The following is a 144,179-nucleotide window of genomic DNA, read 5'->3' as shown; positions in this document are numbered from 1 at the left end:
TCATATTACTTTACTCTTGTTCATGTTACAGGACGTTAGCTTTTGATATGAATATAAGAGAGTTATTGTATCATTTTAGTTGCTTTTATTTCAAGTTTAAGGTTTTGAAGTGACTTAACTCTATCAATCCATCCATCACACATTTTCTACCACTTACTTTTGGGTCGCAGGGGCAGCAGTCTGAGCAGAGAAGTCAGATCTCTCTGGCGACCTCTTACAGCACAGATTTAATCTCTCCAGCAATACTGGGTCTGCCCCAGGGCATCCTCCCAGCAGGATATCCCTGAAATAGCTCGCCTAGGAGGTGACCTAGTCAGGTGCCCAAATCTCACTGTCAGCCGGTTCTTTTTGATGCAGAGGAGCAGCAGCTCTACTCCAAGTCCCTCTCGAATGACTGAGCTCCTTACCCCCTCTCTGAGAGAGAGCCTTGCCACCATTTGAAGGAAACTCTTTTCTGCTGCTTGTTTCCAAGAAATTAATTTCCTTCTTTTGGTCAGTACAAAGAGCGTGTTCACTTTTATGCTTCATTTTGGATTTCTCATTCCTGCCGCTTTATACTCGGCTGCTCCAGTCTAAGTTCTAGTTCACCACCCGATGAAGCCAACAACAGACTCTCCAACACCTGGCTACACCTACATATTCTGTCCATAAAAACTATGAAGAGAACTGGTGACAAAGGGCAGCCCTGAGTCCACCACACACCTGAAACAAGCCCTTATAACTTACGAGTGTACAGGGCCGACAGCCAGAAACAAAGGGCTAGACACCCCATCATCTCAAAGAACATCCTCTCCCAGCTTCTCTCCTGCAGGCCTTGCCCACTGCCATTCAAACTGCACCAACTGCAAGAACTGCCTCTGTAAAGTCTATTTCAAGGCTGTTTTAGAACAGAAACAGGTGCCTATTCATTGGTAGTTTTGCAGTCTGGGTAATGTGGTACAACCTTTCTTTATTTTGTGTTGACATTTTTTAACCCTGTCTGAGGATGTGACTCCTGGTATTTTCTTCATCTCGTCTTTTTTAGTAACATTAGCATTTCCCCAGATCTTACCAGTTAACTTGGTGAGTATCATGTGATTGGTATGGAAATAAAAACTAAAAATAAGATCCAAGTTCTAATAAAACCTCAATCATGTCTTGTCCCCACTAAGATATACTATAAATAAAGGACATGAACTTGAAGATGAATGCTTGTTAGAAGAATCAGAAAATTAGCAGAAATTGTTTTGTGTTCTCTTTTGTTTCTGTTTTTTGTTTTTTACGTTGCCACACATGCCAACAGGACATTGTTGGACAGTGCCTGTAAATCAGATACAGACGTTGTCAGTGTCCTTCTTAGTTGAATTCAAACCTCCTACACTGCCTCAGTGGGACTCCTGAACTCCTGAACCTGTCTGACTTGTGAGGCTCAGCTCACCCGAGCTTTCATCTCTGTGAACATGGTTATTGACACATCTGCCTTGATCTGTAGAAGCCCAGGCCTGTTCCCCAAAGTACTGACAAGTGATGAATGAGGTGGAGAGAGCAAAGAGGAGATGCAAAGATTTCTGGTGGACAGATGGAATAGAGAGGAGAGAAAAAGAGAGAGAGGATCATGGGTCAGTGAGGCACTAATGGTTTGGAACGGCAGCTTGAAATATATATGTGCCCCTGTGCTTTATAATTGAAAAAGATGTACTTCTGCAGCCAGTCCCTTCAGCTGTATGTGGCAGAATTAAAGCCCACCTTTCACCAGAGGCCAAACAAGAAAAATGAAAAAAAAAAAACAAACCTTTATGCATATTTACAAACATAACAAGGATCCTGCTGGATAAATGCAACTTTCAGTAATCGCCTGCATTGCTTCCATACTCCAATAACCATCACATTATTATATAAAGCCAAAATAGCATTAAATAAATAACTAAATTCAGTTCCAATATGACAGAAGTTAATAATCACATAAAATACAAACATCAAGGTTTTCCTACAGTTCATATGACAAATTAATGGATGTTTACACACTATACTTTGTTAGCGCAAGTGTTCAAGACAGAAAAAAGGTACTACTGGACTATTGCTTGGATATGTGTGAAACTGCTTCAGAGTTTGTGTACATGCTCACTTATGTTTTTTGTTTATTCTTGTGATTTATAAAAAGATCAGACTGATGATCAGTGAGATCTCCCAGCCTGCATCGGCTGACATCAGGCCAGCCAGAGACAGTTTTGCTTGAACACACTGTGTTTCCTCTGCCAGTCACTGAAGAGACCAACGCTCGACCCAGGGCCTTTCCACAGGTTACCAAGCCTGAGACCTCACCAGAGAATGCTCCACCCAGGGCCCCCACTGGAAACTAAACCGATGCAGGCTGGGCCTGTCAGGCTATAACCAAGCAGGTTAGCTGTGAGCGATCTGACCCAGCTAACCAAGAGCAGCCTGCACAGTGCCAGCCTGCAGAGAATCCAGTACTCTGAGTATCCAGCGGAAGCTGCCCAGCCCCACCCAGAGGCAGTCACCTAGAGCCTGAGCAACTCGAGGCACCACCTGATCCCACTGATCCTGAGCTTCTTGAGTCAGAGACACCAGATTCCCTAAGCATGTGGGTCCCGAGTCATCTAAGTTTATAGGTCGTGAGCTTCCTAAACATAAAACAGAGTGTCCAGAGTGTTCAGAGGGTCAGCCTCCAGAGGAACTCCCTTGCTGTCCTTTGCTGCAAAGATCCTGGGTTGGCCCCCAGCTAAACCTCCACAGGAGTCCAACTTGTACTTCTAAGAAAAAGATATAAATTCTTCTTGGCATTGTAACAACACCATAGTCACACATTGCAATAACAATAACTGTGCTGTTAAAAAAAGATTAGAGAAGTGTGTCATGATCAAATTCACATGACAGCTTGACAGCTCATTAATTTCTGGGCTAATGAAATGTTGGATAAAGATACTAGAAAAAATAGAAAAAAATACTAGAATAGAATGAATTAAACCACTACAATGCCCTGAAAACATTTGAACGATTTTATTTTAAATTATTATAATTATCATTATAATTTACAGTTTATTTGTCACGATCATTCATTAATTTTAATAACAAGAATGTTGCATTTTTATATAAACAATAAAAATATAGTAATTTACACAAAGCAACATAAAACTCCAAAGGCTAAGCATGATGATGACCATGACCTATTTTTATTAAATAAAACAAGACATAAAACAATACAACACATTAAACCAAGATAGTTGAACCTGTGATTATCCTGTTACATAAACACCAGTCTAATATTCACAACTTTAAACTCCAATATCTTACATAGTAACTACATTAATTTGTGCATCATTACTTCTTTAATAGTTTATTACTGTTACTGTATTAATATTACTGAGTCATAAATGAAGTGTTACCAATATTTGTAATAGAAATGTAAATGGATTGGAACAAATTAATGTTTTCATCGTGGCAAAAACAGCAAGCATAGGTGATCAGAAGTTTAAATGTCTGGAACTGTACAACAATAAAAGACAACAAAACACCCACATTTACACCATACCTTCAGCCATAGCTCCACTTACGGTACAACGGGCTTTTCTGTCTTGCATGTTCCTGACAGCTGAAAGGAATTTTATATAATAAGTATGGTGACATTGATGACCTTGCACCAGATAAAATCTGTGGTGATTTAGAACACATTTTGCTACAACCCTATTGTTTTAGAAAATGCTGGGAAACCTCCACCCACTGTTGGGAGTAACACTAGCTTTCTTGTGAAATCAACACTGTGAAGTCGTTTCACATAATATGACTTTTAACTCCTTGTATCAACACCAGCTCTTTTTGGTGGGGGGGTAACTTCTTTTTTAGCATCTTTTAGTTAAATTAGACTAAACAAGAGCTGATATAACTATATTTGCCCTCTCAGTTGTAACACAGAAAATCTTATGGGCTTGTTTTTGCTGTGTTCCCCACAAATTGCAGGTAAAAGCCCAAAATGACTGTAAATTGTAGATTTTTCATTTATTTAGTTTAGCGATGCCTATCAAATGAAAAAAAGACATTGTGGTAACTTGCTTTTAGCAAGGACCAGGCTTTGCTTTCCTTTCCCTTATCACCAGCACTCTCCATGTGTCTTTCCTTGTTTCTTTCCATCCAAATTGTGGACGACACAAGGACAGACACGTGGAGTCTCTTTCAACAACTAGGTGTGTATAGTATGATGCCCTGGAAGTCCTACAAGTTTGATCATTTTTATCTTTACAGCACAATCTGTGCCTCTGTTTTGCCTTCAGTACAGTGGTTGGGAGAACAGCAGTCTATTGTTATTAATGCCAGATACCACAGGCCACATTCAGAGGTCAGTCTTCTGACCTACTGTTGTTGTTACTCCTGTGCTTTGCCACTTGTATGTGGCCAAGGAGGAAAAAAAGACTTACGGACGGAATTCTGTGCTCATAGCGGTCGACCGTGCTGAAGTGATGCAAATACAGTTAGTATGTCGTGAGGTGCCCCAGATCCAGTACATTCATTTTTATTTAATTCACTTCCAGTTTGCTTATATAGCACCAAGTCAGAACAACAGATGCCTCACTGTGCTTCACATCGTAAGGTAAAGATTCCCCAATAATACAAAGAAAACCCCAAAAATCAGACAACCGCAATGAGCAAGCACTTAGCAATAGCAGGAGCCAGCAAATAATAATAACTAATGGTTAAATACAAAGTGATGGATAAACACATGATGCTATACATGAAATGCAATGATTGATTTTTCTGCATGTGAGCAGAATGGACTGCCCCACATCACCGCCATCAGGCCATAATCAGAGTAATACTGTGTAGTCTGAATCCAGAATAAGATAATGAGCAGTCTAAGATTGGGCAGCAGAGCACTGAGGAGCTTTGTGCCCAGGAGATTTGGTTTATGTGTGATTTGGACCGCCCTCACACTCCGGGAAGCTGGATGATGAGGGCTTGGATCAGGGTGACATTGTTAGAGCTCAGTTGCAGTCAGTCAGCAAGTGTGAGCAAGCACCCCAGCCAAGTCCAGCCAGTCCCAGCTTCCAATGTCTCTGCCATGCGCCATCTTTCTCTGTAGCTCCGGGGCGCAATGCTAACCACGAAGGAACAGGAGCAGAGATACTAAATATACCCCCAGTGACTCTTGGGTAATCAGAGTCTTCTGTCGCCCAGAGAAGTCTCTGTCTAATTGCTCTCCGATTAGACGAGCTGCCAAGTTTCTTAGTGAAAGGCATGGAGTGAGCCTCCCTCATGTGCTGTTACACTGACATTGTCTCTATAAGACACAAAATAGAGCAGATGGAGAAAAGTCGGGCAAAAATCTAGATGCTGTCCTCTAAAACACCACGCTTTGCTCTTCATTTGAGCACAACGCACACGGTTATCTGCAGATTTCTTTTTCCCTCTTTGAATCACAGGGGAGATTTTTTTTTATAGCAAAACTTTGAAAATCTCTACTTTTTGTAATCTAACAACTTCAGCTAGAGTGCAAGCTTCCTTACAAGCATAACAATTAGCCCTGCATTTCATTCTGCCAGAGTCAGGGGAGAGAGAAGAGGCGCTCCACAGCAGCCCGTGTGTTTAAAAAAAGATCAAATGAAAGTGAATTTATTAAAGAAAGATATAAATATGATTCTATCCCCTCAATCTCCTCCCTCCCTCCCTTTCCAACTTAGAGGATTCTGTGCTAATTAGAAATGTGTTAAAATCACAAAGGAGGGAGAGAGGAGATCATACGGTATTAATGAACAGAGACAGAGGGATATCATCCAATCTCCAACTCTATCTGCATCTCATCTCTCCCACTGCACACACACACACATGCTGGCTCTTATTTTATCTGCCTTTGTTTCTCCTCTTCTTGATTCTCTCAAAAACTTTGTTTCTCTTTCTTTCTTTCTTTCTTCTCCTTTTGTTCTTCAGCCCGTGACTCCCTCTGCCTGTTTTTAGTTACAAATTCCTTGATTATTTCGTTTTTTTATCTCCAATTCCCCCCATCCCACCTCTCTCTCCCATACCCCATCCTTTAGTGGTGCCAGCGCCCCATTAGGCAGCTGTGTTCTGCTTGGCGTGGTTAGAGGCCTGGCACTGTGCCCTGCTCAGAGTGTCTCAGCAGCCCTCGCCCATCCGTCTGCCCGCCCAGCCCCATGGTCCTTAATTAATGAAAGCTCTGTTGTTTTTGTTTACCAGCCTGTTATATGCTAATCCAGCTAGCCCTGTGAGTGCGTGCTTCTCCTTCCTTTTTTGTGAGTGTGTGTGTGTTAGTATTCTCAGCTAAGTTAGCTGAAAATCCTTGACCCAACAACAGGTCTGATAGCCATTTATGACTTGTGTACATTCAAATGGTCGCTTCACATTTATTCTATTAAAAAGGAATAAACCTCACGCTCCATTAAAAGGTTATAAAAGGGAATCCCGAAGAGCTGAAATATGAAGCCAACATTTGATCTAAGGTGCTTGGACTGGAGTTTTTTGAAGACTTTTCACCTTTTTTCCAAGAAGCTTCTTCAGTTCTAAAACCAAATGGTAGAGAGTTGCAGGTATTTAAACCCTAGTAGGAGTTGTCCTTTAAGAGGTTTGTTGACCCACTATTGATCATGTGCCTCATCACATGAGCCAAGGTGTGGAAAGGGTGTGGGTCATTATTAGCAGAGGTTCTGAGTGAGGCTATTGTGAGACCTTGCCTGACCCTATCATGTGACTTACTGACATCAGCTGACACAAGAAGAGTCTTTCACATGTCACACTATCATGTGACTTATCGTGTGACTTATAAGTCACATGATAGTGTGACTTATAGGTCACACTATCATGTGACTTATAAGTCACACAATAGTGTGACTCTCTGCTATTAAAAAAACACAACTTTACAGCATAAAATACATCTTTAGACAAAAAGTGATTTTAGCCTTCATGGATAGTTTTCCTCTTTAACCTCCTAGGACCTGGCGTCCACGTATGTGGACATCACATTTTGGGTTATTTAGACCAAAATACTCAATTTTGCTCTACAAGGGCCTGATATCCACTTACTTACATTATACTGCTACTGTTCTATTGAAATTTTAAACGAATATCCTCATTTGTGGCGCTCATTTTTCTTAGAAACAAAAATTAGGTAAAAAGAAAAAATCTGGTGATTGTTTGCTTTTACATTCATCAGGTCCCAATCAGCCCAAATATCAAAGAATAATTAAAAATGCATGCCGTGAAAGAGTTTGGGTCTTCAATGGGGCAAATATCTTGCAGCTCTTCCATCTGGATCCTTGACTTAGAGGAGTGGCCAACACACTCCTCTAAGTGTGTTGGCTTGGAAAGAAAAGTGTCTGGACTTCTTTAAGTTGCTTGAAGACGTCTTCAAGCAACTTAAAGAAGTCCAGACGCTTTTCTTTCCAAGCTCCTACATTTGATGCAAAATAATCAGAAAAATCAAAACACTGATTTGGAGCAGGGCAAAATTTGTATTATTCTTGGTAGTGTGTGTGTATAGCCTATGTGATTTGAATAAAGTGAACATCCCAATACAGCAGTGGTTCCCAAACTGTTTTTGTCAGGCCCCCCTTTGTTTTACAAGAAAAATCTTGGTTCAGCAGTAGTTAGTCATTACAAGAAGTGTTCGTGAACTAAAAATCAAGAATGTGGGATACTGTTTGTCCGTGATTTGGAGAGCCCAGCGTGTGCTCCCGACGAAGGGAAAACCAATTCTGTCGCAGAGACCTACCTCAGCACTTGTGCAGGTGAAGCCAAAGGGAAGATTTGCTTCACCATATTTTCTAGTCTTTGGCTTGAAAGGTTGGTTTGGAAACATTTTCAGCGATGCTTCATCTCCTGCTTTGTGTTTGTGTGAGAGCCCCGTCAAAAACCTGTCCAATATGCTAGCTTTTTTTTTTTTTTTCATACCGCGCCCCCCCCTGCAATGACTCTGCGCCCCTCCTAGGGGGCGGGTCCCACACTTTGGGAACCTCTGCAATACAGCAACTGACTCTAAGTTATTTATTGCCTGAAAATATTTAAAAAAGAACAGAAAAAAACAATAAAGCATGATTGTATGTTTTTTACATACTTTTACTGCCAGGTTATTTACCTGGATAAATAAAGGACTAATAATAAATAAATAAACACGCAGAACAAACCACAGTAACTCAGTTATGAGGAAAAAGGAACAAATAAAAAATGTGTCTTAACTTCTGCACGATCTGGTGTAAATGGAATTTAACTTCATCATCATTTGATGTTTTGAATAGAAAACATGTTTCAAGGCAACAGCGGCATTACTGAGATGCTGGAAAATTCCAGAATATTTCCCCTTCAGACCTGATAGAGAAGCTTCTTACTGTCTGCTTCATACAAATGAATATCAACGAGCACAGGCTTAGGCAGGATTTAGACTATGCTGAATTTATAAATAAAGAAATAACATGAAAATGTGACATTGCTGGTTCTGCTTGGTTTAAATTACCTGACCTGTTTAAATACAGGAAAACATCTTCAGTGATTTCTTAAGCGTGAAAGGTTCTCAGCTGCTTAATTAGAGGGATGATTAATGACTAATATGATGTGCTTGTGCCTTCAGCCTCCCACCTCATCTGCTTGTTTGTATTACACAAATACTGTTTGGCTTGGCAGTGTGTGCGAAAGGTATGGAGGGCCATGTTTTTCATTTGAACAGTGCATTTCGACTTTATGTGTACCTAATTAAACAGAAAGATGCAACCCAATTTCCCACAAACGAGGGAAGCTGCATCATAGAACATGATAGGATGATATTTGTTATGATAAACAAAGTGCTAATCATCACATGAAAGCTGTATATGACAACAGTGCCACACCACATTTTCGTGTTTTCAATTAAACTGTGCTGACTTGTAAACAGTGTGTAACAGCAAAGCTTTGAAAGGCACTTGAGCTGCGTTGTGCTTGCGCTAACCTTTCCTGTCACTATAAATTATGGAAAGGAGATGAGCAGAGGGATAGGACAGCTCTCTGAAGAGGTGGGATGAAAGTGGGAGACAAGGAGAGAGATGGGAAGTTGGAAGGGAATGAATGGAGACAGATTACAAATGGGAGCAGAGGTGGAGAAATCACTGAGTAACAAAGGTAGCTTGAAGAGAACAGAAAAAAGAGGATATCAGACGACGATCATCAGAGAGCAGAAGGATGAACTTTCTTTCTCCCATCAATTAGGAGGCTAATTTCTCTCTGGTTGGGCGCCAGAGTGCTAGAGACCGGCTGCATTAGAGTGGAGCTCAGAAGGGATAATAAGGGGCTGTGGCACCGTGCTGGTGCTGTCACGTCCTATTAGCAGTACAAAGGCACTACGCAACCTAAACAACATGGAGGGTCTACAACGGGGCTTCCCAGAAATATTCAGCTGTGGCTCCTGATAGATGTAGATTAGACCACAGACCCCCATGTGATGAAGATTTACTCCAGGGAAAACCCCAGATGGGGGATTCCTGCTGTTGGTCTATTCGGGAACTTCTCAGGAGAGTTTTTACATTCCAAGTTAAAACTACGGATGAAAGAGTGAGTTTGTGGCTTTAACTGCAAACTTGGATGTTGATTTTGGATGTTTTGCCTTTTAAAATTACAGACAGATTGAAATACTTGGGTGTTATTTTGCCTAAGGATCCTAAATTGATCTTTAAGTTGAATTATCTTGAACAAGTTGAAAAATTGAAAAAGGACATTGACAAATGGAGGGCTCTCCCTATTTCCATGGTAGGTGGCATTAACGTAATTAAAATAGTTTCCATTCCTAAATTTCTATATTTATTTCTAAACATACCTATTTTTTTGAATAAGCAATTTTTTAAAGTGGTCAACTCAGTAGTATTACCATTTGTTTGGGGCTTTAAAACTCACAGGATATCAAAAGTTCATCTATGTAAGTCTAAACTTAAGGGTGGATTTGCTCTGCCACTGTTTCAGTTTTATTATTGGGCTGCAAATGCTAGAACTCTTGCTTACTGCCTGAAATCTCCTCCTCCTGACAGCCCTAAGCACTGACAAAAAGGTCATGTCTGCCGATACCCCACCTTGGGTGGTCATAGAGAGTGGTGGGGTTGAGAATAGTTCCCTCCCTGCTCTTCTTTTTTCGTCCTCTAATCCGCGAACCAAGGTCAATAATTTTATAGTTTCGAACTGCATTAAAATCTTTAGTCAGATCAAAAAAGGTTGTGCTCTACCAGACACTTTCTTATATCACAAAATCTCAATAAACATACTTAAAAAAAAAAAAAAAAAAAACTACTGATGGAAAATCACACGTACAATAACAAAGAACACAGAATGATATCTAAAGAACATTAGTTGTGTCAGTTGACTTAAATCCAACTGAGATGATGAGATGAGATGAGATGAGATGAGATAGCCTTTATGTGTCAGTTGCAGGTCTTTTGCCCACAACCGAGATGACAGACCTTGCCGACCGTACATACAATACAAACATCACATTGGGGAGACAGGTCAGGCTAGGTAGCGAGGAAAAAAACATTGAAATGTGTAACACAAAAGGATAATACAGGAATGCACAGATATCAACACACCATAGCACAACAAACACAGACAGCAACATGGGAAAGAGTTCCAGTGTGTACATCTGATCTGGGACCGCTGCAATCTTCGACTGCGCCTCCAGCTGACCCGATGTCCACATCAGAGGGGAGGTAAGCGTTGGAGGTGGCGTTGGATCCGGGGTAGGGAGGGTGATGCGTCGGTGAGTGCTTATCAGTATCAGTATATGTATGTGTGTGCGTGTCCATAGTTCAGCTGAGACAGTGTCCTTCGCCCTGCCAGGCTAAGTAAACAGTCTTCCAGCCAACCCAGGTGGCCTTGCATGGAATGGGAAGGAACAGACTCAACACAGTCGTTATCAGGGTGTTTTTGTTCGGCTCCAGCCGTGAGTCTACAGCTGGCGCCGAATTTCAAAGCTGTTCTTTAACACTCCGACACTGGTCTCTCAATCTCCCGTTGGAGAACCGCGAGCTTCTGCTTGGATTTCAGATCTTGGACAGGCCATTGTGCTCGATAACCCTCCAGTGTGGTCAAATTAAAGCTATTGTTATTACATAATGAGAATCACAGTTATTAAAATAAGAAATCAGGAATGAGGTGAATACTTTTTCATTGCACTGTATGTGCACTCCCAGACAAAAAGCAAAATTAGCAACGTCACTGTGCTTTAAATATCTATGCATGTTGTAAGTATATTTATTGCTCCACAGTTATATTTAAATATTTGGGAACACTTTGATGTAGTTTTTGAATGGTCCGTGGTAACACAGTTTCTTTACATAAAGTTGTTGTTGTTCTATCGTCTCTTATACTTTATGAATCCTTCAGAGTCAGTTCAGTTAAACCTGCTGCTGAGCATTTACTGAAAAATCTTTCGCACCCACAGAAAAAATGAATAAAAAATGAGAAATGAAAATTCCATACTGTTCATAAAGCTTCCTGACATCCTACTGCGGAAGTGAAGCAGGGAACAAATCGGTCAAACAGTCATTAATTACAGCTGTCAGCGATGATGAACTTGGATAAATGCTGACTGTCAGAGAAAATGATTCTGAGCACTTCAAGAGCCTGTAAGAGCTGTCTCGTCATCATTCATCCTATACTTAGGCCAGCACAGAATGTGTCTGTCATTATTTTACAAAGATTGGATGCAAGGAGCAGACTCAGACAACTGACAAAGAGTTTGCATGATTTATTTATGACAGGATTTGGGTTAATAAAGTACAGGCTGTTACTCAGCTGATGGCTAACTGCAATAGTGGTGTTCAGGGATAATTCAAGGTAGGCAACCGGAAAGCAGACAAGACATAAGAGTTACTGATCAGAAGTTACATAGTAAAAGTCAAACAGCTACCCTGTTTGACCTTTACTTTGGTAAATAAATTTACCAGCATAATCTGGAAACAAATCCCTGCCACAGCTGGTCCTTAAATATTCAGGACTGGTTAAGGCTGTGGCTTACTGGTATGTGAGAGCAAGCCCAGGTAAGGGCAGCTCTGTCCATAGAGGCACAGGTAATCTGCCCACCTCTTCACCTGAAAGAAAAGAAGACAAAAGCCAGAGAGAGTCAAAGAAACAAAAAGGAAGTATTATTATTTTAACAGTGGCTGGACATTGTCTGCTTGATTATGGAGCAGACTAGCTGATTAATCAGAAGCAGTGCTTTTATACTATTGATGCGGTCTCGCGATCTTAAAATGAATCCATTGAAAATACATTAAAGTGAGGGCTGGTTTGTGGAAGCTGCCATGTTGCCCTGCCACCTTGAATACAGTGGCAAAGATGAATATTGTCATTCTGCCTAATTGCAAGCTATGTATTAATGCTTCAATCTTAAATCTGATCAACCTATCTCTAATAATCAGCTATGTATCACAGGCTTTCAAGCTGGCTTTAGTTAAACCTTTACTTAAAAAGCATCTCTAGACCCAGCAGTCTTAGCTAATTATAGGCCAATCTCCAACCTTCCTTTCATATCAAACATCCTTGAAAGAGTAGTTGTCAAACAGCTAACAGATCATCTGCAGAGGAATGGCTTATTGGAAGAGTTTCAGTCAGGTTTCAGAGCTCATCACAGCACAGAAACAGCTTTAGGCTACGTCCACACTAGCCCAGATAGATTTGAAAACGGCGTTTTGATCTGAAAACGGCATTTTCGTCTGAAAACGCTCCGCGTCCACACTAGCGTTTTCAGTCGTTTTCACAGAGCTGTGCGTACACATTGAAACGGCTGAAAACGCTTACATTCCAGTCCTGCGCATGCGTGAAACGCAAGAAGATTCGACCTGCTCCATTTCTGTCTGCCGTTTATTTACTTTCCGGCTCGTTAAAACATCTTGGCAAAATGTCGTGGAAAAGCACCGAGTTTTTTAAATGAACTAACAATGAGGTGGAGTTGTTGCTGCGAGTAACACAAAAGTACAACGTTGCAAAAGCGAGTGAGAATGAAAGAATTTGAAGAAAAGCTCTCTGGAGCATGTACAGACTGATACTAATCTTTAATAGGGCTGTCAGAACTGAGAGCAAACAAAACAACTGCTGTATAATGCCCTCTGCTATCTTAGTTTAATTGGTCACATGATTAAAATGCATCATCGTTTTCAAAAGTCTCCGTTTTCGCCGTCCACACTGCGACACCAAAGCACCGTCTTCAAATGTATTCGTTTTCGAGAGCATTTTCAAAGCGTTGTGTTTTTCTTTGGGGAAAACGCCGTCTCAGTGTGGACGGGAGGCCAAAACGGAGAGAAAACGATGCATTTTCAAACAAAAACGCATTAGTGTGGACATGGCCTTAGTGAAGGTTACAAATGATCTTCTTATGGCCTCTCATCTCTGTGCTTGTCCTGCTAGACCTCAGTGCAGCGTTCGATACTGTCGACCATAATATCCTATTAGAGCGATTAGAACATGCTGTAGGTATTACAGGTACTGCACTGCAGTGGTTTGTATCATATCTATCTAATAGATTCCAGTTTGTGCATGTAAATGGAGAGTCCTCTTCACACACTGAGGTTAATTATGGAGTTCCACAGGGTTCAGTGCTAGGACCAACTCTGTTTACACTATACATGCTTCCCTTAGGCAGCATCATTAGAAGACAGCATACATTTTCACTGCTATGCAGATGACACCCAGCTCTATCTGTCCATGAAGCCAGATAACACACACCAATGAGTTAAACTGCAGGAATGTCTTAAAGACATAAAGACCTGGATGGCCGCTAACTTTCTGCTTCTTAATTCAGATCAAACTGAGTATCACTTCTACCTCTTCTTAAAGTCAATAAAGAGTTCTTTTACTGATGGCATGAAGTTGGCTTTAATGTTAGTTGTAAGGTCTTGGGGTTGTTACAGCTTCACTTTGATCACAAACTACGCCACCGTCGAACTAAAACATAACATAAAATCCAATGAAATAGTAAGACGAGTGAAATAAAGACATAAAATGATCTATATAACATACAAACATACCTCGCTGGCTGACCCATGCTTTGAGGCAGAAATGAGCACTTTACAGATACTTTTAAGAAACAACTTTCTCTGAATTAAATTGACTTCTCTTGCTTCAACTTGCCATGCTCACACATCAACATGGGCGTGCATCTCCCTCAGGTGCACCAGCGGAACCAACATGCAGTACAATAGTTCCTACATGACAATTTTCACAATAAATGACCTAATGGCATATAAAATATGCATAGTCCAAAACAAAATACATTAACTGAAAGTAAGGCAGTAAAACTCCCACCAAATCACAAAACTATTGTGATTTCTACTTAAACACATTATAATAGGAACATGTTTACAATTTAGCATTTATTCTGCTTCTAGCAATAACACAGTTTTGTGTACTGGCCTATCAAGGTACACTGGTTTGACAGTCCTTTTCCCATCCTTATCCAAGGTTGAATCACTGAGCAAAAGCTTAACCTTTCTAATTCTTCCATCTGCACTTGGATATACCTCTGTTACTCTTGCCAATTTCCACTTGTTCCTTGGAGAATTGTCCTCTTGGAGAATAACAATGTCATTCACCTTTGCATTCCTTTTATCTCTTTGCCAGATTTGTCTCTGTTGAAGATTGAGAAGGTATTCCTTTTTCCACCTTGTCCAGAATTCATTGGCCAAAAACTGAACTTGGCGCCATCTCCTTCTTAGGTACAGGTCCTGGCTCACAAATTCACCAGGAGGAGGTAGAATAACACTGGACTTCATCATGAGAATATGATTCGGTGTAAGAGGCTCTAAATTTGGATCATTTAGGTTCTCTACTGTTAATGGCCTGCTATTCACAATAGCCATGACTTCATAAAGAAATGTTCTGAATGAGGAACTATCAAGTCTCTTAGAAGTGTGATCCAAAATAGAAGTTAAAACACTTCTAATAGTTCTAATTTGCCTCTCCCAAACACCTCCCATGTGACTTGAAGAGGGGGTGTTCAGAACAAACTCACATCCATATTGTTTCAACTGTTCTTTGTCAAAATCCTTTAGTGCATTCAAAAACTCTCCCTTAGCACCGACAAAATTAGTACCTTGGTCACACCTAATTTGTCTTACATGTCCACGAATAGAAATAAAACAACGTAATGCATTCATAAAGGCATCAGTGGTAAGGTCATCCAGCATTTCAATATGTATTGCCCTAGAACACATACATGTAAAAAGAAGACCATACCTTTTAAGTTCTTTTCGACCCTCTTTTACATAAAAAGGTCCAAAACAGTCAATGCCACAGTAGGAGAATGGGGGTGTTGCTTCCATTCTATCCTCTGGTAGATCGGACATCCGTTGATCTTGAGTATGTCTCCTGTACTTTCTGCAGGTTGTGCACTTATAGATGTGAGAAGCAACTGCATTGCTGCATCCTGTGATCCATAGTCCATTGGAGCGCAGCTCGTTGACAGTTATTCCTCTTCCTTGATGCTGCACCTTTTCGTGGAAATGTTTAATAAGTAAAGACGACACATGACTTGATTTGGGAATAATGGCAGGATGTTTGATATATGGGTGCAGAGTTGCTCTTGTTAAACGTCCTCCCACCCTGAGCACTCCCTGCTCATCAACAAATGGACTTAGGCTGTACAGCTTGTGTGTCTTATCCTTCAGTTGAATGTCCTTTCCTCTAGTTAAGTCCTTGATTTCTTTGCTGAATGTGTTTTCTTGTGCAAGTTTTATTATGAACAGTTCCGCCCTTTGTCTGTCCTCAACACTTGTGTTTTCACCTTTTGTTTGGGTGAGTCGTTTAAAATCCTTCACAAATTTCTGTAGACGAGCAATAGCTTTAACCGCTCTTCTCCAGTCTGAGAATTTGGTGAGACGGTCTAGTATTGTTCTCCTTTCTTCTACTTTGGTGTTGAACACATGTATTGTTTTTAGCTCTGGATCATTGGGCTTGACTTCCGTAAACTTGCCATTTTCAACAGGTAGCTTGCTTTGCCACAAAAACTCTGGACCTTTAAACCAGTTAGAGTTGAGTAGCTGTTGGACACTGAGTCCTCTTGATGCATGGTCTGCGGGATTACTTTCAGATGGTACATGATGCCACTGTCGTGGGTCTGTGAGTGACCGTATCCTTTGAATCCTATTTGCCACAAACACGTGAAATCTCTTTGCATCATTATTCACGTATCCCAACACTACCTTGGAATCTGTCCAGAAGTGTTCTTCAAGATCACTTATCTCCAGTTCATTTCTTAACATTGCACTTGTTCTTGCTGCAACTACTGCAGCCGTTAATTCAAGTCTAGGGACAGTAGTGACCTTGGTTGGGGCTACACGTGCCTTTCCCAGGACTAGGGCACAATGAACATCACCCTTTGATGTTACTGTTCTTAAATAACTACACTCTCCGTAGCCTGTCACACTAGCGTCTGAAAAATGGTGTAATTCACACTGTGCAATGTCTGTGTTTGCAGGTAAGACATGTCTTTGAACTTTCACCTTTGACAGGTTTTGAAGATCTAGGAGCCAGGATTCCCACTGTGTGCTGAGATCATTTGAGAGTGGCTCGTCCCATCCAACTTTCTCTTGACATAGCTGTTGCAGGATTTGCTTTCCTCTTAGGATGAACGGTGCCACAAATCCCAGTGGGTCATACACTGATGCTATTGTGCGCAGAATTCCTCTTCTTGTCATTGGGTGCTCTTTTACAGTTATTCTGAACTGAAACTCATCAGCAGAAACGCACCACTGAACACCAAGAGCCCTTTCCATTAATGGCTCTCCAAGTGCCAAATCTAAATCCTTAATACTTTCGGCACACTCTTCTCTCGGCAATGACTTTATCACATTTTCACTGTTTGATATGAACTTGTGTAATCTTAGTTTACCTGTGCTACACAGTTCTCTTGCCTCTTGGACTAGTTTTATGGCTTCTGCCTCTGACATAACACTAACAAGTCCATCATCTACATAAAAGTTCCTTTGAATGAACCTTACAGTGTTTGGAGTGAACTTTCCCTCACCTTGCGTGGCTAGATGTTTTAACCCAAAGTTGGCACAGCCAGGAGAAGAAGCAGCGCCAAAGAGATGAACCTTCATTCGAAAGACTGAGGGTGGAACGCTTAGGTCACCATGCTCCCACCATAGGAAGCGTAAGTAGTCCTGGTCTTGAGGTGTTACATGGAACTGGTGAAACATGCGTTCCACGTCGCACATTACAGCAACGGAGCCCTTCCTGAACCTACAGAGCACTCCCACCAAAGTGTTTGTGAGGTCAGGCCCTGTAAGCAGGTGCATGTTCAGCGAAGTGTCTTGATATTGTGCAGAGCAGTCAAAGACTACACGTATCTTGCCGGGCTTCTGAGGGTGGTATACCCCATGGTGGGGGATATACCAAACAGGTGTATTACAGAGTTCTTTCTCCGGCACTTTCTCTGCGTCACCACATGCTATCATGTTCGCCATAAAATTTGCATAGTCTGTGTAGTACCTTTGGTCCCTTTTGAATCTGCGTTCGAGACTACTTAAACGTTGCATTGCACTTGGCATGTTATTGGGAAGATCTGGCCTGTCGCTTTTGAAAGGCAGTGGCATTTCATAGTGTCCATCTAGCTTTTGCTTTATTCCTTCTTGTAGCTTTGTAATAAAGCGGACATCTTCTTGCGAAATGCTTGTCTCTTCCACTGCTCTCTCTGTAAAGTCTGATTCAAGTGCTTTGATTACATCTGGAAATGTTACTTCCTTTACTTGTGTCTTGCAGATGTAATGAACCTTATTCTTTAGTTTTGTGGGTGACTCAGTCTCTGGTATAACTTGTTTTACAATGATGCGGTGACTTACTCCAATTACATCATTACCCGTATCACATGAATCACAGTAGCTGATGATGCTCCAACCCAAATCTGTTCTCTGAGCGTACGGCTGGTTTTCTTCACCACATACGACCTCTCTGGGCATTAAGGCTTGTGTGCAGTTGTACCCTAACAGGAGTCCTATTTCACAGTCCAAAGGGGGTGCAATATGTTCAGTGAGATGCTCCAAATGTGACCATGCCCTTGCAGTGTCTGGAGTAGGAATATGACTACGATTAGCGGGTATAAAGTCCCGTGTGTAAACAACTGGTACAGTGAGTTTCTTCTTGGAAAACAGTCCCCTTATTTGCAGAGCTTCAAGTTTTGTGCATGGTACAGTGGTTTTCTTGGATGACATTGTAGATAGATTGAGCTTAACTTGAGTTTTGGTTGTGTCCAAGTTATTTGCTACTTCATTAAGAATAAATGAAGAATCACTCTGTGTGTCCAGCAGAGCGTAGATCAGTACTTCTTTACTTGGCTCATTTTGTGTGGATACGTAGACTGGGACTATTGCGGATGTCTGTGTGTTTTTACTTTCATGAGTCACTCTATTAGATGTGGTCTCATTGACTGTGTCTTGTGACTGTGTTACCTGATGCTGGGTTTCCTTCAGTTCACTTACTTGTTGCTCTTTAGGTGGTTCTTTCTTTGTCTCTTGTCTTTGTCTTTCTTCATGCAGGCATGTAGGATGCCGTTTTGAGCATGTGTTGCATGTCATCTTGTTGCTGCAGTTCTTGGAGAGATGGCCACTATTTAAACAGCCAAAACATAATTTTTCACCTTGAATGAATTTGACTCTCTCAGCGACAGGTTTCTCAGTGAACTTACGACACTTGTGTAAGCCGTGTCCTGCTCTTTTACAAAACACACAAGAGACCATACTTCTTTCAGTAGAGTTAGTTGTGAAGATTTTCACTGTATCTTGTCTCTTAGGAATGGGTGTAGGTTGAGGTTTTGTCTTTGGTTGGTCAAAGTCACTTTGTCTTATGGCTTGGTATGATGTAATGGGATTACATGCGATACTTGCCTCCATTGACAGGAATGTTACAAAGTAACTGAAACGTGGGAATCTTTTGTGCTCCAGCTGGTACTCTGTAGCCTTTCGGTTCCACCTGTTACTTAACCAATCTGGTAGTTTAGCAGCAAGTCTTTGATTCTCAATGCCATCATTGAGAATGTTCAGATTCTCATTATTAGTCATTGCAGATTGGCAGCTTTGTAAAAAGTCCACAAACTTTCTTAGCTCTGCACTATCCTTTCCTGTGACCTTTGGCCAGGTGTGTAACTTGTCTCTAAAGGCCTTAGCAATGACAAAAGGCTCTCCATAACGTTCATTGAGCATATTCCATGCTGCCTCATATGAGTCTTCAGAGCCAATCAGAAAATAGCCATCTAAGGCTTCCTTAACACAGCCACCAACATACTTCTGTAGAAAAAATATCTTTTCGGCAGTGGGAATGTTCTTTCTCTCTATTAGAGTCTGAAAGGATGCCTTCCAATGCTTAAACTTAAGTGGATCCCCACTAAATACCGAGGGCTCTGGAATAGGCAGTCTATTAGCTGACATAGCTTCTGCCAAAACCTTTACAAGCTCACCTGTGCTCTCATAAGTGACATTTAACTCTCTTCGTGGTTGTAAGGGTTGATTAGCAGTATTCTTGGACTCTGTTACCTGTAAGTTTGCAGGGTTTAGAGTGACTCTTTCTTGCTTTACTGAAACGTAGTCTTCCTCATAAACTTGTAGTTTTGCCTGTGCTGCCTTGAGTCCTTTCAGATTTTCCAATCTTTCAATTTCTCTTCTTAAGTCCTCAACTGACTTTCTCCTTGCAGCACTTTCCTCTTGTTGTCTCTTTATCACGGCCGCTTTCTCCTTTTCTCTTTGTAACTTGTGCTCAGTTTCCTCCTTTTCCTCTAGGAGACGTTGTGACATTGCAGCAGCTGCTTGCTCTGCGGATATGCGTTTGTCTTCTTCTTCAAGCATTTGCATTCTTTCTCTGTACTTCTCTTGTTCTGTCATTATCTGAAGCACAGCCTTTGTGGCTTCATACTCTGCTGCAGCTTCTTGTCTTTTGGAGGAGGAACCATTAGAACAAACTGTATTGGCTTTAAATGGACTATGAACTGAGACACTAACAGAGCTAGAGGATGTAAATATAGAGCCTGCATCAGGCCATACAATCTCCTCTTGAGTTTCTCCTTTAATGTGACATTTGATCTTTTGCAAAACTACTGTAGTCACTGATGTGCATTTGTCTAGCTTGGAACGCATATCATGAGGTGGTCCATCCATTGCTCTGTATTCATCATAAATATCATTAAGCTCGGCTGCTTCTCTTTGTACAACGTTCATGTGACCTTCAAGAATGTCAGGTGGATCTCCTTTTATAACAGATTTTTTTGCCACCTTGATTAATGCTTTCCATCTGTCATAAATACTGTCAAAGCGACGTTGCAATCCTTGTAACCTTTCTTTATGGAATTCTTTTCCTTTTTCTGTGAGCATGCGAGGCCTTTCACTTCTACGTTGCTCTATTTGCACTGTTTGCTCTAAAGAGGTTTCATCCACTTGCCTTACAGCTTGTTCTGCACTGGGAGCTTCAATTTCTGTCTCATTTGTGTCTGACATTTTGTTTTTCTTGTAATGCACTTATTTGTTGATGCAAAATCTCCTTTTAACTTGACTTGAGTAATGAATTGTGAACTTGGGTGCATTAATTCCCTTCTTGCTAACTTGTGATGCTGTTGTTGTCAGGCTTAACACAGTTCCTTATTGTTTCTCCCTCCTTGTGTCATCTTTCCAAACAAACTTTAATGTCTGGCTTCTGGACATCTTTATGAAGAAGCAACTGTGAACTTGTGTGTCCATTAACATTTGCAGCCGCTTGGTCCTTGGTGCACTGGCACGATGTTGCCACCAGGGGGCCGGGAATCATGCAGGTCCGAGTTCGACTATCACTTCTACCTCTTCTTAAAGTCAATAAAGAGTTCTTTTACTGATGGCATGAAGTTGGCTTTAATGTTAGTTGTAAGGTCTTGGGGTTGTTACAGCTTCACTTTGATCACAAACTACGCCACCGTCGAACTAAAACATAACATAAAATCCAATGAAATAGTAAGACGAGTGAAATAAAGACATAAAATGATCTATATAACATACAAACATACCTCGCTGGCTGACCCATGCTTTGAGGCAGAAATGAGCACTTTACAGATACTTTTAAGAAACAACTTTCTCTGAATTAAATTGACTTCTCTTGCTTCAACTTGCCATGCTCACACATCAACATGGGCGTGCATCTCCCTCAGGTGCACCAGCGGAACCAACATGCAGTACAATAGTTCCTACATGACAATTTTCACAATAAATGACCTAATGGCATATAAAATATGCATAGTCCAAAACAAAATACATTAACTGAAAGTAAGACAGTAAAACTGAGGTTATTGTACTCGGCCCTGAAAATCTTAGAAATATGGTATCTAAGCAGATTCTTACTCTGGATGGCATTACCTTGGCCTCCAGTAACACTGTGAGGAACCTTGGAGTCATTTTTGACCAGGACATGTCCTTCAACGCACATATTAAACAAATATGTAAGACTGCTTTCTTCCATTTGTGCAACATCTCTAAAGTTAGAAATATCCTGTCTCAGAGTGACGCTGAAAAACTAGTTCATGCATTTATTACTTCCAGGCTGGACGACTGTAATTCATTATTATCAGGAAGTCCTAAAAACTCCCTGAAAAGCCTTCAGTTAATCCAAAATGCTGCAGCAAAAGTCCTGACAGGGACTAGAAAGAGAGAGCAGATTTCTCCTGTTTTGGCTTCCCTTCATTGGCTTCCTGTTAAATCCAGAATTCAAAATCCTGCTCCTCACATACAAGGTCTTAAATAATCAGGCCCCATCTTATCTTAATGACCTTGTAGTACCATATCTGTCATGATCCTGGGTCATGTTGACCCAACATTCTTAGTTTTCGTGTGTTTTTGTATTTTGTTCTTTATTTATGCCATGGTTCCTAGGTTGTTCTCTTAAGATGTTGCTTATTGGATTTCCCCTCATGACTTTACCCCCTATGTGCCCCTCTGTGTATCTGTGAGTCCTCGTTTCCCCTCCTTGTGTTTTATTCCATGTTTTCCCCAGCCCATTATGTCTGTGGTCTCCCCATGCTCTCTCTCTCCCCCTGGTCTGCCTCTGTGTGCTTCCTGTTTTACTTTGATAGTCTCCCGTCAGTGTGCGTATAGTATAGTTCAGGGACCCTGAATCCTTCCTGATGCTGCAATAGGTCTAGGCTGCATTGAGTTTTTCTTCTTCAGTCATATTTTTTACTCACTATGTTTCACACTTCAACATGGAGACTGGAGTCAGTAACTCTGTTAGTTACCCACTCTAAATCCTGAGCCACAGCTACCACAAGAAATCAAAACAGCTTGAAATCTAGCTGCCATGTTTATATGGACTATTGGCCAAAGTAACAAAAAATGTAACATAGGACGAAATCATGACACAGATTCTGTTAGAAACATCATTCATTCAACCCTTGGAAGGCTACTTAAATGGTAAATGGCCTGTATTTGTATAGCGCTTTTACTAGTCCCTGAGGACCCTAAAGCGCTTTACACATCCAGTCACCCACCCATTCATACACTGGTGATGGCAAGCTACATTGTAGCCACAGCCACCCTGGGGCGCACTGACAGAGGCGAGGCTGCTGGACACTGGCGCCACCGGGCCCTCTGACCACCACCAGTAGGCAACAGGTGAAGTCTTGCCCAAGGACACAACGACCAAGACTGTCCAAGCCGGGGCTCGAACCGGCAACCTTCCGATTACAAGGCAAACTCCGAACTCCGAACTCTTCAGCCACGATCGCCCGCCTTAAGAATGTGTGTTGGGGTGATCTTAATTGAATATTGATAAGTGAGGCAAGCACACAAGGTAAACAGCTGTGACTAATATTTCATCATGTGTGCACATCACTCATTATCAGGACCAGCTGCTCCTCCGAGAGGAGCCATCAGAGAATGGCCGTGCACAGACATTCACACAGGCACACGCTCTTATTAAAGTACTTGACAAACAATTTTGACACAGATCAAAGTCACCAAAACTGTACACTGCAGAGAGGGATTCCCTGGTGGCTTGTTGTTTGTTCATTTAACAGTCATCTCAATATCCAATTTTATTTATGGCAACTTTCTCGAAAACAGAGCCGCTTCCCATTCCTCCGAAGGGTCCTTACCTGTTTAGGTGACGTCTTTGACGTGTTGCCGTGACAACAAAACCCATCATCTTAGTAAAAGAAGTCGGATGCAGTGTTTTTGAACACTGCATAACATTTAAATTTGCTTACTGTGATTTAGTAGTCAGGTCTGTGCAAAACGTAGTTGAGAAAAATGACAATTCGGGTAACATATTGTAACAACCTGAAGACAGCAGTCTCTTGGGTAGTTCAAGTTAGCGGTGTTGTCATCATTATTACAGTCATGTTGTCCTTGTCTTTTTTTTTGCCTGTCCCGTTTGGTTCTTTTGCCATCAGAATTATTGTCTAAAGGTGAAGAAAGATGCCCAACGGATTTACTTTACCAAATGGACCATCCCAGCCTTGCCGTAATGGTCTATTTGATTCACCTTTTATTGTTTATTTTATTTTATTTTCACCTGCTAAATACGGGACAGACTTGACTGGGGAAAAGAAAGGGGAGAAAGAAAGAGGGAAAGAAAAACAGCGGGGAAGAGGAACGGGGATAAAGGGCAAAAAACAAAAAACAACAAAATAAGCAGACAAAAAATACATATATCAATCACCTGGATCACCTGTTGAGAAAGAAAAAAGAGAAAACAAGCAGAAGAAAAAAAAAGAGCAACATAATAAACAACATCATGATGATCTATGTGAATATAACAGTATATACTAAATATTAACCCTTTAAAGCCGGTCAGAGCGGGCACGCTCCGTTTTGCGTAACTATTTTTAAATCCCTGTAGAACCGGAACCGCGTAAGCTAGCGCAATGATTTTTTTTGAATATGAAACCGGAGGAGTTGTATTTACATCTTATGCCATCAGCTTGTCCTAGGTCACGGTTTACTTCCACATATAGCTTTGCAAAAACTGCATAAAAAGCGCTTGCAGGAACAAAAACATAATATTCCAGAAACACACTTTGCCGATCCGATCAGCTGTTCGTAACACTTCCCACATTGAAAAAGACGTCAACACGAACGATCGCATGTCCGCCATTTCCTGGAACCGGAAGTGACGTCATTTTCGCGGAAAATGTAGTTTTTCACTTGTAGGCCTTAAAAGCCTATACTGGTGTATGTTTGACTCTATACTTTTCTGAATAGTTTCTGTGATGCTTAGAACTCGAATTGCACTGCTGGAAATAGTTTATTTTGATGCACCTGCTGTTTTTTTTGCAAATTTGCATCATAGGATTGTTTTTCGTTTTTCCTGCAGTGTATAAAAATTGCTGTATTTCAAAAATAAAACTATGAAGACACTCAAAATAAATTTCCTGTTGTTGTAAACTATTTTTTGCAACTTTTTTGTATTTAAAGTTTTGAGGGATAAACCTCTTAAATTTCTCCAAGTAAAAATATATGTAAAAAAAACCAAAAACGATTTTCAATTTTTTTGTAGTTTATTGCACTTTTTTGCAATTAATGTAATTACTATGGACTTAATGCATACATATTATTAAAATATGGGCTATAACAGTTGTATTGATGTATAGCAACTTGAAATGCTCCCAAAAATGGCTCCACAACATGTAAAAATATAATATAAGCTCTGGCAGACTTGGCTCTATGGTAGGTCTTAAAGGGTTAAACATTATTGTGCAGCACGTAAGATCGACAGCGCACAGTGTGCTTTGAGGCCAAAAAGGGTGTAGTTTGTGTGTTTGAGCACCCGTGTGTACACCTGTGAGCATGAACGTGCTTGTATTTAAAAGGTTCCTTCATGTAATGATCTGTTAGAGGGTGTGGGGGGGCCACAGCCCCGTCCTCCAGGGCATGAAGCAGGTATGGAGGAGATCAAAACTCCAGACATCCAGAGACTCTCAGAACACAAGAGACCAAGGAAGACCAACAGAGGGGCAGCCGCGCCACTATCCCAGAAAGAGCTGAGGAGAGCCCCAGCTGAGGGGTCACTCAGCAGCCGCGGAGCAGAAGCCAGGGGGGGTTGCAGTGACGTGCCCGTGAGCTCCGCTGGTAGCCAGCTGTGCCAGAGTGACATGCAGCCACCAGGAGTGAGCCGGTGTGTACCTGGACGCCCATTCCTGGACACAAAGAACCACCAACGCACCGATGTCTGAGGGCGTCTGCCACTGGCAGGGGAAGTGGTGGGGGGAGATAGGCCTCCATACCTTGGAGGGCCTGAGATGTCCCCAGAGAGGTGGCGTCTGATACCCAACCTGACATATAGACACAGACATACAGGCACACACAGATACAAACATCCATTCCCAACCTCATGCTCTCATATGCACTTACTCCACACTCAACCAACGTGGAGACAAACATAAAGAGACGCTGTACACACGATCACATTCCCCAAGCGTACTCTATACCCCAGGTCTAGGTACCGTTGCCCCTGGAGGGGGAAACTGCACCAAGACCCAGGTAGTGTTACCCTTTTCCCTGCGGTGGAGAGAAGCAGACTGCCCCGACTCGGCAGCAGCAGGGAGACGTCACATTCCAGACCCCAATCGGACGACCAACTCCTCCTCCTAGCCCCCCCGCTCAAACAGGCAGCAGAGAACGGGGGTGTGTGAAGACTCCAAACCTCCCTCCGCCCGCTCATATGTAGTGTTGATGCATGTGTGTTCTAAGGTGCATTTAAAACCCAGGAGGGCATGGAGCTACCTGCCAGAGAGCAGCAGGTAAGCGCATAGCCCCTCCTGATAGCCCTCAATGTCTACGTGTATTTAAAATTGAGAGGTGGGCAGCGACGCCAGGGGTGAGGTTGTACACCCTGATGGTCTTTTGGATTCCGTGTAGCGTGACACACCTTTACCCCAAGGCCCTGCATGTGTGGGTGATTGTGGTGGAGCGGGAAGAGGGAGGCAGCTGGAGATGGGGAGGGAAGGAAGGGAGGGGCAAGTGACCCCTCCCTGGGGCCAGCTCCCCCGCTGACCCCAGTAGGCACCCCCATACTCTGCAACCCGCCAGGGAAAGGGTGCCCAGGCCCATCCGGACCGGGGCCCAGTTCAGCAGCGCCGTCCGGCCCCACAGAGCCCGGGACAGCCCACCCGACCCCACCACAGAGAAAATTGCACCCACCCCGTCATCCACTCATCTTCTAGACTACACAAGACAATAGACGCCCAGGCTGAGTTCTTCCTCGACCTCTCCTGTATCTCCCCCACCTGCAGAGTGAGTTCCTGGAGAGAGGAGACCTCCTGCAAGATGTAACAGCCTCCCCCACCAGTTGAAGAGCCCCCCAGGTGGCTCGATGCACTGGCGGCACCCTGCGCCAGGGCTGGGCCCCCATATACCCACCCGCCCACAACCCCGGCAACACACCAACCAGGACCCAAGCCCCCGAGGTCCAGCCAGGGCCCCAGCCCAGAGATGGAGCACCCCCAGAACCCCACGCCCGTCCCGGACCCACACAGGGGAAGCCAGGCTACCAGGTCAGTGACCCATGTCCGTCAGCACAGACCCTCCCCTAGCCCCGCTGCACGCAGCCATGAGGAAACCGTCACTTAAGAGCCAACAGAGCCCTTAATAGGCCATGACCGTAACCCCGGGTTGAGCCCTCCAAGGAAGATGCTCCTGGGGAACCCCTCGACGCCCTAAGGCTGTCCCTACCCCCACACCAATCACAACAGCGAAGGTGGGACCAAACTATGACCCCCCACCCCCACTAGGTGATGGAGCTAATCAAAGGAGCCCAGAGCAATTGATCTGATGTGGTGGCAGAGGCTGCATCGAGACTAATGTACTCTAATAGATAATTTCTATATTGGTTAGAATTAAGATTATTTTTATTTTTCCAGTTCATGAGGACTGTTTTCTTGGCTATGCATAGGGCAGTGAAAACCATATGGGCTATATTCTTTTCTGTAGTGACATTATCTAAGCTGCCCAACAAACACACTAAAGGGGAAGTTGGAATGTTACATTTCAGACACTTTGATGAGTCTTCACATATCTCGCGCCAAAACTTGTGAACTGGTGGACAGAACCAAAGAGCGTGGATATAATTGTCCGGTGAATTGGTTTGGCAGTGTGAGCAGTTGTTGGTAGACATAAAGCTCTTGAACATCCGATGACCTGTATAGTGCACTCTATGTAGTATTTTGTATTGAATTAATTGAAGACTGGGATTTCTAATTAAATGAAAGGTTTTTAAGCATATCTGAGACCAGAAGTTTGGGTCTAAGTTAACTGATAAATCCGCTTCCCATTTTGCAATAGGAAGTGATATTGATTTATCTGTTTTAGAAAGCATTCTGTATATTTTGGAAAGTAATTTTGGGGTTTTAAGAGTAAGAAATTGTACCACACTTGGTGGTGTTTGTAGTTCAACTTGACCCGGTTTAAATTTCTTTTTTACTATGGATTTAATTTGTCTTTTTCTTGTTGATCTAGTCTGTCAAATGGAATAAATTCAGTTCCTTCTAATATATGTTCTAAGTATTTGAGTCCTTTACCACTCCAATCTGGAAAGTTTATCATATTATTGTTTTGTAATATGTCAGGGTTGTTCCAGATAGGTGTACATTTGCATGGGATTAATGAAGACTAATGAAGACTAATGGATTAATGAAGTTATTTTTAGAAACTCCCACCATGCTGTCAGAGAAGAGCTGATGCTGATGCTTTTAAAGCATTCATGTCGTTGGATGTTTGAGCTGATAAATGGTAGATCTGAAATCTCTAGATTATTGCAAAGTGCTTGTTCTACATCTAGCCAAGGTTCATCTAAGAAGGTATGTTTTAGCCATCCTGAGATCAATTGAAGCCTGTTGGCTAAGAAGTAGTGCTGAAAGTTAGGTAGTTCTAATCCTCCTTTATCCTTGGTCTTTTGTAGTGTTTTTAGGCTCATACGTGGGGGTTTATCTTTCCAAAGGAATTTGGACATGTATGAATCTAGAGATCTGAACCAATCTTGTGGCGGTTTAGTTGGGATCATTGAGAATAAATAATTTATTTTTGGTAAGACCATCATTCTTTATAGCAGCAACCCTTCCCATGAGTGATATGGGTAGACATTTCCATCTAGCCAGATCACCTTCTACTTTCTTTAAAAGTGGGATATGGTTTAATTTAGTCAGATCTGCAAGCCTGGGAGAAACATTAATACCTAAATATTTTATATTTCTCGATTGCAGTGGTGTAGAAGAAGAATTATGGAAGGAGCAATTAATCGGGAGGACTGTAGATTTTGACCAGTTAATTGAGTAATCTGATATTCTTGCAAAAGAGTTTATCAATTCAATTACCCCAGAGAGATTGGTTTGTGAGTCTTGGAGAAAAAGTAACACATCATCCGCATAAAGGCTGATTTTATGTTCCACGTTCTTGCATTTTATGCCCTTAATTACTGTATTCTGTCTAACTGCTGCTGCTAGTGGTTCAATAAAAACAGTGAAGGGGAGAGTGGGCATCCCTGCCTGGTGCCCCTCAGGAGACAGAAGCTGGAGGATGTTTGGTCATTTGTTGAGGATCCAAAACCAAATTTGTGTAAAGTTGCAAATAGAAATTTCCAGTTAACTCTGTCAAACGCTTTTTCTGCATCTAAAGAAAATATTATGGTTTCGATGTTTTTACTGTATGAGTAGTCTATTAAATCAAGTAATCTACATGTATTTGTTGATGAGTGCCTGCCTTATATGAAACCAGTTTGGTCAGGATGAATTAAGACAGGATTTATTTTCTCTAATCTCTTTGAGAGAGTTTTGCAGATTATTTTAAGGTCTACATTTATAAGGGATATTGGATGATAGCTTGAGGGATATACAGGGTCTTTGCCTGGTTTTAGCAGTAGAGTAATGTTTTCAGAATTCATATTGGATGGAAGTCTGCCCTTTTCTTTGATTTCCAACAACGTTCTGTAGAAAACTGGTGCTAGAATCGACCAGAATTCTTTGTAGAATTCTGCAGGAAAGCCGTCTGGACCTGGAGGCTTATTATTGGGCATGCTTATCAGGGCTTCCTGGAGTTCACCTGATGTCAGTGGCGAATCCAGTGCCATTGCTTGAGTGTCTAATAATTTTGGAAGAGTTATGTTGTCCAAAAACTGATCAATTTCCTTTTTCCTTTTCTGGGTTTATTTGTGGTGAATATAAAGTTTTATAGAAATCCCTGAAAATGTTGTTTATTTGTTTCGGTTCATATATTGTGTTCCCAGATGAATCTTGAACAGCACATATAGTTGTTTTTTCTTTATTTATTTTTAGCTGGTTTGCTAGAAATTGACCGGATTTATTACCATGTTCATAATTTTGTAAGTAGTTTGTAGTCTTTGTACTAAGAATTTTGTTTTTTATCAATTATCTCATTTAATTCTAGTTTTGTTTTGCGTATTTTGTTCAATATTTGTTGATCTTGGTGGGACACGTAGGCTTCTTCTAGGGATTTGATGGTTTTTTCTAATTCCTGAATATTTTTGTTTTCTTCTTTCTTTTTATGTGATGAGAAAGAAATTATTTTACCTCTCATCACAGCTTTCCCTGCTTCCCATAGAACAGATGCTGAAGTTCCGGGAGTGTCATTATAGCCTAAATATAGAGTCCATTCTTTTTTAAAATATTTAATAAAGTCTTCATCTTTAAGCAGTGATGTATTAAATCTCCAGTTTTTACTTGGCGTAGTATTATTCTTGTGCATTAGTGTTAGAGATACAGGAGCATGATCGCTGACAGCTATCCGGTCATTAAGTCTGACGTCACTAGTCGTGTCTGGGCCTAAACTCCGCTGCAGGTCCATATATCAAACGATCACTATGGCATTACTGAGAGTTGAAAAACTGTCTAAAGTCTTTCATCTTTAATAAAATGATCAGCGTTCTGCTCTACCAGGTGTAACAATTGAGTTTAACATCCAGGCATCCATGAAAACGGAATTTATGACATTTAACGGAGTTAGAAGTTAGGAGGAAGTTAGCTCGCTAGATACAATATAGCATGTCCTGACTGTGGGGTTTTGGAAACAAATCGGGGCGATCGTGGCTCAAAAGTTGGGAGGTCGCCTTGTAATCAGAATGTTGCCGGTTCGAGCCCCGGCTTAGACAGTCTCGGTCGTTGTGTCCTTGGGCAAGACACTTCACCCGTTGCTTACTGGTGGTGGTCAGAGGGCCCGGTGGCGCCAGTGTCTTGCAGCCTCGCCTCTGTCAGTGCGCCCCAGGGTGGCTGTGGCTACAATGTAGCGTGTGTGTGAATGGGTGGGTGACTGGATGTGTAAAGTGCTTTGGGGTCCTTAGGGACTAGTAAAGCGCTATACAAATACAGGCCATTTACCATTAAAATGTACAGCTCTGTTATCACTTCAAACATAAATAAAGACAGAAAACTAAACAGCAGTGACGTTTGTAGGGTTACTGAAGTTTGGCTAGCTGGTATATAATGATGTGCTACGTGATCGCTTGTGACACAGCTATGTTAGCATAATATAAACAAGCTTTTTTTCCACTCGATAAAAGTTAACGTGAGTGTTCTCGGTGGTCAGGAACAAATGTAATCGCATGGCAGGATGCTGAGAAAAAAGTATATTCCTTACTGTTGGGGTGAAGGGAGCGCCATGCATCGCAAAGACCATAATCGCTCAAATGTAAGTCATGTTGTCTTACATTTAGCTAGCAACTGCCAGCCACCTGGACTACAGCTAGAGACATGTTACCAGTCTTCATGCTCTCTGCGTGTTAATATTCAATATGTTGTTCATTATGTTATATTTTGTAACTGTAGAATTAAGATGGACAATAGCATTTTTGAAGGAACCACATGGATAAAAAGTAGTAATCGTGTTTTTGGTTGCCTGTATTATTGTGTGTATTGTCTGGATGGATGAGAATGAGTGTGTGTGTAAGATTTGTATAACGGTTTCCCCCTTTTTTGGTGAAATAAACTGAAAAGTGTACTCTGATTGGGTTACTGTGACATAGTTCAGTCTTGTTTTCAAAGTTCTGACTGGAGCTGACTTTTTATTGTTGCTGTATATCAAACTGTTTAGACACAACTGGTCACCTGGTAGGCAAGCAGCAAAAAAAAACAAAAAAAAAAAAACATAAAAACAAAAAACAAGTGTAAATTGTGTTGATGTACACGGTGGGATTTCTGAATATACCATCTTTGTAAAATGTTAATTAAATGTTATGCATCTATAAATTTTATCTGGATGGGTATTAATAATTTTGGAAATAATGTTTGTAATACTAGAGGCTGGGTGTCATCAGGACGCTACACCAGAGAGCAAACACCATCCCCACTGACACAGCGGCTTTGGAAGCAGGAGAACAGCACATCAAGAAGGCCCTGAGTAAATGTGGTTATCCCAGCTGGACTTTTGTCAAAGCTCGGAAGGCACCTAAAGAAAGCTCCGGCCGATCCAGGAGAGAAGGACAACCATTGCCTAAGCAAAAACCTGTAGTGATCCCGAACGTGTCAGGAGCAGCTGAGACTAGTAATGTGCGGATTGATCCTGAAATATCGATTCCTCCAATACCAATCATTTATGTTCTAGAATCGATTCTCACATTAAAATATCGATATTTTAGTAATTTAGAGTAAATTTGTAGTTTATCATTAACAGGAACACGGTGGAAAGAAACTATAACATTCGGATTGTCTACATTCAAAGGAACTACTTCCTCTTCCGCCTTTCATAGTCATGTGCGAAATACGGCTGTATAAATGTCTCGCAGCCCCTTGGTGTGCGCACTCACAACAATGGCTGAGCGTAATTGGAGTCATGTGCGGACTTATTTTACCTCCACAAACAGCTGAGACGTGGTTTACAATACATGTCAGTCAAAAGGGCTGTTGGGGGGGGGGTTAAATACATTTTATGGGGTTTATTTATTGGATAAAATACGTTAAATGTCACCTTTATTATTGGCCGGCCCGGAAACAGCGGGGGTGTCCAAATTCAGAGGCTGCTTCCACCTGAGGACCCGGCCTTCGCGGTCTAAAGAAAGCCGGGTAGTACGTCACGAGCTCCCTCGGTGGAGTGAAACTCTGCTGTCTGCTCCTTGCTATCTAAAATATAACCGGGCACTGACGTAAACACTCGACCGTCTCACACTTCTGTTTAATCATTTTCTGTTTGACGTTTATTCAGCTGTGTGAAAACCAAGGAGGAACCCTCCCGAGGGATTAATAAAGTTAAATTTAATTTAATCTAATCTAATAACTTTAATCTCAGCCAAACCAATTTACTCACGAACAAATAAAACACTGAAAAAGCCAAACAAGTTATCAGAGTGACTTATATATCATGTTTAACCCGAGTAGCGAAAGACCGTGGGGGTTTGAAAACGATGTGCGACCCAGAAAGAGAAATAAGAGTAATATTAAAACTAAATCGCTGCCGCCATTGTTGGAAACTGGAATTGGCTGGGCCGCGCTATGAATTCTGCGATATGGTTTTTCAATTTTGTTGTCCGGGTGGAAAATCGGGAGAAATTCGGGCGAATGGAGGCTCCGGGAGATTTTCTGGAGGGGCACTGAAATTCGGTATTCTCCCGGAAAAATCAGGAGGGTTGGCATGTATGGTTGTGGCAACATCACTAACCGTGTCAAACACCTCAGAGTAAATCATATCACAGAATATGATGAGCTTATGTTGAGACGAACTGAAGAGGAGGACAGGGACAGGTGCTGCTAGGGCGAGACAGACGTCTCTCACGGAGTCCTTTAGTGCTGCAGGCAGGCAAGGTGTTCAAATAGCACAACTTCAGTTTTTTTATTTCTATATGATGAACTCTGCATTATTAAGTGATAAGAACAAGTAATCTGATGTCCTGTAATCATTATGACGCTATAATTTGAGATACAATAAATAAAATAAGTTTTTGTACAAAGTATCAGTATCAGATCAGTATCGTCGATACCACCCTGAATATTACTTGGTATCGGATCGGAAAGAAAATCAGTGGTATCGCACATCACTAGCTGAGACACATTTCCTGTAAAATAGCGTCTCCATGGCTTTGAACCTCAAAACACGCTGCCCCAAAAACGTGTCCACCCCAAGGACTGGGTCCCCCGACTCAAACAGAGTAACATAGTGTACGCTGTTAAGTGCCAGGAGGATTGCCAGGATTTATACATCGAGGAAACCAAACAACCTCTGGCTAAGAGGATGGCACAACACAGAAGAGCTACCTCGTCAGGCCAGGACTCTGCAGTGTGGGGAAACCTGCAGTCAGCTGAGACTAAAGAAGTCACGTGGATGAGTGACAAAACGTTTCTCCCACTTAAAATGCCTGTTCCAATGAACAGACCAGCTTTCACACAGAGTCGATGAAACAGAGCAAAGTGGGAATCCACCCCAAAAAGACTTCATTATTATTATTCTACTTTAAAAAGAAGAACAGGTAGAAACAGAGGCTTCAAGGCTCACTGTTCAACAGTTTAAGTTTAACCTGTTTAAGTTCAGGGCCTGACTGCTGGGCTGAGGTCAGTATTCTTTTGGCTTTATAATCACTCTGGGTTCTTGGCTAGCCGTCGTACTTGTGTTAGCAGTATATTGCTGTTTTTGTCCTGGATGCAGTTTACACTTTTGTCCTTTTCTGTAATAAAATAAAGGTAATGTCCATATCTTCTCTTCTGTAAATCTGTGTGGTTGTGCTGCTCAACTATTTTCCATCTCCTGCACACAAACTGCAATCAGCTGATTATAGCAGGAGTCCTGAGTGGAAAAACATTTGTTTTATGTCTGTGAAGGTTCTCAGTCATCCAGGTCATCGTAGTCTAAGGAGCTTGGAAAGAAAAGCGTCTGGACTTCTTTAAGTTACTTGAAGACGTTTCACCTCTCATCCGAGAAGCTTCTTCAGTTCTAAGGTCAAATGGTGGAGAGTCCCAGATTTAAGCTCTGTTGAGTAACCCACCGAGAGGGACAAAGGACCCCCTAATGATCCTCTACCTAATCACATGAGCCAAGGTGTGAAAATGGGTGTGGGTCACAATCAGCCAAGGTTTTGGGTGAGCTCCTTGTGAAACCTAGCCCCACCCCACCATGTGATTTCCTGAGGTCAGATGGCCCAGGGTGTGAGTGGGTGTTAAGGCGTCTGGGAAGGGATCTTAAAACTGGATTATAGACAGCAGACAGTTGGTGTCGTAAACCACTGCCTCTGTTTAAAGATGGTCACTCACGGTGGACATAGATGGGTCTCTCTGGGACTCTCCACCATTTGACCCAAGAACTGAAGAAGCTTCTCGGATGAGGTGAAACGTCTTCAAGCAACTTAAAGAAGTCCAAACGCTTTCCTTTCCAAGCTCCTTAGACAACCTGTGAACTCCACACAGAAAGGCCCAGCCAGACGGTGGAGTCAAACTCAAGACCTTTTTGCCCACTACATGTAATTACAAATGTAATTATATTCAAGGATTCAAGGAGCTTTACTGTCATTCGCATCACATGTTTACATGAGGTGAAACGAAATTACGTACGCATGATCCCAGAGCGAAAAGAAACAGAATAACAAGTAAAAAAAATAACACAAATATTATTTGTGTAAATAATATTATATATCATATTTATGATATTATTATTATTATTATTATTATTATTATTATATATGATAATTACATTAAACTCAGTGAGTATTGTGTCTTCTGTTCTTTAACATAACAGAAAATAGTGTTTATTGTTACTCTGTCTTCTTTTTGCTGTTGCAGTATTTGCATTTTGTTGTTTAACGGAGTTTAGAGGGTGAGCCTGAGCACTACTGAAGAATAGTTACCAGAGGAGCTTTGAACCAGGATCCAGTTAGACGTTTAAGAGGAAGAGGATGCACACTTTCTTTTTTTCTTAAAGTCAAGCATGGACACTTTAGTTGTCAAAGGTGGCCCAGGGGCCTCAAATGCAGAGCCAGATGCAGAGACGGCAGAGAAGTTTTCACACACACCTTATTTAAGAACATGAATGCAAGGGTGATTTCAACAAAGGACTCGTGGCTTGGTGACTAAACGTGGCGAGGATTAACAGGGCGTGACTCATGGCAGTGAACTGTGAACAGAGGAGAGTTGATCCAGATGTGAATGAACTTTTAGAGGTGTGAATGGCTTAGTTGCAGGAGGAGTCTGTGACGCTTTGAGGAGGGGGTCGATGAAGGTCTGGACGGTGAGCTAAGTTTAGCGACCGAGGGCTGACCTGAGTTCTAGTGATGGGATTTCCGGCTCTTTTTAGAGAACCGGCTCTTTCGGCTCGGCTCCGAACCGGCTCTTCAGGTTGTTTTGATGCTTTAATTAATTTATTATTAACAACAATATAAAATTATGCACAAAAGGAATTACTAATATAAAAAAAAAACGTGGTTTTATTTATATATGTTTATATATAAATATGTACGGTGGCCCCAAGAGACAAAACACGTACAAACTCCAAAACACATTTCTAGCATTAACTGAACTTCCAAAACAGAGCTACCTAGATCACTTAAATTGCACAATTGAAAGCATATGTGTATTGTTTGTGTATTTATACACAAGCACTCATATATATTCAAATAATTAAAAAAAAAAGTTCATTTACCTGTTACTAACACACACCAAATCCGGTCGTTGGTACTTCCTGGCTTGTGTAGCCACTAGGGAACAAAAGCTCAACACTGCCCCCTAGCATCCTGGATCACCTCTGTTGTGTTTTGTATGTGCGTCTGAGTTTGTACGTGTTTTGGAGTTTGTACGTGCTTTGTCTCTGGGGGCCACCGTAAATATACTTTTATTTATTCACTCCACATAAAATGTAATAAATAAATCATATAATACAAAAACCAACTATTCACAGTTCAACTTTTAACTATTTAAATTTTCAGCTTTTTCCTTTTAAACAAATTTAAAGTGAAACAACACAAAACACTGCAAACCACAACACAATTAAATATAAATTAAAATATGAAAACAAAAAGAAGATGCACATTCTCTGTCATATGGACCTGCATGAATAAACTTTCTGAATCCTTTATCATCTGCAACTGAAAATAGTTGTGGATGATTACTATACCTTTCTAATGTGACGTTGTTGTCCCTCACTCTCTTTCTCCCGCTCTGTTCCTGTGCTACTGAGTGTAACCTCTCCCCTCTGCCCAGCGCAAAGCACAAGGCTCGTGTGCGGAGTGAAGCGGGAAAAAAGTGCGAGAGAGAGAGAGAGAGGGTGAGAGAAAGAAAAAAAAACCCACGGCTCGCGATAAGGAGCCGGCTCGCGTCATTCACGTCAAAGATCCGGCTCTAAGAGCCTCACCTGTCCAGATTAGCTCCAGGTGAGCTGGACAGGTGAGGTGATAGGAGTCTCAGGTGCGGACACCGGAGAACATGGAACTCAGTGGAAATTTACCAGCAGCTCGCCCGCACCGTTACAAAAGAGTTCTGTTGACTATGTCTGAATGAAACATACAGAGTTGAAGTGTATCCAGCAGCCACCTTCAAGCACCTAAAAGCTCTAGCGCAGCACGACATTTCTTTGTTTAACAAGTACGCTTTACAGACATGCTCTGCAAAACTCACTCTGCTGCTGCTGATGATACCGGACAGCAGGAGCGTGCCCGAAACTCTTCAGAAACTGAATGCAAAGTTCATCCTCACACCATTCTTCACACACACCAACAACAGCAACCACAAAGACGTGTAAACAATCCAAGCCATATACAGACAACAACACAACTGAGTAACTGATGATGATTAAAAACCAAAAGAGGATAAAGGCAAAGCATCGAAAATCATCCCACACTCAAACCCACTCCAAACTTTTCAAACATTCCAACAGTGGCCTGTGATAATGGCATCTCCCTGGAGACTGGAAGACATGCATGATGATGTGGAGATGTGCATTAGGCAGGGGGAGCAATGCTTTTCAGGACAAGCTGTTCTGGGATTTTACTGGGTGTTGTCCTCTCCAGCAGGACACACCTGAGGAATGCAGTACTGCTACTTCTGTTCTGACCTTGTGCTTTATTTTGCTCTCTCACACACACTCACAGAGGTGTCACACACAGACAAAAAAGAGAACAAGGAAAACACACATGCTCTACATTTAGTCGACCACACAAAAGCACACACACACACACACACACACACACACACATATATATATATATATATATATATATATATATATATATATATATATATATATATATATATATATACCTATTCTGGTGGCTCATAATCAAAGTACAGTCCCTACTGTCCTGCCCTACATCCTTCCGTGGTGTAATCCAGTACAGCGGTCCCCAGTGGTGTTCCTGGCATTGAATCTTATTATAAGTACCACACTGTCCAATTATCACTGCTATCAGGAGCCATGTAACACATAGACACACACACCATGTGTACTGGAGTTTGAAGAGACTGTCACCTACCACAGTTTTCATGTGATATCAGAGCCACAGGCATCGGGCAGGCCAAAACAGCACTGTAGTCCTTTGTCCTCCAGCCATCCCTTCAACATCTTCGTTTCTCTGTGCTATAGGATGCACAAATCAAAGTTTTTTTGGCAGCTGTCAGATGGGCGTAGAGTATGGCACCAACCTGTGAACATACCTCTCCTATCGCTGCCTTGCAGGCTAAATTGCACCGATTGCTTCTCCACAGCAACCCCAGCTTTCAGGGGTGTCTCATTTAAATTGTAGGAATGATTTCCCTGACACTGGGAAAGTCAACTTTACTCTCATGACACAACATTTTTATGATCATTAATACTACAGGAACTTTTCTGGCCCTACACCGCCCAAGTATTAAAAAACATAGATAAGATAGCTATCTACTGTTTACCTTTGCTTTAACGATAAAAAACATCTTGCTCTTCACCTCTCACACGGCAGCGTTATTTACCCATCCAGATCAAAAATACATGTAGCTGTCTGTACTTTGAAAGCTTCTATCCTGGCAGCAGTATAAGGTTAGTGATTCTCTACAAGATACACCTAGAAGTCACCAAAGTGGAGCTCCAGGAGAAACATCGTCACTTTCAGGGATGAAGCTGCTGGGGATGGATCACAAGTCCCCAAAATTCATATCTTCGTTTCGCCTCGCCTAGGTAGATCCTGAGGGAGAGCACCTGGTGACCAGGCCTTAGCCCATGGTGCCTGGCAAGGCAAAGAACCAGTCTCCTGTAGAGGGGCTGAACTGTGTTCAAGTCTGGAGTTGCCCTCAACAACGGCCAATAGACAGGAGTAAGTAATGTGTTGAAGCATGCTCTATCATCTCTGTCAGGGGTCGGCAACCCTGGGCACGCCAAGGGTTAACTGATGGCACGACCATAGCTGGACTGGCCGATGGTGATTTTTTGGGCCAATTATTTATTTATTTATTTATTTTTAACGGCATAAACAATGAAAGGTGGTGGATTGGCCAGATGCTGGCCGGTGTGTAAAAATAACTCAGTTGTTTGGTGGTGGCTATGGCGGAGCTTCCACAAAGGCCAGCAGGTGGATGAGAGAAAGGGGAGGCAGGAGGAGAGACCCACCAGTCCGAGTATCAGGTGAACAGAAACTTCAGGTAAGAAGTTATGACCTGCAGTCTATCTGGGTCAGATATGAACCAAGTTTAGGTGGAGTTTATTTTCGTTGTGCTGACTTTTTACCGTCAGTTACAATAACTCGTACTGCGTACTAGCTAGCATGACGGAGATTCTATAGAGCTGGGTGGGTGCTGTGATGTTACTGATAGTGAACTTTATTTTATTGATAAGGTTAATTATTAGAGTTGCCAACCGTCCCGTACAAACGGAATCGTCCCGCATTCAGAGAAAATATTACGCGTTTCGTGTTGAGCTGAAAAGGAACACAGTTTGTCCCGGACTTCAGCTACAATGAAAAAAAGACACAAAGCTGGAGTTTTTCTGTGTGTTTACGCTGCAGCTGCTTCTTCTTCTCTCATTCTCTCCCCTCCCTCTCCTGTTGCTACTTCAATCATGAAACTGATCAATGATCAGCCGATCGTCTCTCGTGTTTGTTTATCGCCCACTTTGCGCCAGAAAGAAGAAACCAGCGGATTTCGCGCTAAACAACAGCAGCACGATTAAGCTTGATCAGCTGTTGTTAGAATTTATTTAATATTAATTTCTAGTATCAGCTGATGTTTCAAGGGCGTAGATTTGGTTTTGGCATTGGTGGGGACGGATGATTCAACCACCGAACAGTGCCCTGTTTCTTTTTTTTCCTTTTCATCTTTGCTTCTTGATAAAAAAAAAAGGAGAAATATACTTGCCTACATATGCTATTCTACATGCTTTTAAACCATTTAAAATTACAATTCATAGTTTTATATGCGAATTATATAATGTTAAGTTACTATTAAACAAATGACTGACTTAGTATTTTATACTTTAGTTTACTTCAACCATATTCCATATAAATCAGGTATCATACAAAAATAAAAATAGCTTAAAATACAGTCATGATAATAAAAGAATATGACTTCAAGGACTTAACAACATTACTTCAGTTATAGTACACCAACATCTGTTACATTAGCACTAAGGGAACACTGAATGACCTGGTGGTTTTTGTCCATAAAACTACTCATCTAAGATTACCACAAAGTAAAAGATCTCTCAGCAAAATTATGCAACATTTTAGGCACTATTGCCCCGATCAGATCAGTGAGCTGGGATGTTTTACTCTAAACATGAACTACTGTTACAGCAACAGACATGGACTACTGGTGTCCCACACAACAACTCAATGTCCACTATGTGAAGAAGCCAAACACATGCCTTCTCCTCTCATTAACTGAGATAAACTGCTGGTATATTTGTTTTACATCTATACTGTCCAGTCTCTCCTGGTGGACATGGCAACACGTTATTCATGGTTACATACAATTTTAGACTGATGTGGGCCAAAGCCTAAAACGATGTGCCGGGAGTTTGCTGTTCTCCCCGGTTCAGATATTTGAAGTTTGCACAGCTACATTCTCGCCTGAAAATTTTTTAAAAGTTTATTTTGCAACCCAGAAAGAGTAATAAGAGGGGCACTGAAATTCGGGATTGTCCGAGAAAAAACGGGAGGGTTGGCATGTATTGCCTTGCATAGCCTGTAACGTTATTGTGATGGACAGATTTATGAGTGAACTTGACTTTAAGTGACTTACAGGTTTCTTTGAAAAATACTTTCTTATATCCAGGTTCTTTTTGCTGCCATCCTCCTCTCCTCCTCGCAGCGCAGGATTGCCACTGCTAAAACTAAACAGAGCTCCCTGAAAGGCACAGCCAATCACATTGGCCATATTTGTCACATGACGTAGGACTCCAGTAGAGAACGTAATTTAACTCTTTCTGCACCGCTGGGTGAATGAGACGTTGACAGATCGTTTTTTTTTTTTTCATTTCTATCGGTTTTGTTTTTCTTTACTCGAAGAGATCAAATTATTGGTGGGGAAAATTCAATAATCGCTGGATATTGGTGGGGACATGTCCCTTCCGTCCATGCCAAATCTGCGCCCTTGTGATGTTTCCTGGAGCCACAGCTGTAAAAGCTGCTGGTCATGATGTCGGTTTGGATATGTGGTGAGAGGGAAACATGAAGATGAAACCAGGAGATGTCCTTACTGAATCATCAGAGCTGAACAGGTGATGGAGAAACAGGTTTACCTTTTAGGTGACATGAATGAGTTGAAGGGAAGTTATGAACTGTTTCTGAGAGACAAATAACACCAGGATCCTTTTCTAAGTAGCTGACAGCTGGTAACTGTGCAGGGGCGGGTCTAGCAAAGCTTTGACAGGTGGGCAGGTAGGGCATTAACAGGGAGAGGGGGGCACAAAGAAATACTTTCTTATTCTCATTTAAAATGTCTTGTTTTTAATAAATAATTATCTGAATCTTACAACCAAAGTTTTTATCTGATGTAAAATGTATAGAAATCATACATATACCAAGAAGACTGTACATCACAGTCACAACAGCATTTGCTTTCGTTCAAAGGCTTTATGGCTTTAATAACAAAACAGACTGTTAGGTGGTTCATAAGTGCACATGGCGCCAGGACCCTGTGGGACATAGGTTGATCATTGATTGTATCAATCAGATGTGCAGTCGTGCTAGACACCCAAATAAAGAGAAGTTGAGCTTTCAGCTGGTCGCTTCTTGGTGTTGAGTTGGATCAAGTAGTGAGGAATGGTAAATGGTAAATGACCTGTATTTGTATAGCGCTTTTACTAGTCCCTAAGGACCCCAAAGCGCTTTACACATCCAGTCATCCACCCATTCACACACACATTCACACACTGGAGGAAGGATGCTGAACAGGCTTGGCAAGCCCAAACATGTAGTAAGCGTGCAGAAGGACCATCTGGTGGAAACCCTGGCTGCGTGGTGGCAATCCTGAACCAAATGGACACCAGAGGTGAGTGGAGGAATTAAGCTGAAGGAGGATTCTTATCATTCTTATCACTCTTGGTGTGTCTGTGGCTCTGGCTGAAACCACAATGTGGGAGGAGTTAGGTGAGGTCATGGAATACGACTTTCAGTCAGCCTTCAATGGGTTTTAAGACACTGTCAGGTGACAGGAACATATACACAGTGTATAGTTCAGGTGTGGTATTGCTGACTTCAACTGATGATATAGTCTGAAAACCTCCAGGATCCTCAATCCCACTGATACAGTTAAACAGCTCCTTGATGGCATGGCCCCTGGTGTGGATGAGATTTGCCCAGAGTTCCTTAAACCCCTGGATGTTGCAGGGTTGTGCTGGTGACACATATCTGCAAAATCACGTGGAGATGTTGGAAGCTGCTTTTGTAGACTGGGGTGGTGGTTGCCATCTTCAGGAAGAGAGTTTTCTTCAAGTTTAGGGGAATCACACTACTTAGCCACACTAGGAAAATCTAAGCCAAGGTGCTTGAGAGGAGAGTCCATCTGTTAGTCAAACCTCGGATTCAGAAGGAACAATACTCTTTTTGGTCCTGGCTCTTTATCCTCTCGAGGTGCATGGGAGTTTGCCCACATATGTTTTGTAGACGTGTAGAAGCATTCAACCACATCCCTCAGGGGATCCTGTGAGAAATGCTTCAGCAGTATGAGGTGACTGGCCCATTTGGTCCCTGTACAGTTCTCAGTTCATACTGGAGGAGTTCACTGCTGTCTGTGAAGTGGCAGGAAAGAGAACTGAAGGAGGTAACTGGGGAGAAGAGGGTTTCTGCATCTCTGCTCAAACTGCTGCACACACCTGGTCCTGGATAGGCAGCAGAAAATGGATGGATTTTGTCTCTCTTTATTAAAGGTCCATGTTGCCCTAGCGTATTATTCTTGGTTTTGTGCATTGCTGATGATGCACATAAAATCTGGTCTTTAAGTGATGGCGTGATGAATCCTGCTTCCGGGCCCAAACTACCCTGTATTTAATAAGGCTTTTGTGTTTTTAACATGTTTTAATGCTTTGTATGTTGTTTTATTTATTCTCAAAAAGCCCCTAAAAACAGTCAGTGATCACTGTCAGCCTCTCTCGGTTTTTATTACCACTGTTCATTTTAAAGCTCAGTTTTTAAGCCCTTACGATGTAACTGCAGCCCAGCCCATGCAGCAGTATATTAATGACTAACCTCGTATTGTGGATGGATTATCTCAGTTGTTCTCCTGACTGACGTTTGGTCCGTTTACAGCATCCTGCCATGCAATTGCATTTGTCCCTAACCATCGGGAACCCTCACGTTAACTTTTATCGAGGTGAAAAAAGTTAGCGTTCATCCTCCAGCTTCACTGTTTATATTATGCTAACATAGCTGTGTCGCTAGTGATCATATATCAGCTAGCCAAACCTCAGTAACCCTGAAAACGTCAATGCTGTTTAGTTTTCGGTCTTCATTTATGTCGGAAGTGATAGCAGAGCTGTACGTCTTAATTTGTTTCCAAAACCCCGCAGTCAGGACATGCTATATTATATTTAGATGGAAACTAGCGAGCTAACTTCCTGCTAACTTCTAACTCCGTTAAGTTTAATAAATTCTGTTTTCATGGATGCCTGGATGTTAAACTTAATTGTTACACCTGGTAAAGCAGCAACGCTGATGATTTTATTACAGATGAAAGAATTTAGACAGTTTTTAACTCTCAGTGATGCCGCAGTGATCGTTTGACTTATGGACCTGCAGCAGAGTTTGGGCCCAGACACGGGTAATGACGTCAGATTTAAAGACCGGATATAGAATCGTTATTGAAACTAATTAGCATGGAAAGAGATCTCAACCATTATTCATTTAAAGTAAAGCAGCAAAAAAGAAAAAACTCCTCACAAACACAAATAATCCTTACAAATCTAGATTTACAGTATAATTCTGGAACCGATTCTCCAATGTCTTGAAAATCATGGCTGAAAATGTGGGATTACAATTGTTTTTAAACTGTAGCATCCTAACATCCTAGTCCTGTACAAAAGTCTTGAGCCACTCCTTATTTCTTTATATTATGACAGGAAAATAGGAAATAGGTGTAATAATTTCCTGACACATGCAAACATAGTTGCAGTGGATTCTCCATGCAGTGCCGTATGTTCATACTTCCATCCATTTTGGGAAAATCCCCAAGACCGCTGGCTGAACTGCAGCCTCAAACCATGGTTTACAGATGACTGCAGACACTCACTTTGTACCCCCCTCCTCTCACCTCCTCCACAGGTATTGATGATGATTTGAACCAAAAGTGTAAAATTTGCATTCATCTCTCCATCAGACCCACTACTACGGATTTTCAGTGTTAGTCATGTGTATGTCGGCATCCCGCTGTCATTTACCTTTTCTTCTTCCTCTCTTTTCAGTTTCCCTTCCCTAAGAATTGCTTCTTGTCAGTCACCCATTGACACCATTTCTGAAGAGGCGACGGAAAATAGTAGATGCATCATGCTTTTGAACGGACACATCTATTGGGTCCTGCTATTTATTTATTTATTTATTATAGACAGTCGTTTTTGGAAGAGAAAATAAATGGGTCAGATACAAGGACTGGACTGAAAATGAATGAAAACGCAACCAATGTCCAAATAAAACCTTTAGATGGTCTAAGGAAGGCCAGTTGCCCAAGACCACTTTAATTTGAATGAAGTCTGTCTCCTTGGAAACAAAAAATAAAAAAATGAGGGCCATTGAGTCAAAATTATAAAATATTTTATGGAGTCTTTTTTCGTTCTTTTTTTTCTTCACTAACCCTTCCTCATTCTATACGAGCTCTAATTATCCAAAAAGCATCTCTTCCACAGGCACAAACACCAGGACACATTTAAAAATTGATCAATATTTAACAGCAAAGCTCTCACCCTAGTTCTCAATGTTGATTTTAAAAGAAGCAGTCGTTCGACTGGGTTGTGGTGCTGCTTGTGGTATGTCGCTCCCTCAAGCACAAAGCGACTTCCACATCAAAATGTCACCAGCAACAACAGCTGCTGCTCCGGTGATAGTCCTTTAAAGTAAACTTTCCCCAACTCTCCTGAAAGCACACACATGCATTCACCCACAAAGTGTTTTTAATGAATAAGACAGTGAGTTGGGAGATGGGTAGGAGATGGAGGAATGTGAGGTTGGGTTTGTGCTAGTGTGTGTGATTGTGTGTGTGTTAGGGAGGTGGCGGGGGGACACAAAGAGCTGATATTATAGGAAGAAATCTGTGTGGGAAAGACAGGCAGTCAAACTGTCAGGCGTGAGCGCTGAGACGGAACAAAGAAGAACAGTGGAGACGATTACAGTGGCGAAGCAGAGTGACAGAGGCATGGCGCACACTGATGAAGATGAAGGGAGAACGGGAATTACTCCACCACGCACAGATGCCAAATACACCAACAGAGACGCACACGCTCGATTGATCAATGCCAGAGAGGAGAAACATCCTGATACAAGGCCTCGTATTCTCATTAGGCCTTGTGGATGCAGAGTAATGACTTAAAACCACATACACACCACCCAAAATATTAGCAACCTCTTTTATAGTCCAAAGGTTTTTTTATACCTTTATTTTTAGTAAACATCTGCAGGCTGCTGAGGAAAACAGGAAATAAAACATAGCACAAAGTAAGCCAGTGGGCTGTAGCAGAGGAAGAACTAGTGCCAGCTAATGCAACAGAGGTGAAACAAATACCGTCTGTTAGACTGACTTGTTGTCTGACCGGCCACACAGCCACTCAGCCTCATTTATCAATGTCAGCTCCCGTTCAGATGCTTTAAAAAGCTTCTACTGCCATCTTCTGGAGGATGTCACACAAGACAGTCGAACTTTAAAGACCCATCTTTGTGAGCCATATCTTGATGTTATATTAATGATATTATTTAATTTAACTAAATAATAATATATGCACATTTAATAAGTATATTTCACATTTCAAGAAAATCTAATAATCCACAAAAAGTCACAATCTGAAGACCCAGTTGATATTGTTTTAAAGAGGTCAAAATATTCTTATAAGGCTGATTTTAACTTTCTGATTTGCAATTTTGATTATTTTAAGGCTGGATTTTGGTGATCCTATGACTCTGGAGGCTTCCCACGATGCACTGTGTGTTTCTTCGTCACTGACCTTTTTTCACTAATAATCGTTGGTTATTATTAATGTCTTGCTCTCCTCCACAGCCAGTGTCTTTTGTCCTGTCCACACACTCAGCTGGTTGCAGCAGATGTCTCCAAACCTTGCTCTGCTGGAGGTTTCTTCCTGTTAAAAAGGAGTTTTTCTTTCCCACTGTCACCAAGTGCTTGCTCAAAGGGGATCATCTGGTTTGGAGGTTTTCTGTAATATTATAGTATCTTTAACTTACCATATGAAGTGCCATCAGGCAACTGTTGTTGTTATTTGGTGCTGTATAAATACAATTTTAATTGTTTTGTTTTGTTTTATGATTTCATGGGTTTCATGTAAGCCATGTGGCATCCAGCAGTGAGATCTGCAACATCGAAAATGGTGGTAGAAGCATAACTTTAACAGGGGCAAATTATTTTGAGCCAAGAATATTTTTGTACATGCAGTTTTTATGTCCTGTTCACCACAGAAATGAAAATGTAGATAATGTGTTGCTGAGTTGTGGGACTTGCTTTTGGAAAGAGTCAGCTTAACCTGCTGATGGTCTTTCACCTTTATACCAGCTTTACACTGGCTAAGAGTTGAACAGCAGTATCATGATGGCTGACGTAACCTCCATATATGTGATATTTACTTGACAGTTACTTGTGAGTAACACTGTACCGTAATTTATCACTTTTACCTGTTGCCAATTTCCAATCACCATTTAATGTAACAAGCATTTTTAAACATTTTACCAGCTGACCTTAAAATATACAAAAATGTCCGTTTAGAACCTAAAAGGCTCAATGCAGTCATTAGGAATAATGTGTCTCACGTGCTGAAGCCCAGTGCTTTCCAGATGTCTGTGGTCAGCCTCGTTTTTCAGAGCAAAGATTTCTGAGCAAACAACTGAGTAAATGATTCTCATTCCCCATTTGACCAGTAACAATATTTTAAAACTAAACTTTTTTTTAATAAATTGCATTATAGCAATTAAAAGAAAGACTCCCCATCCATCGGATATCACATGAAGACATTACTTTATTAATAAACCAGCAAGCAAAGCATGTCAAATACAATAAAAGGATGTCCTGAAACAGAGACAGGCATGTATAAAAAACCCAAATAAAAAGATAGGTGGAGTTGGACTTGCTAAAGCCTTGCCAATGGTTGTAAACAGTGTTACAGTAGGAAATAAGAACAATGAAAAAACGAATGTGCAGAGTTGTGCTGAGGTTGTAGTGTACATCCACACAATAAAGACATTCACATGTGTCAGGTAGAGCGCAGGGACTAGTCTGCATGAACTACTGCAGCAACAGAGGATGAGAAGGAGTAGAAGGTGCTATACTGTTTGTAAGTGATGCTCAGGTTGATTCCAGTCTGACTCCAGTTAGACAGTGGTGCTGTTGTTGCCCTACACTGAGTAGCAGAACACAGTTAATGCTGGTTATGGGTTAATATTCTGCCCACCCCTCTTAAACCTGACATTTCTGAGAAAAAAAACATTTTACTGTTCACTGTGGTGGTACAGGCTTGATTCCCTTTGTGTTCCCTTCTTTGTAGAGAAAAAAAACTGGTTATATTTTGTGCGTATGTCGCAACAACTGGCCCCACGCATAAGATCAAATGCGTGGGATTAGCAGTAGGAACTTACGATGAGTCCAACAGATCTGTGTCCCCAACACCGATTTTTGTCAAAGCTTAAAAGTAATTTAAAAAGAAATAATGCACTCCAAATGATCCTTATGCTTCAGCTCAGCGCTGGTGTATCAGCTCTGTCATCAGGTTTTACCCCCCCCAGGTGACCCAACATCAATTATGATGCCCAAAACTGCCTTCAAAACACGACATATGCAAGTGAGTGCAGCTCCTCATTTAGACCACCAGAGGGCGACATTCCATTACTTTCAGCCAAATGCTTGTAAACAGCAGATAACATAACTTCTTCTTTAAATCCAGTATTGCAATTCTTTTATGTGACAAAAGCTGTTTTAGATGAATTTGATGGCATAAATATCCATTTATGTCAATGTTTCCAGACCTGACCCGACCACTACTGTGTGGATCTAGACACAGTCAATGAATTTGACGGGGCCCTGATGTAGTCAGGTGACATGTTTCAGGATTAACAACACATCTCATACACACTCACATCAGACGTGTCCAAATATTTGTAGCTGATGCAGAGCAGAGCCCTCTAATCGCCAAGCAGTTTTAAACGTTAATTAATCTAAAAATAATTGTTGAACTCGCACCAAATGTATGCTGACATCAGGAGGATGGTTAATAGTTACACTGTAGTGAGTTTTACTACTTTTACCAGGACACCTGCTGTAAATACCCAGATTTCTGCATTAATGACAAGTTATGCTTTCAAATTATATTAGTGGAATAAAAATGTCTTTCACAGAAAAGCTGACATTGTTCTATAAATTAAGGCTTGTATTCCCCAGTGATGCAGAAAGCAATGTTTTATTTGTTTTGAATCGTGTTGAAATCATCGATATGCTTTCCCCTGACTCGGCCTCAGTCCACCCTCAGTTTCAAATCTGGGAGCAGATTTAGAAAACATTACAATGCTTTATATAAGAAAGCAAGGTAGCAGCTGCTGGCAGTGAGACGAGAACAACACTGGACTTTATTTATTTACAGAGCTCTTATTGGCAAACTTCATGGGAATATTGGATGTGTCTTCTTGCTTATATTTCAACTTCACACTATACTTGGTACCAAGACTGTTTAGTCCTTTAAATTTATCACAATAATACCAATGTAGGAAAATGCTGCAATAAATCGATTATGGATATTTGCATCATACTTGCTTCTTTCTGATGCAATATTATTTTTGTTTTATTCAGTTTCTATCTGTTATGATTTTATACATAATTCAAGAGGTTTCTTTATATTATTTTTATGTTATGAGTCAAAGTAAACGTTTTCATGTGTGTTATAACCAGGGGGTCCTTGTAAAAGAGAGCCTGCTCTCAAAGCCTTCCCTGTTTAAATAAAGGTATTTTATATAGATCACAAATAAAAGATCTGGCAGACTGCGTGATAAATATGTTTACAGTAAAAACTGGTCAAAACATTTTGTGTAATCTCAAAGTTGTTGCTCATAGCGACAACCCGATGAAGAAGTTTTTAGCATTGTAGCTCATCGTTTTGGTTTTTTCTAACCCATTTCCAGAAATACGCTGCTGCTGCGCCTATCGACTGTCCTCACACAGTCTTACCTACAAGTTGATGGCGAGCACTATTCGTCTACCTAATATTTTTCATCGTTATTTTAGCGGAGACCAAAACAGAGCTTATGTTTGTCAAATGGCCACAGCGATAAATGACTGTGGCTCCTGAATATTCTGGACTTATGGTAAACATACAACTCTTCGACAACAGCTCAAGGTCGTGTCCATAATGCTGCCAAACAGTTGGTGGTTCAAAGTATCGTTTTTTTCCTTCAACTAGTGCTGACTCAACATTGTTAGTGTTGTCCTTAGCATGTTTGAGGACAACTATAACATGACCCCAGGTCGTTGCTTTCCCCGTTCATTTCCAACGTTTTTCATCACAAATATCTGCATACAGGTTAAATTCCTGTTATGAATCCACTCACCAAGACTTCAGTTCAGTGGCTGACCCTAATCTAGTCGATATATACTATAAACATACACAGCAGTGGAGGTAGGGGCTGAGGGAGATTTGGTTTAACTATTGATTTAAAAAATTCGGTAATCTCCACAACAGTGTGACTTCTGATTTCTGCTGACATGGGATTGCATATGTGAAAAGTCTTTTAGTGAGAGCTCACTGTTAGGTTGAACTATTGAACTTCAGATTGACTGAGGGAAGATGTAGGAGCTTGGGTTTCGACAGGAAATGAGCTAGCATAGATAAGTGAGTCGGGAGGTGATACGGAGAGATGGTCAGGCGTTCCTCACAGGCAGAAGTCAAAGGTCAGGTCGGACTTCCCCATCTTCTGTCTGTATACCGCATCAAACTTTTCATTCATAGACACGGTGAAGATATCTTTCCACAGACCAACACGACCTACAGGGAAATGGAGCGTAGTAAGGATTTTAATAAGCACCGTCTTTATTTGTGCTCAAAACACCAAAACTTATTGAGCGTATTTCTGCTGCAGACTGAATGCAGCCCGGCACGGCAGTGACTCACCAGTTGCAGTGTGTATGTGACAGATCAGACTGACTGTCAGCTCTCTAACCTATAGCAGATCAAACACCAGACTTCCTTAGACTAAAAGGAAAAAAACAGATGGAAAAACATAGAACAAAAACAGATGACAGGAACTGTAAGTGAACATAAAAAACTAAATATACACATAAACCAAAATGATAACAAATAAGGAAACAAATGTAAAACACATGTACACTCATGTGAAAAACTATGCGCACCCTTACTGTTTCTGTAGGAATTAAGTAGCTTCAGAAAGCACAATTACAAAATGACAGATCAAGTATGGCTTGTTTGAAAAAAGCCTATTCTCTCTAAAATGAACTTGACCGCATTTGCAAAGCTTTCTCTGAACAAAGGACAACAGATCTGGAACAACGTCCTTTGGACAGAAGAGACCAAGTGGAAATCCTTCAAGCATAGCAGTGGAAAGGTGATGATTGGGTTCGTTTTGCAGCTACAGGACCTGGACTTGTTGCAGTCACCGTGTAGACTTCTGTATACCAAAGTACTCTAGAGTCAAATGTAAGGTCAACAGCTAGAGCGTGGCCAAAACTGGGTCATGCAACATGAAAATGATTGGAACAGAAAAGAGTCAAGGTCTTGCAATAGCCCAGTCAAAGTCCAGAGCTCAACTCGATTGTGGAAGTACCTTAAGATAGATATGCATAAACACAGTTCCTCCAACCTCAGTGAACTGAACAATGACATGAAGGAGTAGGCCAGATTTCCTCAACTACTGAAGGGACTGGAGGTCACACAGAAAACAGGGGACACTTCAAGTTACTGCTCAAGTTCATCATTTGACAGTTTTCTTTTTCATATGACTGTACATGGAACTCATGAAAGGTTCAATCAAAACAAACGCAGTCACATCCTGCACAACACTCCAGCGTTAAACTACAGTCTGCAGTGCAGAGTCAGACACACTGGTGCTATAATGTTTTCATCAGAATGCATTATGCAATAATCCAAAAATATTCAATCACATAGTCATCTGTTCTTCTGTTCTTTCTTGCTAAAATGTCATGCAGGTAACCTTGGCACAACTCATTTTTAATTTAACCAAAACAATTTAAATTAAATTAACGCCATAACTAATTTAACTATAACTTGTTCTGTATTCAAACCATCCTACAGTTGAATCACATCATCTTGTTTTCTTCTGTGATCATTTTGATAAAGTTAAGCTTTAAATTCTTAGGTCCCAGTCACACATACCCGGAGATCAGTTGGTGACTACATCGAACCGCTGATTAAAAAATGAGAATCCCCCTACCGGCTGCAATTTGTTACTAGCAGTTGCTGTGATTGATTGTCACAGAGCCTTGGTAGCTATCACCTGTAACTGTCATAGAAGGCACTGGCTGACCCACAAGCACACACTAACTAGCTGCTATGTGACCATGAAACCATGTAGTGTGTGAGGCAAACTGGAAACATCTATTGATGAAAGCTGTATAAATTTAAATGCCAGTATAAGCATTGTTAGCAGGCTCGTGTTCAGTGTGTGTTTCTCTTTGAAACCATATTCTTAATATTTGGTCATATTGAGAAAACACCAAACCTTTAAATTAACTATCTTAACATCGGCACTTGATGCACATTAATAAACCAAGCTCATAATCCTTCCAGTCAAAAGGTTTTTCACAAATTTATATATTTTTCACAGAACTTGTCTTTGCATTAATCAAACAATTTAACATTCACTCGTTTAAAACTCAGTATATAAATAATTAAACATAGTTAAACATAGTATTTACCTCCCAACTCATCCAGCATGTATGTTAACATTTACTGATCAGAGGTGTAGACCTGATGGAGTGATCAGCCCATTTTAAATAATAAATTCACAGTTAGCTTAATAACTTCAGTTGTCAGTTTAAGAGAGTTTCATACAGTAAAGTTAATAAAGATGAAGCGAGTGATCAAAGCTCTCATTGTGATAACAAGGGTCACATTTAACAACAATTTTCTTATGACATCAAAAACCTGCTTTCAGGGTTTGTCCAAAGAAGTACAGTGTCAGCTATGTGTTTGTGAACAGCATTTCCAAAGCTGCACCCATAGAAGTGTAAAGTTCTTTGGGTGATTTTCTAACATTGTGCTCAGTTATGTAGACGCAGTCAGTTCATTTCACTAATTACCAAGAGCAGCACAGAATAGAGGCTCAAAGATGAGCACACTGAATAAAGGGGCAATTAATGCCCTAACTTAAATCAAACCATGTAAGTTCAATTTTTACACTGGTGTCTTTATGAAAACGCATTTAAGATAAATGAGAATCATTATGTAAAGGTGAACTTCTCTGTTAGGGGGGCTGTGTGAGGTCCTGAGGACTGAGACTCAGTGGAGTGCAGGGTTTATCCTAAACTCTGTGTCTAACACCTGCCCCTTGCTATGTGAAGACCTACTGTCAAGTCCCGAGTCATATGTGTTATAAATCACTGACTACATGAGTTAAAGTAGTATTGTGCACCAAGAGCTCTGAGTGACTGAATTACTAAGAAGCTAATGTTAAGTAGCCTTGTGCTAACCTGGAGTGTAAAGTATTGACTATGACACTGCGTGATGATCTAAACTCCTGAAACAGAAAGGTGTTTCTCTTCATAAAGTCCTAATCTCATTGTAATGTCATTATAGTTTACATAAGGAACAACTTAGATGTGGATGTATTTAGCTTGTATCAGATTATTAGTCCAGCTGTGAGATATATTATTAGTATTAGGTAAATTTGCATGGGTAAGCTTTTGCTCTGTTTACTACAGGTCAGTGACCTGAGACTGGTCTGCATACACAAACTCTTGCAACATAACTATCGTCTCCAGGGACATTAATAACTAACCAACACAAATCAATTTAGTTATCTCCCCTTAAAAAATGTTGTCTATAAGCTCAGTGTACATTAAATAATTTATGGTGTGTTTGACTTTAGGAAATGTGTAATCTGCAATGCTACACATTTCCTTTGCAGCGGTCGAGAGTTATAGTTAGTGATTTAGTTGTTGTCTGAGTTTGTCTGCACTAGTTTGTATTGAATTTGACCCCAAATATGATTAGCTTCGATTATTTGCATCCTATCAGCTAATGGGAACAGAATGAAAAACAATGAAACTGCTATAAACAAAAAAGTTTGAATACACCTACATGGAGCATACAGAAATCAAACTACACAATATTGTAGTATCACCACAAGAGTTAACAAGGAGGTAAGCACTGTAAGAAACTAACAACTCTCAGCAAACAGCAAAAAGATCTGACCCAGCTGCTACTTTCTTTAGTAGCATTAAGTAGCATTAAAGGGCAGTGATTTTGAAAGAGAAGCTGCTATATAATTAACTTTTCACTGACGTGAGCAACGCATAAAATTCCATTCTCCTCCACTGCTTTGGGCATTTGGCAATCCTACCACAATGAGCTTACCCAATCTTCTACCAGAAACTGCATTTTTTGCACTTATTCATGGAAATGTAAAGTGGGCAATGTCCTGTAAGATTTGTGTTTTCCTGGTACTCTTTCTTGTTTGCAGCATTTGTTTGAATTTGTTCTTCTGTGTTCATTCATTTTTCCAGGTATTTTACTCTTCATACTACACACAGACATAATGTAAACAACGGGAGGCATTGCTTTAGGTTTAGATGCACAAACTCAGAGCAGCAGCACCAATCTTAACAGTAGAGTCTGATATTCCTGCACTCTATTCCTCTGCATACTCACAGAGATATCAGTGGGGGTGGAATGGACCCTTTGGTGGGTCACTTCTGGCCTACAGTCTGTGGACCCCTGTTCTAAGATGTTACACAGCCACCACTAGCGGTGACATATTACAGCTGCCTGCTCTGTGCTTGGATTTTGTAAACCAGAGTATGTCCTGTTTTTATATTGGTATTTATGTGTTACCCTTAGCCCCACTTGGAAAATAGTTCAAAATAATACAAATAATAGATAAAAATATAACATCAGACACATTTGATTTTCTCCTGATTAATCAACTAACATATTGCATCATATCTATACAGGTAATCACCATACATACAGTTAAACTGCCTATTCAGAAGACTCAATGAACAACCTCCAGAGCTGTAAAATGAACATGGAAATCACAAAAACTGCAGTTCCCTTTACTTGCCGATAGATAAGATCCCCTCTTTATAAGAACCTTACCTGAGGTGAATTACATCCACCTGGATATTTGAGTTAGTGGCCTTGATTAATGAGTGTCTGTAGCTCGTTCTGATAGGCGTCGGGCTACGATGGGCGTCTTCACTGTGTTTGCATGATTTGACTAATTATGGCTTTCTGTGTGAAGATTGTGTTGCAGTTTTGGTGGGTGCATTCAATTGCTTTATTAGTCTGTAACTATTTGTGGGGTTTTTTGTTGCACCCATACAGTTTATGGAGACAACTTGTGAATATAGCTAACTAGTGTTAGCTCTTAAATTAGCACTGCTCCCTCTGCTCAGAGTGTAGAGTCCTAAACCAATGGATGTTGTCTCAGTCGGTATGTGCATGTTTTATGCTGTCTGTGCCCAGAACAAAATAAGCCAGCTTAGCAGATGAAAGGGACTGAGCTTTCCTCTCCCACTCACCTCTGCACATGGACAGTGCCTCTGAGTTGCAGCACTGCTCAATGAGCTGGTTGCAGCTCTCCACCATGCCTTCCAGCTGAGCCTTGTCACAGGAAACACCCAGGAAACGTGCCAGTTGTTCCACTAATGTCCCCAGATCCTGAAGAGGAGAGGAAGAAAAATCTATGAAAGCAAATGTAACAAACAAACACAGAGAAAATGTTTTGTTGTTAAAATAACGCTAATGCGTGATTCTGCTTTCTTAATCATGGCTAGAGAAAACACACAGTTACCCTACGCTTACTGTACACGGTCTTGGTGATAGAGGAACAATAACTACGAACAATACAATTGTTCCTACAATTGTAATCAATTAAGGAAAATAACTGCATATATAGCAAAATGATTCTTCCAAAGGGATTCTTGGAGCAGCTTTCTGATGTATTCATGGATGCTTGTGTTTCCTCCTGGATTTGACACGCATTAATCCTCCCTCCCCCTCTTTCTGTTGCCCGTATACCCTCGGTGTGCTGAAGGTTGAGCCTCCTTGCATCGTGAAAAGTTTTCATATTGTGACATCAGTGACATTGAACTCGTTCAGATTACTACTCCAGCTGGGTACCTGATGAACGGTGGAAATGTATTTGGATACTTGGTACTTGCAGCTATCCTGTGTGTCTTCTAAGATTGGTCTGCCTGATCTTAGAGTCCTGACGTACTGTTTTATCAATCAGTAGCTGGTGCCTTGAACCTCTGATGTTATCTATGCCCTTATGCGTTGATACAGGCTGGTAAGTTTCACGCCCATAGAGCATAAAGAAGAGCATAAATGTCAAATAGATAACAAATTAATGTGAAATATCAAAAACATATTATATAAACACATTTCTATTAAAATAGATTTTTGGTTTAGTTGGAAATATTCAATGCTTCTTGATTTTTATCCTATTGAGTTCCTTAGTCAAACTACTAAGAGGGCAAAAACTACCCATATGGAAAAGATATATATAAATCTTATAAAGTTTGTATCTGTCTTGTGTGAAACTTGTATGAAAAGCATACAAGAGTGAGAACAGATATAAGGTCCCTTGAAAAATTATATAATGAAACTTGTATGTTTTGGATACTTACTAAAACAATATATGAAAGTAATGAGAAAGTCGCCACTTTCATGAGTAAATCATATAAGTTTTTACTATTTCTTTTCCATATGGGTATGTTCAAGGCCAGAATGCCTGCTCAGAAAATCCAGGCACCATAGGAGCAATTTCCCCCTAATTTACTGCCTACGTTGCACACAAAATTCAGTAAAGTCATCTGTCAGGGGCAGACAGCTGGGTGTAAGTTTCCATGAACTAGCAATAAGATGCTAAAAGGGCCCAAAAAACAGTTGTGATATTACCTTGTACATGTCTTCATATTTCAAGAAAAGGACATTAGAATCCATACGGTGTTCCCAAAATTCCTGAACATGTTCAAACCAGGAACCATATCCCACTATAAAGGAAAAGTATCAATCAGTGAGATACAGGGACTCGACAAAACAGGACAGGGCTTCTATGGAGTGGATTACATGAAATGTCCAAATCTTCTATTAATCTATATACTCACGTTTATCATTCATGAAGCGCCGGCAGAATTCCTGGAAGGTTCCCCGGTAGCTCATGGTCCTGAGAGAGCGGTGAAACTGGTAGTAGGATACCACCAAATCCTTAGGGTTTCGAGCCATGTAGATCACCTGGAAGAGGGCAACAGTACTCGCTGTAAACAGGAAGTATAGATTTAACCCAGTATCACGGCAAGGCATGTAACAGACACGCTGGTCCACCGTGTCCATTTCATGGACAGAAGTTGCATTACCAGCAGTGGGAGATAATATATTTAAAGTCTGTATTGACCAAAAGACGTATGACGTACATTTCAGGGTGCTTAAATGCCAGAAACGATAAAGCTAGGCAGCTAAAATGTATCTACATGTAAGAGTGTTAATAATGTCTAAACACTTTCCCGTGATTATTTTCATGTTGGCTTGAAATGGAATATCTCCATCTGATGTTTTACTGCAGCTCCTGCGTGCACGTACATGAGGCAAAGCGGTCTATTTGACTTTTTGTCGTGATACTAGGTTGATATATTACCTCTGTGTTTTAGTGAAATAAAAATGACTGCTGAATCTCCCTGTTTACTTGTTGATTTGATGAACTCAGCCTCTTAGAGAACTAACCTTAGCCTCTCCATTGTGCATGGCTGTAGGGAGGAATCGATAGGGAAGATGGCTTTTGATCAAACGAGGTGACGACAGCTCCTGTGAAAGACAAACACAGTGAATCTGCACTGAACTTTTCCCATCATGTCCTACAGAAAACTTGTGCAACTCTGTACATTTGTCCAAGAAATCTGCAGCTTTGACACGACTGAAGTGTTTGAGTTTTAGCCAGTAGAGTGTCTCATATAACATTTTACGACCCTGGAAGAGGTCCTACAAAAGTTCCCCCAATAAAAATCTTACTAACACCAGATGAGGTCATTGTTACTGGTGGTGAAACAAAAACAAACCAAAGAGCAGCCTGATAGACAATAACCTTACTGCAGCATTAGCATCAGTTTGATGGTGCTGGTCAAACATAGAGACCACTACCAGCATCTCCTTATGTTATAGATCTAAACAACACGTTCTCACTCCCGAGTAGAGCAGGGCGATGTGACCAAAAATATTTATCATGATATACATTTGAAAATTTGTGATAACGATATAACTGACGAAATAATTGACACTAGACAAAATACTTTACAACTCCACAACTTTATTAGTGCAACAAAAAAAACCCATCAATGTATTTTCACTTAAACAAGCAGCTGTTTTTTATGTGCATTAAAGTTATATAAAAATGTAACAGTGCAAATGCAAATTCCTTGCTGACAGTTTAACCAAAAGGCATTTCCAGTGGAAACTGGCCGATGTATCCTCAGCATAACCATGTATAATATCCACAAAACCTAAAAAGAGGTTAAACACACACAATACAGTAATATTATGTTGAAGCACAGTACGTATCACTCCGCGAGGCTCCTGCCTACGATAGCCGTAATGCTCCGACAATCCATCAAGCGGTGCGGCTTCGTAGCTTAGCAAAGTCGTACTGACACATTTGACAGATTTTCGAGCGCTTTGTTTCGAGGTCAGTAAACACAACCAGAATTCATACATAAGGCTCACGGGATTATAAGGGGCACTGACGATTTTCAGAAAAATCAAAGGATTGATTTTAAGTGTGCCGTATTTTCCAAAAAACACGGTAATAACGACGGCCCGCTAGCATGCTCTACCAAAAATAGTGCTTTGTTGTGTATCTGAGGGACGAAAGCTAAACCAGTTCCACACCACTGAAGCTGCAGCATTTTAACAAATCAGTTCTGGTTCATCTGTTTCATTCAACGATCCACTTTCGCCCTCCTCATTCTGCGTCGCCGCCATGCTTTTTCCACCATGTGCGTATGAAAACAAAGGCACTGCGCATGCGCGTTTTACCCATATTCTATCGCAATATTTCATTTTCTTATTGTTGCCCAACATTATACCGGTATTACCGTGAACGGTATGATATGGCCCAGCCCTACTCCCGAGGCGTAATATTTTACGCTAGGTGACAAACCGTCAACATGTTACGCTTCCAGGCACCCAACACGTTCACATTGCAGGCGAAAGCGCATCAAATCCGACTTTTTTGACCCTAAGCGACTCATATCCGATCATGCTATGACAGTGTGAACGGCACAAATCCGACCTGGGTCACTTTCGTATGTGGTCCTGAATCCGATACATATCTGATGTTTTAGAAAGCGACTGCTGTTTGATGGTCATGTCGCATTAAATCCGTCTTTTACGTCACTGACACAAGACAGACGCCAATTATCAGCGCCGGAGAAGACATGGTGAACGCTTCCTGACCATCCCGTGAAACTGCTGGGAAGACAACGTTGGAGAAACGTGAACATTTTATTTGTACTGTATAATCTGCAGATTCTGACAGAAATCTGAAACTATCCTTTAAAGCAGCGCTCCTCTAAAACAGCAATAAGGATCATTATTAGGCCAAATGTAAATAACAAAATAACTTTATAACTTAAAGCAAGATTGGGAAACGTAAAGTCCGAAACAAGTCTTTATATTAAGGCCATCAGTCAAACAATACTGTTGGTCTGGGTCTAAACAGAGCGCGTTGTGACGTCTTCTTTTGTGCATGCGGGCCGCTTTGAGGGTTCACACTAGAGAGCGTTTGCTGTCACATTTTATTTGTAGTGTGAACAAGCAGACAAAAAAATCGGATTTGATCAAAAAATCGGAATTGAGCATTAAAACTTGCAGTGTGAACAAATGACGAGATCGGAAAAATGAGGAAATGTGAGAACCATTTGGAATCCATCCACACATGTTCGTTCATTTTCCTCAAATCGCTTTGAAAAACACTATTTCACGTCATTACAGTGCTGGTTAAGGTTAGGGATAAGGTTATGGTTAGAATACGTGGCTGGAACGTCTTTTACCGTGGGACCGTCATTCTACTGTATTTCACCCATAACCCGGCGTGTACCTTAAGAACGCCGAAGGTCGCCTTTCGCGTTCCTCAGGAACGCCGTGGGACGTGACAAATCGTCAGGATGTTACGCTTCGGGAGTGAGAACGGGCTGATCTAAATCAGCAGTTAGTTCGTTTTAATGTTGTCATAATGTAATCCACACAATTATTCATTCCTAAATCTATAGGAATAAACAGATATATGCCTGTGAGGAATCTATATCCAAGGGACAAGATTTTTAACTTTCAAGTTTCCATTTGTAGTCTCAGCTCAGTTAATGCAAATAAACAGTATATCTGGGAGGTAAAAGTAGGATTTCATTTGCAGTAATGTAATTTTCAAACTTTTGGTAGTTATTTGATGACTTTGCTTTTTATTACCTTTTCTAAATTATCTGCATTTATAAGCAAGACTTATGACAGTAAGTCTTGAACCAGTTACCCATTAACATGGCTACAGTGGAAGGCTAAGTTAGCAGACTAGATTTTGCATTGTTTTACCAGATCGAACAACTTAATCTCATCTGCTGCCTTAGTTCTAAATTGGTTATGGTGCTGAGTATCTGCTACTGTGATGTCAGTGACTCACTCTACCTGTATGATGTCCAGCCCAGGTTGTGGGTATTCTAAAACAGGCAGCTGTTCATCAATGTTCATAAGGCCAATCTCATCAGGGTCTGCTCCCTGACTCACTAGATACACAACTTCCTGAAGTAGACTGGTGCCTGCAATGACAGAAAAGACAGAATAAACAATGACAAAAGTCAAACTGCAGCATGAAACAGTGAAAGTTGCTGGATCCACAGCTGATGAGCTTGGATTAATTCAAACTAACTATTGCCTAAAGACAGAGGTGGCTAATATCTTCCTACGTACTGCAGCACAGAACACCCAAACACTCTTTGAGGCCTTAATTCATCCATGGGAACTCAATGAGTCACATGTAAAAGTGTGTGCGTCACTAAAAGACATCTTGGAAGAAATTATTTACTGTTTCCACTTTTTCAGGCACCCTAATCAATTACATTGTGACCATTTAATCACTAGTTACAAAACATTACCATTCTCACATTATTAATGTCTTATTTGTTGCCAGTCCAAAGATTTATGGGCAGTTTGGCTCACAGATGCAGATCACACCATGTGAAACTTGAAGGACGCCTCTCTGTTAAGCAATGGAAAAAGTCAGCACTTTAACACGATGCAATCAATTCATCCCAGCTTGTTTCTTAATAACTTAAAGGCTTGCCAGTGTTCTACATTACAGGGTGATATGAATAAGACTGACTACTCTCACTTAGAGAAAAATTAAGTGAAGTTAGCCCCATACTGGCTTTGAAACCTAATAAATTGCATAAGAAAGTTTTTAAGTAAAAGCTTTCTTGTTCTAAAAGAAAATTTTTATAACACATTAGCAGCAGTTATGTAGTGTGTTTCACTCCTTAAAGGGTTCAGTTGTATTTGATAGACGGAAAAAAATCATTTGCGGCTTACAACTAAAAGTTTAAAAAAACCTCTACTAGGGGCCTGGGATACAAAGATTACCAGAGAACACTGTTCTCATAATAACTCTGAGATTCAAATGATGGATGATTTTTACACATATTCAATTGCACAACAGTTTGGGGTCATTTTGAAAATCTCTTTTTTCTGTAAGTACAAAAGAATCACTTTTTTCATCTAATTTAGCAACAAAGAATGAAAATAATTTATCAAAAATCCTAGAGATTCTGCAAAAAAATCATAAAGAACTAATTTTTATGGAAAGCATTAATTTGCCTGCACAGAGTGTATAAATCAGCCTAAGCAACCTAAGCTTGAATGCAGATCATGACGCATTAAACAATATAAAATAATATAAACTGATTTTGTTAACTGAAACAGTAAGTCTTGGTGAAAGATGAAAACTGGAGCCCATCATGTGTCTGGATTGCACCAGCAGCAATGGCAATGAGTTCATTTTCAAACTGGATCCTCATTCAATATGATGTCATTCTGTCATGCTGTGATAACTGGTAACCAGGACGGGTTACCAGTTTATGTTTTTAGTACAATGTGTTTAAAGGTTGAGCATGTAAGCAGCCTAATTTTGACAAGTGCTTAATGTTTCAGTCACATATCTGCTGTGACTGAAACATTAGAAACTGCTTGGAGCAAATACTTCATGCTCACAGGCGCCTATCGGGCACCTTATTGTCTGTACCTGGGGTACCAGAAGCTTAAAACAAGAGTCAAAAGCAGAATAAACTGTTTGTCATTGCCAGAGAAGATTTGACAAGCTTTTCATAGGTGCAACTCACGTACTCAACTTTGCATTTTCCTTGCAAATGTTGCACGATTTTGAGGGAAATAAACAGGCTCTCCAATGATATAAGATTTACTGCCAAGAAGCATTGTGCTGAGTTTTTGTTATATTATGTTTGATATTATGTCTGTTTCTTTTTTCTGGATGCATTTTTGTTAAATTTTGATCCACATCAGTAGCAGGTTTTAATTTAAATACATCACAATGCATATTTCATACCTCCTTCCTAGTAAAAAATTAAAGTCCTTATCTTTATTTCAAATTCTTCACTTGATTATAAGTGAACATATGGAACGTATGGTTAGCATATGGATATTATGTTTGGAAGTTTCACTTATCATATGTTTAATATGAGACTTTGATACTGGATTCCCATAAAGCTGATGGAAATGCTAGAGACAGATTAAAGAAAGAAAGACCAAATCAGTGTAGCACACACTGACATAGAGTTTCTAAATGCATGGAGCATAAAGCTGCAGGATACTCAGGAGCACATTGCAGACTCTCCCAGCTCACCTCTTTCAAACTCTGCTGTTTTCCAGTCTTTCTAACTCCTTTGACCATGTGTTTAGAATTTTTGCCTAAAGCTACCTAACGCATGTTTTAAGGAAAATGAACAGTCATGGCTTAAAGACAGTTGTGGTTTAAAAAGGGGAAACAAAATCCCTGATAAAAGTTCAATATGTTTGTGGAGCCAGACCTCCTGATTGCACTAACTTCAAGGATGTGCAAGTATACAGTATGACACATGAAACAGACCTAAGTAATACCATATCGCTCACCCCCTCCCTTTGGTTTATGGAGTGCTGCTAATCCTATTGGCTAAGATGATCACATGTAAGCCAATGGCATCATAGCTCTGCAGCATCCCAGCCATGTGGCCTGACATGTGCTTTCTTTCTCCTATGCACCAAAAGACTACAGATATATAAAGCTTGTTTAAGCTTAAAAACAAAGATTGCTTGGATGCACAAAGTTGTAACTGGTTAAAATGAATATTTGCAGAATATTGCAGAGAACCTCAGGAGACCAGCTGCGTGCCAAGGACACCAAGTTCTGCTCAAACATGCACTGTTTTGGTGTACAAATGTGACGGATCATTCCTGATCCCGCTGTGATAAACTTATGAAAGGGATCATTCTTGGCATCTGTGACTGCTGTTCCCAATAATTTTAGCTCTGGTGACCTTATCAAATGTCACTGGCTCTAATCCAGGGGAAAAAAGCATTACTTTGAAATCCCACCAGTGTTCTCTGGAGATTTCTGAGTCTGTGCTTCAGTTCTAAGTGAGTGTGTTGGGTTGTTGGGTGTATTTGTAACTTCTGAGCCATTATGACTGTATAATAGGCACTAACAAATAAACTAATTTAATGATGCTGTGCTGAATTTATAGAGTTCTTCTGAAGTGTTCCTGTGACTGTTTGTTTTTTAAAGAAAAGTATAAAGAACTTTAGTGTGCAATACCAGTGTTTCTTGTCTTGACAGCACACTGGATCAAAAAAAATGTTTGACATTGAACAAAATAGTGCAGTGGCAAGATCTGAGAAGACATGTGCTCCTCTCAAGTGCCTCTGTGGCTTACAGCTATCTGTAATGCTCTTCTATGCATGCATCTATCCAGATGTACACTGTAGGAGCGTATAGGGTGGTTAAAGAGGCAAAACTAAATGAAAACCACCCCTTTTAATATGTCATTGGTCTAGAGTACCGTTAATCGTACATTATTACATTGTTCTATTTTTAGAATGGACTATATTATTATAGCTAAAGCTAATTATCTTTATGTAAGTAAGTCTTATGGACAACAACATTAAAACGTGATGTTTCACACACTTTAATGAAGCTGTAATAAAGCAACAGTTATGATCCCAAAGTATATAGTATAGTATAGTATAGTATATATAGTATAGTATATAGTGTATAGTAGTATAACTACATTTTGCTTATAAAACCTTTTTAATAATAAGTAAAATTCGATTTTTCCTTAAAGGTTCTGCTTCATTGGCAAATGCATTTATGATCAGATATTCTGATTCCTTTGGGCCCCATCAACCACCCTGTGCCAAAAACTTTCAAAACATCCCCGATGGTCACCACCCCGTCCTTTGGGTTGCTTTCTTCTGCTGTGCTACATAGAAATGCAACTAAACTCTGAATATTCAAACTCCTTCTGGCCTTCTGCAAGCACTGCTCCAGCTGCCCACCACCTGTCACATGACCGGACCCACCCAGCGCACAGCAGGGCACGACGCATGCAGCAGCGCTGCGCAAAGACACTCTGAGGATAGATGTAAACACCAACTTCTAGAAGTGCTCATGCGAGTGAGGTGGATGATGAAGGCCACAGTAGTTGTGGAGGCTGCACTGATGTGTTTCAGCCAGCCATTAATCGATCTAATCAGTCTGACTCATTTATTTGCTGATATTTGATTATGAAGTACTGGCTGCTGATGCTATGTGTACATGCTTGATAGAGGCCTATAAAAAGTAGTTCTACTGCACAAGCATCATAAACAGATATCGTCATCCACCCACTGCAATAAAGTGAACGGATTTGCAACTCTCACGATACCGTGATACCTGCGTGCTACGCAAAATGAACCCTGTGACTGATACTAGATACGGGCTACCTGTGCATTCGTGTTTTATTCGTGTTGTTAAACTTTGATAATAACAAGAGAGGCCTGCAGAAACTGCTGCAGTAGCGAGCAGCAAGAAATGCGAAGGCACGAAGACACTCGTGCACAGGGTGGTGTGGTGGCTCGTTTACCTGACTTTGGGTACGTCACAATCCATATGTCGCTACTTCTAAGGGAGAAGTTGGCGATTTCCTCCATCTTTCCCCTGCAGAAGGGCGGCAGCCGCACTCCATCAAACTCGAAGTATTTGCTCTCAAACTCAATCGGCGTGCTCGGCGTATCTGCCTCGCTCTCGGCCATCGTCGAAACGAGCCGCCAGTGCAGGAAAAAGAAAATGCGCACACCCACGTGAACAGCTTTGTGTACGTGTGGTTTGATGTATTTAAAGGTAAGAAGATGATGACCGTGATGAGGTTGCTTGAAACAGCGCTGCTTTGCGTCGGGATGCTGTGGCTCGCGGCGGAGGGCGGAGGAGTTGACCCTCAGCCAATGGCGCAACAGAGAAGTGATGTAATACGCGTGCATGAGAACCAGCATCAGGACCACTCAGCAGGCATGAGGATGCGCGCGCCCTGCAGAAGCAAACTCGTTCCACAGACAAAACAGAACTATTGGGTTATGAGGCTGGTGATGATGACCGCATGTTGTGTTGATACAGCATGACTTCGGGTACAGATTGCATGGAGCCAAACACAAAAAAGAAAACCTGCTCCAGAGCGCAGTGACCTGAGACTGGTGCACTAGCACCCCTCTCAGCAAGACAACGACCTAAAACAAACAACCAGAACACTTCTGGAGTTATTGCATGATAAAGTTATTCAATCTGTGTGGTTAAATAGGACCTGATGATAGCAGGTTACAGATAATTTCCATCTAATATGGCAGAGCTTGATTGGATCTATCAGGAAGAATAGGATTAACTGCTTAGATGCAGGTGTGCAAAGCCTGTGGAGTCTTACATAAGAAGACTGAAAGGTGTTACTGCTGGTAAAGTGATTTCTAGAAACTACTAAATTATTTAAACGTGGCATTTTAGTTTGAAATTTTCTTACATTTCTAAAAAATAAAAATAAAATAAAAAATAAAATAAAAAAATTTGGAAAATAAAGTCAAAAAAGAAATGTCTAGCCCTTTGTGAAACATGCATTCGCACTTCATCTGTCAGTTTTATTCCCGCAAAGAACAGATAAGACATTTCAATCTTTTAGTTCTATATCTTTTCATGTTATGTTACCATTGTGGATTTATCTTCAAAAACATTTTATCAATATAAACGAAGCCTAAAACACAGTGAAATGGTTTTAAAGAAAGAACTTTCATATACTGTTAATGTTGCCCATTGTCTTTTTTAACTTGTACTTTGTTGTCACATTTTTTAGGTGTTGTGACGTCTCGGAGTCAAACCTTTCTACTGATTGGATGGATTGGCTCATGTGACAAGCCTCAGTAACCCGTGCTGCCTTCGTACTAACTCGGTAATAGGAAGACTTTCAAATTACTTACGACATCATGTTTTATATTGCTTTGACATGTCATTTAAGTGGAATAAGATGATCGAGTTGATGACTCAGTTCAGTTCAGTTCATTTTTATTTCAAACATTTCAAACATGTGCCTTCACAATCATTACAAAATATCATTCCATTATTGTTTGAAAAGGAGTAGGCAGAAGTATTTACTTATTTGTCCCTACCCCCTCAAAATACGCCTTTTTAATAAACAGTGACAGTAGAAATGCACATATGTATATGTACTTATAATACAAATAAATCGATAAGTGGAACATAGTTGCGTTGTTTCGTAACGCTTTTTCTGACAGTCATTGAACGCACCACAGTTTGTTTTTATAGCTGGTTGTTGACTTGTTGCGTGAGTTCCTTCTGGCTGCGCGGCGGTGACAGGCTTGACAGCTTGGTGTCCTGCTCAGTCTTCGTTACCTGTCAGAATACCCCAGCGAGGGAATGCCCCGCTATGTTCGACTTAAGCCGTGGCTGGAACCTGTCCTTCGCTGGTTGCGGGTTCCTGGGCATTTACCATATCGGAGTAGCCAGCTGTCTGCTGGAGAAAGCTCCGTACCTTATCAAAGAGGCCACTAAGCTGTATGGGGCTTCGGCCGGTGCGCTGACCGCCTCGATGCTCGCCAGCAAGGCACCCATAGGTAAGATACAATGCTGGGGCTCGGTAGCCTGAATAATAATGTGCACTTAAAATCATATTCATTACCGAATATGATCTGATAGCCTGCTGGGGATATGTATAAATATGGGTTCAGCTTGTGTACATAGCAGACGTCTGTAGAGTTAGCAGGCGTAAAGAAAGTTGCACTTGACAAGAGAGATTTAGGTCGATTTCATAAACAACACGAACCTTAAAGTTAGTAGAAAGTTGTATACATTGTAAATATACTTTAAAATATTTGTATATATGAAACGTTGTTTAAAACATAGGCTACTTATAGTTAAAACCATTTACATGTTAGCATGCAGATATATGAAATCGGTGTTTTTATTAATAAAGTAATAATAAACGTTTATGTCTAAGGAACCTTTCAGATTTCTACAGTAGAAAACAGTAGAAACCCTAAAAAAGGGAGAGAAAACATCAAAACAAAACAATCACATGAAGCCCCCAAGATAAAAAAAATAAATAAATATATAACCTTTTAGAGTGTAAAGCTATTAGACTGGATCATTGGGGCAGTTCCACATGTTCCACATTAAATGTACTGTAAATTCACTCTTAATAATAAATATAATGGATTGCATTTATATAGCGCTTTTCGAGAACCTCAAAGCGCTTTACAATTCCATTATTCATTCACTCTCACATTCACACACTGGTGGAGGCAGCTACAGTTGTAGCCACAGCTGCCCTGGGGCAGACTGACAGAGACGAGGCTGCCATATCGCACCATCGGCCCCTCTGGCCATCACCAGTAGGCGGTAGGTGAAGTGTCTTGCCCAAGGACACAACAACCGAGACTGTCCGAGCCGGGGCTCGAACCGGCAACCTTCCGATTACAAGACGAACACCCAACTCTTGAGCCACGATCGCCCCTTAAGCACAATTAAGAGTGTAATAGTCTAGTGGCTAATTTCTGTTCAAGGTTACATATTACTTGTCAGTAACTTGAGACCAGTAGTACTATAAACTTAAGACAGCAATTCATATATGTGCAAGGCTTATACAGAGCAGGCAGAGAATGTCTTTCATTGATATACATGTATATATATATGTATAGGTTGTGTTCAAATTGGACTGGCTCATACCACAACATGACTGTGCTTGAGTTAGAGGCACCCTTTCACTTTCTTTCTCATGATGAAGCAATCATTACGGACTGATCTCATCTGTAAACCTAGACTGACGCCCAGGTTATCATCGATAGCGTCAGACAATACTGATACAGGTTTAATTAGCGTGTTTTCGTTCCCAGCTAAATGCTGTGAAGATGTGATTGAGGTGGCTAAGGAGGCCAGAAAGAGAAACCTGGGCCCCCTGCATCCAACTTTCAACCTGATTAAGGTGTTAAGGTCTGGCCTGAATCGCAACCTGCCCTCTGACGCACACACCCTGGCCTCAAAGCAACTGTGCATCTCTCTGACCAGAGTGACTGATGGGGAGAATGTGCTCGTGTCAGAGTTTGACTCCAAAGAGGAGCTCATTCAGGTGAGGAGAAAGAGGTGGTGGATATATTCCACATAACAGGGAATGGGTGTTCTGTAGTTTAACCTTGTGCTCTATCCACAGGCGCTCATCTGCAGCTGTTTTATCCCCATCTACTGTGGACTGATTCCTCCGTGCTTCAGAGGAGTGGTAGGTTTGCTTCTTTACATGTATGTATGCGTGTTTCTGCTTTGGGGAAGCAGACGCACACATGTGACTAAAAAAAACAGAAAAAGAAGAAGGAAGCTTGAGCAGTGAAGAAAAAAATGTAGCAATAAGCAAAGTTGAAAAGCACTGAGTGGATGCAAAAGAGTGAAATCCTCTGAGTGTAAAAAATGTTATTGAGACGTGTGTCGTGTTGTATAATCACATTTGATTGTAGCTTCTTATAAGCATTAAACATGAAGAAGGAAAAATACACATTTAATATACAGAGTAAAGGCTGTGGGATGGCTTTGTGTAGTAGTCAATCTGAGCAGTGATAAAGAAGCTGCAGGTCCCAGCATATAGCTGTTTGCTTTACTGTGACTTATCAGCAGCTCTTGGACTTTGGCAGCAATCTCATCCAGTAATCAGCTCAACTCTCCTATTACCACAATTATAATTAAGACACTCAGGACTGGATTTAGATCCAGTTATAGAATAATATAATAGCAAAATCACAAAAGTGGAGTTCATCATAGTCACAGCAGATAAAAATAATAAACCTGATAACAAATCAAGAAATGTAACATCTTCTAGAATTCAACCACATTTCCTTGAAATTGCCTAACAAATACACAAACATTAAGTGTGTTGACTGGATTATGCTAAAAATAATGGAGATATTTGGCAAATTACAACTATGGTAACACTAATCACATAATTAATACGACTATTTCCATATAGAGAAATGAATGTAGAAGCTGTTGGTTTGTTGACTTACATTCTGAAGCCTCGGATTTAATAAATAGGTAATTAATATTTTCAAAAGAATGAAATGTATTCAGAAGGAGTGATTTTCACTGACTTAGCCGGATGTGCTGACGTAACATGTATTGAGAAAAGTCAGTGCTTTATGAATGGCAGAGTTTAGAGTCAGACTCCTTTGGCGTGAGCGTCTAGTAACCTTGGATGATATCACACTTTCAGGGCTCTTCACTTGTCTGAGGAAGCACAGGCTTTGCTGGGACTTACAACGTACAGTGTGTTAATTTAGAGTGAGATATCTAAATGACTGTAAGTGTTACGTTCACAGTAAAATGCCTGTTCTGAACTTTTTAAATCTGCACCTACAAATGTCATCCAGAGGAGAAACTAAAACTACAAGTGAAACTAAAAAGAAACTTGACTGTTGTTCTGTCTTTCAAAGTTATACTGAAGTTCAGTTGATATTGGTGTCGTAAAAATGACAGCAGGGCTGAGTTACTCCACATTTTTGTAGTTTAGTGATAATCAGATTCCCACTATCAGAGAATGTCAATTTTCAGTTACACTTACAGTTCATACATGTTTCATTTATTAAAAATGAAGAGAGTCCAACAACAAACACTGTTTGATGTTATAGACATGCCATGTTTAGCAGACATGGTGGAGTTAATAATAACAAGAATGTACTTTGATTTACAAAAGGGAATGAAAGACTTAAAGAAAACAGAAAAAACAAATAATATTGAAAATCCCCAAATAAATTAGTGCAATTTTGTGTCAGTTAAAATTTATTTAAATTCTCATTTACAATTGAAGCAGCTGACATGTCAGTGTGATAACAAAATCTAAAAGCTTTGTAATCAAAGATAAACACAGTGACAAAAATCACCAAATACCTTGAAAATGAATAAGGGTCCAACTTAAAAAAATAAAATTCAGTGTTGTAAATGAATATAGGCATTTATAATGTGTAAAATCAAATGCAGTTGGTACAGTCAAAGATTTGTAAACTCCATCCAAACAACAAAACAGGACACCTGGTTTCTTTTCACCCTGCGTAGACGTTGTTGTCTGAAACTTGGTGCTGAAGTTCAGTGTGAACACAGAAAAGGGAGTACAGCTCAGTAAGCTAATGTGCGATTTCACTGAACTGTGTGTTCCACGGCTGATTGTGTATGCACATGCAGACAGATGTCTAACATCAGGTGTAGTTTTCTAATAAAGTTCTTTTTTTTCACTTTGCCTGAAATGTTTGGGAATGTTGTTCTGCCACAGATCTGACTCCAGTCGGATGTCTCCAAATACTAAAGAAACAAATAAAAAGTGCTAAAACCTTTAAAACCTTTAGCTATTACTATTACTGGGTTTTAATATTGTAAGTGTCCTGTGTGATGGTAGGTGAGAGCAGTCACAGGAAAAATTAGATGGTGGATCAAAATGTGCATACCAAAAAAGTTTGTAGTTTGTTCATGGCCCAGTTATCAGGGTATAGCAGAAATGAATAGTTTCCTTGTGTTTCATTGTGGCCTGTTCTATAAATGACAACCAAGAGTGATGTGTTTATTCCAGGTGTATTGGTAACTGTCTGTGTGTGTTCAGCGTTATGTAGACGGTGGGATCAGTGATAACCTGCCTCAGTCAGAGCTGAAGAACACCATCACCATATCTCCTTTCTCTGGCGAAAGTGACATCTGTCCACGGGATAAGTCCACCAGCTTTCATGAGCTGCGTTTCACTAACACCAGCATCCAGATGAACATGGGCAACATGTACCGCCTCAGCAGGGCTCTCTTTCCACCAGAACCCAAGGTAGGTACCTGCACAGCATTAGCACACTGGAGGCGATGTACTCGTTGTGCATTGCACTGAAGCTGATGGTCAGTTTCTTGCAGACATTCCAGGCTTTGGTTGCGTAGGCCATGTAATGTATTTACTACCAGGCCATATGTCAATCAGCAGTATCTTGCACTCTCACTGATAGTCGCTTCTGTCACATGTTTTTAAGTAGAGAATAGAAGGAAGGAGACCCCTACTTTAGATTTTCATCTTTTTAAAGTTGAAAATCTAGAATAACAAAACAGTAAATCAATCATTCTTTCACCTTTACAAGGATTAACAATAGTAGTAAAAGCATCTGTGCGTAGGCAAAGGGTCAATCCTTTGTCACCAGACAAGAACCTCAGAAGCGGCGGTCTTTGATGGAGTCGCCAAAGCCTGGAAAACATGTGTAAAGCAGCTCTGAGACACTGCCAGCAAACTAAGCACCACTCAAGTGCTGTTTGAGCATCTCCCAGCAGCAGGGAAAAACCTGCACCACACACCTCTGCCATGGCCTCAAACCAAACATAGCTGTGCAGTGTGATGGAAGAGACATTGGGAGCACTGGTGGTTGAGCCTCGGACCCAGTGTAAACCACTTTCTCTGTGTTTTCTAGTAGTCTAGAGCACAACACCTTCTTCCTGTATTTACCTTTGTTGCTCCCGCCCCAGAAGCATCTGGCCACTGAGCAGGCTGAAGTGTTGCATTTTGGTTTGCTTGGAGTTCACTTGATTTTTCTGTGTGAAAACGAACCAAAGCACAGGAAAAAGCTACATGTTTACAAACCCGTCAGCTAATTCAGAGTAATTCAGAGTAAATCAACTATAACTATAACCAAAACTCAGCACAAAAATGTTTAGAGACGTGAACACAACCACAGCTGTCACCATATGGTGGCTTTTATATGGAACGCAGGTTTAAGACACCAAAATCTATGTCAGTGCTTTTAATGTGAACACCACTTTATGAGGAATTTCAGAATCAGAATACTTTAATAATCCCTAAGGAAATCATGTTTCAAGACGTGACCCCATGAAGCATTAAAGTTAGCTGTTTAACACGCAAAAAATACCCGACAGCAGAATTAGCTGTCTGTGAAGTTATGTTTAAGGTAGCAGCTATGGTTGATAGTAAACTGACAAAATTACTGTGGGAGCTAGGCAGCTAATTTGATTAGCTCTGCTGTAGTTAATAGACAGCGTTAATGTAACGGGATGACAAGTGTTAAGCTTCAGATAAACAATGAGAAAAATCTACAACAACTAGACAGAAATAATACAAGTTCACCTTATAACTCTATATCTGCAACAAAATATGGTGCAAAGTCATTAGAAGCTCAGCGCTACCTCAGACTACCTATTGTCGGATTTTGTGCTTTTTTGCATTACCTAAGAGAATCTTTAAATATTTGTCATATATCTAAAATGTAGTGACTCTCTGTGCTTGTATATTGTAACATTTACCTACTAACTGTTGTCACAGTGGCTGCTCTGCAGGAGAAGTCAAAGTGGTGTTGTACACTATCTTTCATTTTTATTACAGTAGTTGTTCTAAGTGCCTCAAGTGAACACTATGTACAGTTGATTTTCCTGATGCCTGTGCCACAGAGGTCCTATGGTGCTGAATGCAACATTAACCTAAATCTTAAAACATCTGTTAAATTAATATCCCCAGAACAGAAATTCCCCAAAATTCTCAGATTTGGTTTTAGGCCTTTAAATGCCTTTTTAATATAATTGTTATTATTCAAACTGAAGCCAAGTTTCCTCTTGTTATTTCCTGCCACTGTAATGACTGTCAGTTAACCTCTAAGATAAGGTGACCTTTGACCTTGTTGCAGTACATCTATTTGCTGTATCATTGCTATATAGCCTCACCCCCTTCTCGTGTGTGTATGCATACCTTATCTGGGTCCTATGATTTTGTCAATGAGCTCACTTATCTGTGTCTGGGGGATGTGTGTGTTTTTTCCTGGAATGACATCACTATATCACTTCACCTGAAAAACAAGTGCACACATTACATGTCTGAACAAAGTGAGTCCTTAATACAAACATACAGGCTTGGCAAATATGTGTCTCCTGTGGCCTGACCATTCCAGCCAATGAAATGAGCATCTTCTAGCAATGTTGCTATTACACAATAAAACAAACTGACAGTAGACCTAATGACACGACTCTGTACCTTTCACTTGCCAAAACACTTTAATAGCATAACAATGAAAGGCATGTATATTTAATTTTAACAATGCTAAACTGTATATTAGGAAGTATTTGACCTTTTTATGGAGATTGTGTCAATATTACAGTATTACAATTCCAACAAGCTTAAAAGTCAACGTCTTGGTGTGACCACCTTCATGACTCCTTCAATTTTGATAAGATCATCAACGCCAGTAGCTGAAATACAGCGTCAAACCATGACAGAGCCTCCACCGTGTTTTACGGATTGCTGTATACACTCATATTTACATGTCTCCTGGCTTCCAACATCCATGTTTGCAATGATTTCAATTAAAAAAATCAAGTTTGGATCATCACTCTAAGACTCATTTTCAGTTCACTTCATATGTAATTTAGTCTGTTTCTTTTCCCCATTTCCTTTCCTTAAAATGACTTTCACTGAGATAATTTCTAACGAGGCTTTGGTGAACAATAGATGGATCAACTGAAAGCCCAGATGCAATTCTCAGGTCCTCTGGCAGGATTTGTTTATTTCTTAAGGTCATGACATTTAGGTACCAAGTGTCTGCTGCAGATAGGCCTGCCATTTCTTCTTTTGTCTTCCACTTTCCTCAAAGATGCCATGATATGCCAAGTTTTCAGCTAATAGCTCTTTGGAATCACCTTTATTGGTACAAAAGTACTATTTGACACCTTTCAAGATGTTATCTATGACAGAGATTCTACGTTTTTTGCTAGTGTAAACATAACACAGGTTCATCCCTTGAGTTAGGTGCTTATTTATCCTTGAATGACTCACAGCTCAGGTTCAAGTGGCTTAACAAACAAGAAAAAACACCTGTTCAGGTACTCAGGTACAAGGACTTGAGTGAAAGTGAGTGAAAAAGCAGCCAATGTCCAAAGAAAAACTTTTAAAGACCTTCAAAACCCCACAGAACTGTTGCTCAAGAGTGTTAAAAAATTCAAGTGTGACTCCTTGGAAGCAAAATATAAAGAAATTAGGAGTTATACAGATTCAGACACAGTACTGTATGACAGTTATGGAAGATGCCAATAGAAAGCAATGAGTCACAGTTCCCATCAGAGGAAAGACATGCAGGGAATGAAATGAACTTGCTTGCTTAGTGGAATATCTTAATAGAGCAGCTTGTGGTATGGAGCTCAGGTCCAAGAAGACAAAGTTCATGACCAACAACACCCAGGCAAGTGAGACCAAATATTCAGGAGAAGGCTGGTAACCGTGAAGACTTTCAGCTACCTCGGTTCAGTCATATCAGGTGAAAAATTAAATCCTGAGATTTTGGCAAGTATACCAAAGACAACAACTGCAATAATAAGACATGAGGCCAGCCAGAGAGAAACATCTGATTGCACTTACAGTGTCAATCTTCGCCTATGAAATGTACACACTCACAGCAGAACTTCAAACAATGATTAGATGCTGCAGGAAGATTTCAAATGCTTATATGAAGGCAGTGCCACTTCTGGAATAATGTCCACAATGTTCACATATGGATTTTTCTTTGCATGAACTTTGTGTAAGGACTACAGTTCTCCTCCAGAGTCGACTCAGAGACATGGACGACCCATATCTGTTTTTAATGCAGTGCGACCTGAGAGCCCAAAGATCACGGGCAACCAATATTCAGTTCTGGCCTTGTCCCTCGCACACAGAGACTTCTCCAGGTTGTCTGAATCTTTTGATAACATTATGAGCTGTAAATGATGACATAGTCAGCCTTCAGAATTTCACCTTGAAGATCACTATTTTGAAATTGTCCCATGGACTAGTTCTTTTTGGGCGTGCTCAGATTGGTATTGCCATAATTTGTAGAAACATTTTTGCACACTGGTAAACCTCTGCCCATCTTTGCGTTCTTAAACTCTGCTTCTCTAAGAGCCTGTTTTTTATACCAAATCGCTTACTGACCTGTTGTCGATCAACCTAATTACTTCATTTTAGTACCACCTACTTTTCCACCCTTTGTTGAACCATCCTAGCTTTTTTATGCCTTCAAATCCATCCATCATCTTTTTCTTATCCTATTCATGGTCCCAGGGGGCTGGAGCATATCCTAGATGACATAAGAGAGAGGCAGACAACATTTCACACTTACATCCACACTTAGGGCCAATTTAGAATCACTAATTAACCTAACCCCACTAACTTCATGGAGATGGAGAAGCTAGAGAACTAGGAGAGAACCCATGCAGACATGGGGAGAACATGCAAATTGGTGGAGGGTGGATCTTGATATATCTATGATGATATTTTTTATGAAGAAGTAAAATGTCTTATTGTAAATATTTAACTTTTTTCCATTTTGAATGAATTGAGGCTTTATTAGATCAGCAACATTTATATAGCTTTCCAATGTTTCTGGAATTGGGGCTGTAGAATATATTTTCTGCCTCCCGTCCACAGGTGCTGGCTGAGATGTGTCAGAGCGGTTATAAAGATGCTCTACGCTTTCTTGAAGAGAACAGTGAGTCCTCTATTCCTTGGTTGCTTTGGTCATTCTCCAACTTACACACTTTCATATCAGCCTCTAGTTTGACATTTGGACTGTGTTACCTATGTGGTGTTTTTTGGTTCCAGACCTGCTTGCACTGGAGTGTCCCACTGCTGGCCCTTCCCTGCCAGAGAGCTTGATCAGCTGCTGCAACAATACTGAAACAACCAAGGAGTGGGTGCTCCGAAGGCTCCGACTACTTCGTAAACAGCACTGTAGGGTGGATGAACACATTAGTCTGCCTACTTCAATCAAGAAAGGTATGGTATCATCCCAGAATAAGCACAGATTGCATCATTCTTCTTTAAAATGTTTAAAGAACTGCATCCTATTCTGTATGTGGCTGTCAGTGTTCTGTGAGGCCTGCCAAGAGAGATCCGGACTGTATGGCAGGGTATCTGGGATGCTGCCAGTAAGGGTGGCCTCCTACATGCTCATGCCATACACACTTCCTGTACAGTCAGCATACTCAGTGGCCCAGAGGTAAGACAGAGGTCGCATCAATAACGGTATATCACTTTTAACCAAATGAGCTTTGAACTTAAAATTAGCTGGTGTCAAATCCGTGACCATTACCACTTTGCTTTGGACCAGGTTTGTAGAGTGGATCCCAGAGGTGCCCGCTGATGTCCGTTGGCTGTTTGAGGTGGCAGGTGATGTTTACAGACAGGCCTGGAAAGGGGAACAAGCCAGCGCTATGAGGTGACAGAAAATATGGCATACAGAGTCATTTTCAAACAAACGTTTAGGTTTAGCGTCAGACGCTTTCAGACATGTCCTCTTTCTAATAATCTGAAAGCTGGAAAAATATCTGTCTTCATTGTTTTCTGTTTTCACTATTCTCATTGTGGAGTCCAGATCACCTCTCACGTCTATACATGAATCTTGTTTTCATTGCTTTTTGTACAGTGAGCCCTGCCTGAGGAAATGCCTGAGTGTTCCACCGCTATCTTCGGAGTGTGAGCCCAGTCAGAAAGATATCCCACCTGCTCTTTCCTCTGTCGAGCTCCACAGCAACTACTGGGAAATCCCCAAATCTGCCTTCTCCTCGTCTCATCAGAGCCATCCAGCCATCAATCCCTCCTCACCACAGGATGTCTGCTTCTTTGTTGGCATCCAAGATGAACCATAGAGCATTCACAACAGTCAGATGCTCCAGGACCTGAACTTTAACAGAAACACGGTCTAATGTCAGCTCTCTTGTTGAGACAAGGATGGATCGATGGATGGTAGAAATTTTAGCCAATAATCACTGGTGTGTATCTGTTTGTTACACTGACTCTGAACACTCCATCCAGTGCAAAGAGTATTGTACTTCTGTGATGTGTTTTATGACCTAAATCAGTGCGCAGCACAGTATGATATCTATCTACTTCCCTAAATATTTTAGGTTTAAAATATGCATACATAGGAACCATCCCAGTGCATTCAATGACAGCTTCTTTCTTTCCCTTCAAATATTGACTCTTTCTCCATTTCACCACGCTGATGGACTTGTACCGTTGAGTGATATGTCCAAGGTTTGTGGTCCCAATCACTAATTTAAAGTTTTTTTCAGTATATAATGATTTTAATTTTCTAAATAATTAATACTCCACAGGTACCAAAGAAGGCGGGGCTACCGTGTGAAGGTGTCCTTTGGTTCTCAGTGCGATCAAATTCCAGAGAGACTGATTGTATTCAGTATAATGTGAAACTAGGGACTGACACCACAAAGTCATCAGGAGTCTTTTTTTTAGGTCATAGCTGAAAGCTGTTTTACTAAAAAGAGACTTTTTGCAACTACAGGGGTCAGTCTGTGGTGGCCTTTAAGGAGAATGCAAGTTTAAGGCACTTCCTTATTGCCTTTTAAACCTGAAATCTATTTATTATATATAAAGGCTCTAATATTACAAATCTTGGTGCAACAATCCTTAGCATTAATCCAGGTGATCTTTCCAGGATTTTTGAGTAAAACCAAGTTGTTCACTTAATTGGAGCACTTTTAACTCTTCGTCATTGCAGCTGTCTTGTATTAGTAAATCTCTACTGCATAAGGAGAGGCTATTTCACATGATTGGGCAGAGTTATGTGTGATGATGGGTCTGGGGTAAAAAGCTGTTCCTGAGACTGGTTGCCTATTATTTGGTGGCTGCTTACCATCAGGCGACTCTTCTAAGCTGATGATGACCTGGATGTGATGAGTGTCTGAGAATGTTAGTGGTTCTGTTTTGGCAGCGGTGTCTGTAGATATGTTCAAGGGAGAGAAGAAGGCAGCCAAAGCTGTTTTGTGCAGTAGTAATGACCCATGCCCAAATTACTAGTCGGCCACTGAAACCTGATGAAAAATGTTTCTGCTAGCTGGTTCTGGTCCTGGGCCAGCTGGGCAAAGGGGAATGCAATCAGTACAAGTCACATCAGCCCATTGCCTCTGGCCAATAATGCAGTGCATAGGCTGAATGCTGATTGGCTGAAAGGAAGCGTAAACTGAAAAGGGAATGACCACAGCCTTAATCTGCAGTACAAAGAATTTCTTTGTGCACTATGAACTCTGTAATTCCAGCAAAAGGACCAACAGATCCACAAACAAGAGTGGCCCATGTTCCAGTTATTAAACAGTACATGTATGTTTTTAAACTATAGCAGCAATGTCAGGTTGTTTGCATCTGCAAAGTGCTCTGTAGCACCGACACAGTACCATGCTGGAGCCAATACGTTCCATTTTTATAGGACAAACGCACAGTTTTAGCATGGATGAAGACATGGTCCAGTATACCACAAAACTTTACAAACTTTTAACACTTTAGACATTGCATAGGCACAGTATTCAGACATGCCATTAAACTGTCTTCTGTAGGCGATAATAACTCTCCCATAACATATAATTCAGTGTTAAATAAGTAACAGTCGGCTGCCTGAAGCCCACCATACAATAATGGCTTTTATATCTAAGTTGCAGCTCACTGTAAGTGTAACTTTCAGGGTGACTGACTTGAAATGGAAAAGTAATGTTAAATATTGAGATGTATCTACCAAACAGCACAGGTCATGTTGTTCACTTTCAAATCATTTTGAGCCGTATGTAAAGCCAGCGGCAGACCTTTGCTAATGGTTCCAACACTGAAGCTCAATAACCGCCATCAGATGTGGTTATTGCGCTTCTTCCTCTGTAAGGTCACCAAACTTTTGCACATGTCACAGTCACAATTTTTATTTGTTATATTATTAAGTTCAAAATTAAAAGATAACAGTGCAATAACCTTTGAAGACAGGCTTGTTTTAATTCCCTTCTTTTAAGTATAAAATATCAACTCAATGTGCTATTTCCCAGAGATTTGCTGGTAGTTACATGGTCAGACCTTGAAATATGTTTTGTTTCCCGCAAATGTAATTTGTGTTAAGGCACTGTGATATTTCAAGATTAAACAATTGATAATTGATTCCATTGCTGTAAATGGTAAATGGACTGATTCTTATATAGCACTTTTCTACTCTCCTGGAGTACTCAAAGCACTTTATACAACATGCCACATTCACCCAATCACACCCATTCACACCAGCACTGTCTTCCAAGTTTCTTAGTGCTTCCTAACTACCATTCATACACATTCAGACTCTGATAAACGCATCAGATGGGGTGCATGTGTATGTGTGTGTGTGTGTGTGACCACCAGTCTTTACATTGAAAGACAAATCAGCATTGAGTAGTTGCAAATGTAAACAGATGGTTCCTGGTGGCAGTGCACATGAGGTTGTGAAACACAAAGATTCATCCTGACACAAGAGAACTTCAGAAGTCATCCGCAACAATGGGAGAAAGTCCCAGAAGGATTACAATCTCAGGAGCAGTCCATAATTCAAGTGTGTATGGTAGAGCAGACACCTGCAAGTGTGACTAAAATATGATCACAAAACAACAAAAATATGCACGTTCTATATATAAAGTCAAACACAGAGAGTTCCTGCACAAGTGCAGTGATTTTGACTGGATGGCTGATACAGTTTTGAAACAAACCTCTTCATTCTTCATGCAGAGCATGAAAAAACCTGCTCTCCTCTTTCTCCAGGTGAAGAACACCTTTCAGCTCCAGGCCCTATTTGATTTAGAATACTTCTTGATGTTCCCGAGTTTGTTGACTATTTTTATTTTTTGTTTTCTAATATTATTAAGGCAAAGTTTGTCTTTGTAATTTTCACAGAAAAAACAACACATAGTGACATGACACGCGCTAAAGCAAATCTGATTAATTTCTGACTCTAATGGAAACAATAAAAATAGTTCATGTTGTATTCACTATGACCTGAAACTATTAAGATTAAAATTCTCTCACCAGGAAAGTGTTTGCTGAGGTCATAGATCATTGGAGGTGAAAGGTCATTTCTCTTATATACTTATATATCCTGTTTCACCAGTAGTTACTTCCTCTGCAGCCCAAATCTGCTCGCAGACAGATGCTGCTATTTACAGATCTAGACCTATTCCAATTACTACTTTTATTTTGACAGACCGGTTTAACTTTACTCTGATTACCTTATTTTAATCTGTGCAGCCTTTTCCTTTACCATAAATGTATGTACACAGGAAACACACAGACTTCTTGCCTTGCAACTCCTCCCACGTGGCCCTACTAAGCCAATCAAATCCTTTATTTAGAGCACGTGTGAAAATGGAAAACTATTGTTGGACTGTAACTTCTTTGTTTTATTTGACAGCCAGTTGATTACCATGTGCAGACACGGATTCAATTCTTAGGCTACTATAAAATATATTGCATTGAATTATAATGCATGTGCAACTTTTTTTTTGGACCTGGCAAAAACAGAGGAACGTTCATGTTTCTGCCTTTTATTTTGTATGATAGTCATTATTGCTTAATGTGTGATTTTGCCTAATATTTAAAAATGATTTGGTTCTGTAACATGTTTTATAGCATCACAGACTGCAAACTCAAACTGTGAATGATGCAGTTCCTCTCCATCAGCTTATCATTTATTCAGAGACACCCTCATAGAAAGATTTCCTATCTGCATGTGAGTTAGTAGCCCCAATGAATAATTATAATTCAGTTTCATGCACTGCAGACAACCCCAGAGTGATGCATGAATTCATGCAAAATGACAGTATGTTTATTAACACGCAAACAACTAAAGATCTGACAGAAATGTTTTCTTACATGTCAGCTGTTACACATACAGGAAGGAATAGTTTGTAATAAGGCAACTCCCTGGATATCTTGATGCATGCTCAATCATCCAGGTGAATCCAAAAAGGTTGATTCTGTTCATCTGGATGTTTTCAGTGGGAGAAATGTTTGGTCAATCATCCAAGTGTATACTTCAGTCAATGTTTTTCCCACTGAAAACGCTACGTCCAGATGAACAGAATCAACCTTTTGGAACTCCCTGGATAAGTCCAGGAGTCCACCCAAGTCTCAGTTCTCAGGACCACGCAGTCTCCACTAATTCTTGTCAGAAGATTTCACCCTTATATTATAAAAATGGAACGTGGCGTCAGAGAACCTCCACTATTCATTAAATCAAACTTCAGACTCCCAACCAGTTGATTCATTGAGTAATGATTCCACATTTTCCTCAACTTATATACCCCTTCCCATGGAAATTATTCATTTGTTTCCAGATTCAGTATTGTATCACAGCTGATTTTCCCTGCTGTGTCAGTAGTTTTGTTAATGTTACTAAACATCCAGGAGGTATCCAGGGCTGTTTACAGGACTTTTGAAATGGAGTGGCATAAAAGGGCCCAAGAACACTTTTGCAAAGTGTTAATTTAAGGTTTGGTGGTGATGGTGGGAGGGGTCAGTGGCACCCTAGTTCTCACTCCAGACACACCCCTGCTTCTCCCTGAGGACCACTCATTTCGATGAAAACTAGCTTGTAGCGTGTTTCCTTAAAATCGCGATTCGCTGACTAAACACACATTTCGTATTTCCATCAATATGTGACTGTGTAATCTCAGAAAATACCCGTTTTTGCTTGGCACGGCTCTAACGACCACGGGACGGGGGAGTTCGAGGATGAAGGGACGTGTTGCGCATGCGCCGTGATCAACATCAACATCACGGAGAGAAAGGTGATGGCGGATGATGGAAGGGAAGAGTCGCTGGGGACTGACGATGATTCAGACCAAACGGGAGCGGATGGCAGCTTGAACAACACTGTGAGACCGTAGCTTCTCTTTATCCCGGTTAACCTGCTCATTTATTTAGTTTTTATTTGTCATTGCGCGTTATTTAACGGTACATGGCATTTAGCGTTGACCTAAAGCTCAGGGCAGAGGTTCCTTACATACAGTCTAGCACATGCAGGATCATACACGTCAGCATGTCACTGAGCTCAGTAATGTTTTTACTTTTGCGTTTAACTCATTTTGCCGATATTACCATGTTAATTTGGGTATAAAAGCGGATCGCGTGCGTCATATAAACAGCTGTTAGCGTAGGGAGGAGCATGGAGCTGATGGATGATCGAGCTGCGCATGTTTTAGAGACAGCTGAAGGATCATCTGAAGGAAAACACAAGGTTGGAGTTGTGCATGTTCCTGGGATGTAGCGCAGTCAGAGTAGTTGTTCACGCACCCTACGAGTCAACAAACACGAATTACTATGTGACAGTCACTGAGTCTGTTTAAACGTTTCTGTCTTTCATTTAAGGAACTCAATGGAATAAATTTGTCTACCTGTGTCAGGGATACACTCCATCATCCATTTTCTTCATTAATTGTCCAATTCAGGGCTGGAGCATAACCCAGCTGGCATAGGTGGGGTGCACGTCATGCATATTCAGAACATGTGACAATATCTGTGTAAAAAAAACAAAAACTCCAGCTCTCACTTCCTCTTTGCTTTTGGTTCCTGCTCCTACCAACTCTTCGTAATTAAATTGACACCAAAAGATTTTAGTGGTATCAACTCATTCATATTTGTCATTGTAAAGAACATCAAGTGTTGAAGGATAAAACACCATACCCGTCTGAGGCTTTGTTGTTTCGCTGACTAATGTTACCTCAGCTTTTCTCACTGACTTCTGTGTTTCTTGGTTTAAGTGTTAGGGCCAAATCATGTGTTCTTTTGTTGTGTCGACTCAGATGGTGGAAGAGGGCTCGACCCTCATGCGCAGGATGGAGATCTGCGTAGCTGAGGCCGAGAAGAGGAGCGGCAAAAATGCAGTGAGCATGCAGGAGACGTTCACTGTGTACCTGATCGAAACAAGGTGAGCACAGCATGCTGTTTGCCTGTTTGGTATGAAAGGAAGTTCTGTGGGTTAAGCTGTGAGGTTTTCACACTGTATATATTTTATCTGTGATGATATTTTCCTCTTGTGATGTTGCATGAATTGCATCTATTGGCTCAGCAAAAATAGAACAAAATTCTACTGTGGTCCATTCTTTAAAGGCCAATGGATGCAGTCGCTGAAGGCCATAACCCAGCCCCCGACTGTCTGTGGAGGAGGTACAGTGAGTTTGAACTGCTGCGGAACTACCTGATAGTGACCTATCCGTACATTGTGGTACCTCCTCTGCCTGAGAAGAGGGTGAGTCCAGTGTGACTTTGTTAAGTGTCTTTTAAGAAATATATAATCTAATATGACAACACAAGTGTAAGCACATCCAGTTAACTCTGGCAACTGAAGGCTTAGTCAATATTGAGCTGAAAATCTTTGTCATTACTCATACAATGCATGACACATGATTAATACCATCATAACACTGACATATAATGATTTGTCATGTATTAATCTTTTTATTGCCGAATTTTAAAATGGGTCAAAATGCAACATTAAGTTATAGAGTAATTTCTTTGTGAAGGATGTGATGTTTCCTCCAGACCGCCTTGGCCCTGCTCATTAATCACTAATGTCACTAATGACTAGCATCCACTTACTAGCTCCCAGCACAACCCACACTCCAAAGCAGATTCCACAGTAGGACAGAAAAGCAAACAGTGACGTGGCATCAAAGAGGATTTTTCTAGCGATAACGTTAGCAGCCAAACAAGCTAAGAGTAGCTAGCTAACTGCTTTAGCACTAGCTGCATTAATTAGATGTAGCTAGTGCTAATTTATTTAATGAAGCATGTCTCACCAGAATATTTCATTCTTGCTTGTTAATGTTAACTAATGCTAACATGCTTGACTTGGATGGAATGGTAAATGCACTGATTCTTATATAGCCATTTTCGACTCTCCCGGAGTACTCAAAGCGCTGTATACAACATTCACCCAGTCACACCCATTCTCACAAGCACTGACTCTAAACTGAGTGCGGTTTAACCACATTCACACTCTGATGGATGCATCAGAGAGCAACTTGGGGTTAGTATCTCGCCCAAGACTGGAGGTGCCAGGGATTGAACCACGAACCTTCGGATCAGTAGGTGACCTGCTCTACCGCCTGCTCTACCTCCTTCCAAGAGAAGGAGGTAGAGCAGGCCATCTGCTGCGACCGGTTCTCTCACCCCAACCGGTTGCAGCAGATGGCCCCGCCCCTCCCTGAGCCTGGTTCTGCTGGAGGTTTCTTCCTGTTAAAAGGGAGTTTTTCCTTCCCACTGTCGCCAAAGTGCTTGCTCATAGGGGGTCATATGATTGTTGGGTTTTTCTCTGTATCTATGAAGCGCCTTGAGGCGACTTTTGTTGTGATTTGGCGCTATATAAATAAAATTGAATTGAATTAAATTGAATTGAATTGAGACCACGAACTCTTGAATGGAGCGATCTTTTAGATAAGGGGGTTTCTTTATATATGTAAGCAGAAGCATAGTGTCAAAAACAAATGCGTGTGTGAATAGGTCGAGTGAAAATGGTTGGTCTTCATGTATACAGGCAGAGTTTGTGTGGCACAAGCTGTCTGCAGACAACATGGACCCTGACTTTGTGGAGCGACGCAGGGTTGGACTCGAGAACTTTCTTCTTCGTGTGGCTTCTCATCCAGTCCTCTGCAATGACAAGATCCTCTACTACTTCCTCACTGAGGTACATGGTGCTGCAGTCTGGGCAAATTCAGCTGATCTTTTATAGATGAACTCCTGAAGTGTAACTAACCTGTTCTTCTGTGTGTGTGTGTGTGTGTGTGTGTGTGTGTGTGTGTGTGCGTGTGTGTGTGTGTGTGTGTCAGGAGCATGGCTGGAGAGAAGCGGTGTACGAGACAGGATTTCAGGCAAAGGTACTGGACATTTGCGAGCATCAGTTCCTGAACTCGTACTAACAGTTGTGCAGATATCCTCAGTGTTCAGTAAGTGTAAATATCTCCTGGAACTCCTTTTGCAGGCTGATTCCAGGCTCAGGGCTCTCAGTGCCACCTTCAGAGTGAGAAATCCAGATAAGTAAGTTACTGTTTTAATAAGAGACTTATTTTCTTTTTGTAAAAACATTTAATTTAAAGCATCAACACAGAAATAAGACAGACTCTGCCACCACTCAGCCAGAAGCCTAAACTAAATGTCCACAGATACGCAAACTAGTGTGTGTCTGTGGGTGTGCACAGACACACACTAGTTTGGACCTTCCTGCATGTTTAAGCCCATTCTTTGATGATTTCTGAGATATTTTTAAGTAACCAATAAGGGATTTTCACATACAACACAATAACATTCATTTTTATGACTAATGCAACGCAAAAATTGTTTCCTATTGCATTGAGCAAAGCACAGTGTCCACTGGCCAGGGAGCGAACGGCAGGGTATGACATACTCTCGCATGAGCAATAGAAATGCAGAATGACAGCAGTGTGCATGTGATGCATGTCAAGACCATGAGCGACTTAGTGCAGGCCGATCATCAGCTGCAAGATAAGTTTTAGGCTGTTTGTGCAAGCTAGCAGTTCCCACAGTGCACGCCACTTTGTGTGTGGAAGGACCTTTAGGCACTTGGTGGTCATTTGCATCGATGTTGTTCTTCGTAAGGAGCTAATCAAACAAAATAAAAATATGAATCTTGTGTAAATGTGTCTCTCTTCTTTTATCACTCAGATGCTTCATGGAGATGAAGCATTACAGCGATGAGCTGCAGTCTCACACATCTCAGCTGCTCCGAGCACGAGCAGTAAGTCTCACTTTTGCCTGTCTCACACAAACACACACACACACACACACAAACATGTGCTCCTAAATCTTTTGCCCCTTGGAAATATCAGAAGCCAGTTCTAAACACAACAGTGACATCATCATCATCCAGCCTTCAGACATGATGAGGTGAACTTGTTTTCAAAGATTTACATTGTGATTACAGCTGCTTAAAAATCAATGAGTCACTTATACTGAACTTCAAAAATAACAGTGAAAGTTCATCCTTAACCTCAGGAACATTAAGGTTAACAAACATCCTTCTGCGTGTCTCTTGTAGAGGGTTGCTGACCGACTGTACGGTGTTTTTAAAGTTCATGGAAACTATGGACGAGTCTTCAGGTTTGACAAGTTTATTATGCGTCTGCAAGGCTAAGAAAAATGTACTGATCGTTAATTTGTTCAAGTTTCATTGCCTAATTTCTCATTCTCTCAGTTGGTTTTAATACAAATCCTGAGTTTTAGCTTCACAAGCTGCACCATCTGTCCTTATATCCTCAAACTGGAGCCAATTTGGGGTTTTAACTAAACAATCTACTGGCAATGTTTACTTTAGTATATGTAGAACGCATGTTCACATTATTTTTCTTAGTAAATTATGAACCATGTATGTTTTTGTCTTCTTTGTTCCTGTGTGAAGCCGAGTGGCACAGGCGTTTTTGGATGATAGCGTGGTTTTGTTGAGCTGTCACACATAGTGTGGGCCGGTTTGCAGTGTAGAGATGAATGGATCTAACGATGTATCTATGAGTAACAGACTCTTCTAACCCTGCTCACGTGCTGTTTTGTGTTAAGTAAAAGGAAAGAAAACGTCATTTTTAAGATACTGTGTTGTCAGATGTTGCACTGGGTGGCATACTGTTTATACTTATGTGTGCACGTCCATGTCTTCACTGCAGTGAGTGGAGTGCCATTGAAAAAGAGATGGGAGATGGACTGCAAAGTGCGGGTCATCATATGGATGCGTACGTTTCCCTGACATGGATTTACCACATAGTGCTACAGATGTTACCACCAGCTGTGTTTCTGCTGATGTGAGATCTTGTGTTTTGTCACATGGTTGCAGATATGCTGCTTCAATAGATGATATCCTAGAAGAGGAGGAACACTATGCAGACCAGCTGAAAGAATATCTTTTCTATGCCGAAGCTCTGAGGTAAGACCAAACTGCGACACCGAGCGATTTTCCAGCAGCTGCTCCGTGTTAGCCTGTCTTACCCATTCCAAAGCCAGTTTCAGTATTTGTTAGGAATCATTGTTGGAGTATCCAGTTGTGCACAAGTTTCAATGATTTAGCTGTTGATCTGTAATAAAGCTGAAGAATTTAAGGTGTTCCTTCTTCGTTATTCCGTCTACTTTGTACCAGTACCACAGCTCCAAAGCACGATGCTAACACCGCTGCTCTTTACAGCTGCCAGTGTTTTAGGTTTGAAAGCCTCACCTTTGCTCCTCCAAACATCCCTCCTGTCATTGTGGCCAAATAGCTCAGTCTTTGTCTTGTTTAACCAGAGAACATTTCTCCACGAGGCATCTGGCATGTCCACATGGGCAGCGGGAAATTTCAGTCAGGTTTGAATATCTTTGAACTGACAATGTTGGAATAAGCAGTTGTTGAGGAACCTTCCTACTTTCTTAGATTTTTACTCAGTTCCTTGGACTTTAAATGGTAAATGGCCTGTATTTGTATAGCGCTTTTACTAGTCCCTAAGGACCCCAAAGTGCTTTACACAACCAGTCATCCACCCATTCACACACACATTCACACACTGGTGATGGCAAGCTACTTTCCTATTGTTCTGAAGATCGGTCAATCCAGTGAGTGCTGCCAAAACAATGATATGTTTTATATATATGCTATTCTAACATGTTGATGTGCACGTGTAGAGTCTTACAGTCTAATAGCCACAGGTTAGAGCTGGGCGATAGAACGATAACGATATGTATTGCAAAATAACTTAAACTATTGCGATAGACCTCAACACTCTTGTCCTCTTAAAAAAAAAAAAGAACAGCCAATCCAAATTAAGTAGCGCAGAGCCGAACCAATCACAGCCGCAGCGTCACATCACGTGACTTGTTACGTACAGCACAAGTGCCAAGCTGCACATGTGTATTTGTTTGGGAAGCAGCCAGCCGCCGTGCCGCCCAGATAATGGAGGAAATGAGTGCGCCGACTAGAGAAACATCAACCGAGAGCGTGACCGAAGGTTACCGAAGAGAACACAGATGATGGTTCTGATGCCGGAGAGACTGTCGAAAGGAAGAGCCATAGAAGTTCTGTAGTGTGAAGGTATTTCTGCTATTTCAAGTCTGACAAAAACAGAGTAGCGCGCACTGTAAATTGTGCCGAAAGCAAGTCTGGAAATACAATAAAGCGGTGCAGCTCAGTCTCTGACTGGAAGCGCTAATTCGTCATTCGGCTTTTGTCAGACTAAAGTAACTGTTAAAACTGTTTGAAAAGCTCAGCTATACAACAAGGAGAGATTGAGAATTTCCTTTTAGTTCTCAGTTTATTTGATATTGACAAAAGTTAGTCAATTTTGTCTGTTCTTCTGTAAAACAAACTAAGATTTATTTTTAGAATTAATATTTTGTTTCTAAGTGGAATTGACAGTTTAGTCTGTTTCGTTTGTTCTATTCTGAAACTTAAACGCTTTAGCGGCTGCCTTTTGTGTAGTTTGCAATATTTGCCTTTATTTATCTGAAAAAGTCTCATGTTCCTTAAGTACATCTACCCTGTTGAACTTATTATGGGAAATAAATATTTAAATCAAAACAAGCTGCTGATTGTTTCACATTTTACTTGTGAGCAACGGCACATTTAAACCTTACAAATATAGTTATTTGGCTTATATCGTGATATATATCGTTATCGCCTGAAATGACAAAAACATATCGTGATATGAAAAAATCTTATATCGCCCAGCTCTACCACAGGTAAAAAGGCTCTCCTCTGTGGGCCAATGAGCCTTTTGCTGCGTAGGCTGTGGTGATGGATTCTCCATGATGCTGAAGAGCATCTGCATCTCAGAGTCAGATGTAGCATGTGTCACATATGTCTATGTATCTCTCCTCTTTTTCGTTCCTCTACAATGCCAAAGGCTCCTGTTTGAACATGCAGTATGTTTGAATGATGCATTCTTGTGTATTGCGCTCTGGCAGGGCAGTGTGCAGGAAACATGAGCTGACCCAGTTTGAGCTGGAGATGGCCTCGCAGGATCTCATCTCGAAGAAGCAGCAGCGTGAAGAGCTGGCTACAGGGGTACACTGCTCATGTTCTACATGTATTCCTTTTCCTTGCCTGTTAACACTTACACACGGCTACATAGGAAACATATATGGAATCCTTCACATTGCAGATGTGTGATTTACCTATCTGTGAATTAAAGGCAGAACAAGATGGTGAGCTTTTGGGACTGTGTTATGTCTTTAACTTTTGGACCAAGCACAGAGCTTGGAAACTTCAGGTTTTTCGCTGAGTTTGTATACCTGGGTAAATCCAAGCAGACCAGTCTGAAGCTGTGGACTCCCAGTAGGTTCCCAGTTTGCTGAACCATAATTTCCCCAGTAGAGGACAGAGCCAAAGCTTTGTCACTGTGCTTTGAGCATCCATCTCTGCTTTTTATACACTCATTCTGATAGAAACTTGTCATTCCAAGTAACTGAACACCCATCAGCTGCAGGATAAGACGTGCTTATAGGGCAGTAAATTGAGAACAATTTGTAGAAAACTGCATGCCAGAAACCTGATCCATGAAAATACTGACGCTCTTCAGTTGCACTTGAGCAAAGATTAAAATGTTAAAGATTCAGAGTTTGAGGAGGATCTAGTTTTAGGAGACACCTGCAATTTTCAGTGTTGTCCCTTCTCCCCTTCACCTCCTCAGATCGTGCGGACATTCTCCTTCAAAGGCATGACCAACAAGCTTTTTGGACAAGAAGCACCTGAGCAGAGGGAGGCCAGGCTGAAGCTGCTGGAGGATCTGATAGCAGAGGGTGAAGAGACTGTCAAGGAGAAAACGATTGAGCGCGCGTGAGTGTTGAAAGCTGCCTGGTGTGGGAAGGTTTGGGGTAAAAGCAGTTGGAAATGTTTCAAGATCGACGCGGATTTAAAGATGATATATCTTTGACTGCAGAGAGCACGTGGAAAAGGCCTGGGTGGATATCCAGCGCTTCAAGGAGCAGAAAGACAAAGACCTACGGGAAGCTCTCATCAACTACGCTGTCATGCAGATCAGCATGTGCAAGAAGGTACGTCGCACATCAGCTAGCTAAGGTTCAAAGGAAAAGTGGCACTCAAGTTTACTGGATGTTTTTGTTTCTGCTCCCTAACTGCAGGGAATCCAGGTTTGGAGCAATGCCAAGGAATGTTTCCTCAAGATGTGAGGCTGAGGAAATATTCCGAAGATTTTCTCCCTCTAGGATGATTCTGGGAAAATGATGCCAGGAGGTGGTGGATCATTCAAAGACCTGAACACTGGAGTGTAATAGTCCCAGACTTAACTGAGACGTTTTTTCTAACTTTAAACTGGTGCTTTGCTTCTTTCAGTTTTTAAAGCTGGATAACTGCTGCTGGGATGAGTGAGTATGCTTTGGGGCAGATAAAGTCATGTTTGGCAAAGAAATGTAAGAATACGTGGTGTTTAGATCCACACATAAACCTTGGTGTAATCTCAGGCACCTTTGTTTTATCCACTGAATCTCTCCACTTTATGAGTTCATAATTCTGCATTGGACCATCCCATAGGTTTGATTTATGTTGAAACCTGTCAACTGAACCAAAGTGCAGTTTGTTTCATTTTTGTGAAAGTAAAGTAGGCATAAACATAGTGAAACGATAAAGTAACTTCACCTCTGATAACTGATGATTCCAAATGGAACCTTTCCCTGGATTTTGTGCTGTTGGTGCCTTTTGAAGCATTTTTAATGTTTGTGTGACACAGACTGAGGTTTGATGAGTGAAATACAAGAATATTATTGATGTGCTTTTAATCACTAACGAGCAGCTGTGTCTTTATGTAGTCTTTTTTTGCAGTTCATGAATGCAGCCTGCTAACTAAGCTTGCTAGTCGTAGTTGCAGCATTCCTCGCATTCCAGTCTCTCTTTTTTTTCTCCGTTTTTCTACATGGAAGCAGAAAAACATCAAAATCAGTTGATCACATGACAGTGGCGTTATCTACAGTCTTTGGTTACAACATGAATAAATGTTTACAGGGATGTGTATATTGCCATGTGGAATAATAAAACTACCGCTCCAAAGCATCCTACAGCTCACACTGCTAAAGTTGGAGCTCTGCCTTTCCATCATGGTGTCAGACATTTCTGTCTTATATCTCTCATTATATCTCAGTGGGGACCAGTGCTACCAGGCAACAGTGTGTCATGTTTTTTCTTGGTCTGAACCAACTGAACTACACGTGTGAAGGGAGCTGATTGGTCAGAATATTGAGGTTATATAAAGCACATGTATTGGACTAATGAAGCCAGAGTCCATGTTGTACTGAACAAATACAAAATGTTAATTTTAAAACAACCAAAGTCACATTACGTTTTCTCTTGCTCTGTCTGTAAAAGGAAGAGGCTACAGGATGTTGAAGTAGCGACAACACATACGTGTTTAACAATTTATTAGACCACCACCCAATGTGAGGTGTGTGCCACAGCTAACGGGTAGATTAACGGCTAATGGCAATTACCGAAATCCTTTTTAGATTTCTGCTATGGTTAATGCACACGTATGCACAAGCTCTTTAACTGAAACAATCGTTTTTAATGCTGATATATCATTTTTGTTTTTTCCATGAATTTTTAAACTAATATTTTTTTCCAAAAAAACAACCAAAAAATGTTAAATACTAAAATTGTCAACTAATTTTTTGACAATGCAAAATTGCAGTTATTCACTTTTGTTCCTTAACAGAAAAAAATGTTTTATTGTTTGAATTTGATGCTTAATACATTTGTACGATCCTGTGCTGGCTCAAATTTATGACAGGAGGTCTAATAAATGTGTTGAGATCTGTATGATAAGCTGCACATAAGAGCTGCACATATTGATCCCTCTGGGATCAATAAAGTCTCTCTGATTCTGATCTAACGATATCTTTGACTGAAACTCTCTGAAGGTTTTGTCTTCGATATTCGGTGTGTTATTTAAACGACGTGATTTGTTGGAAATGCTTGCCAGCACTAAAAGCTTTGTGAGTGCGATGTTTCCTTTTGAAGCTGAGTGTAGGTGTTTGAATAAAAAGGGTTGACACTGCAAACTGTATCTTTGTTCATTTTGATGGTTTAAATCATTTTTGGTGCTGGTGACTGTGAGCAGAACTGTTTGTCATCGGCATCATATCAAAGCCAATTTACGAGCACAGTTCCACTTCCTGTGAATCCCATTGTACAAAATTCCCAGTTGTACAATTGGCTGCAATGCAAACAGCTAAAACAATAATTTCCCCTTGTATATCGGCTAAGAGTTGACATTTTATATTAGTTTTTCACAAATACAGTATCAAAAATACATGAGGACTGAAAACAATACTTTTGTCCTACAGTGCCTGTAATGTGTTTTTGTTTGTTTATGTTTTTACAAATAATCATAGAACATAAAACACTAACATTTAGCTAATGCATGCAGACTGTTCAGTTGAGATGCCTTTCACCTGGGCACATAAACCACATAGAATTGTAAAGGCACAGTTACAGAAACCCACCTCAGAGGGCGGATTAGGCCTCCCAGTTTTCAGGAATATTATTGGGCTTGCAATGCCAGAACGTGGGTTTTCTGGAATAATGCTTCAGCTGTTCCTGCGGTTCAGAAGGGATGCGGTCCTTCCTGGCCTTTTATAGGGGCGCACATACCTGAATCCATTTTTAGTACATCGCTTGATGCTATTCTGTTTTCTAAACCTACCATACCTACCAAACTTCATAGTAAAGATTTTGTCCTTGGTCACTCAGTCAGGATCTTAAAGCAAGTTAGGGATGCTCTGTGCCTTCCAGACCTATCATTTTTTACCCCCGTAACTTAAAACCTTTCTCTTTCACTTGGCTTGATGGACCCCGTGTATAAGCACGGTCAGATTTAGGTCTTCACACTATTAAGCACCTCTACATCAACAATTGTTTGCTTCATTTGCTCAGCAGCAGTCAAATTTATGCTCCCCTCTGCTCATTTATTTCAGCACTTACAAATCAGGAACTTATCAGGAATTTTGTTAAACAGTCTTTCTCCCATCTGGATCAGCCCCCTGCTCATAGTGACTTTTATTATCAACGCCTAATCAGCCAGTTTACTACACGTTGTACACTTACAGCACCTACATACCACAGCAGAGATGCTTGGTTAAGGACATGGAAGCAGAGATATTGGACGCTTGATGGCCCAATGAAATGCCAGATTACAACTTATATTATATGTTAAATATGTTTAACATATATAATCTGATTTATGACTTAAGAGTAAAGCCAGATAGTATAATTGCAGTGCTAGGCTGCTCCCTAACCTCATTGGCAGTTCTGCAGCACTATATACATATGAACAGTATTAACAGAGAGAAATTAAATAAAATGTACAAATAAGTAAATATGTAATAAATAGTGTTATGTATATACAGTTGGGTTATTGCACATAGAATATGGTATTGCACAGTGGTGGTTCATAGAGGGAAATGTGTTATCGGTGCACGTGTGAGTTCAGGGTGTTTATAGCCTTTGGGAAGAAACTGTTCTTGCGTCTGTGGGTTTTTGTGCTGATGCACCTGTAGCGCTGTAGAAACTCTTCTGGACTCGGTGGACTCTCTGTTGCCCTGTCTAACGAACACAGAAGATCATCTTCTTCAGACTCTGGCATTTCTCCTGTACTTTTGATTTGGACTGACTAAGCTGTGTGGGGTTTGTTTGGTTGTTTTTTAATTTCTTTTCTTTGTCTTGTGTGATTTGATGTAATTTTGAACTTAAGGTCTTATAAATAAACTTAAACATTCACTGTTCAATCCTTTGATATCCATGAATTTGAAACACTTCTTGAAGCTATTACATCAAAGTGTGAATGCTTACACTGGGAACATTAAAGCAAATATTGGTTTTGAAACATCCTTAAAAAAGACAGAAAAGTCTGTCTTTTTTAACCCTTTGACTGCCTCACCAAGAAAAATACAATGAAAAAATTATTTGTTCATATTTTCTATTCCTTTAGGTCAATAATGATCACAATCAAAAAAAAAATTTATACACACCTTATAGTTTTTTAAATATTACCCTCTACCAAACGGTTGAGATGTCTCTCTATGGTACAACTACATAAAGTTCTACAGACATAACTAGTAGAAAAAAGTAAAGGTTATACTCATTTTGCAAAACAATAACTACCCAATTTTGTGTTTGACCCACTTTATTGTGGTAGTAAAACATCAAACATTGTTGGATTCCATTTCAACAGTGGGTGTTATAATAACAAACCACAAAATGTATAAAACACAAAAATATTGTAAATTTGATCAAAAACTTGATCTGCAATTACCGAAAATTCATAAACATACAAATTCACTTTTGACCTGTTGTTAACATAAACTTTTCACTGTAGTGTTGGAACAGCACTAACAGTTTTTATTTTATTTTCCAGAAAATTCTGGTGGTATATTATATACCATTGCCATTTTGCACTGAAAAATTTGAGAACACACTGAAACAGTTCTGGCTCTTTTCTTTTGCCGTTCATGCAACTTCACCAATACCCCTTGATGATTAGATCTTCTGGTGGTACACTGCAAAGCATTCCTGACTGGCATTCAAGCACAAGAAAACATTGCATTTTTGGCATTTCCATCTTGAGACGCCCTTTGGACAGTAATTGCATCGGCCTCGCTTGTCACAGTGAAGTGGCCAATGCCCAAAGCAGTCATATCGCACATCTGGCTGTGGTTGTGAGGGTCTTGGGGTGTATCGTTTCTTTGGTGGTGGTGGAGAGCTGGATGATGGTCGGCCAACTTTGGATGCTGGCTTGTTGACTTGTTTCAAGCTATGCGCAACTGCCAAGCGGAATCTTTTGAGTGTGATTGGTTTCTGGTTTAGTTGTCCACATTCCCTCTTGTAGACCAGCCAGGAATTTGCAATGGACAGATCAAGCATGTAACCAAAGAGTGGCAGGTACCATCTTGTAGACTTGGCTGGGGTCTTGTACAGGTGTACCAGCATGTCAGAGAGATCTATCCCTCCCATATGCTCATTGTATGCAGGGATGAGTGATGGGCATGGGATTTGAAATTCTTCAATGTCCTCATGCTTCCAGATTCTTCTTGTGTCTTTTTTTGGGACTAAAGAGGAAGATGGGTCTAATGTATCCTCTGCTTCATCCAAGGGAACTGTTTTTAGGATAGGTTTCCCTTTTTTGCTCATTTTACGCGAAAGTTTATTAGATCTACTTGTTGAAGGAGCATCTTCATCCAGGGAAACATCAAAGCGGCTTTCATCACTATCATCTGCAAAATTGGGTTGAAAATCTGGATCCTCTATTGGGTCATCATCACTCAGTTCACCATCGGAGTCCTGAGAATTTTCAGGTACAAGGGCCAGGTAGGTGCGTTGTCTTGCTCCATAAAAGGATTTGCAATCCATCTAATAAACATTAAAAAAAATAAAATTGTAGAAATATAGTTGGTTTGATTTCCATGTGTCATTTAAAACTGTACTTTAAAAAATAATCACAGAAAGTGAGTAAATCTTTAAACATTAGAACATTTTGTAACATACAGTATTTGTCATGGAAAATTTTAAACATGTCATATTTACATGTATAGATCATTAAATTATTTATATTCAATAGTAAATAGTCAATTTCATATGTTAAAACAACAGTTCTAAACATTAGCTAAGTTTTGCTACTCTTACCATCAATTGACAAATCAACCGTTTGGTTGAGCATGTTTTTAAAAAAATATTATGGATTTATTACAGCTATTTTCTGGTATCAAATGACATAATCATGTTCAGTAAAGACTCTGACATGTTTATACTGCAGAAAAATGTACTTACCTTTAAAATTTTTAGCCAAAACAGTCCATGTGTCCAGAGTGATTTTTTGCTTTCTGATTTCCTGGTTGGAGGGTGGCAGATGAGGCCTGCCATATCCTGACACAGTGCCATCTAGTGTTTTTTTTTAGGATAACATAACTCAACCAAGTGGTAGAGATGGCTCAATAAGGTTGAGTTAAGGTAAGTACTCCAGTTCATTATATATAGTCTCTCAAAATATGCTAAACCAAATGGTTGAGCAGGCAGTCAAAGGGATGTTTCAAAACCAATATTTGCAGAAATAATGCAATTTGTTGTTATTATTATTATTGAAGCTATTACAAATTATTAAACTGCTGCTGAAGCAGTTTTCATTGAATAAAAACTGAGCTGAGAGTGCTCCACCTGTCCACCCGGAGTCTGCTTCTGTCTTGGTGACACAGGTCTGTCAGTTTGGTTTAGGGATTTGATTCTGGCTTTGGGTGAGAGGGGGCCTGCTTTCAAATTCCATAGGAGACCATGTGGTCCTTAGTTAACTCTATGAAAATTTATGCAGTCCTTGTTTAGTTAGCAATTGATCCAGGTCTCATCAGTGTTTTACCTATGTTACCGGCAGCTGCATTTCACAGATGTTCACTGATCACCTTATTTAGGGTCAAATAAGAGGTGTGAGAAGAAGTTTCCAAAATACAAGAAAAAAATAATTCAAACAAATTAATTCTCAGTTAAAAGCTCTGTTACATCCAGTTTGGTGAGCAATATAGTGTTCTGATTCTTACAGTCCTACCTGAGAAGAAATGACCTGCTCTCATTATACAGAGTGAACAAAGAAAACAAACAATGAGACCTCTCATCCAAGAGGCTTCTTCAGTTCTAAAAGCAAAGGGCTGCTTTTTTAACACTAACAGGAGTTATCCCTTAAAGAAGTCCCATAATTTTTCTGTACAATGACCTGACAACTAAGAACAGGCAGACAGCATCTACTATCTTTTAGGAACTACTGGGATTTGAGCCCAGGACGTCCTGCTTACTATATTGCTTTCTAGGCTGGCACTTTAACCAACTTAGCCACAGTGCAACCTAACCTCCCACAAAGATACGTAGCTAATCAACACTGAGAAATCAGGTATGTAAAAGCTCTGCGCTACAACCAGATCATCAGGATAACAGTCTGGTGAGGAGTAGTGGTGGAGACCAGGAGTGCATGCCAAAAGTACCTATGATCTCCAATTTCTCCTCTTTGAAAAGTTGGTAGGGCATTTGTTAAGGACGTAAGAAAAGAGAAGAGACATTCAGTGAGATTTGGATAGACCTTAAACTAGCCTGTCCTTAACAATGATGTTCACCATTATGAAACTACAATTTGCATAAGATGGGCTACAAAACAAAACAAAACACTCAGTCCACACGCTGAGCAGAAATTAAATGAAGCTTATGCATAAGTTCAGTAAGGAAGATCTGTAGTCATTCATATGTCTGCTTTCCTGGGTGTTTGGCTGCTGCTACTGTAATCCAATCGACTTCTTGTCCATCTTATTTTAGCAAACCAGCCTCCACTCTGTGTGGTTTAAATATGTGTCTCCATTAGTACAGCACACACATCCTATTACACTTTTTTTTTCTAAGGTAACTAATCAGAATTTAGATGTAGGAGTCTTTAACCTTAAGAACTTTCATCAATACAAGTAGCAAAGAGTGAATCTCTGTGTGTACTTATCAGGTATTTGAACTCAAGACACCATGCACCCAAAGCAGAAACCATACATCAAGTAATGGAAAACACACACAGACTCCTTATAACTGTATCACATGTTAGCGCAACAGGGACAAATGTCAGGCTCAAATGTCAACATAGTATACTCAAATAAAAGAAAAGAAAAAAGAAATGTATCAATTAAGTTCAGTAAGCGTAGTGTTGTGTTTGGAGTAGTTTGGGTTACTGTCCTGGAACTGTAAGTGAAGCACACAGGGAACACCGGTAGCTAGAGTTGTAACAAAGATTAAATTATTCATGATGGGGTTTGCTATACACTGGCAGAACACTGCAGAGTAAACGGTGAAAACCATGAACCCAAATCACGAGATCCTTGAATTCCATCTTTTCTATCAACAGAAACTCCAACAAGTCTGTGGCCAAATTATGACTTTAATGACACGAACAGTCCAGTCCAGCAGGTGGCGCTAATGCACCTTAGAGCTTTAACCGCCAATACACCCAAAAGAAGAAGAACAAGAAGAAGCCGAGTTCCCGCTTTATGGCATTTTTCTTTCAATTTAATTTCGGGTAGGGCTGCCACGATTAGTCGACTAGTCACGATTACGTCAACTATCAAAACCGTTGACGACTGATTTAATAGTCGACGCGTCGTTTGAAGCTTTGTAAGATCCCAAAAGACGCAGGAATAAGTAGTAGGATTTAAGAGTGTATTAATGGCCTGAAACAGAAGATGGCAGCACTGCATGTACAAGGATGCCAGCTGCCGTTAAACCCCGAAGAAGAAGAAGCTGTGTCCCAGAATTCATAGCGCAGCCCAGCTCAGTTTACAACAATGGCGGCAGCTAGTTAGTTTTAATATTACTCCTATTCTCTTTCTGGGTCACAAAATAAACGTTTAACATTTTTTCAGGCGGGGATGTAGCTGTGTAGACCTCAAGTATCTGCTCAGTTTATCAAGACACCACATATTTTCAAAAAGCGCTCCGACGTTTTCGAAGACGTCTGTTACCCACCAGCTCGATAACGAGCCGGGGTTCAAGGCTCACTAGAGCCGGTGAGAACACCGGACTCCCGGCAAATCGTTTTCAAACCCACCGCCGTCTTTCGCTACTCAGATTAAACATATATAAGTCACTTAGATAACTTAAAAATGTTATTGTTTGGCTTTTTTTAGTATTTTATTTGTTCCTGAGTAAATCGGTTTGGCTGAGATTAAAGTTATAGTTGAATAAACGTCAAGCAGACAGCTGATTATCAGAAGTGTGAGATGCTCGAGAATTTACTCCGGTGTCCTGTTATATTTTAGATAGCAAGGAGCAGACGGCTGAGTTTATTAAACTTCACTGAAACAATCTGCAAATGTCATTAAAATTTAATAAACTATCATCTTGTCTTTATTTTTAGTTAGCACATACCTTAAACACTTAAAGCTGTAAGCTAATGATAGTTATATAAGAGCAGATGCTGCTGGTGCAATAAGCTGTACGTTGTACATCCAATGGATGATGATCTGATTAGTCGACTAATCGCAAAAATAATCGGTGACTAGTCGACTATCAAAATAATCGTTTGTGGCAGCCCTAATTTTGGGTCTGATCTAAAGGTAAGCACCGAGCTAACTTTAATCTGAGTTTAGTTAATCTAGAGTTTAGCTCCTAAATGAGGTTTTCTGTTGCTCTCCTCGGTGTCTGTTCACAAAAACTTGAGAACAGACACCGAGGAAAAAAACGTCTGACTACATCGACTCAAGCTGCTTTAAAGTAATTGACAGAAAGATATCAGCAAAAGCTAATGAAACACAGAGAAAGAAACAATTTTATTATTAGAAGAAAGCTTTTAAATGAGCTAATTGTAGAGTTTCTGTTATTTTATTAGTCTGTTACTAAGCGCTAATTAGCAGCTCTGTGTTGCACCTGCAAAGTGCTAGCTAGCTTGCACTTTGGGGGAATCTGTCCATTCCCCCACAGCTCAGGTGGGGGAATGGACAGATTCCCCCACCTGAGCTGTAGATCTCTGCAGCTCGTCCAGAGTCACCATGGGCCTCTTGGCTGCATTTCTTTTTTTTTTTCTTTTTTCTTTTTTTTTTTTGTGTCCCGTTTGGATCTTTAGCCATCAGACTTGTTGTCTTAAGGCCAAGAAAGATGCCAAGCGGATTTATTTTACCAAGTGGATCATCATGGCCTTGCCATATTGGTCCATTTGATTGACCTTTATTATAATTATGAATTTATTTTATTTTATTTTCGGTTGCTACTAACGGGACAGACATGACTGGGGGATAGGACAGGGAGAAAGAATGAAAGAAAGAGAGGGAGAGAAAGAAAACCAAAGGGGAGAAAAGACGGTGAGAAGGGGGGAAGAAAGAAAAAACAAACAAACAAACAAACAAAACACCTGGATCACCTGTATGGAGAAAAAAAACAGAAGAGAAAGCAAACAACAAAGAGCAACATAATAAAAAAAACAGCACCATCACAATAAACTAGCTAGCAGTAGATAACAGTAGATACTAAATATTAAACGATATTGTGCAGCACGCAAGATAGACAGCGCACAATGTGCTTTGAGGCAGCAGCCAAGAAAGGTGTAGTCCGTGTCTGTGAACACCCGTGTGTACACCTGTGTGCACACCTGTGTGGATCAGCATGCTTGTATTCCAAAGGTTTCTCCATGTAACGATCTGCTAGGGAGTGTGGGGAGCCATAGCCCCGTCCCCCAGGGCATGGGGGACGGGACATAAAGGAACTTGTTTAAAGACAGTAAATCTTAAAACTAGAAAAAAAAACTAGACTATTTTCACTTGTTCCATTGGCAGATTTGTTCACTTATTTCAAGCTAAAATATCTTGTATTAAGTGAAAAACCTGAATTAAGTGCCTGACAAATACCAGGTGTGCAAGTGATGAAATTCAGCAAGCAGTAGACTGTGCATTTGACTCTGATAGGTTTGTAGCTTAAACCTATTCGCTGGAACGTTCAAGACAATTTACTACACAGCAAAAAGCAAGACACGAGTAGGCAAAGTTCTTTGTGTTACTCATGCATGAGGGAGGCCTGCCTGGAGCCAAGTGTCGTTCCACCCACTTGACCTCCGTCAGACTCTCGGCCAGGTTCCCCATAGCACTCCTTTTATTGTGGTTACATGAATATGCATAGGTTCATTAACATATGACGTTTCATATAGGTATACATGTGGACAAATGTCAAGAGATATATTCTTAAACACTTCTTCAGCTGAGAGTCAGAGAGGAGAAACGCACAGTTTTACTTGCAGCAAGGGCAGCCACAGAGCACTCGCACGAGAGTGAGGGCCCTGGGACTCGCGCTCTGCCACTGCCCTGGTCTTTATTTATATACACAGTAAGTGCATTTGTTTACTACATTGGAATGTGGATGTGTATATGTGTGCGTGTGCGTGTGTGCCAGGAGAGGCTTCTCTACCTGGCACGAAGTGAAACTGCTCGTTAAGCTCTTATCTAGCAGGTACTGCTCCTTCCCTGCATAACGGGTCACAGTGAACTATAACAGTCTGAATCATAAAAAGGTCATCATGCAGTATTCTATCATTTGCAGACTTATATTATTAAAAGATTATACTGACTACTAAGTACAAATTTCTATTGACAACAAAGAATACCTTGTCTGTGTGTATGTGTGTGTGTGTGTGGGGTCAGAGTGTGACCCCATAAATGACTTCCCTAAACCTGCTGGCCTGGAAGTCCAGCAGTTCATCTAAACAAAAGGCACTTAGACTAAAACTGACATAGCTACGTTTCTCCTACCATAAAACAGAGTTAGCAAAACAAAAACACCGTCACACTTTTAACCCCTGACTTTGACAGACGTCGTCTCTTTTGATGCGACAACCTCTGGTGATTAATATAAAAAAACAAGATTACCTTTCATGTGTTTCTGTTTAAGCTCAAATTGGTTTGATGTTTGGAGGTTTTCTCAGTGTTCATCAGTCACTCATCTGTGTGGTGTGTATGTGGCACTGTGGCTTAGTTGGTTAAAGTGCCTGTCTAGTAAGTGTTAAGCTAGAAAACAGGAGATCCTGGGTTCAACTCCCAGCAGTGCCTAAAAGATGTAAGTTTTGTCTGTTCTCAGTCATCCAGGGCCTGTTAGTCTACGGAGATCAGAAAGATGAGCGCCTGGATTCCTTTAAGTGCAATGTTAAAATAAGATCTTTAAAAAGCACAAAATGATTTAATATGAAGGCAATATGAGCAGAGAGGGATTGGCTGTTAGTTCAGCGAGAGAGTTATTTGTAAAGAAAACTATTTTCATTACCAGTCAAAACTAATGTGTACACTTATGTCTGCATTTTTGTTTTGTTAAATATGAACAAAAGAACAGAAAGTATAGACCCACGTGATGTGGATCGGCGCGAGCACATCACGATAATCACTGGGTAACAGACGTCTCCGAAAACGTCAGAGCACTTTTGCAAATATGCGATGTCTTGATAAACCAAATAGATATTTGAAGTTTATATGGCTACTTTCTCGCCTGAAAATATGTTAAAAGTTTATTTTGTGACGCAGAAAGATAAATTAGAGTAATATTAAAACTTAGTAGCGGCCGCTACTAAGTGTTGGAAACTGTTGCACTGAAATGTGAGATTTTAAAAAGGAGCTGTTTCCTGTGACTTGTTGGTTTTTGGGGATGATCCTCAGTTTGAGTTTCTTATGTTCAAATCCCAGATGAGCCCACTTGTTGTTTAAGACTTTGCCGCCTCCCTGTTGATTACTGTAATTTGTTACTATCAGGATGTCCTAAAAACTCCACGGAAAGCGTTTAGCTTCAGAGAAAAACTCGCAGGAAACAGAAAGACAGCATTTTTCTCCTATATTGACTTTTCTCCACTGGATTCCTGTTAAATCTAGAATTGAATATAAAATACTATTTCTTACATTACTATTTTTAATTTTAGCTTCTACTTTTTTACATCACACTGTGCACAATCTCTATGGAATTAATCCTAGAATAAAAACTAGAATCAAACACAGAAACCGATGACTTTCTGAGCTTTCAAAACAATCTTTCATACACTCTTCTTACTCTGATGTGTGACTTTGGGAAAATGACACAATTAACTGTTTGGCTTGTTGGTCTAGTTTCAATGGGAGAAATGTCCCTGTCTCCCTTGAAGGGAGTCTTCCCTTGGAAGAACTCGCCTCACAGGTGGAGAGTGCTCTTTAAAAGGAGCTGAGCAACAAAACCGGTGATACTTCTGAGGCTGTTTCCAGCTCTGTGTCAGAGCAGAAACAGGTTTTTGCTGTCCCAAGAAGCCAATATGGCAACATCACTGCCACTCTGCACGATCCCAGCACTGCTCCAGAGAAACCTAAAGGAAAGGCCCAGGTGGTGTTCACAGAGAGACAGTTAAATATTCTTGTCCACCAGTTTCATTTGAAACATTACCATGAGCCAAGAGAGATTAAATAGTTGGAAGAGATGACAGGACTGACCTACAAACAGGTGAGTGTTTTTCAGCTTACTGAACATAAGAAATTGAATTTGTGTTCTATCTTGTCTCCAGTGAACTGATTAGATGTTTTCTATTTTCTTCCATCTTTGGGTAAAAACCTGGTTTCAAAACAGAAGGAGAAAGTTTAGGAGGAGGTCACATCCTCAGCATCTCAATCAGGGTGTCCCATTTCATGTAAGTATCTCCTATTATTAAACTTTGATTCAGACATCTGGGTAATTCATTCATTAATTTCATTTGAAATGTATTGAGTATAATTTGAAACAAGAACTTTGCATTGTACTTTTACTGATGGGGCCTGATTATTTACCTACCTTGTATGTGAGGAGCAGGATTTTGAATTCTGGATTTAACAGGGAGCCAGTGAAGGGAAGCCAAAACAGGAGAAATCTGCTCTCTCTTTCTAGTCCCTGTCAGGACTCTTGCTGCAGCATTTTGGATTAACTGAAGGCTTTTCAGGGAGTTTTTAGGACTTCCTGATAATAATGAATTACAGTCGTCCAGCCTGGAAGTAATAAATGCATGAGCTAGTTTTTCAGCGTCACTCTGAGACAGGATATTTCTAAATTTAGAGCAGTCCTACATATTTGTTTAATATGTGCATGGAAGTCAAAAATGACTCCAAGGTTCCTCACAGTGTTACTGGAGGCCAAGGTAATGCCATCCAGAGTAAGAATCTGCTTAGATACCATATTTCTAAGATTTTCAGGGCTGAGTACAATAACCTCAGTTTGATCTGAATTTAGAGGCAGAAAATTAGAGGTCATCAGGTTTATGTCTTTAAGACATTCCTGCAGTTTAACTAATTGGTGTGTGCTTGATGTTTGTTGTGTATTTGCTGCTATGACAACTAATCTTTCCTCTGGGAATAATAAAGTCTCTGTGATGCGCTCTTATATATATATTTATATGGCTATTTATTCCATGTCAAAAAAATGGACTTCAACATACCTGCCTGGCAATGTATTTTCATTCAACTGTGCACTGTTGGATTATAAACAGAATAACGGTAAGTACCTCAATAAATATCTCGATGTGGGACTGACATCAGTAAATCAAGTCTAATCTGCAGATGTTCGGTGTAACAGAGACAGACACAGAGCAGGTTTGAAGCTGAAGACTTTATTCAGAAAAAACAGGGCAGAACATTTTTTATATTTTGTTTTAAGTAGAATTTAAATGCTGTTTGGGAAAAAAATCATTTAAAAGTGTAAAGGAAGTTTGTCTCCAGGGATGATGGTTTGTTTTTAACTCCTCTAACCTTTACTGCTACTGCTCCTCCTGCAGCCTCCACCTCTGTTTTTACTGCTGCTCCTCCCCCTGCTTCCCCATGTACTTCCTCCTCTGCTCCTTCTCTTGCTACTATGTTTGCTTCTCTTCCTGCTGCTCCTGCCTCCACCTTTGTGTTTTCCAGCTTTTTTACTGTTTCTGCTGCTGCTCTCACTCTGACTCCTGTACATGTTCCGCTTGCTGCTGCTGCCTCCACCCATGTTTTTTCTGTTGGGCCTGCTCCCACTGCTGCTCCTGTTTCCCCATCTTCTTTCTACTCTGCTGCTCTCACTCTGTCTCCTTTCCTGTCTATGGTTTCCTGCCTGTTGAAGGCTAACATTGTTATTAATACAAAACTCAGAATAGCTGCCATCTGTATAGCAGCTGTGACACTCTAACTCACACTCTAACTTATCACAGCGAAATATGTTTCTGAGGCTGCCCATTGACCACGCGAGCTCGAGAAGTGACTCTGTCAACTCCCCTCTGTCTATGGGTGTGTGTATGCTAACATCAACTTCAGACTGAGTTTGTCATAAACTTTTGTAAACACAAAGGCACTGTCTGTCCATTTGTGAATGTACATGTCAATCTGTTTAAGGATGTTATTGTTATCTTTTATGTCTGTACACGTGCTACGTGGGGAGAGATAAGAGTAGAGGAGCAGGAAGTTTCCAGCGCTGTTTTGGCTCAATTGTTCTAGTTTTTGAAGAACTCGATATTCTGCGTGTTTAGGTTTTAAAAACCTGGCTATAACCACGTTGTTGCCTACATAAACTTTACTGTTTTCAGAGTTTCTTTCCCCAATGACTGTCCTCACTTTTTCTTCATAGCTGTTTTCTCTGAGGATTTCATGAAGTGTGTTGGTGTCGCGCTGCAGCGGGATGTTTGCAGCTAGACAAAACTGTCCATCTATCCTGTACCTGACAACAAAGAGAGAAGAACGCAGAAGTTTTAATGTGACACAGAAATTCTGTATTTGCCAAATGAGAAACAAACATCTCAGATCATTTCAGACACGCTACAGGTACTCTGATACCTCTGTGTCTGTCACATATATGTGTCCACAACTTTAGTGATTAGGTCTGCTGTCGAGGTCCCCTCATAACAGACAGCCAGCAGATACTAGTTGTGTTTGTCTAGGTTAGTTAGGGTTAGCTATCCAAAAGTTTGATTAAACTTAAACTGAACCAAATTCAATATAAAGCATCTGTACCAGCCTGAGCTTCTGCCACTTAGCGCTGCTGATAAAAACAGAAGCTACTGACAGATGTATAACAGCCCGGTCTTAGGGCATAACAAACAGTCAGTGTGTTTGCGTTAATGGGCACGAACTGTGATTTTTGTCCGTGTCAGTAAGCATTTACAGTCATGGTACTAAGAACATATAACACCTCCCTAAGGTTTTACATATCGGGATGTAAATGAAGTCATCTGGTCCTCAGCAGGTCTTATTCAAATATAGCCTCAGATAATCAATACATGACATTTTACACAGTCACTATCATTGAACAGTAGCTAAGCCAACATGCAGAGACAGTCGGAAAAACTAAATGACAGAAACAACCAGGGGCTGGACTCGGTTTTTCACACTCTGGTTCTGCATTTTGGCGTTTTGTTAAATAAATAATGACTAACATGACACACCAACATGTATTATGTTGTTGTCCATCTCAGGTTGTATTTACTTAATTGAAAGACCATATTTATTTTTGTTCTGACACGTGAGACTTTGCGTTTTAACCCAGTTACTTTTTTCTAAAAGTGACCTAATGGTTTTTTAATTTGTGAAGTATGTTTTAGTTCAGATAGTCGAAAAACTCTCCCACAATGCATAGCTGTGTAGCTGTTAAACTCCTCCTTCTTCCGGGTTTACTAACGCCGTCTCCACGTGAGATACACTTCCAGTGCAGTAATGTCAACAAACCCCACGGTTCCGAATGGCGCGGGGGACGAGGAGTTCCGAGTGTTCGTGGCTCTCCACAGCGCAGCGCTCCAGGCTTCAGCTATCCCTCCGGTCTACTGGAGGAGCCTGCACCACAAGATCACCAGCGAGGTGTGCTCTGAGTCAGACATCACGAAGCACTGAAACACGTGTTCAGTCCTAATAACTGTTTGTTTACTGTTGCAGAAAAAGCTGCTGCTGACATTTCATACACACTGAGATGCAGCACCTTAAAAATGTGGCGTGCACACATTAAAAAGACATTCTCCCAGCAGGGCCCTTCATGCCATGTTTGTTTTCGTAGATTTATGATGCCGGGGAAGTTTTCGGAATAATGCAGTTCCAACAAGAAGATGAAGATGAGGAGGAGGGAGATGAAGAAAACGGAGAGGAGAAGAAGAAGGACAATCCTGGAGATGAGATCAGATGTAAAGTGGTTGTAACCCGGGAGAGTGGTCTGCAAGCCTCGGAGCCGACCAGGTGAGGGCGCCAAACGATAACTCTTCTTCCACTGATTGCATGTTTGTCTTTGTGCTCCTTGGAGAGGAAAGGAATGCTACGACCTTAACATTTAAGTGTTTCTTATTTATGTCACTATAAATGACTGTAGACTGCACTTTAGTTGTATTTATATAATGTCTTTAAATACAGGCCTTTTATATTAAAAGTTAAAGACCCTCCAATAGTACAGAGAAAACCTGAGAAACCCTTTGGGAATAGCGGGAAGGAAAAACTCCTTTTTAACCGGAAGAAACCTCCAGCGGGACCTGGCTCAAGGAGGGGCGGGGCCATCTGCTGCCACCAACTGGTCTGATGGGAGGAAGACGGGACAATTGAGCAAGAGGACCAGACAATAATAACGAATGATTAACTAATGATGTGGTGTATAAACAAAAACAGTATTTTTTTTAATTTGATTTCAAACCAAAACTTTTTTGCATTTTGTTTCACTTTTTAGCTCAGTTTTTGTTAACTATAATAGCCGTGTCCATGATAAGGACATAGCCATGATGATCTCCAGCCTCCAACTAACAAATCAACAAAGTAAAAGATAAATTATTTAACAGAAAATTGCTTTTCCTTTACCTCTCCTCTTGGATGTTAGATCATACTTTTTCATATTTGATATTTTGAGATGCTTTGATTCTGCTCCTCCAAAGCTGTGCCAAAGTCTAGTATATTTATATGAGCTAAGTGAGTACTGTTTTGCTTCATATTTTCAAACTGTTAATCCTTGAACAGGTAGTTAGAGGAAGCCCATGGATGGGGTGATGTTCAGAATAACTGAAATTAATCAGTTGTCTTACCTCATGGTGAACAAGAATAACTGGATAGTTGTTTTTTGTGTTATTGCTGTGAACATTGAAATCCTGACCCTGTCCTTTACTGTTTTGTATTTATATAAACAAAATGACACAGAAAACCTTAAATTCATTAACATTATAACAAAATAGTGAGAAGAGAACATCGTTAACAACTGCATTACTGGAATTCTTAAGAAAACCATGGAAATCCCTTTAACCCTTGGTTGTAACTACATTTCATTTTCTGAGCTAAAATGAACTATTGCTTTAGTGACAAGGTTAAAGGTTCATCCAGTAATATTTCATAGACTACAAATGATTAATAAAAGTGCCCTGCAGGTCAGGGTGTCAGCTTGAAGGAATCCAGGGGAAGAGCTGCTGCAGCATAGACATATTACACCGCCACAGAAATATTTAACTGCATCGTTTCTGGGCAAATTTCCTGCTGCTACTTTCCATCAGCGCTCTCTTTATGTGAATAAAGTGATTTTTAAGATGTTATTAATCGTCAGCATTTTAAAGCTCTTTAAAGGTAATTTTCCAAACGAACATCTAACGTGAGATTGTCTCCATATTCCTGCAGCGTTTTCCTGGTGGATCACGCGTGGACGTACCGCGTGGATCATGCCCGGCAGCAGCTGGAACAGATCCCAGGCCTGTTGCCCAGAATGGCGGCCCTTATGGGGCTGGACTTCCATGGTGAGGTCCCCGACCCTGATACGGTGGAGCTGGTGATGGAGCGCATGTGGAAGTACAACCAGACTTATCAGCTGTCTCAGGGGGTGTGTGAGAAAACACTACTCTTATCACTTAGATATATACTACACATGATTCTCCTAATACTGTATATTACATGATTGTGGAGCTACTATAGGAACCATGATGTGAAACTTATTGACATTGACTTATTTCAGTATAAAGCATCTAATGTGTAACACAAACCTGCTGAGTCCTCAGAGAGCCTCCTGTGTGCACATGAACGCTTGTCCTTACGAGGGCTGAGCACACTTTGAACAAAAGGGAGTTTGTGATAATAATGACCTGAAAGCCAGAACCTGACCCTCCTCTGCCTCACTTCCTCCCGTGTTTTCCTGTGCAGTCCCCAGAGGACAAGGTTCCCGTGTGGTACGTCATGGATGAGTTTGGCTCTCAGGTGCGGCACTCTGACCAACCGACCTGCAGCATGGCTCCTTTCTTCTACGTGCAGGGCCAGTTAGCCTACACCGTGCTCTGGCCTCTGCAGGACCTGCACAAAGGAGGTGAAACACAGCATACATAGAGCGATCACCATGTCACAATTCAGAAAATGAATACATCTGATTGTTTTTGGATACAAGATACCTGAAATAGAGTTTCCCTGTTAAAACATGCAACATGATTGGATGACATAATGTTTTATTACATTATTATCCACAGATGAAGTTACCCGTGACTATACATATGGAGAGCCAGACCCTCTGGTGCGGCAGTGCCGTCTGTTACCATGGATACCTAGTGATCTAGAAGAGGTCAGCAGCGTCACAGCTGAGCCCCCGGACTCATTCTTTGAGGTGAGGAGTACCACATAAATTTATCAGCCTCAAGAATTCTATTAAACTTCTATTCTCATCTCAAACTCAGATTCAGTCTTTTGGATTCTTGATAAAAAAAAAAGTCAAACAGTTCACAAAGTAGTAAATAATGTTAAATAAGTTTTACTGAATAGGAGATTTAAATACAACAAAGTATTTTCATTCGGTACCTAAGGCACAGTCCAGTCACCCCCTTCCTCATTTCCTAAATTATGATCCAACTGTGATTAACCACATGTTTTTGAAAGGTGAGTTCAGTTTGATTAAATACACCCAGGCCTGATTACTGGCAGACCTGTTGAATTAAGAAGACACTTAAGTAGAACCAGAACATCTTCCTAACAGTAAAATATGGTGGTGGTAGTGTGATGGTCTGTGTGGCTGCCTGAGAACCTGCAACACTTGCTGTGGTAAACGGAACCATGAATTCTGCCGTCTAACAAAACATGCTGAAGGAGAATATCCGGCCAGCTCTTTGTGACCTCAAGCTGATGCACACTTGAGTTCTACAACAGGACAACGACCCAAAAAACACCAGCAAGTCCACCTCTGAGTGGCTTAAGAAAAACAACATATAGACTTCAGAGGTCAAAGTCCTGACCTGAATCCGACGTGCGAACAGCATAGTGAAGGACACTCTCCACCCCTCACATGCACTGTTCTCCCTCCTTCCATCTGGCAGACGGTTTCGCAGCATCAAAACTGTAATGACCAGACACTGCAAGAGCTTTTCCCCCAAGCAGTCAGAGCCCTCAACTCACTACCACCAGAGGACTGATAAACACAAACACCTTTACAAACACCTTACAGTACTCACCAAAAGACTCAAAAACAACACAAACTTCCACAAATGCACTACAAACCGGACCTGGGAACAATCTGCTTATTTGCACACTCAGTCACATCTAAACTATACTATATTTGCATATTTTGTCTCTTGCACGTCTTCGTCCGTTCTCGTCTAAAATATCCTGACTCATAACTTCAACCTGGTATTCAGTACCTGCTGCACAATCCACTTCATATTGTCTCTGTCCTGTCTGTGTTTATTACATAGATAAAGTTAGTAATAGTACCTTTTTATCACTTAATTTGACCCAAATTTAGCAAGTTATTATTTATGTGTAAATCCTAGTTTTATATCTCTTGGAGATATATCATTTATACTCATATAAATGCACCATGGGGGGCTTGGGGTGAAACAGCATCTCGGTACGCTGTATACTGTGTATATTGTTGTATTGACAATAAAGTTCTTGAATCTTGAATCTTGAGATGCTGTGGCATGACCTGAAAAACCCTCCAGTGTGGCTGAATTACAACAATCCTGCAAAGATGAGTGGGCCCAGCTGGTTTTTCACCTTTAATAATAAACATTTAAAACTGCATTTTTAAAGGAGGTGAAATCTTTGTCCTGGATTTAAATTTGTTTGATGATCTGAAACATTTAAGCTTGACAAACATATGAAGTCAGGAACACTTTTTCACACCACTGTATGTGATGTATCCACAGTCAATATCTGAGCTGAACTGAAGCCTAATCGTCGGTGTTGTTGGGTCGTCTCTGTGTCTGTCGCTGCAGAACATTGCTCGGGAAAACAAGGAGCAGCTTCCAGTGGAAATGCAGCCTTACACTGTTCCGAAGGACAAAGTCTACAAGTAAGTTTCTCACTGTTACAGAAATCTTTTTTATTAAATTTACCTGTAGGGCCTTTCTGAGTTAGGCACTGACTTGCTGCAGGCTTCTGTATTTGGATAATATAATAATAATAATGTGACACAAAGAAAGTGGATATCTGTATATGAAGGAGAAATACTGAGCTGGTCCACAGCTTTAGACGTTGCTTGGAAAGCGCCTGTTCATGTGTATCAGGAAGGTCACTGCCTGCCTCCACTCTCTCCCTCACTAAAGATAACACATTTACTTTGTTGGGAATTTGCAGGTCGAGATGATCTCCATGTAGTGTTTGTCTGACTATAGATAATATTTTAATCTTTACCAACATAGAGGCCAGATTTCAGTGTGTGGTGGAATGTATCTGAATGCATAGTTGATGCTCAACTGAAATCTAAGGTGCATGTACAGGATTCATTGTTTCATGCTATGTCTACAACTAGAAAAACTTTTCTGAATTTAAAGAAACTCAAAATAACTTCTGCTCAGGGTTTTATACAACAAATCGCTTCATATATGCTGTCGCTCTTCATCATGTCCCATTCAGTTTATATGCTGCTTTACATCAACATGAGTTCTCATTAGCTCAGTCTCATGTGAACTGTACATGTGAACCTGCTTTTTCCCTTTATGACGCTGTGTTTGTCAGTCACAGCATCACTTCTGTTATTCAAAATCACAGTCACATTGGACTCTGGTGCCTTTCACTCACACACACACACACACACACACACACACACACACACACACACACACACACACACACACACACACACACACACACACACACACAGAGTCTGCTGTGCTCTCATTCACAGAGGGAGCCGAGGACACACTGTAGTCAAAAGAATGCTTCGGGAATCTGGGTGGAAAAAGTCAGGCGTTCATTACTCAAACTCATTACTCAAACATGATTTTCTTACTCATCCTAGTGATTAGATCTGGTCTTGATTATACTTTGAATTAGAATTAAATATGTTGAACTATTAGCAAAGTCACTGCTAAGTAAACTCTACTTTAGCGCTCTGTGTCACCGTCCCCATAAAAAGGCTGGATGTTAAATCCTTTTCCTCCACTTGTGGGTAAAGATAAGCTGGAAGAGCTCAATCTCTTTGAGATCGTATATATCAGATGAAGCCGATTAAACATATACAATGAGTATACAAGAGTATACAATGAGACTGACTGGACGTTATATTTTAAACCAGACAGTTAACCAAAACCAGTTTCTTGGTTTTTCTTCTCTCCATCGAACACATCAGTCTATGTTTGCTGCGGACAGTGACAGGATTCGTGCTTCGGTAAGAAGAACAGTTTGTGTTGTGATGCACATGTATTAACCCAGTGGTTCCCAAACCATGAATGGAGATTTTTTAAAACTCCTTTTTTGCATTTAGTGTGGACGATAAAATACGTGCCTTTTTCCACGTCACGCTGTGCGCCACGTTATTGTTTACATGAGATGAGCTGCAGAATGGCAGATAGAGACAAAATACTGTTAATCTGACTGTCTGCAGGCTTTACACGCTTACATATACACAAACAGTTACTGTCTATTTACAAAGGCAGAGGCGTCACGGTGTGATTATTTTACGTGTAGTTTTTTTTTCCTGTGTAATAATATTCAACATTGCTGTCAATACATTTTTCAAAAAATGCCTCTCTGTGCAAAATGGGTTCAAAAACATAAACAGCTGTGGGATCCTGTTTGTCTGTGATTTGAACCAGGGGAACAAATCGTGGCAGGATCAGCCTGATATTATTTGTATCCCGCTGTAACTTTACTGTATAAAGAGCAAACATCTCCAAACTGTCAGGAGTAGTTAGTCATTACAACAAGTGTTTGTGAACTAAAAATCCAGAATGTGGGATCCTGTTTGTCCGTGATTTGAAGAGCCCAGTGCGTGCTAGCAGTGTCCAAGCGTTTTTTTTCCCTTTTCATACGGCGCCCGCCCCCTGCAATGGCCCTGCGCCCCCCCTAGGCGGCGGGCCCCACACTTTGGGAAGCTCTGTATTAACCTGTTACGTTGTAAACTGTTTGGATGAGAACAGACATTCCTTTATTGCATAAAATACATATAATCGTGTTGGCTGATTGTGCCACTCGGTACACACAAGGAAAAATCCGTTTTTGACTCCAGCTTGTGAGTCTGGTGAACAACCTGTCATCCGACTCAAACAGGCTTTCCTTCATACAGTCTTCATTTACAAAGTGCTTTACAAATCCAAACATTACAGCTAGCAGGTGTATTTTCCCGTTTCAGTATAGCTAACCAAACAACGAAGAGCCACCAGAGACTGATTTTTAGTTTACGTCCCTTCGCTTTCCCCGAGTTATTGGTTTTGTTACCAATTACCTAACATAAACTAATGCAAGTCTACTGGTCGCAACCAACCAACCCGATGGCGTTAAACATGTTTTAAAACTTTAAGCCCTAATTTCTTAAATCCAGCGTCACAGACAGTCTGTTTTTGAGAGCAGGGCTCAGTGGTGCAAGTTCATAGATAAAGAGTTTCATGTCCACTTTAAGTGCTAATTAAAAAGCTCAATAAAAAGAGTTTTTTTGTTATTGTTTTGTTCATTTGTTTCCAGGGTTTACTCTGAAATGTCACAAGTAACAAACAACCTTAGCCACCCTCGGTTCCAGCTGATAGAGGATGAGGACGAGGCAGATATCATTTGGCGCTATAATCACATCAAAGACTACAGGTGAGCAAGCAAAGCTGCATTCATAACTCTGTGACATTATGGAGCTAGACAGACATGATTTCTTCATAAGTGACTGTTTCATACATGGTAGCTGTTGGATTAAAAAAACATGTGCTCAAGGAAACCAGGAAACACCTATTTCTGCAGAGTCACAGCACACAGGTCCTTGGGGCCTTATACACCAGGCTACAGAATTCAGTGAATTGTGCATAATTCTTATGCACTAAGTATAGTGCTTTTCTGATCATCGTGTCAGTAGGTTGTATTAAGTGAACACAAAACCATCACAGTTGGTACTGGTTGGCGAGTAACCTTCTTTAATAGTAATAAATCACACAGCAACAGTACATTCATGTAGTTGTAGAAAGCATGACAATATATTAAGTAATCCAAAGTATTCAGAATACGTTACTCTCATTGAGTAACGTAACGGAATACGTTACAAAATACATGTTGGGCCATGTAATCTGTAATCTGTAGTGGGATACATTTTAAAAGTAACCTTCCCAACACTGGTGATGTCCATGGGTCACGTTGCAAAGGGTTTTCATTCAAGTATTTTAGATATTTTTCAGTTTGAAGTTATTTTAGTTTGCCAAATTATTTTTGAGCTTCTGAAAACGAATATGTCTGTGTATAAAAACGGCTAAACACCTGAACGTTTGTTAAACTCTTCAAAATAACACTGAAAGTCTGCACATCAGTCACATCTTGATTGTTTGATTCACGTTTGTGGTGAACAGATTTATTTATATAGCGCCCTAAGGTGCTTAATATTGTAATGTAAAGATCCAACAATAATAGAGATCAGTTGTCCAAATAGGCATGATCCTGGCTGTGTTATAATATTATTATATGTTAACTCACAGTTTGTGTATTCTGTTGGTGTGTGTGTGTGTGTTGAGTGACTAATAGAAAGACTTTATTAGACTTTATTTCAAAGCTAACACTGATCTTGACCAACTGTCAGGCAGGAATTATGAAAACAGGCTTTATTATGTGTGAATGCCAAGAACATGTTTTTTTTGTGTGACTTAATAAGTAAATAATTAATAATAAACTCTGTATGTTTGTTGCTAGGCTGCGCTACATTGTTGCATAAACATCCTAATCTCAGCTTTAATTGATTCCAACACAATTTTAAAAAGTGACCTGTTTTCATGCTGGGGAGGTATGTAAGTTCATAAATACCTAAATACCAGAAAGTTAAAAGAAGTCAGAGTTCATGAGTTAATCTCAAACTCAAACATGTGATTATTCTAAGTCTATCAGCAAAGTTATGTTGACACTTGATAAAGCAGCTATGAACCAGCGTTAGGTGAGGTTGTTGTTGGACTGTCAGAAAGGTTAAGTATCATGTTTTGATTTGGCAGCAAACTCAGTGTGGAGCGGCCTCATGTGTTGCTGAACCAGTTTCCCTGTGAGAGCATCATCACTGTGAAGGACTGCCTGGCTGCTGTGGCTCGCAGGGTGAAAGGCAGCCCAGGACCCGACTGGTTACCGCAGACCTTCAACCTACAGACAGAGCTGCCACAATTCATCAAGCATTACCAGCAACAAAGGTTGGGATTCTGATTTTGTTTGTTTCTAGTCATCTCTAGTTTTTATGACAAATAATAAAAGGAAGGAAGAACTTAACCGCAGTGTTTCACACAGACACCCTGAATAGTATCCAGAAACATCTGTGCTGAGTATGGCCTGGAAGTCCTGAGGTCAAAAAGGGACACGCTCCCCTAGGGTGCTTGAGAATGACCGAGCTAAGATCCTGTGGGACTTCCAGATACAGACAGACAAACTGGTGATGGCTAACATAGTGATGCTGGACAAGCAGAGGAAGACGGTCGTAGTTGTTATCAAATGGCAGCAATATCAGGAAAAAGGAGCACGAAAGAAGGGAACTGGAAGCTGTACATGTGGGTCACCAGCAACCAAGTATAATCCAGGCTATACTGTAACAGCTTCTGGTAGAGGCAGTGTGATGGTGAGATATCGACATACTGCCACAGTCTGGGACTGAACTTAAAGATGACAACACAGGGTGGGGTTTATCAGAGATTAGAGCATGGAAGGGCCTGCCTGCAGTCCCGACCTCAGTCCCATTAAACACTTACAGGGTCTGCTTGGGCATGTTGTGACAAATGCAGATTGAAGGGTGGGATCCCACAACAGTGTGTGACCATCCTGGTGAACAGGAGAGATCCAGTCTGTGGCTTGGTATGGTTCTTCCACATGTTCCTGTTTATTAATGTTTTAAGGTCTTTACAATGTAAAGTGCCTTGAGGCGACTGCTGTTGTGATTTGGTGCTATATAAATAAAATGGAATTGAATTGTAAAATAATAAACTTTATATTTCTTCTTTCTTCAGACTTCAATCATCTAATTTAATAAACAGCAGCAAGCAAAAGTCAATAGCAGCTTAAGCTGTTTGGCATCAGCAGAGATGCATATTTTAAAGGGAACAACCCACGAATGCAAGTGTGGACCATAAACAGGCAGTGTTACAATGAAGAAATAATTGAACACAAGTTTCCTTTTATGTATTTATTATTGTTATTATCATTATTAACTGGATAATTAAAAGTTGCCTTATATTTTTTCAGGGGAGAAGATAACCACTGGATCTGTAAGCCTTGGAATTTAGCTCGTGGACTAGACACACACATAACCAACAACCTGGATTACATAATCAGGCAGCGAGAGAGTACACCAAAGGTGATGGCACACATACACAGAAACCAAGAATGACACTTATATAAACTTATATATGTATGTATATGTGTATATGTTCAGAAGGGGCCTTCTGTATCACTTTCCAAACCGCTTCCACTTGACCTCAATGGTGGATGAGGTCAAAGAAAGATGGGTAGAAGACTTGATCATTAATTAGAAAAAGAGAAGAGCAGTGTGATGAGAATGACCATAAACTAGTCTTACACCCTGGACAGGTCGCTGGCCTGTCGCAGGGCTAACACAGAGTTACAGACAACCAGTCACAATGACATTCACACATCAGAATTATGCATGATTAGCTGTTATTAACTATTATTGTTGTCAACTTCATTAACTAATAGATATTCTCATTTTATAACACTGCATTACTTTACAAAAATAATACAGTAATTCTAGAACAGTTCATCTGCTAATAAGGTTTGTGATTTGATCCCATCTGCTCCAGTGGTGCATGCCAAATATCTCTGGGCAAGATTAACCCCCAAGCTGCTCTCTGACACGTCCATCGGGTATGAGTGCGAGAGTGTGAATGTTAGATCAGCACAGAAAACAGTGATCAGGTAGAAAGGTGCTGTATAGGGACCACTCCATTTGCTGTTTAACCACATAAGACATATATGATGCTATCCTTTCTATCTGTAACTCATATATTTATATTTACTGTTATCAGAACACAGGATCGATACACTAAGGTAAAACAAATTTCCATCACAGAAATCTTCAAAGGGATACAGAAGTGCAGACTCCGTGCTGCATGACTTTAAGATTCACACGGTGTCAGGACTGTAAAGCTCACATTTGTTTTCATGTTCCAGGTGGTGTGTAAGTATCTCGAAGATCCAGTCCTGTTCAACAGGGAGGAAGTGGGAATGGTGAAGTTTGACATTCGCTACATGTTGATGTTGCGTTCTGTGCAGCCTCTGCGTCTCTATGCCTATAATGTCTTCTGGCTGCGCTTTGCCAACAGGTAAGAAATGCATACATACAGAAAGAGTTCTTTCCTGTAGGGTACCTTTCTCTGCACAGTCTGATTCCTCAGACTTTGTTTCATAGTAGCTGGATTACATCCATAGTTAATAATCTGTGGACACTAAGCAAAGCGAAGTCAGACAGGAAAAGGCAGATGATGGCACACACTGCTTTTGTGGCACTCATTAGTTTTTTTTTTTTGGTTTTTTTGTTCCATTTGATGTAAAAAATAACAGCACAATTTAATTAAATATATCAAAAGTTAACATAGACGTTACAAACCAACCAAAACTAGCAAAATAATGTTTCTGTCTATTCTTTCATATTCAAAGATTGTCTTGTTTCTTATCCATTGATTGGCTCTTCACTAAGTTAAACCTGTTATGATGGCAGTTTGTTGTTGCTCCTCCATCTTTGACCCTTTGCCGTGCTGGTGCTGATCTTTTGGTGTTTCTGCCTAGACCGTTCTCCTTGGACCATTTTGATGATTACCAAAAGCACTTCACTGTCATGAACTATGCCGAGGGGGTGGAGCTTAAGCAGGTATCTTCTCTATTTTAATTTGTATGTCTTGCCATAGCTGTTGTCGTCATCAAAGTCTAGTAATAACAGTTTGGATGGGTCCCTTTCGTAGGTGCACTATGATGAGTTCATCCCAATGTTTGAGAAGCAGTACCCACAGTATCCATGGAAAGAAGTGGAAGTGAGTGAAAATGTTAAGTGCTTTTCAGTTTAGGATGCTCTTTCTGAGAGTTTAGGGAAATGGTTTGTTTATAAGAAGTGATACCAAGCTGGTCACTGATGTTTTCAGTCATCAGTGGCATGTCAGCACAAATTATGATTCTTCCAGGAGTATATAAAGCCCTCACACCACCTGCTGGAATCTGCAAATTAGGTACCAGCATCTGCACAGATTATGAAGCACGTGTGACAGTATCTCTAAGGCCTTAATCCTAGTATGGTTATCGTACTCAAATCTGGGTTTTTGTCCATTTTTCTTTACAGGGAGAGTTATTTAAAGCTTTCAAGGAGCTCTTTGAGGCAGCCACTTCTAGACCGGCACCATATGGTATTTGTCCCTATCCTTCATCCCGGGCCATCTATGCTGTAGACCTCATGCTAAAGTGGAGTAGAGGACAAAATGGTGAGCATTTATGGTAAATGGCCTGTATTTATATAGCGCTTTACTAGTCCCTAAGGACCCCAAAGCGCTTTACATGTCCAGTCATCCACCCATTCACACACACATTCACACACTGGTGATGGCAAGCTACATTGTAGCCACAGCCACCCTGGGGCGCACTGACAGAGGCGAGGCTGCCGGACACTGGCGCCACCGGGCCCTCTGACCACCACCAGTAGGCAACGGGTGAAGTGTCTTGCCCAAGGACACAACGACCGAGACTGTCCAAGCCGGGGCTCGAACCGGCAACCTTCCGATTACAAGGCGAACGCCCAACTCTTGAGCCACGATCGCCCGCCCATTTATCCTGCTGATCATCAAAGCCAGTAACATTTGTCTTGAGCCTCAGAGGCACCTTAACCATATTTGTTTCAAAGGCAAGCTCTCTTTTTATTTGACCTGGCTCATGTTTTTTCTTCTGTGACCTTTGGGAGCATCTCTCTACATTTATTTTGTCTCCCCAAATTCATTAACACAAGATTCTGTAACTTTGAGATTCTGCTTCAATCAAGGTTGAGAGGGCGAAGGAGAGGTTGCAAATTTGTCCCGTTATGCATTCCCAGGCAGAAAAGAATCACACAGACTCATTTAAAAGCTGTGCAAAGCATGTTTTACCATCATTCAACTTTCTGGAAAGCTCGGGGAAAATCCACACTGTACAAGTACAGATTGCAAGATAAAAAGGATCATCACGTACAGTAGCCCTGACAGTAGAAAAGAGGTTAAAGTGGGGTTATAAGTTTAAATACTTAACAAGCAATTTGCCTTTTAGCAGCATCTCTTGCAGCAAACTGGTTCTCAGAACCACCGTCACAAGTTCAGATCAGGCTGGTGTCAGGTGTCAGGCTGCATGAGAGGCATTTCCATCCTTCGCTCCACGTGTGAAGAAATCAGGATGTCAGTGACACAGGACGTTAGCTGTCCAATTCTGATACAAGGTTTTTTCTCTCTTAAATGATTTAGCTGCTTGGTAGAATCTTCCATGTGATTAACACTCTCCCTGATGCACAGCTAGAATTGAGTGAATGTCCGTATTTGTGTAGTAAATATGTAAAAGAGGTCACTTTCACGACTAAATCAAACTGAGCCCTTGTAGTATCTATCAACATTTCAGAGGCCTTATTGAGCTCGAGGTCTTTTGAAGACAAAGGCTCAGAATAAAACAGGGATTCATGAAAGTGACAGGAGAAGGGTACAGATTAAAGAAAAGAAACTCAAAACACCTTTTTTACAACAAAACATGCAGACCCTACCCCAGAGTCTGAATCCTTGTAATCGTGCCTTGGTTGGAACCAGGTGCATCTGAACCAGAATAAAGTGTCTGTATCTAGACTTCAATTCAATTCAGTTTTATTTACACAGCGCCAAATCACAGCAGCAGTCGCCTCAAGGGGCTTTATATTGTAAGGTAGACCCTACAATAATACATACAGAGAAAAACCCAACAATCACATGACCCCCTATGAGCAAGCACTTTGGCGACAGTGGGAAGGAAAAACTCCCTTTTAACAGGAAGAAACCTCCAGCAGAACCAGGCTCAGGGAGGGGCGGGGCCATCTGCTGCCACCGGTTGGGGTGGAAGGAGGAAGACAGGATAAAGACATGCCATATTTTGCAGTTATTTTCTGCTTATCCAGTCTTCCTAGAATATGTCATCAAGAAATGTGTTTATTGTGAGCTTCAGAGAGCTTAATGAGACAGTATCTTTGGAAAGTGTTTGGCTATTTCGGCCCATTTACAGTCTTTTTACAAAACTACACCTGTTGGCGGCACAACAGGTGTAGTTTTGTAAAAAGACATTGCACATATCAGTTTATCACACTAAAACTTTATCTACTGTGTGATCAGCCTGTGAATCGTTTATGTGTTCTCATCCTTCAGGTGAACGTATAATACAACCTCAGATCCTAGAGTTGAACTTCAGCCCAGACTGTGCCCGAGCCTGCCTCTACCACCCTGACTTCTACAACCACATGTTTCAGACGCTGTTCCTGGATCAGCCTGAGGAGTGCCCTGTCACACAAATCATGTGATTAACCGAACATGATGGAGGAGTGTCTTTAGTTTATGTTTTCATGCTTCAAGTTGCTGAAATCTTCCCCTTATCCATCTGTGCTGCATAGGTTTGGTGGAACTCCCTGTATGCGAGATAACAACTGTGCATACTCTGCTGGTTGTGTGCTCGTAGAGTCGTATATAGGAACACCTTGTCAGTTCTGTGTTGCACAGTGAGATTAAAAATGGATAAAATTCAGTTTCTGTTAATGATTTCTCTTGATGTTCTCTCTCAGGCTTCTCAGAGTATTCTGCCCTCACTGCTACACTGGACACAGTTATGCAGATAGATAAACTCCTCGACAACTGACAGGTGTATCGTCCCTTTTATTAACGCTGCCTTCAATTATCAACAGAGTGAAACTACAAACAGAAGAAATAAGCAGTATTCAGTCTATATATTCACACGATAATGCAAATCAGCTGACTAAACTAGCTAACATAGGAAAGAAAGTAAATCTGAATACAGTACACCTTTAACCATAAAAGTGCATAAATAATAGCAAATATAGTTGCATTAACTCTTATTCAACTTAAATACTCACAAGCGATGCTTTCTGTAAAACAACGAAGAGGATGGATGCAGATGTTTATCTGAACAACATGCTGAGTCAGTCTTTTCTCAAAGTGTGCTGCATTACTAACTCTACAGCTAATAACAAACAAAACTTGGCATGAAAGAACTGTAGCGACTCTTGCTGGTGGGAAGAAGAACTACACCAGCACACTCCCCGTCTGACATCTATCGGATGTCATCACCATCTTTAAGGAGCAATGTCTCTATTAGTATTTCGCAGCAGGAGTACAGTCTCTGTCACTGGTCTTAAGAAGGTTTTAGATATTCCTCCAGAAGTGACCTTTACCTCAATCTTTCTGACATGTCCGTCTTGGCTAGGAAAGGTCTCAAAAACCACCCCCATGGGCCAGTGGTTTCTCTTAGCTCGACTGTCCTTTAGAAGAACTAGATCTCCCTTTTGAAGATTTTGACTCACAGATTGCCATTTTCTTCGCTCTTGGAGTGTCGGCAGGTACTGTGTTTTCCAACGGTGCCAGAAGACATTTGAAAGATGTTGCACTTGTCTCCAGTGGCGTCCGAACAAATCTTTATTGTCAAAGTGTCCGGGTGGTGTAGGTGGCAATCCAGTTTTCTGCGTAAGGAGGGTAGCAGGCGTAAGAAGAAAGGGGCAATCTGGATCTGACGAGACTGGTAGTAGCGGTCGAGAGTTTACAATAGCGGTTACCTCTGCTAGAAGGGTAACGAGAACCTCATGGGTCAACAGGCGAACTGGGTTGACAGTTAGCATAGAGTCCAGTATGCGCTTCACGACGCCGATCACGCGCTCCCAACTTCCTCCCATATGAGAACTATGAGGAGGGTTGAAGATCCATGTGCATTCATTCTTGGATAAAAAGTCTTGAATTTCCTGGTTGTCGCAGTGTTTTGAAGTTATTCCGAGCTCCTTGCACGGTCCCAGAAAGTTGGTCCCACAGTCGGACCTCAGCTGCTTTACTGGTCCTCGGATAGAGATGAATCGTCTCAGAGCATTGATAAAACTAGACGACTCCATCGTCTCGATGACCTCAACATGAATGGCCCTGATGCCCAAGCAGGTGAAGATGACGGCCCAGCGTTTGCTGCTAGCAAGGCCTCCTCTTGTTCTCCGAGAGCTTATTGTCCACGGTCCAAAGACGTCGACTCCGACGTAAGTAAACGGGGGGCAGACTGTCACACGATCGATGGGTAAGTCTGACATTTTTTGCGTTTCTGTGTTCCACCTGAGCTTGCGGCAAATTACACAGTGGTGGATGACTAAACTGATGCTCCGTTTCCCACCAACAATCCAGAAGCCAGCGGATCTCATGGCTCCCTCTGTGAAATGGCGCCCCTGGTGCTGCACCTGTTGGTGGTAGTGTCGGATTAGTAGAGTAGTTAAATGGTGGTCGCCTGGGATGATAATGGGGTGTACTTCGTCGCTTTCCATGCTGGCTTGTGAAAGGCGACCACCAACCCTGAGACAGTCTGCATTGTCTTTGAAAGGAGAGAGTTTTCTGAGAAGGCTCTGTTTTGGAATGTCTTTTTGGGCTTGAAGACATGTGAAGATGTCAGGGTAAACCTCGTGTTGAAGACCACTCAGAACAACGCTCTTTGCCTTACTGTAATCTTCTGGACTAAGACTTTTGCAGATATGCCAGCCATGACACCTTTTTGGGGGAGTGCTGTTCCTGTAACACCTTGCAATATGAATGAGCCTTGCTATTGCTCTCAACAGTGACCCCCAAGTAGAGAAAGACGCAAATCGTCTTGTTTTGAGGAAAGAAGCCGCGACATTGGTTGAAAGTGATGTCACTGTTGGACGGATCTCAGGATCTGATTCAGGATTGACTAGTTCAAAGGTACTTTTAGTCACTTCAGGGGTTGATCTCAGTAGGAAATCTGGTCCTTTGAGCCATGTGCTTGATGAGAGTGCACTAGCTGGGATTGATCTTGAAGCTATGTCGGCCGGGTTAAGCTCTGTTGGAACGTAGTTCCACTGCTCTGGGTTGGACGATTTTCGAATCCTCTGTACGCGATTGCATACATAGACGTAGAATCGTCTGGATTCATTCTGTATGTATCCAAGTACCACTCTGCTGTCTGTGAAAAATTTTGTAGAATGGAAGGGAACATTAATTTCCTCTGTGATAATGTCAGCAATCTCGACAGCAAGAACAGCTGCACATAGCTCGAGCCTGGGGATTGTTATTTCTTGCTGCGGTGCGAGTTTTTCTTTGCCAAACATGAATCCCAGTTCATTGTTGCCTTCTGAGTCTGTTAGCTTGACATAGGCTACTGCAGCGATAGCTTTTGTAGACGCGTCACAGAATATACAGAGCTCCCTCTTTTCTGCACCACTGAAGGATATAGAGGTGTACATTCTCGGTATTCTGACTTCTTCGAGAAGTTTCAGGGACTCTTTCCATGCACTCCACTCTTGGAGCAACTTTTCTGGGAGTGGATCATCCCATTGACATATGTCTGTGGAAAGTTCTCTAAGGAGAGCTCTGCCTTTGATGCTGACCAGAGCTGCAAACCCGAGAGGGTCAAACAGACTGTTGACGACTGAAAGTACCCCTCTGCGGGTATAGGGCTTCTCAGCAGTGGACACTTGAAACGTGAATTTGTCTGTTGCAATGTCCCAGCTTATTCCGAGGCTTCTTTGCATAGGTGGAATGTCAGCTCCTAGGTCAAGGTCTTTTAGACCATTGGCTAGATCGTTTTTGTGGAATGCCTTCATTACGTCCACGTCATTGGATGCAATCTTGTGTAGCCTCAGATTAGATGAAGCCATAGTGTCTTGAGCGTTTTGCATAACAGCGATGGCATCAGTACTTGATTGGAAGGAGGCGAGACAATCATCTACGTAAAAATGTCGTTCCACCAGATGTTGTGTGGTGATGTCTTGCTTGTCTCGGTCCTCTGATGCCCTTCTGAGTCCGTAAGTTGCAACCGCGGGCGACGGGCTGTTGCCAAAGACATGTACAGTCATTCTGTATTCCACGATCGGTTGATCCATGTCATTGTTTTGGTGCCAGAGGAATCTCAAAAAGTTCCGGTGGTCCTCCCTTACCACGAAGCAATGGAACATTTGTTTGATATCGGCTGTGACTGCCACCTTTTCTTCACGGAGTCGCATCAACACACCCAACAAGCTATTGTTGAGGTTGGGCCCAGTAAGAAGAACGTCGTTGAGGGATACTCCATTGTGTTGTGCACTTGAGTCGAAGACAATGCGTATTTGTTCCGGTTTGCGGGGGTGGTACACTCCGAAGAAGGGGAGGTACCAGCACTCTTCTTCTTTAGTAAGTGGTGGCGCTATCTCAGCGTGGCCATTGTCAAACAAAGTTTGCATAAAGTCTGTAAACTGACCTTTTACCTGAGGGCGTTTGTTCAGCATGTGGCGTACCGATGTAAGGCGTTGCATAGCCTGCCGCTTATTGTTCGGCAGCCGTGGCCTGGGTGAACGAAAAGGTAGTGGCGCGACCCAACTGTTAGCACTGTCCTGGTAGACTTCCTTATCCATTATCTGTAAAAAGGCCCTTTCCTCCTGTGAGTAGCTGAGGCTCTCGTCCAAACTTGTTTGTTTGAAAACTGTTTCTCCAATCGAAGCGCGCTTTGTTCGCATTGGGGAGTTGACCTTGTTGTAGCCTTCCAAGTTGAAACTTTCCTTTACCTGAATGGCATTTTTGCATGGAAGGAAGTGACTTGGACGACCATTGTCTAAGATGTTCGTTTTGAAAATGTTAGCACGCACGGGTTTGTGAGCTCCACCCAGGCAAACGTTGCCAATGATCACCCATCCAAGAGCTAGCTTCTGTGCAAATGGCGCGTTTGGAGGTCCATTGCGCTGGTCGAGAACTTTGTGCGCTTGAATAACGTCCCTTCCAATGAGCAGCAGGATCTGAGCACTCTGGTCGAGAGCCGGGATTTCGGTTGCGATTTCCTGAAGGTGGGTGTGGTTTCGAGCAGCTTCAGCTGTGGGAATCTCACTGCGATTGTCGGGTAGCATATCACACTCGATAAGTGTCTGGAGCTCAAGACGTGATGTGCAATCTGCCGATTCCACAATGAAGTTAAAAGCTCTCCTCCCTGTCACTTCCTCCAATCCAGCACAGGTTCTCAATTTATATGGAAATGAGTTCCTTGTGATGCCAAATGTGTCAAAAACCGATGATTTTGCCAGTGACCTGTTGCTTTGGTCGTCTAGGATGGCATAGGCCTTAAGTTTCTTTTCAGGTGAGTTCTTTGGGTAAATGAACACAAGGCAGATCTTGGCACATGAGTGACTTTCAAATTCACTTCCGCAGACTTGTGTGCATGTCGAGATAGCTGTGGGCCGTGCTGCATTGCGCTCCCCGCCGTCAACTGTTACCGGCTCTGCAATAGTAGCTGTCGCAGTAGTCGTTGGTGCCAGTCCCGGATGAAGAGCTGTAATGTGTAATTTTGAATCACATTCTGTACACTGTATTTCTGACTTACATGTCTTTGCCTGGTGGTTTGTAGAAGCACAGCATTTGAAGCATATCGTGTTTTTCTTGAGATAGGCCTTTCGCTCCTCCAGTGGCATTTCCCTGAATGCTCTGCATTTTTTGAGAGCATGAGGTCTTTTGTGGATAGGACATTCCTTATTTGGGTCCTCAATGTTTGTAGGAGTTGATTTCAGCTCCGTACTGACGACTTCGGTTCTGATGACTGAGATAGGTTCTCTTTTAGCGTGTTTTTCGTAAAGTTTATTCGTCTTTGAAAGGGCAGGAGGAGGCGGCACAGACTGCCTAAAGCTGGGGTCGTTGCGCATTTTTGCTTCTCTACTGATGAAGGCCACAAATGCAGAGAATGGTGGAAATGACACACAATGGTCCTCTTTGTATTTAGAACCATAGTTCACCATTGGTTCTAAGTGAGCCACTCTAGCTTTCGCAATCTTCTCTTCATGTCCGAACAACTTCTCGCTACTCGCTCAATTTTCACTCAACTTCCACAAATTATACATCAAAACGTAGGTATTTTTGCTGGCTTTCCGAAAATGTCACTATCATTGTTGTGAGATTTATAGAATTTTGGCAAATCTCCTCAGACCAACACAAAGTCTCAAACTCTCCATAGAAAGTCAATGGAGAGTTTGTTCAAAATCACCGCTGGATTTCTCTAATGAGAGGCATTTTCGAATCGTCATATCTCCTTAACGAAGCGAAGTTAAGACATAAGGCTTGTCCCAGTATATCTTCAGACACTCCTGACGCTCACAATTCAAGAATTTCTTTCTCACCTATTACCGTTCTGAAATGAGTTAGACTTGTTTGAGGGTAGGAAATTCGTCCTTCGCTCAGATTTCTTCAGATTTCAAACTCTGGAAATGAACCACTTTTTTCTCTCGTCATATCTTTTTGATGGATTTCCACAGAGACCTGAAAACTTTCATGATTGTTCACCAAAGCCTGCTGTCTCTTACGGTGAAAGAATGATATTGATGCTCCAAATAGATTTTGAGTTACAAAACGTTGTTTGAGGGGAGGTCAAGGCAGTTTTCTCTTCGCCCCTACTCAGTTAGGGTACATTAGAAGTCAAATATCTTTAATAATTCATATTTTAATGATAAATTGTCAACACTTGAAGATTCCCCCATCTCTTCTGAACAAAACGGTGTAAGAATGACCGTTCTAGCCCCTACGGTTAGGAAATTATAGCCATTTCTTTGAGGGGAATCCTCACTATGTGAAATAAACTGAAAGAAGCAGGTCTGTGTCTCTGTGCTGCGTGTGTAAACAGATGCACCGGTTTTGGCGGGAAAACGTAAACAGCCTCTCTGATTGGTGGATTCAAATTGAGCAGGTCCCAGGCAATTTGACTGACCTAGAAACATACAGGCAGTATCTGGTGGCTGTTATTTCTTTCTTTCTTTGTCAATTTTTTACCTTTCAACAGGTACATTTGAGCGACCCTTACCATGTTCAGCATTTTTTCAGCTGTTCGTTCTGCTTTTCAAATTTTTCTATTTAAGTTATTACTATTCTTTTAAATCATACTATTTCTGCTATTTTATAAGATTTGTGCTAAATATAGTATTTCTGCTGAATTATAGGATTTCTACTAAATCATAGTATTTCTGCTACTTTTTGGTATTTGTGATAAATACAGTATTTCTGCTATTTTATAGGATTTCTGCTATTTTATAGGATTTGTGCTAAATATAGTAATTCTGCTTAATAATAGTATTTCTGCTGAATTATAGGATTTCTACCAAATAATAGTATTTCTGCTAAATCATAGTATTTCTGCTACTTTGTGGTATTTGTGATAAATATAGTATTTCTGCTAAAATATAGAATTTCTGCTATGTTATAGGATTTGTGCTAATCATAGTAATTCTGCTTAATAATAGTATTTCTGCTGAATTATAGGATTTCTACCAAATAATAGTATTTCTGCTAAATCATAGTATTTCTGCTTCTTTTTGGTATTTGTGATGAATACAGTATTTCTGCTAAAACATAGAATTTCTACTAAAAGTAGTATTTCTGATTAATTATAGTATGTCTACCGAATCATAATATTTCTCACACAAGCAGCATTTGTGTGTGTGTGTGTGTGTGTGTGTGTGTGTGTGTGTGTGTGTGTGTGTGTGTGTGTGTGTGTGTGAGAGAGAGAGAGAGAGAGAAAGAGACCCTTTTTTTGGCAGCATCTCATTGTAGGATATAAATTGAACATATTGAGACTGGTTGACAGGCATAGATCCTGTGTGTGTGTCCCTCTGTGTATTTGTGTTTTCATATGTGTCCATATTTGTAATTGTGTGTATCTGCTGGCTGTTATTTCTCTTTGTTTTGTTGTTTTTTTAAATTTCTGTGAATTTTTCACAGTTGAACAAGTACACTTGATGGAACCTAACCATGTTCATCATTTTTTCAGCTGTCCATTTTGCTTTTCCAATATTTCTACTTAAGTTATCACTATTATGCAAAATCATCATATTTCTGCTACTTTTTAGTATTTGTGCTAAATACAGTATTTCTGCTAAGTCATGCCATTTCTGCTATTTTATAGGTTTTCTGCTAAATATAGTATTTCTGCCAAATACTATTATTTCTTCCAAATAATAGTATTTCTGCTAAGTTATTATGTTTCTCTTAAGTCACAATTTTTTTGCTAAGATTTTATGTTACTGCTCCATGTCTGAAATACATTACAGAAAGCCCATGTCTCTGTCGGTGTGAGCAAGGGATGCAGCTGCATTGACAGGGACAACTACATAGCCTGATGAAGCAGACAGAAGTGACAGCTCTGATTGGTGGATTCAAAATGAGCAGATCCAGGCTTTTTGACTCTCATAGATACAGCTGAAAAAAAAAACCTGAAGAAGCCAATGTCAGTGTTTGAAAAAGTTTTTTAACTTCTAATAACTTTACAGAAGTGTGTGTGTGTGTGTGTGTGTGTGTGTGTGTGTGTGTGTGTGTGTGTGTGCGTGTGTGTGTGTGTGTCTTTGTCTGTGCTTGTGTGACTCAATTTTTATTCGTTGGTGACCAGCATCCATTAGTGGATTCAACTTGACCAGATTCAGACTGATTGACTGGCATAGAAACACACAGGACACTTCATGCTCTGTTTGTCTCTGTGTGGCCTTGTGTGTGTATGTTTCTATGTCTGTGTTTATGCTTGCATCTATGTTTGTACACATTGTTTTCTGAACATGGGTTATGTGTCTCTGTGTGTGTGTGTGTCCCTATTTGTAAACATTGCTAGGCATGTCATTTTTGCCTTAGCTTTGTGTATCTGCTGGCAGTTCCTTTGTAACTTTTCTCATGTTTCTGCCAATTTTTCACAGTTGAACAATAACTAATCTTTTGAGGGAACTTCAGCTTTTTGAAGCTGGCCGTTTTGCGTTTCCAATATTTCTGCTAAAGTTATTACTTTTCTGCTGAATTATACTATTTCAGCTCCTATGTTGCATTTCTACTAGGTGTTACTATTATACTACTGTATGTTAAGTTGTACTCTTACAACATTTTTCCAGGTTTTTAGGTTTGTGCTACATATTAACATTTCTGCTGTATTATAACACTTCTGCCATGTTGTACTATTTCAGCCAAGTTACTGTTTCTGCTGAGTTCCAACATTTCTGCTTTTTTCTCCTTTGATATAGTATTTTTGCAAACGCTTTATGTTTCTTCTTAAGTTTCTGCAAAGTTATTATATTTTGGCTCAGTTGTTATTCATCTACAAATTTATTACAATTTCAACAACTTTTCTGATACTGACTTCAACTTCTTCAGCTATTTTCAGCTTTTTCAGCACTTTTCAGCAGACAGCTTTACAGCATTCACACTGCATTTTCGCAGGAAATGCAAATTTTTCTAGTTGTGTGGATGCTTTAAGCATCCACACTATTGAGTTCCTCTTGGGACTTCCGTACACTTTTTGGCACTTAACTACTTCCACAATTTTCAGCCGATTTTCACCGTTCAAATTTTAAACTATTCTGCTATTTCTGCTAATGTGTGCTATGTCTTTTGGTATTTTTCACTATTATACTTTTTAAAATATTAAGCTTAATTTGTCCCATTGAAATGAATGGGAAACTTATGCAATTCTGCTAAAATTTGCTTGTTTTTGAAACTTAACTACTTCCTCATATTTTCACGTAGAACAACCATTCAAACTTTAAAATGTTCTCAAATTATTGGGCTATTCAGGTATAAATCAGCTTTTTCAAATCTTTTACCGTTTTACTTTTATGCCTCTTAAAGTTTTGAGTTGCAAAATTGTGATTTTTCACAAAATACATGCGTTGTTATGGTTGCTATGCACTTGGCTTCCAGTGTGCCACTCTAGGTTTCGCAGTCTTCTCTTCATGTCCGAACAACTGTTTGCTACTTGCTCAATTTTCACTCAACTTCCACAAATTATACATCAAAACGTAGGTATTTTTGCTGGCTTTCAGAAAATGTCACTATCATTGTTGTGAGATTTATAGAATTTTCGCAAATCTCAGACCAACACAAAGTCTCAAAACTCTCCATAGAAAGTCAATGGAGAGTTTGTTCAAAATCACCGCTTGATTTCTGTAATGAGAGGCATATTCGAATCGTCATATCTCCTTAACGAAGCGAAGTTAAAACATGAGGCTTGTCCCAGTATATCTTCAGACACTCCTGACGCTCACAATTCAAGAATTTTTTTCTCACCTATTACCGTTCTGAAATGAGTTAGACTTGTTTGAGGGTAGGAAATTCGTCCTTCGCTCAGATTTCTTCAGATTTCAAACTCTGGAAATGAGGCAATTTTTTCTCTCGTCATATCTTTTTTTTGGATTTCCACAGAGACCTGAAAACTTCCATGACTGTTCACCAAAGCCTGCTGTCTCTTACGGTGAAAGAATGATATCGATACTCCAAATAGATTTAGAGTTAGAAAGCGTTGTTTGAGGGCAGGTCAAGGCAGTTTTTGCTTTGCTCTACTCAGTTATGGTGCATTACAAGTCAAATATCTTTAATAATTCATATTTTAATGATAAATTGTCAACACTTGAAGATTCCCCAATCTCTTCTGAACAAAACGGTGTAAGAATGACCGTTCTAGCCCCTACGGTTAGGAAATTATGGTCATTTGTTTGAGGGGAGTCTTCACTATGAGAAATAGACTGCAAAAATCCTGTGTCTCTCTGTGCTGCGTGCACCTGTTTTGGCGGGAAAAAGTGCACAGGCTCTCTGATTGGTGGATTCAAATTTAGCAGCTCCTAGGCTGCCTGACTGAGTTAGAAACTTACTTCTCTCTCCCTCTGTGTGTGTGAGTGAGTGAGTGTGTGTGTGTGTGTGACAGAGAGAGAGAAAGCCTTTTTATGGGATGATCTCATTGTAAGATTCAAATTCAATATATTTAGACTGGTTGACTGAATTGGATCTTGTGTGTGTGTGTGTGTGTGTGTGTGTGTGTGTGTGACAGAGAGAGAGAGAGAGAGAAAGCCTTTTTATGGGATGATCTCATTGTAAGATTTAAATTCAATATATTTAGACTGGTTGACTGAATTGGATCGTGTGTGTGTGTGACAGAGAGAGAGAGAGAGAGACCCTCTCTAGGGCAGCATCTCATTGTTGGAAAAAAATATAATATATTCAGACTGGTTGACTGGCATAGACCCTCCGTGTGTCTCTCTCTCTGTGCATTTGTGTATACATATTTGATTTTGTGTGTATCTGTTGGCTGTTCCTTCTTGTTTTTTAAATTTATTTTTATTTCTTTATTTTTTTTTCACAGGTGAACAACAATTAGTTTTGAGGGAACTTAACCATGTTCCGTTTTTTTTTTTCAGCTTGTCATCTTACTTTTCCAGTATTTTCACTTAAGTTATTACTATTCTGCTCAATCATAGTATTTGTTCTAAATCATTGTTATTATGCTATATTGTAGTATTTCTGCTAAATCATAGTATTTCTACTATATTATATTTTTCTTTCTAAATAAAGCATTTCTGCTATATAATTGTATTTCTGCTATGTTATAATATTTGTGCTAAAACAGAGTATTTGTGCTGAAACATAGTATTTCTGCCAAATGATAGTATTTCTGTCAAATTATAGTATTTGTGCTAAAACATAGTATTAATTTAAAATGACAATATTCATAGTTCATCACAGTGTCTCTGGTAAAACACAGTATTTCTGCTATGTTGTACTATTTTTCTAAATCATAGTGTTTCCGTAATGTTTAAGTATTTTTGGCTAAATATATTCTTTCTGTTATCTTATACTATTTCTCCTAAATTCTTGTATTTTTGAGAAGTTATCATGTTTCTGGTAAGTTACAATATTTCTGCAAAGTTCTGCTATGCTATTGTATTTCTGCCAAGTATTATGTTTCCTCTAAGATATTGCAGTTCTGCTAAGTTATTACATTTTAGCAAAGTTCCTTTGCTTCTGCAAAGTTTTTACAATTTCTGCAACTTTTCAGCTTTTTCAGCTAGTTTTTGCAGACTGCTTCAGCTTTAAAGCATCCACACTGCATTTTCGCAGGAAATGCAAATTTTTCTAGTTAAGTGTGCCTATGCCAAGAGGCACACTTATTACTATTCGTCGGATTTATTATTGTGTGGATGCCCTTGAGGGCAAATCATCCTGTTTCTCTTTATTGTGTGGATGCTTTAAGCATCCACACTATTGAGTTCCTCTTGGGACTTCCGTACACTTTTTGGCACTTAACTACTTCCACAATTTTCAGCCGATTTTCACCGTTCAAATTTTAAACTATTCTGCTATTTCTGCTAATGTGTGCTATGTCTTTTGGTATTTTTCACTATTATACTTTTTAAAATATTAAGCTTAATTTGTCCCATTGAAATGAATGGGAAACTTATGCAATTCTGCTAAAATTTGCTTGTTTTTGAAACTTAACTACTTCCTCATATTTTCACGTAGAACAACCATTCAAACTTTAAAATGTTCTCAAATTATTGGGCTATTCAGGTATAAATCAGCTTTTTCAAATCTTTTATCGTTTTACTTTTATGCCTCTTAAAGTTTTCAGTTGCAAAATTGTGATTTTTCACAAAATACATGCGTTGTTATGGTTGCTATGCACTTGACTTCCAGTGTGCCACTGAAGGTTTTGCAGTCTTCTCTTCATGTCCGAACAACTTCTTGCTACTTACTCAATTTTCACTCAACGTCCACAAATTATACATCAAAACGTAGGTATTTTTGCTGGCTTTCCGAAAATGTCACTATCATTGTTGTGGGATTTACAGAATTTTGGCAAATCTCCTCAGACCAACACAAAGTAGCAAAACTCTCCATAGAAAGTCAATGGAGAGCTTGTTCAAAATCACCGCTTGATTTCTGTAATGAGAGGCATATTCGAATCGTCATATCTCCTTAACGAAGCAAAGTTAAGACATGAGGCTTGTCCCAGTATATCTTCAGACACTCCTGACGCTCACAATTCAAGAATTATTTTCTCACCTATTACCGTTCTGAAATGAGTTAGACTTGTTTGAGGGTAGGAAATTCGTCCTTCACTCAGATTTCTTCAGATTTCAAACTCTGGAAATGAACCACTTTTTTCTCTCGTCATATCTTTTTAATGGATTTCCACAGAGACCTGAAAATTTCCATGATTGTTCACCAAAGCCTGCTGTCTCTTACGGTGAAAGAATGATATTGATACTCCAAATAGATTTAGAGTTAGAAAGCGTTGTTTGAGGGCAAGTCAAGGCAGTTTTTGCTTTGCTCTACTCAGTTATGGTGCATTAGAAGTCAAATATCTTTAATAATTCATATTTTAATGATAAATTGTCAACACTTGAAGATTCCCCCATCTCTTCTGAACAAAACGGTGTAAGAATGACCGTTCTAGCCCCTACGGTTAGGAAATTATGGTCATTTGTTTGAGGGGAGTCGTCATTATGAGAAATAGACTGCAAAAATCCTGTGTCTCGCTGTGCTGCGTGCACCTGTTTTGGCGGGAAAAAGTGCACAGGCTCTCTGATTGGTGGATTCAAATTCAGCAGCTCCCAGGCTGCTTGACTGGGCTAGAAACTTACTTCTCTCTCCCTGTGTGTGTGTGTGTGTGTGTGTGTGTGTGTGAGAGAGAGAGAGAGAGAGAGAGAGAGAGACCCTCTTTAGGGCAGCATCTCATTGTTTGATAAAAATATAATATATTCAGAATGGCTGACTGGCATAGACCCTGTGTGCGTCTCTCTCTTTACATTTCTGTATTTATTTATTTGTATTTCTTTTTTTCCCCACAGGTGAACAATAATTAGTTTTGAGAGAGCTTAAACATGTTCCATTTTTTTTTCAGCTTGTCATTTTAGTTTTCCAGTATTTTCACTTAAGTTATAACTATTCTGCTCAATCATAGTATTTGTTCTAAATCATTGTTATGCTATATTGTAGTATTTCTGCTAAATCATACTATTTCTACTATATTATATTTTTCTTTCTAAATATAGCATTTCTGCTATATAATTGTATTTCTGCTATCTTATAATATTTGTGCTAAACCAGAGTATTTGTGCTGAATCATAGTATTTCTGCCAAATGATAGTATTTCTGCTATGTTGTACTATTTTTCTAAATCATAGTGTTTCCATAATGTTTAAGTATTTTTGGCTAAATATATTATTTCTGTTATCTTATACTATTTCTCCTAAATTCTTGTATTTTTGAGAAGTTATCATGTTTCTGGTAAGTTACAATATTTCTGCTAAGTTCTGCTATGCTATTGCATTTCTGCCAAGTATTATGTTTCCTCTAAGATATTGCAGTTCTGCTAAGTTATTCCATTTTAGCAAAGTTCCTTTGCTTCTGCAAAGTTTTTACAATTTCTGCAACTTTTTAGCTTTTTCAGCTAGTTTTTGTAGGCAGCTTCAGCTTTAAAGCATCCACACTGCATTTTCGCAGGAAATGCAATTTTTTCTAGTTCTTTATTATTCCTCTAGTTGCTTCCGTACGTTTTTTGCCGTTTAACTACTCCCTCAGTTTTCAGCCGATTTTCTCCGTTCAAACTCTAAACTGTTCTGCTCTTTCTGCTAATGCCAGCTATGACTTTTGGTGTTTATTGCTATTATACTTTTTAAAATATTACACTTTTTTCCTTTAATTTGTCCCATTGAAATGAATGGAAAACTTCCACAATTCTGCTAAAACTTGCTTGTTTTTGAAACTTAACTACTGCCTCATACTTTCACCTAGAAACTCCATTCAAACTTTAAAATGTTCTCAAATTATTGGGCTATTCCTGTATGATTCAGATTTTTCAGATCTTCTACCGTTTTAATCTTATCCCTCTTTAAGTCTTCAGTTGCAAAATTGTGATTTTTCACAAAATACATGCGTTGCTATGGTTGCTATGCAATTAACTCAGAGTGCGCACTCGTCCGTTCTGAATTTTCTCTTCATGTCTGAACAACTTCTTGCTACTCGCTCAATTTCCACTCAACTTCCACAAATTATACATCAAAACGTAGGTATTTTTGCTGGCTTTCCGAAAATGTCACTATCATTGTTGTGGGACTTATAGATTTTTTGCAAATCTCCTCAGACCAACACAAAGTGTGAAAACTCTCCATAGAAACTCAATGGAGAGTTTGTTCAAAATCACCGCTGGATTTCTCTAATGAGAGGCATTTTCAAATTGTCATATCTCCTTAACGAAGCGAAGTTAAGACATAAGGCTTGTCCCCGTATATCTTCAGACACTCCTGACACTCACAATTCAAGAATTATTTTCTCACCTATTACCGTTCTCAGATGAGTTAGACTTGTTTGAGGGGTGGAAATCTGTCCCTCGCTCAGATTTCTTCAGATTTCAAACTCTGGAAATGAGGCACTTTTTTCTCTTGTCATATCTTTTTGATGGATTTCCACAGAGCCCTGAAAATTTCCATGACTGTTCACCAAAGCCTGCTGTTTCTTACGGTGAAAGAATGATTTTGATGCTCCATATAGATTTAGAGTTACAAAAGGTTGTTGGAGAGCAAGTCAAGGCAGTTTTTGCTTCGCCTCTACTCAGTTACAGTGTATTACAAGTCATATATCTTTAATAATTCATATTTTATCTCTGAATTATGAAGATCTGAAGATTCCCCCATCTCTTCTGAACAAAACAATGTCTGAATGACCGTTCTAGCCTCTACGGTTAGGAAATTATGGCCATTTGTTCGAGGGGAATCCTGAATATCAGAAATACACTGAAGAAAACTCACACCTCTCTCTGTGTCTGTGTGTGTAAGGGCTGACTACAGCAGGTGCAGCTAATTTAACTGACCTAGATATACCAAGCCCAGACTCTGAACAGCTCCTGTTCCCTTTACTCTCTGTGTATGTGTGTCTGTGTATCAATATTTCTCCTATGTTTAAGTATTACTCCTCAATCATAGTATTTCTGCTAAAGCAAAGTACTTCTACTACATCTTAGTACTTCTGCTAAATCATAGTATTTTTGCAAAATCATGGTATTTGTGCAAAATCATGGTTTTGGGGCCAAATCATAATATTTCCGTTATGTTATAGTATTACTACTAAGTGGAGGAATTTCTGTTATGTTATAGTATATGTGCTGAATATATTATATGTGCCAAATCATTGTATTTATTCCAAATTATAGTATTTATGCCAAATTACAGTATTTCTGCTAAAAAGCAGAAATAGTACCTTTTAGTAGAAATTTCTGCCAAAAGATAGTATTTATGTTAAAACATATTATTTCTGCTAAATCAGAGTATTCCTGCCAAATCATAGTATTTGTACTGAAACATAGTACTTGTGCCAAATCATAGTATTTGTTGCACATCATAGTATTGGAACCAAAACATAGTATTTGTCCCAAAGCATCGTATTTGTATGGAGTAATAGTATTTCTTCTAAATCATAGTATTTCAATCAAATCTCAGTAGTTGTGTTAAAATGCAGTATCATTGCCAAATCATAGTATTTGTACCCAATCAGTATTTTAGCCATGTCATCGTATTTGTGCCGAATCATGGTTTTTTTGCCAAATCGTGGTATTTGTGCCCAATTAATAATTCTGTTATGTTATAGTATTACTACTAAGTCGTAGAATATCTGTTATGTTATAGTGTATCTGCGGAATATAGTATGTGTGCCAAATCATAGTATTTATACCAAATCACAGTATTTGTGCTAAAACATAGTATTTCTGCCATATTGTGGTATTTGTGCAAGGACATTGAACTGTTATGTTATAGTATTACAACTAAGTCATAGTATTTCTGCGTTGTTATAGTATTTGTGCTAAAACGTAGTATCTCTGCCAAGTCATAGAATTACTGCAATTTCATAGTTTTTTTAGGAAATCTGTTATGTTATAGTATTACTACTAAGTCATAGTATTTCTGCCAAATCATAGTATTTGTGTGAATTTGTATACTGTAATATCACTGTATAATGTATTGGCTAAGTAGGGGGCTGACTGTTTACTAAGTGCATCAGTGTAAATAGGTCATCTCTTGTGTTGGAGTGCCCTCTTGTGGCGCCTTTTGGGTAGTGCCTTAGTAAACGTGAACCCTGTAAGAAGTGGTATCAGACTGATTTGTAGTGGAGGAACTTGTTGCCAGTTTTCTTAATCTTTAATCTTTATGCATGTTGTAATGCATACCCTGTTCTTAATCATAGAAACCACACCATATCAACTCTCCACATCCTCCTACTGTATGCCATACCTCCCTCTACCATCCATCTGACCGCCAATAAACTCCACCTGTGGTAATCTAATCCCTGGATGTCAGCCTCTCCTTCTGACCGAGGATAGTTACTATTGCAGCACCACCCAGCATTAAACTGACGTACACCATTCTGTACAATAGTATTTGTGCTAAAAAGTAGTATTTCTGCCAAATCATAGTATTACTGCTATTTCATACTATTTAAGCGAAATTACAGTGTTTCTGCAAAAACATTGCATTTCTGCTAAATCATAGTATTTCTGTAATCTTATAGTACTTGTACTCAATTATAGTATTTGTGACAAAGTTTAGTATTTGTACCAAAACATAGTATTACTGGTAACAGAAATTCTGCTGATTGAACTCTTTTCAGCAGATTTTTCAGAAATTTCACCTCTTTTCAGCCCAAATTCTGCTCATTCACCTCTTCTGCAAAATTTTCAGCCTTTTCACCTCTTATCAGCACAATTCTCAGCAGCTTCTGCTCATTTTAGCCGTATTGTCAATCTCTCCACCTCTTCTTTGTGAGAATCAGTTTTGCTCAGTGTGCTAAATAGCCGCCCTTAGACCAGGAGGGCCAGGTTCGAATCCTGCTCAGGGCAGCATTTTTTTCAACTTTTTCAGCTTTTTTCAGCCGACATCTTCAGCGTTAAGGCATCCACACAGCATTTTCGCAGGAAATGCAAATTTTTCTAGTTCTTATTATTCTCAATCTTCCGCCTAAAATTTTGCCGCGTAACTCACCCCGCAGTTTTCAGACAAGGTTCACATATGTTATATCATTTTGTGCGGCTGGATCTGGAATGGTGTGCTATGACTTTTGGTGTTTATGACTTTTATAGTTTTTTAAATATTAATATTTTAGTGAAAATTTTCCCGCGCTTATGTGCCGCACAGTTTTGACACAAGGGTTACATATGTTATATCATTTTGTGCGGCTGGGTCTGGACTAGTATGCTATGACTTTTGGTGTTTATGACTTTTATAGTTTTTTAAATATTTAGATTTTAGTGCAAATTTTGGCCCATTTCTAGGCCCATGAGAAAGATTCAACTTTTGGCCCCCTAGAAACAGATTTCAAACTTCATTTGTGGTGTGTTGGCTCTCTCTAGTGGTATGTCGGGAGTGGTACGGCATGTCTACCCGTATTTGGATTACCGTAATGACGACAATATCAACGGCGCGCACAGCGTCGCTGCTTTCAGGAGCCATTGTAATTTTTAAGGTTGCGCGAACCATTGAATAGTTACGGTAACCGCAAGGGTGTATGCTTGGTGGAACACTCCATATCCCACAATTCATAGCACGCCTCTACCGACTCAAACAATGGCGGCCACCATTTCGTTTTATATGTATTTTATTAGTGTTTCTAGGTCACAAAATAAACTTTTAAGATATTTTCAGGCGAGAATGTAGGTGTGTAAACTTCAAATATCTGCTCGTTTTATCAAGAGATCCCATATTAGCAACCTGAATTTCAGGTAAGAAGTTATGAACTGCACTCTATTTGGGTCAGATATAAACCGAGTTTAGGTGTAGTTTATTTTCGTTGTGCTGACAGTTACAATAACTCGTACTGCGTGCTAGGTAGCACGACGGAGTTTCTATACAGCTGTGCGCGCTAAGTTACTGATGTTGAACTTTATGACAGCCTCCCCTGTCATTCTCTCGCCTGTTGAAACTTCAATCATGAAACTGATCAATGATCGGCTTTTCTCTCTTGTTTGTTTATAGCACTAAACAACAGCAGCACGTTTAAGCTTGATCAGCTGTTGTTAGAATTCATTTGATTTTAATTTCTAGTGTCAGCTGATGTTTGCTGGAGCCACAGCTGAAAAAAAAGGGCTGGTCCAAACCAGGATATGTCCTTACTGAATCATCAGAGCTGAACTGGTGATGGAGAAACAGATTTACCTTTTAGGTGACATGAATGAGTTGAAGGGAAGTTATGAACTGTTTCTGAGAGACAAATAACACCAAACTCCTTTTTTGTGTAGCTGACAGCTGGTAACTGTGCAGGGGCGGATCTAGCAAAGCTTTTGCCAGGGGGCCAGGTAGGGCATTAACAGGGAGAGGGGGACACAAAGATATACTTTTCTTTCTTGCTCTCATATAAAATATTTAGCTTTTATTAAATAGTTATCTGAATCTTACAACCAAAGTTTGTATAATAATACACAAGATTGGCTGTAGACCATTGTTATTCATTCAGAACACTGTGTAAAAATAACAAAAAACAAAAAGTGAATGCAAAAGTGCATAAATATTTATTTTACGTGTTTGATGTGTGTGGCAGGCCGTGGTCTGCAGTGCCGCTGCAGGGGAGGTGGACCCACCTCAGCGGCATCTGCAATCACGCCTCTCGGGCGTAAAGTCTGTGCTCTCTCGGCTGTTTTTTTTTCTTTTTTTTTGTATGTGTCGGGCTGTGAGATGAAAAGCTACAGCCGGCTGTGTGGGTACAGCAACTATGTGTGAAAAGTGGTCCATAACGTAATGCTTCAAAGCGTGTTCATGCAAACATTGTCGGGTCTGCTTATGAACCTCTGCGCACAGCGTCTGCAAATCGGGGCTGTACGAAGTCACCTCATCTTTACACAAAACTGTAAGCTGTCATCTGTGAGGCGCGAGCGGTGTTTGGTTTTACCATAGTTCATGGTGGAGAATGGCTGCTCTGCTGAGTTTTGCTCTCTGTAGCCATTTGAATGGCAAACTACACTGATTAGTGGCGGCATAGGCACACTTAAAATTTCTTCTGAAATTTTCGCTTTCTAGTTTCATCATTACTTCATTAGTCTGCATCACTATTCATCAGGTTATCATCAATATTATCATGTATCATTTATCATTTAGTAAATCTGCCAGAGCACGCAGAATAAAACATATTCTAGATACAATACTCTATCATGCATAGCACCAGCATAGCTGTAGGTCCGCAGTAAGTCAGATAAGGACACTCAACTTTCGTTGGCCTGGACCTACAATCTCACACAACTGCACACTCATGTACACAATAGTTTATGTTCCCAAATACCGATGATGGGGAAACATCCGGTTTCAAGCCTGGGAAAGGGTTGTTGTTCTGAGAAGATGAGTCCCAGGAATTGTCCTGACGTCATAATGGCTATAAAGCTTTCTGTAACGGGCAGAGAGGGGAAGACCGGCTTCCCACGCTGTATAATAAGTGTGTGTTTAATAAATCACTTTTTTGGACACCCCCTAGGACTCTGTCTGCGCTTTTTTTTCCTTCCAAATCAAAAAGAACCTTACATTTTGGTGCCGAAACCCGGTTTGGAGGGAAAGAAGACGCGCTGCGGTGAGCGGAGCTCCTCGGGGGTGCCAAAAGACGGGGGAATCCAGGAGAGCGACCAACTGAGTGACAAAAACCGCGACATAAAAGGTCAGTACCACCTGTTGAATAATTTTTATCCAAAGGTACTAAATGGGACGTTAAAACTAAATTGAATGTTCACTCAGGGGGGGCCTTCTGCTGGGTTCTGTCCGTAGTGATTTTATTTAATTAGGATAATTAGTGGTAAAAGTTTGATAAAATTCTCGCAAAAGTTATTGCTGTTTATTTTAGGGGGGTTTTCTGTGTTTTTTGTGTTGTGTTTTGTGGTGTTAAAGCTAAGAGGCTTGGTTTATGTGCCTTAAGTGAGATTGTGGAGTTAGATGCCAAGCACTCTTTAAGGTTAGGGGAATTCGGACTCATTGGGTGGTAGAAACGCGGTTTCGGGCGTCAGGTAATTAAAAACTGAGGGGCTGAAAGTCCCCAGGGACGCTTTTAAACATAAACTAAAGTTCCGGAGCGTGGCTCCGAAGAGCGTAGGCGCCTAGCGTGTGGCAGCGACCGGTAATCTGTGGACGCACGGTTACCTCTGGCGGCGTCCAGGTAGCTCGGGTGGTCCCCGCGGGAGGTCAGGCACCCGGAAAGACTAAGTGGTCAAGGATCACTTTTTACTGCGCTGTTTGGGCGAATGGGTGCGACCCAGGCTGCACTTACCTGCAGTTATAAATTACTTTAGTGTTTAGAAATCTGACCGCGGCCGGCGAGGGCGTTCTCGACGCGGGTTATTGATCATCAAGGCTGGTTCTGTGGACCAAGGTGGAGCCTGGGCTTAGAGCTTTCAAATTAGTCAAAAACTCAGGAATACTGGTATAGAAATAAAAAGAGAAATAAACAAGATAAGCTGTTCTGGCAGGCGGCGTGTTTATGTCTATACGGGTCCGTGTATGTAAATAGTGTGTAAATACCGGTGTAGAAGCGCTTATATTGTTTAAAAGCTTGCATGTATAGGCTTGCTTTCGTGTGTGGTGGAGAAAAAAGAAAAGCGTGTCTCTCTCTCTCTGTCTCAAGCAGCTGCAAAGAGGGGGGGCTTGGTTAACCCCGCAGTGTGTGTGTGAGGAGAGAGAGACGGGGGGGGGGGGGGGGGGGGCAGCGCATGTGCCCATTGAGTATTAAAGGAAAATGGGGGAAAAACTGTTTTTCTCTATTTGTTTAACTGTTCAACTCGGTCTTTTTCTGTTTGTTTAATTCCTCCAATTTCTTCTTTAGTTTTATTTCTCTATCAAGGTGATGTTGTTTGTGGGGTGCAGAAAGGTAATCTCAGTCTCGCCAAGTGTGTGGGTGTTTCATATTACGAGCTGTAGGAAGCTGAATATAGTTGTTTTGTCCTGTTTCTTGTGGTGTGATTGCTGGATGATTTTCGGCCTTGTTTCCAGGAGTGTACAGGTGTGTGGTTTGTCTTTGTTGATATTTTATATATAGTGAGCTGGTTGATTTGAGGGGATTTCTCCCGTTTAGGGGAGGAGTGCCTGTGTCGTGATTAGTTGAATTATTTTATGTTAAAACTTTGTTGAAGGTGTGTGAGTGTGAATTTTTGCTGGTTTCCTGTGGTTAAATTGAAGTAGTGGATTTTAGAGGTTTTGGTGTCTTGTGAAGGAGGGTGATGTAACTTTGAGTAGAAAGAAGAGAGTGAGTGTGTGTGTGTAGGTGCGGCCCAGAGGAAGGGGGCAGTAAGCCGGTTGGGTGCGTTTGAGCCTGAGAAGGGAAATACGCCGAGCCTACTTCCGAAGGAGGGTCTTAGCAGTGGCCATTTTGGTGAAGGTAAGTGAGGTCAACAACAAAATGGCTGAAAACAAAATGACTGAGATCGGGAAGGCGACCCCTAGTGGGGAGAAGAACTATAAGCCACTCAAGGACCAGATAGCCCAACTCAAGAAGGCCCTCAAGATCACCTATGAAGGAGCTTCCAAGGAGGTTGCTCGGCAATGTCAAGACATGGAGAAGGAGGTGAAGAAATTATGTGAGGATCAACAGATAACGATGGAGGACAAAATACCTTTGCATTCGGTTTTCCAGGTAGGAGCTGAGATATGTGAAAAGAGGATCAAAGATCTTGAGGAGGAACTTGAGGGGGGTTTTAAGGGGAGAAAAGTGAAGGCAGAAAAGAAACTGATGATGGAGAAACAGAGTAAGTACTGCAAGTATGTGATTGTCTGCCGAGGTGTCTCCCCCTGGATGAAAGACGAGGTCAATGACCCCACGCCAGGGCTAGCAGAGGAAGCCCAGGCCGAGGGGAGGTTATATCCCAGCTTGAAGGGACTCCCCAGTGCACCGCCCCCTCCCTACATCTGTCCAGTGCTGACCCTGGAGGGTGGCACTCTTTGGGGACCGGAAGGGAAAACAGGAACAGTTAAAGGGGGAGTTGTGGATTTTCAGGAGGATCCTGCACCATCGACGCCTGTACGGGACACCGAGGGGGTCAACACAGGAGTGTTGCAACCCCTGTCGGCGGCAGCTACACTGAAAGGGACTCAGCTCGAGCCAGCTGCTGGAACATCAGGTGGGGGCATAACTATACCAGGTGTGACTTTCCTCCCTCCCTCTCACTTCAGCCCAGAAGGAGCTGAAGAAGCTCAACCTGTGGCTTCCACAAGCGCAGATCAGGTGACACCGCAACAGCCTAGGCAGGGAAATGCATCCCAGGAGGTCTGGACTTCAGAGGAAGATACGCCTGCGCCGCAGCTGCAGAGGCCATCGAAGGCGAGCCAAAAAGCCTGTCAGAAGCCAGGGGTTGGCGACCTAGAAGAAGGCCAGTGGCAGGGACAAGTAATAGGGAAAATATCTACTAACCGAGAAGCCGTGGTAAAGTTAGAACAGACCTTGAGAGACTGGGAGGAGGAAGGCGTGCCAGCACCACGCCTATTAGCACAAACGCTCGAAGCATTGGAGAAGGACCTCGCATCGTCAATAGGTAAGACACGGAAATCCCGAGAAGTGTCGAACCTGGAAATCGGAGGGTTTGCCCCAAGCTTTCAGGGTGACCCGGAGAGGAGAACGCTCCGCTCTGGAAGGGCCTTGAAGGACCTGAAAGACAAAAGACAGTCGATCTTTGAGAAGAACCGGAAGCAGAGTGTCGCATTGCAAACTGAGGAGGGGCAGGGGGACACTGAGGAGGAGTTGTCCCTCTCAATGCCTCTACTGAAGGGTTTAAAGGGCGAGCCAGTATACCAGCCTTATAACATCAGAGATTTGGAGGCTCTGGTCAAGCAACTGCCCCCTATTACAGAGGGAGGAGCTGCGTGGCTGAGGAAACTGGGGAGTCTTACTGAAGGAGAAGAACTTGCCCTGGGAGATTTTCGTGCCATGGGTGGAAGGGCCTTCAGGGGCGGAGGCCTGGCAGATGTGGAAGAGATAGCAGGAACCACATGTCGACCAAATGATGTCCCCTATGCAAGGGTGCGAAATGCTCTCTCTGACGCAGTGCGTGAGAAGTATCCGACCCCTAATTCTGGCACCGTGCCTAGAATATTGTGGAGCCCAGAACAAGCTCCTAGAGAGTTTATAGAGCATGCAAAGGAACAGTGGATTGTGCAGACGGGAGAACATCCGGGACAGGAAGGAGAATATCGGGCGTGGTTCCGATGCGCGGTGTTAGCCGGTTTGCCAGAACGAGTGAGAGCAGACCTACAGAGGAATCCAGATTTTGCGGTGGCAGATTCGGTAAAATGGGAAAGGCATGTCATACATCGGCTGGAGCTGGAAAGAGACGAGGTGACCAAAAAGAAACAGGACCTGGAGGAGGCGCAAGGGCAGTTGGTAAAATTAAAATTGGCTGAGGCAAGAGAAAAATTGAATGAGAAGAAAAGAGAAAGTAAAGAAGGTGCTAAGAAAATGCTGGTGGCAAAGCCTCAGGGCGAGCCGGGGCCTGATTGGCCGGATTTGGACCCAGTCTTGTATCCTGATGACCGATGGCCCGCCAATGGACCAAGGCAAGGAAGACCCGCGGGGAATTCGGGGGCTAATAGGTCGTTGAGGGGGCGTGGTGGATCTCAAAGAGGAGGCGGACTAAGGGGTCGTGGTCTGGGGGGACCTATGCTGGACCCTGATCTGTGTAGAAGGTGTGGAGGACGAGGACACTGGGCTCGTAACTGTCCTACGCCATGGCTACCAGAAACAAGTTATCAACCACCACCCCAGGCACAGAGAGCGCCGCGAGGCAGGACACTCCAGACAAGGGGACTTCAAGCTCCCAACCCTGGCATGGCGCCAGTGGCTCAGTATCCCCTGGCCAACTGGGGCAGGGAGGAGGAGCTGTACTGACGGGACCCACAGAGACCCGGCGGCATGGGGATGGCAGACCCTCTGTTGCCGATGACCGTGGAAGGGACTGAAATGACCTTCCTGGTGGACACTGGAGCGACTTACTCAACGCTGAGACAAAAACCAAGCAGTGCCACACTTTCCAATCACATGGTCAGTGTTGTGGGTTTCTCTGGGGTTCCAATGACTCTGCCGACAACCAATCCAGCCCTGACGGTGCTGGGAAAACAGACATTGAAGCATAGCTATGTGGTGTCTCCCCATGTGCCTGTGAACTTGATGGGCAGGGATTTGCTCATTAAACTGGGGGCCACTATCATGTGTTCAGCTGATGGACTAACAGTGACACTTCC

At 40.8% G+C, this 144,179-nt stretch overlaps 6 protein-coding genes and 1 non-coding gene across 8 annotated transcripts; 5 read left to right on the top strand and 2 right to left on the bottom strand.

Moving 5' to 3' along the window:
- Window positions 1-46,481: 46,481 nt before the first annotated feature.
- sult4a1 (sulfotransferase family 4A, member 1) lies at window positions 46,482-64,235 on the bottom strand. 2 transcript variants are annotated; one of them, XM_084909508.1, is made up of 7 exons: window positions 63,872-64,233; window positions 59,391-59,521; window positions 56,445-56,525; window positions 55,832-55,958; window positions 55,623-55,717; window positions 54,242-54,380; window positions 46,482-49,508 (listed from the first exon to the last, which is right to left on the bottom strand). In XM_084909508.1, exons 1-7 carry the CDS (start codon window positions 64,038-64,040, stop codon window positions 49,396-49,398), a joined length of 855 nt encoding a protein of 284 aa, XP_084765634.1. In that variant the 5' UTR covers window positions 64,041-64,233; the 3' UTR covers window positions 46,482-49,395. The 2 variants fall into 2 exon arrangements, with proteins under 2 accessions (XP_084765634.1, XP_084765635.1); XM_084909509.1 differs by lacking the exon at window positions 46,482-49,508 and adding an exon at window positions 49,517-49,715 and having other exon boundaries at window positions 63,872-64,235.
- Window positions 64,236-65,572: 1,337 nt separating this feature from the next.
- On the top strand, window positions 65,573-78,252 carry pnpla3 (patatin-like phospholipase domain containing 3). Its single transcript, XM_084909503.1, has 9 exons — window positions 65,573-65,897; window positions 67,176-67,408; window positions 67,490-67,555; window positions 69,914-70,123; window positions 74,741-74,801; window positions 74,915-75,088; window positions 75,179-75,311; window positions 75,423-75,530; window positions 75,738-78,252. Exons 1-9 carry the CDS (start codon window positions 65,711-65,713, stop codon window positions 75,958-75,960), a joined length of 1,395 nt encoding a protein of 464 aa, XP_084765629.1. The 5' UTR covers window positions 65,573-65,710; the 3' UTR covers window positions 75,961-78,252.
- Window positions 78,253-80,846: 2,594 nt separating this feature from the next.
- Window positions 80,847-92,875, top strand: LOC146370023 (sorting nexin-4-like). The gene is made up of 14 exons (XM_084909504.1): window positions 80,847-80,985; window positions 81,913-82,037; window positions 82,220-82,358; window positions 83,646-83,795; window positions 83,938-83,985; window positions 84,090-84,145; window positions 84,791-84,863; window positions 85,164-85,225; window positions 85,783-85,848; window positions 85,950-86,039; window positions 88,046-88,145; window positions 88,771-88,916; window positions 89,020-89,134; window positions 89,222-92,875. Exons 1-14 carry the CDS (start codon window positions 80,902-80,904, stop codon window positions 89,267-89,269), a joined length of 1,302 nt encoding a protein of 433 aa, XP_084765630.1. The 5' UTR covers window positions 80,847-80,901; the 3' UTR covers window positions 89,270-92,875.
- A 7,723-nt stretch (window positions 92,876-100,598) lies between these two features.
- trnat-agu (transfer RNA threonine (anticodon AGU)) lies at window positions 100,599-100,687 on the top strand. The gene is given in 2 exon segments: window positions 100,599-100,636; window positions 100,652-100,687. It is a non-coding gene; the product is annotated as a tRNA-Thr (tRNA).
- Window positions 100,688-103,202: 2,515 nt separating this feature from the next.
- On the bottom strand, window positions 103,203-104,380 carry LOC146370021 (uncharacterized; the record flags this gene model as incomplete). The annotated part of the gene is made up of 2 exons (XM_084909516.1): window positions 103,203-103,858; window positions 103,894-104,380. Coding segments are annotated over 2 exons (990 nt in total), but the record flags the coding sequence as incomplete, so codon positions are not given.
- An 840-nt stretch (window positions 104,381-105,220) lies between these two features.
- ttll12 (tubulin tyrosine ligase-like family, member 12) lies at window positions 105,221-119,710 on the top strand. Its single transcript, XM_084909502.1, has 14 exons — window positions 105,221-105,424; window positions 105,618-105,793; window positions 107,201-107,399; window positions 107,717-107,876; window positions 108,034-108,167; window positions 109,771-109,847; window positions 112,457-112,573; window positions 113,947-114,135; window positions 115,175-115,286; window positions 116,120-116,271; window positions 116,735-116,816; window positions 116,908-116,976; window positions 117,279-117,417; window positions 119,338-119,710. Exons 1-14 carry the CDS (start codon window positions 105,284-105,286, stop codon window positions 119,487-119,489), a joined length of 1,899 nt encoding a protein of 632 aa, XP_084765628.1. The 5' UTR covers window positions 105,221-105,283; the 3' UTR covers window positions 119,490-119,710.
- A 20,929-nt stretch (window positions 119,711-140,639) lies between these two features.
- On the top strand, window positions 140,640-143,826 carry LOC146370019 (uncharacterized). Its single transcript, XM_084909501.1, has one exon. It carries the CDS (start codon window positions 141,349-141,351, stop codon window positions 143,824-143,826), a length of 2,478 nt encoding a protein of 825 aa, XP_084765627.1. The 5' UTR covers window positions 140,640-141,348.
- Window positions 143,827-144,179: the final 353 nt, after the last annotated feature.

This window comes from Perissodus microlepis, chromosome 17 (genome assembly GCF_051167445.1).
Source record: "Perissodus microlepis isolate ML-2025 ecotype Zambia chromosome 17, ASM5116744v1, whole genome shotgun sequence".
Classification (NCBI taxonomy): domain Eukaryota; kingdom Metazoa; phylum Chordata; class Actinopteri; order Cichliformes; family Cichlidae; genus Perissodus; species Perissodus microlepis.
Note: the sequence above shows the minus strand (reverse complement) of the source record. Positions and strands in the feature narration are given on the sequence as shown.

What these genes read in the sequence shown, in the direction of transcription:
- sult4a1 (XM_084909508.1), bottom strand. Translation starts at nt 64,040, where the DNA reads ATGGCCGAGAGCGAGGCAGATACGCCGAGCACGCCGATTGAGTTTGAG. An exon ending in GCGCTTCATGAATGATAAAC is followed by an intron (nt 55,718 to 55,831) that starts GTGAGTATATAG and finishes TTTCCTTTATAG; the next exon opens with TGGGATATGGTTCCTGGTTT. An exon ending in GGCACTGTCCATGTGCAGAG is followed by an intron (nt 49,509 to 54,241) that starts GTGAGTGGGAGA and finishes ATTTCCCTGTAG; the next exon opens with GTCGTGTTGGTCTGTGGAAA.
- ttll12 (XM_084909502.1), top strand. Translation starts at nt 105,284, where the DNA reads ATGTCAACAAACCCCACGGTTCCGAATGGCGCGGGGGACGAGGAGTTC. An exon ending in ACCACAAGATCACCAGCGAG is followed by an intron (nt 105,425 to 105,617) that starts GTGTGCTCTGAG and finishes TTGTTTTCGTAG; the next exon opens with ATTTATGATGCCGGGGAAGT. An exon ending in ATCCATGGAAAGAAGTGGAA is followed by an intron (nt 116,977 to 117,278) that starts GTGAGTGAAAAT and finishes TTTTCTTTACAG; the next exon opens with GGAGAGTTATTTAAAGCTTT.
- LOC146370019 (XM_084909501.1), top strand. Translation starts at nt 141,349, where the DNA reads ATGGCTGAAAACAAAATGACTGAGATCGGGAAGGCGACCCCTAGTGGG.
- pnpla3 (XM_084909503.1), top strand. Translation starts at nt 65,711, where the DNA reads ATGTTCGACTTAAGCCGTGGCTGGAACCTGTCCTTCGCTGGTTGCGGG. An exon ending in CCAAAGAGGAGCTCATTCAG is followed by an intron (nt 67,409 to 67,489) that starts GTGAGGAGAAAG and finishes CTCTATCCACAG; the next exon opens with GCGCTCATCTGCAGCTGTTT. An exon ending in GCCTACTTCAATCAAGAAAG is followed by an intron (nt 75,089 to 75,178) that starts GTATGGTATCAT and finishes TGTGGCTGTCAG; the next exon opens with TGTTCTGTGAGGCCTGCCAA.
- LOC146370023 (XM_084909504.1), top strand. Translation starts at nt 80,902, where the DNA reads ATGGCGGATGATGGAAGGGAAGAGTCGCTGGGGACTGACGATGATTCA. An exon ending in GTGTACCTGATCGAAACAAG is followed by an intron (nt 82,038 to 82,219) that starts GTGAGCACAGCA and finishes CATTCTTTAAAG; the next exon opens with GCCAATGGATGCAGTCGCTG. An exon ending in AGCTGCTCCGAGCACGAGCA is followed by an intron (nt 84,864 to 85,163) that starts GTAAGTCTCACT and finishes TGTCTCTTGTAG; the next exon opens with AGGGTTGCTGACCGACTGTA.